The sequence below is a fragment of the Dermochelys coriacea genome, chromosome 16 (genome assembly GCF_009764565.3).
Source record: "Dermochelys coriacea isolate rDerCor1 chromosome 16, rDerCor1.pri.v4, whole genome shotgun sequence".
NCBI lineage: Eukaryota > Metazoa > Chordata > Testudines > Dermochelyidae > Dermochelys > Dermochelys coriacea.
In genome coordinates, this window is record NC_050083.1 from 8,504,533 (window position 1) to 8,648,711 (window position 144,179).

Sequence of the window (144,179 nt, forward strand, 5' to 3'; positions counted from 1 at the left end):
CTGAAACTTTTAGCCAAAAAGGGTTGGTTTTGACAACTTTTTCAACTTGAAAATTATTTGAGGGAAAAAGTTTTGAAATTGTTGAAAAGTTTCATTTTGAAACAAACGACAAATCTGGTTTTCCGGTTTGAACCAATGTTTCATTTTGAAATTTGAGCTAAGTATAGTAACCAACCAACCATCCAACAAAACATTAAAAGGGTCAAACTGGTAAGAAAATGTTTTTAAAATTTTTGAAATGACCCAAAATGATTGTTTAAAAAAATTTCCCAGACCTGAACGCAGTGGATGAATATTTTGGGGATTTTGAATTTTTATCCCAATTCTTGACAGGAAAATTGTTGGTTATCTCAAAAAAAAAAAATCTAGGAGGGGAAAACTGTTTCCCACTGAGCTCCAATAATGAGTAAACCCTACCTGCTCCTTTATTTTGATTCATGGTCATGTACTGGCTAGGACAGCTGACAAACTGGGAAAGCTGAAATTTATGACAATTTTAACCCAGGACTTAGAGAAAACATTGGTTCTCCCCTTATTTTTCTGCCTCTGTAATGCTTTATAAGAAATATGAACTGGAGTGAGTGAGTTGTACTGATAATAATTTGGAGCAGTCATAATAATAATAGCAACAACAACTGGGGAATTTATATTCCGAGAACGCCTCTTATCTGCAAAACGCTTTACACATTATAGCATAGGGCCAACCATTGGGTAAAAAGAGGGGATGAGTCACCTTCCCCAGTATTTGGCTATTCTGTTTGAACTCATGCAATCTTAATCCTGTGCTTGCCCCCCCCCACCCCCCATTTAACATTTTTAATGTCACTGCATTATTGCATCTGGGAAACATTCTGGCCTGTCTTACACAGATGTTTAAAGAAGGTGCAGATGTCAGTTGTCTCCGCAGAATAGCCACGGTAGTATAGAACTAGTGCTTCCTTGATTGCAGTGGGTGTCATCAGCTGGCTGGGGACATTCCTCAAGTGTGCATGGAACAGAAGGTAGCAGGTAACAGAGCGGAGCGCATTCTGGTCCCACTAGGAGCATCAGTAAGAAGCCCTGAAGATGATAGTAACCATAGTACCATGAGTATTGCCTTGCACAAACACTGAGGCCTTCATTTTTGCTGTTTATTACCATGCTCTTCATACTCCACTGAGTACATCCCAAACTTATAAGCCTGACATCGCTATATCTATATCACTTTACCAGCCACTGAAGTGCAGCTGCCTCTGGAGTGGAACTGCTTGACAACTCACAGCAACACAACACATGAGTTTGGAGCATTGTGCATAATTTAAACTGCAAGGGGATTTGACTTAGGCAGAAATCTGGAGGTACTTACCTGAGTTGGAAATTGACCAGGGTAACATCATAATTCTTGCAGAAGTTGCCAGGGAGTCTTTAAAAACTACAGACCCTCAGTGCTGTAGTTTCCCTTCTCAATTGACAGCACCTCCGGAATCACAGAGCCCTTGAGCACCATGCTGGGGAATTGTTTCAGAAATGACTTAGAAAGAATTTTACCTGGTGAATCTCCAACACCGCTGCCGTCAACACCTGAATTTTACCAAGAGGTTTCACATCCAAGTACTGATCCTGCCCTATGCCTTCTGCCAAAGCAATCACAAACCCAAGGTGATGCAGCTATAGGATACATACTGAGACTCTACCAGCTAGTTCATCATGTGAACATTAAGATCGTTGTATGCAAAAAGTTCTACTCTCAGTCCACTAAAGAAGCAGCTTTCTTACTGGGCTATGGCTAGGACAAGAAAATGGTGTTCACGCTTAGATTAGGGTTTGCGTTGCGGGCAGAATCAGGCTTGGATTCAAAGGCACTGAAATGTGAGCTGTCATGGTGAGCATTCAGCCCAATTACTGTGTGATCCACGGACATTACGCATTTCTGGAAGGCCCCCTCTGGAAGAGCTAGGCTCCAACTGTTTGGATTCAGACACAGACAGTGGATACAGGGCATTCCCCAGGGTTTGAGGGTATTTCTGGTCTGGGCTTTGGTTCAGACAGTTCTCTCTTGGTTTAGTTTGACAACTGCTACCATCAATAGTGCAAGTAGGGTGGTACTCTCCAGTATGCAGTACGGGCAAGAGACTTTTAGGGGATACAGGGTACTGAAAAGACTTGGAGCTAGCCGGGGGGGGGGGCTGCGCTCCGCTCCTTAAAGGAGTGGAACACAGTTAGGGAGGGCATTCATTCTTTAGATGCCTTTAACAGCACAATGCATACACTAACAAACTTAAACAAAGGCTTTGTTTAAGTTTGTTAGCATATGTATTGTGCTGTTAAATTGGTCAGGAGTCCTAAAGTCGGGGGAACAGGACGGAAGGTGTTTAAACAGTGTTTTTTATTCTGTTTCTCCCCACTGGTCTGAATTATATATGACATTCATACTGGATTGCATCAAGTCCAGATCATTAGAGGAATGCCTTTGCTTGCACTTTTCAGGGAATGTTTAGATTCTGATGTCAGCCCAGTTCTGCAGCCCGACAGGAATCAGGTGTTGTCCCCAGTGTACATAGAATTCTTCTTTGCAGCCAAACTTGTCTAACATGCATATTGCTAACTGGAACAGCAAAACAAAGAAAACAAATGCCTCATTTTCCAGCTTTGTGGGTGAGAGAATTATAAGTGAAGATTATAATGCTGGACACGGACAACCTTAAATCAGCTGCCTCAGGAATCTGCCAGGAACTTTGCTGAAAAATACGTTCCTCATCTTAGCCACGGAGCTAAGACTTATCACACTTCTGCCCACCTTTATTCAAATGACACTCCTTCTGATCAGACAGCTCAGGCATCTAGAACAATTTACAAACTTGGAACCTAACCCTATAACCCCTTAATCATTTGATCAATCCCATTGAAGACAATGGGACTATTTGTCCTCAGCAGACTTTCCTGTTACATGGGTTTAAGACTAGGTCTGTGAAATAAAGAAATTTATTAATTAAGCAATTAAGCAGTGAACATTCCTGAGAAATGTCAACTCAGGAAATGTTGATCATCACTCGAGCTGGGCCTGGGACCCAGAGTTCATATCTGAACCTTCTGTTGGGCCAAAAGAAGTAGGGTTTATACCTAAAGGTTTAATTTGTATTTCTCAACTGTATTGATAACCTTCCGGGAGAAACGCATATTGTTTGGTTTACATATGTCATCAAAATACGAACGCTTAGCTACAGTTTATCCCAGCTAGCTAAATCTCTTGGATCTGCAAAACTGGGCTGGGAATATGTTAAAAAAAAAAATCGTGTAGCCTAGGTTAAAAATTTTTCATCAAAATTGTTTTTCAGTGGAAAACTAGATTTTGAGTCAAATATTTTCCGCTGAACACATTTTGGTTTTAATTTTTGTGATAAAATAAAGCACTTTCCAACCAGCTCCACTTTTTTGTGACATTGTCAGTAACTCTTTCTTCTACCTGGGAAAAAAATCTACTAAAACCAGCCTTTCTCACCGTATTTCAGCTCTTCGCTACTCAGCTCCAGGAAGCGAAGAGACAAGAAAATGAAAAGTAAAGGCGTGGGGAGAAAGTTAGACAAAGACTTTTGTTTTTGAAACTAGTTTCAGTTCAAGAGTTGATCAAAGTTCCCAAAGAGTTGTTGTTGGTTTTAACTCCTGCCTGAATAACAACAAGCTGATAAGAAGGGAGGCCTCTTTGGTAATGGGAGCTACAAATGAGATGGTGAAAGGCACAACTTGTACTGAAACTATCTACATGTTTCCACTCTCTGTCTGCCTGTCCGTGACACTCTCTCTTTCCTCTTTGGTGAATATGATTTACAGTAAAAGCACAGGAAGTTGAATGATTTCCTCTGAGGAAAGCACCTGACAAAGAGGTAATATTGCAAGTAGTGAAGTAGTATCTGTTAGTAAAGTCGTCAAATGATTTGGCTTCATCACCACCTGCTATATCCTCCGAGGTTTCAGGAAAAGACCTGATCCCAGAGTGAGAGGGCTTTGATGTGGTCATGAAAGTGCATGACATTCAGAAGGTATGAGAGTCCTGAACTGCTCCTAGTGACAGCCCAAATACAAGCAGCTTTGAGTTTTCCATTGTTTTTGTGACAAAGCATTTAATCAATACATCACATGCTATACCACACCAGAATCTACCACAATCACACACCTTGAGTAGTACCTTACTCTGCAAATAGTGCATTAATATCAGTGGGACTACTCAAGACACTACTCAGTGTGAGCAAGGGTGGCAGCGTCTTTCTCTTGGAAACTGTGGTGGGCCTGTCAGACAGATGGCTGGGTGATCTGCAGTGTCCTGTGGGTGTAACACTGCACAGCTGCCATTTTACATCCTCCCTCCCACCCCCACCCCTGCCTCCTGTGAAGAGTGAGTCCTCACACCAGCTTTGGGACCATCACTGCATGGGTGCCATTTGGGATCTCCCATCCTGTGAGGAAACAGTTCCTTTCAGAAGTTTAAAAACCTTTTTTTCAGATACCTAAAAACTGACAGCTGAAGTTTTCAGAGAGATTTGGCCACCTGGCTCACATAAAAATGTATGAGAGGTAGGCATCCAAATCCCTTAGTCAGCTTTGAAAAATCTCAACCAAAAACTTTCTGAAATTTCGAAAGCTGTCCTGACTCAAGAGCCAAGCTCCCCATCCAAGCAACTCCTCAACAGCAACTGCAGAAGGTACGAGGTGTGGATCTCAGTGGGAGCAGGAGTCCTCTACACATCAAAAGTGACAGCATGGTAAGTGGGTTTGTGTGCAGGTATAGGTGTGTGTATTGTGGCATGAGGGATGGCAGATTAGGAAAAATGGGGATTTTATATTTTGTTAGGGATGAGCAGTTTGCCCATAAATGGAAAAGAATGTTATAACTTTTCTTTCTTTCATACCCAACCCCCTCTTCTTCAAAAAACACTCTATAAAATACATAGGCATCATGATGGCAAAAGAGGATTAACTTTGGCTGTTCCTTTCTCCCCCGTGAATGCCATAAAGTTTCTAAATCCAAATGAAATCATTGTGGAGTAAATGAGTGAAGTGTTACTTTGCAGGAGGAAAGTGATGGGGTGTAAACTGGATGGTGAACCATTTCAAACCCAATGGGAAATTCCTTAGCTGTGGAAGTGCCGGATGCCTTTCAGTTGAAATCAATGGGGTTGAAGTTCCCACGCTGCTTTTGAGCTCCCAAAAAGCCAGGAGTGGTTTGTGAGAGAGGAGGATGGCCTAGAAAAGCAAAGCTATTCTCTCTTTTTCCATTTTTTTCCAGAGAGGCTCCCCGCACCTCTCATCTAACCCTTCCTTTTCTTCACCACAAGAGACATTGCCCTGTTATCTTGATGAGATTCTACTTTAGTAGTCATTCGTTCATGATGTGGCTGCCCATTTTCCAGGAGTTAAGATCATTTGTATTGTTTTGTGGACGATGTCTGCTTGCACTTCCTCTGCGACAATCAGACCTTGTTTATTAGGACTCGTATGTGTCTTACCCACACACAGCTTCTCTGGCATTGGAGGCTGAGATTTCTTTACCTGTGGAGGCAGGCGGGGAAGTACCCTAAGGGAGGCTATACGCACAAAGACAGGCGTTATGAGAGTTCCTGATCAGACATTTTCAAAGAAATGTTTTGTGTGAGACGTGTTGCATGGAACTGGTATCCTCACCAGCCACTGGAGCTGCTGAAAAGACTGGGATCAGCACAAATGAATAATTTTTTTGTCTTTCCCCCAGTTTCTCTTTTACACACACAAAATTCTCCAAACCATAAAATGCTTGTGTATACCTCTCTATGTTAGTTTAGCAGTAAAAGTTATAGCCTGGGGGAGATCTGTGAGTTGGTGTGAGAGGAAAGAGCTGAGCTTTATTTGTTTTGCTTCATTTTTAATCATCACCTGCATTCTCCATTTATCTTCCCACCAACCTTCTTTACAAAATCATTAGCAACCCTGCTAACTTTAATCTCAGGGGGTTACACAATCAATTACTATGGCAGGGAGCATGAACAGAGGAAGTATGGATAAATGCTAAGGCAGTTGACTGGGACTCATTATCTGGGTTCACTTCCTGGCTCTGCAACAGATTCTTTGCGTGTCCTCGGGCATATCACTTCCTCTCTCTGGATCTGACTCTCAGTTACACAGACAAGCACAAAGCTTCATTTCATTCAGACCCTCCCATGTCTCCCACTACACCCATCTCCCTGCTCAAACCTTCTTAAGGAAAGACACCCCGAGTTGAAAGTTGACGTTGTTTAACAGACAATAATAATCCCCTTCCCACCTCAGAATGACTGAAGGACATATGGAAAAAAACCTTCCGGCTCAGGATATAGAAAGGTCCTGCAGTTATAGACATCAATAACCGGCTGTACTACCCTTTCTATCCAGGAGAGGGTCCAAGAAGTAGGGCTACCTTGTCTCAAGCCATGCTGGGAAGTAAACAGGTATGCAGGCAATCTCATGAATTTTCTCTGAGAAGCTCTTGCGTGGGGTGACTCTGAGGGGAGAAGCCTCTTGTGAGAAGATGTATACTATATCTAGTTCAGACTCTTATGTTTAAACATTTGGTCTGGCTCTTTGCTTTGTTTGTTTTACTATTTAACTAGACAACAACACAGGCAAAAATAAATTCTGCTAAGATTGATGAAGCAATAACAAAATAATCTTCCATTCTAACATGAAGTGCAATCTTTTAATTTTATAAACCCTGTCCATACCCATCACCAATCTCTGAGCTATAGCTTGCAAGGGCTTTTCAATAATGTTCACATCATGAAATCTACCACCACCACCAGTAAAGCCAGTTCCCAAACCCCTTCTGACTGTGCAGTTTCCACTGGAGGAGTTTCTCTGTATTTCTCGAAAGAGGAAGCAACTCCCATAAGTAAAATTACTCACATGTTTATTTTCTGGATTGGACCAATCATACTGTTCCCCAGGGTCTGAGCAGTTCCTGCAATTGATATACTGCAAGCATTTCTTGGGCACTGTGGTAACGCAAATGTTCAAGCCAGATTCTGTGTCAAATTTCCTTCTAAACATCCTAAGGGTCTTAATCAATTAAATCCAATTAATCAATTAAACATCTTAATCAAGACTTTCTTTTAAAAAGGGTTAAAAATTTAAAAACAAATAAAAAGAGACAGGGATAAAAATTTTAAAAGTGCCTAAATGTCGTAGTACAGGGATCGGCAACCTTTGGCCTGCGGCCCTACAGGGAAAGCCCCTGGAGGGCTGGGCCGGTTTGTTTACCTGCATCATCCACAAGTTCAGCTGGTCACAGCTCCCACTGGCCGCGGTTCGCTGCTCCAGGCCAACGGGGGCTGCCGGAAGCGGCGACCAGCACATCCCTCAGCCCACGCTGCTTCCCGCAGCCCCCCATTGGCCTGGAACGGCGAACCACGGCCAGTGGGAGCTGCGATCAGCCGAACCTGCAGATGCTGCAGGTAAATAAACCGTCCCAGCCCGCCATGGGCTTTCCCTGATTGGCCGTGTGCCAAAGGTTGCCGATCCCTGCCCTAGTACCGTCAGGGTATGTCCACACTTACAGTGTGTGGAGTACACACACTGCATGTCCAGATAGAACAGGTATAAGTAGCAGTGTGGCTGGGGAGGCATGGTTGAGACAGGTAGGACGCCTTACATGCCTGAACCCCCAGTGTATATATATATATGGGCTCTCTACACGTCCATGCAGTGCCGCGCACAGCTCCACTGCTATTTTTAGCACTGTAATGTCTGGCTGCTAGAGCCTTTTCCTACTGCAGAGAAAGGCTCTGGCACCTGCCAGAGCCTGTCCCCATTGCTGGAGCCTTTCACGCAGCCTGAAGCTACTTGCTATGTGTTGTGCTTATCCTCTACACGCTACCATAAGGGCAGAGCCGAAGTTCTATTTTCAAAAGGGACTTAGGCCCAGATGTTCCAGTGTATTTAGGGCCCAGATCTTCCCATTGATTTCACTAGGAATTAGGCACCTACATCGTTTTGATGATCTGGGCCTAGGTGATTAAGCTGAGAAAGGCATCTAGTGGGATTCTCAAAAGCACTTAAGCAGGTTAGGCACTTATCTCCCAATGGGAGATGAACGTCAATAGGCATTAGGATCAGATTTTTAGGCACCTCAAGATACAGATAGATGCTTAGTAGAATTTTCAAGTGCCTAAGCACTTAATGTCCATTGCTACCAATAGAAGTTAAGCACCTAGGAGTTTTTAAAAATCCCATTAGGCATCTACCTGCATAGTTCAGCATCTAAATTCATTTAAATATATGGCCCACCTGCTCCTAAGTCACTTAGGAACTTTTAAAAAGAAAAGGAGTACTTGTGGCACCTTAGAGACTAACATATTTATTTGAGTATAAGCTTTCATGAGCTACAGCTCACATAGCTCACGAAAGCTTATGCTCAAATAAATTTGTTAGTCTCTAAGGTGCTACAAGTACTCCTTTTCTTTTTGTGAATACAGACTAACACAGCTGCTACTCAGGAACTTTTAAGAATTTTATCCACAATGACTTAATTTGAAAGTGGCTTCTAATTTCTTATTTGGAAAAAAAAATAACCTAGATGAGTCTCTAGATCAATCTTGCCAGGTTTTACATTAACTTTAAGCTGAGAGTGTTCTCATAATTTTTGCAAAATGACTTTGTCAAATTAAAAATAGGGATGAAGGCGGGACAGCGAGAAAGAGCATTCTATATCCTACAAAAGATGCTGTAGTATGTTTTTTTTTATCCTGAATCAAAATTGTATTAGGTCAGTGGTTTTCTTTTGACATTCATTACTTTGAGGTTTTGCCAATTTCTTGCTAGCCAGTGGACCTGAAAAAATATCAGGTAAGGTATCTGTCAATGAATAATTACTGGAAATATCATCTCTTTTCCATTCAGTTTATTAGCATGACTTCTGTGACTAGGTGGAAACCTAAGCTGGTCTGTACCAGCTGTATTTGGATCTCCCAGATGAAATCTAAGCCATTAGCATAACACCACAATGATGAGATAGAGGTTGTTTTGGGATGCTTCTAGTAATGAGGAAATCACTTCTATGCATTTCACCTAATTCTTTGCTGGCTGAATGTCTGCAAGCAAATTGTGAGTTTCTTAAATTTGCTTGTTATTCAAAATTATTCAGTGACATTTCACATTAATGTGAAGAAAGGTCTGTGTAGTATTCAGCCATCTCTGTGTGACTTGAGAGGGAGTGTGAGCCAACAATGAATGCTTTGCTGTTCTTTTCTGGTACCTATGATTTGAAGGGGTCACTCTCTGCTTTGACAAATATCAATGAGGAGTGTAATCCAGCACCTTTCACCAATATCCCTTAGTTTCATTTCAATACTCTAGAACTGGCAAGATACCTAGATTGATTAGCCAAGTGGAACTCTGATTCAGAGATGTAAAGAGAGGCTAAACAGCTTTGAATTTTGGGCCAGGAGTACCTCCTTGTAACATGGGCATGGTGGGGATGATGCTAACAGATGAAGGATTTACAAGTGCAGTCAAACACAAGGCCTGGTACATTAATTGCGACTAGAGGGCGCTCAGCTATAATGCAAGATAGAACTAGCGTGCCATCTGCTGGTAAAAAGAGATAGAAATAATGCTAGCTGAAGCCTGAACAAATTAGCGTGGGAGAGAGAGTGTGAGTCCCCACCAGATGTTGGGATGGGGGAAGATGTGAACAAAAAGATCCCTCAAAAAATCATTGGCTAGTATCAGCCAAAACACTTAGCCACTTCCCCACAAAGGTGTTTTCTGTTATCAACCTTTAACTCATTTAACAGCCTCCCTGCATTTCACTCTCTGACTTTCCATGTCTAACATTTGTTTTGTGGTGAGTAACTTGTGCATTGTGTGAAACAGTCATGTGGAAGACTCATAAAAGTGTGTTGTATTGTCTTGGTTCTTGCAACACATCCTGTTGTAGGCTGCTTCAGAAACGTGGGCACTGAAACCTGATGGTGAGGCAGATTATGGTGAGATTTATTGCTCATGTCTGCTTTGCTTAGGTAGTCACATAGCAGTGGCTGGCTACTCTCCACATTTATTCATTCGCAGCATAAAACCTTGGATGGATTCGCTAGTAGGCAGTCTCTTCTTTAGTTGCTCCAAAGTCCTGACCAGGAATCTGCAGGGGAATGCCCCCAGGATGTTACAGCTGTCAAGCAGCCAAAGTGCAAATGTAAGAAACCAATTGAAGGATGCAATTTAATAAAACAGCAAAGATGCAAGTGATGATGAAGGGGGATAAGAGGGAGATGAGAGTTTTTTGAGTATCTTTGTTCACTTTTTTATACTGTTTCAGTTCAGCAATTTCTGACCCAACCAAATGACTGCAGTAACCATGGATTAACTGTACCTCTGTACAGACAGAAGAAAACATGGGTCTAAAACAAGGCGTTGCTGATAGGTCTTTTCCTTCTTTATGAGACATGGTATGAAGATGTGGGCTGGGTTCTGTTGTGTCCCAAGTGAATGGCAACCTTTCATTCACATGCTAAGAGAGTTAGGGTTAAAGGCAAAAGACTAACATCTTTCTCTCTAAGGCACTTATATGACTCCCCCTACCCATTACCATAGTATCTGACCACCTCCCAATCTTTCATGTATTTATCTTCCCCCCTGTGAGATAGGGCAGTGCCATTAGCCCCATTGTACAGATGGCAAACTGAGGCACAGAGACACTAAATCCCAGAACCTCTAAGGTAGTTAGGCACCAAACTCCTATTTCGTATACTTGATCACATACCTTTGAGGATCTAGGCCTCAGTGACTTGCCCAGGGTCACAAGGAAGTTTGTAGGGGAGCAGGAATTGCGCCCAGGTCTCCTATTTACATGGTAGCACAATAACCACTGGGCTATCCTTCCACTTCATCTTTAGTGAATGCATCCAGCTGTTGGATGGATGTCAGCAGGGCTCTGCCAAAGTGGAATATTTTTTAAATTTTCCAGGGGGGTTAGGAGCATAAGTCCCGTCAAAAGCCAATCCTTTAGGTGCTTTTGAAATTCCCCTAGAAAGTGAGCTGTCCAACCATGCATGATGCTTTTATAAAGTCCGGTATGCTTTCTTCAGTGGGCTGTCTCTACCTTGATTCTTCCAAAATCTCGTCCAGAACACATGGGCTTTGAATCACACCCACAGAAGTGATTGTTTCATAGACATTATGAGTTATCTCATGGGAAGTTTTCTGTTGAACAGGACACTCTCCTGTTCCTTTTCAATCTCTAGTCTCTCCTGTAAAAGATTGGGACCGAGGAGGCAGGGGAAAGTGTCTTCAGTGCTAGCACTGCTGTGAGCGGCGAGAGCTTGCTGGCAAGGAGTCTGCCATACGTCTGCCACTGGTCTAGCAGAATCTCCACATCAGCTTAACATGCAGCTCCCCAACTGGATGAGCCGGCTGTACTCATCTGTATTCGTACACTCAGCCACAGGCTCTGGGTCAGAGAAGGATCAACAACATTAGGGAAAAGCTGTAATGGAAACTGGGTTTGATCCGTTTCAAAGGATTACACTATGGAAAGACTCTTGTAGGCTGGGAGAGGGGAGAATCTTGTAATTGGGGGGCTTGAAAAGAACAGGGCTTGGTAAAAATGTTTGCAAGAGGTGTTGTGGCATCATTGAGGCCTTTAGGAAGAAATGTGGTGGAAGACAGATATATATTTATATCATTAGCTAATCACACATGTATTTTTAACCTAACCATGTTTTAGCTCTGATGTGATATCAAAACTTCAGGTATTCAGGGAGAAAAAAAAGGCCCTCTTGGACAGAGTTTTGCAAGATGTTGTTGCAACAAGGCACAACCACCTTGGCCAGCAGCGTGAAGTCCTTGGTAGAACAGATCTGCTCACATCTGTGCTCACAGAGCAAGCATTTTCTTTCCAAGCCACAATCCAGAGATGGCAGAGGAAGAGTCAGATGCCCACAACTGAGGAGCATGGAGAGAGCAAGGTAAGGAAGAGAGACCAGGGGTTAAAACAAAAGGTCTTTTATTGTCTTTAATCAAAGAGTATGGTACAGAGGAACTACACAGAGGCTTCATTTTTTTTTTTTTTTTAAAAGGAGCCCTTTATTTACACAGGTGTTCCGCATCGCCATTTGGTAGCTAATCCCACCTTTGCATGTTGCTGGTTTTGTTTTGTTAGTGATTCCCACCTAGTTGAAAGCAAGAGTCAGTCAGTTAAATGGCACGGCGAATGTGCTTCTGGATAGGAAAAAAGGAACACCCTCTAAAAACCTTCCCAAGCATTCCATTGCAAGGAGTCCACCAAAATACTTACACCCAAACACTGACAAAAGGGAGCGTGCTTTCTGAATAAATTTAACATCCTGATCATTCTCAGCCTTCTTTACTCCCCTACTTAAGGAAATATACCCTGGACGTGCACAAAGTTGATGCATGAAGAAAATGTAGAGGTTTATTTAAAATTGTGCTTTATTTAAAAAAAAAAATACAATCAGACACTGTCCTGCTGTGTTTCGGAAAGCATGACAAAAATGTAGCTTATTATTATCATTATTATTATTATTTTGTCATTATATTAATAAAATTAAGATTTTGCTTATGGTTTAAATTGATTCCCCTCCCCCATCTTTCTCTGCGATACATGATATATATATATATATATATATTTAAAAAAAGCTTTCCAATGACCAACAGAAGTTCGACCAATAATAATAATAATAATAATGATAATCATACAAACTTGTATGTGTAAAATATGGCTGGTTCTCAAACTACAAATGTACAGCCTTTCCCCCCACCCTTCCCTTGAGCTGCCCAAGAGACCATGGAAGAATCTTGTCACGGAACCTCTCTGAGAAAAACCCCCTTCCCAAAATCTAAAATCAATACAGAACCCTTGAGATTGTTGTCTTTGGTGTGAAGGGCATTAACCATGGGCAGCGAAAGCTGGTCTGCAGAAGATGCTGTGGTTTCATAAGGCTGGTCACTCAGACTGTAGAAGGAGCCCCATTTAGGCCAAGCGTCATTGATGCTTTGGTAAGATTACCAGCTGCCTTATCTCCCCCTCCCCCCTGTTATTCCAGAAAACCCTACCACTACCCCCACCCAGCTTCCCAAACTTTCCTCCATCTCTGAGTTTTATGCTCTCTTTCGTCTCCCTTCTAGATTCCGGAAGCTGATGGGTCTCAACTTCATTTCTGCAAACTGGATGGAGTATTCATGGCCCTTCCAATGGAACCAGTTAACACCCTGCAAAAACACACAGGCAACATGACCTCATATTAGTACAATCTGCATCCCTGGCTCTTATATAGCACTTTTCTGCCATAGATCACAAGAGCGGTGAAATGATTTGTTCAAGGTCACCTCAGTAGGCTAGCAACAGAGCCAAGAACGGAAGCCAGGTCTCCTGACTGCCAGTCTGGATCTCTATCAACTAGGCAATGCTGCCTGTACATGTATTATTCTATTCTTTAACCTCATAACAGAGAGGTTGCAGTATATATTATTCTCCAGTATTTCTGCATTATAAATTCAGACTGTAAAGCTGGAACGGACCATTATAGTCATCTCATCTGACCCATGCAACCTAGACTATAGAATTTCACACAGTGATTCCTGCATCGATTGAACTGTGATTCTCGTTTGGTGAACGTGATTTAATATAACTCCCCACCCCACGATTCATTTAATTTTAATGATGGGGTTTCTCCTGTCTCTCTGAAGCACTATATATTGGCCACAACAAGGGACTGACTAACAGAATGAATGAACCAGTGACTTGATTTGGTATGGCCACTCCTACATTTCCATGCCTGGTGGATCATTATGTAACATTGCTTTCAAATGGCAAACTCACCTGACTGTGGCTGTTGTCCCCATATCTGCCCATCAGATTGACTCGGTGACAATTCTTGTACCAGAAAGCACCTTTGTAGGACAAAGCACAGTTTGTGATGGCAGCGTCATTGTCCTTATCAAAGGTGGAGAAAGACCGTCCACTGTGATAGGTCATGGAGTCACCTATACAGGAGAAACAAAGAGAATGGTGTCAGAGTTTTCACCTGGCTTCTATTCTGCATGTGCAAATGATTCAATGGGTAGGGACAACTCTGAGTTTTTGGGCATAAAATACCTTGGTTGCTCCTGTAGAAAAACTGGCGGGGCATATCACAAGTTTTGCAGAGACCACTTTGAAACCGTGGTCCTGACTTTCACTTGAAATGCTATTTGCCAATAAATAAAGGAGAGATGCACCCACACTGTGAATTTTGCCTCTGTATCCAGATTCTGAACCCACCACAAGCTTCTTGGGCTTCAGATCTGAGGGTTTGGTTCAGGCCTACCTCAGCTAAAAATAAATATCAAAAGTAAACAAAGGCCAGTCAACTTTGCTATGCTGATCTACATCAGCTGAACATCTGACCTAAACATAATTGGTATGTAGACTTAAAAAAATGACAAATATATACATTTTAAAACTCAGTAGTTTAAATGGATTCCCCGTTCACTCACTGCACTTGCTGAATCCAAGATTCAAGCCCTCAAGGTGCAGCGTTTCTCTTGTTTGAATCAATGTTATATTGCTTAACAGCTGCAACAGAGCAGGGCACTACATTCCTTACGCTACTTTAGATGTCAATAACGTTATCAGGAGAAACAAAGAACCCCTAAGACCTTTAACTTCAGCCTTGGCAGATGCTCAATTGCCTTTTCCGTTTACCTCTCACAAATGCACTCAACCAATTTAATTCTATGCAATGTGTCCTTTGGATCTGACAACTCCACAGCTGGCTGAAGTGAATTTGATCTCCAGGGTCACTTCTACGGCTCTGTGTAAAATTGCTTTGAGGCCAATGTCTGCAGTTCCTGGACTCGGGGCTCAACCCTGGTCCCCTGTCCAAAGCCAGAGTGAACAGACAGTGCAGGGGGCTCTTTGTGTAGGTCACTAATGGAACAAAGTCTCCCCTTCAGCTGGTGGCACAGCAGTGATGCTGCTACTGTAACCCATGAGCTGAAGCAGCAGCCTCTACCTCAGTCTATTTGCCCTATAATGGGGGAGATTGACTAATGGAGCTGCATAATTGCTAAGTCACTGGCCACATTCCTGTCCCTGCTACTCAGCTATCCAGAGAGCCACCGTGGACAGCTTCAAGGTGCATAGTCCCCAGCGAGTTCTTTCTGTGGCCATGCACAACAGAATCACAGTATTTCTCTTTTGTTTAAGCCCTTACGCTCCCATGCCACAGGATTTAAGCCTTGGTCCTTACTCTGTCAACACTGAAGCCAACGAGGGGGCTGGACATGAGCTGCAGGCCTGCGTTTAATGGGATTGAAGGAGGCAGGGGCATTCTTCAGGAACATCATCAAGCCTGGTATAACAAGGCACCAGCGGCACATTCTTAACAAATGGCGCTGCAGCAAGCTATTAGAAGCCCTATTAACGACAGGGAGGCATTGCTAGCATGAGACATGTGTCTGTTTAATATGTTTGTTTACATTCGGTCGTAAGCACGCTATAAAAAGTGGCACCTGAAGGAGCAGAGCGTTGAGAATGGAATCATAGAGGAAAGTGATCCTTTTGTATTTTCAAATCTCCCCACAGCCCAAAAGACTTACTTGCTGTGATAGCAATCCCCATCGCTTGCACACAGAAGTTGTTGCTCTGAACCAAGTGGAAGGAAATTGTAGCTCCAGCCAGATATGGAGAAATGCATAGCCCCTCCCTCCCCCACTCCTTTCTTGGCCTATTTCCAGCCTGAAAAAATATGAGTTTTAACCGACCTGCCGTTCCATTGTATCCATCCACTTTTAGCCGATAACGGGTCTTGGAGTCTCCCACGCTAAACCGGTCATAGAGAGCATAAGCTGTCTCGCCCTTGTCTCGCAGATCCACACGCAGCTCATACTGGCCCTGGGAAGTGATTTTGTGGAGGGTCTCCAGACCTGTAGTAATGAATGGATAAATGAGTAAAGAACCACTGTGTTGTCTCCCTCTCTCTCGATCTTCTGTCCTAATGCCTTATTACCACATATTACATCTTCCTGCCATGAGCCTCTTTAGAGAAGCCAACATTGTGGTCAGCAACATGGCTGTCATGCCTACAAGTGACTCATTCTCTTTTGTTTCAGAAAGCTCTTGGTAATTGCTTACCTATCCAGAATTCATCCTTGGGATCCCCAAATCCAGCAGCATAAGTCCTCCAGTTCCTGTAGAAATCCTCCTTTCCATTGTGGCGCCTCAGAAACACCTAAAACCCCAACATGCCAGTAGCTTTATATTTGCAACAGTTAGGAATTTTACACATTAAGGACTTCCATACACCAACCATGTCAAAGCAACATGGGCACTGACATATTTCAGTCCAAGCTAGTACAGATTTTAGCAGGCCCACTGAACATTTTTTTAAAGCAAGGCCCATGTTTCTTCTTGGGCACCAAGCCACCTCTATAGTTTGCAGCCTGGTAGTCCCTGCCCTCTGCTTTCTTAGCACTCCCTCAAAGCTCGATATCACTCAGCCTTATTGCCAGGTCCTTCTGTATCCTACAACCTGTTGTCCACGAAGCCTCAATATTTCTCAAGCTCCTTGCCTTCACTCTGACACTTTTCAGACTCTCAGCCCCACCTGGCTTCTTTGAATTCCACAGATTCTCAGCACCATACTTTGCTGTTCCTCTTGCCTCTGTTTTTACTGCCCTGCTTACCCACCCTTCAGTGTGCCGGTAGAACTAATGCATCCTTCTCAGGCCTCATATCTCCTGCAAAGCTTTGGAACTGGCTGCACGTCTGCTTCAGTCTCCCACCCTGACTGCAGTCAGATTTAGAACGAAAAGTTAAATGTCCCATGTGTTTTGGCACATTAATGCAACATCATTAATAATGCAGTAATTGATTGAGGCTGGGCCCTGTCTCATGTTCTTGACTCAGGCATAAGGCAAGAGTGACATAGAGGTTCTGGATACTCACAATCCATCCACCTCCATCAGAGATCATGTCACAATACACCTCTACAGACTGTGACTTGTTTCCATTCATATATATGGTGTAAAGTCCAGAGGTACTTTCTCCATTCAGCAGAGCTTGGGAGCAGTCTCTAGGGTAAGGATAGAGAAGTCCAGCTGCACATAAAAGAAAAAAAGCAGAGAACAGCGCTTGTGAAATCATTTATGAAAAGGGGATGCATCTTCCTGTCATTTAGGTAATTAATTTGTGAGCTCTTTCTGGTGACAAGGCAAATGAATCTATTTCATTTAGAAGAGATACTACTAAGAATGGAGTAAATACACTAGTGGTGCACAGACTTGAAAATTTGCAATAGAAAAATCAACTTTACTGTCCACAAATCTGGATGAAAAAATACTGATATTTTGCAGTTATATAGCACGTTCCTTCTTCAACTTGCTCATTAACTAATGAATCCTTACAGCACACTGGGTGCATTAAACAGCAGTGTCCTTAGTATACATTGTAGAAATTAAATCAGAGAACTTAGGTTATGTGGCCAAGAAGGTTTCTCAGCTGGTCAATGGCCCAGCCAGGAATAGAGCCCAGGAGACCTGACTGTAAATTCTAGAAAATCCTTGATCCTGTATTCACACCCTAGACATTATTGTAATAATCTTTGTGCAAAATATGCCTTGTGAGAAGTCATTTAAAAACTAAAACCACACTGCTCATTAATATCTTATGTAACATATGTACATAATGCCTATTAAACATTATGAACACAAGCTGAAATTATGACTTCCATTTGTTTACCAGATAAGTTTGGGGAGTAGGTAAACTGGTTTCTCAAAGATAAAGGAAAAACTTATACCTCTAGCCAGTTGTCATCAAAGTTGATTGGTAGCCACCTGTCAAGTGGCCAATCTTTGGCAATGAAGGGGGGTGGGGCAGGAACAGATCAATCTGCATTTTAGCAAACAACCTTTTTCACCCCAAGCCTCCATGTCTCCTTCCTCACAGCTGGAATAAACTTTATCTAAGGGTAACTCTCAAGAAAATGCATTTCAAAGGGTGACTGGACTATAAAAGTGAGGGGCAAAATACCCCAATTCATCTCTCGTTCACCTAAGATGACAAAGGAACCAGCCATTTGACTCTGAGGGGAGATCCTGACCTGAGAATTTGGTCAACCATGTTGCTGGAAACGTGGTAAGGATTTTACCTTGAACCAAGTCTAGCTTGTTAAGTTTTAGCTACTAGAAAATGTGTTCATCTTTATGTGTCTTGTAATCATTTCTGACTTTCATACCTGAAACTTGAATTCACTTAAAATCATATCTTCTTTTGTTAATAAATCTGTTTTGTTTTTTAAGCTAAACCAATCCAGTGTTGAGTTTAAACAGCACTGTTTGGCAACTCCAGTTAAAGTAGAAAACTGTTGAATATTGACCCTTTACATAGGCAATGGACCTGTAAAATCTGAACAGTCCAGGAAAGGGCTGGACAGTGCAGAACACACATTTCTGGGAAAATTCAGGACTGGGAATTTGTTAGGGTCACTCTGCAAGTAGTAACCAAGACTGCTGGAAGACAGAGTGTGACTGGAGTGCTGCTGACAGGCTGCTGGGTCCAGAGCTGCTGGACCAGAGCTGGAGCTATACACAGACACTGAGTGTGTGATTTGCATGCTGGACGACTGTTTGTGAGCATCCCAGGTTGGGAGCTACAACAGCAAAGCACTGTGAAGCACCCAAAGTTGTGGACCAGGACTATATATAGAGAGAAGTTCTGTGTTGCAATCCAGACCAGTGTGGGGTTGTGTATATATATATTAATTTTAAAAAATCATATAGTATGTGATAAAAGGAAATATTTAGGGACAAATTTCTAAAGCTAAGCCTCCTGTGTATGTCTGCAATTTTGAAGGCTCAATTAGCTGCATTTATATGCCTACCTACCTACAATGTCGGCACAACCATGTAGTTAAATGTTTAAGTGACATCAGTTCTGTCTGCAAATACTTGCAGGACAAAACTGCACCTTTAATGATTTGCATATATGGCACGTGAGAATATAATAGTGGAAGCATGGGTAAAGCCAAGACGAAAATTGGGACTTCTTCAACAACAAGTGTTATGCAAAGTATGCTATAAAACAGGGCATGTGAAAAAGAAAAAAAACAATGGTGCATTTTTTTCTCATTAGAACTTAATAGAGGTATGGGTGCAGTCAATACAATTTCGAACACAAAAAATCCCCAAAACTATTAAAATGTGAATGTTTTGGGTATTTTCTTGACATCTTTGAAATGACTGAAAATACTATTGATTTTAGCATACTCAGTGGAAAAAAACTGCAACAGGTGTAATTAAGGGATGTTCTGGAAAGGTGTATTAGGTGAATTTCTATTATTAACACTTTTATAGTCTCAAAGCCAGCTGTGTAAATGTAACTCAGGGTCCATTGTTTATTAAGTGACGCACTCTGTACCAGAGGATTTGAGTCTGTTACAGCTCTCTACTATAGGACTTAGGCCCCCAATTCAGGAAAACATCCCTACTCAGGGCAATTACTCAGTGGGGAAATAAGCACACTTACTCATGTGCTCACCTCCCCACTGACATCAACAGGACTCAAGCATGTACTTAAAATTAAACAGGTTTCAGAGTAGCAGCTGTGTTAGTCTGTATTTGCAAAAAGAAAAGGAGTAGCTTATGCTCGAATAAATGTGTTAGTCTCTAAGGTGCCACAAGTACTCCTTTTTTTAAAAATTAAACATGGACTTAATTGTTTGCCTGAATAAGGTACTAGCTCTTTAGCTGAAGCTGTAGAGATTCATGCTTTAGCTTTGGAGATCTCGTTACTGGTCATGACCAAAAAGGTAGATGTCACTTAAACACATCAGGATCTGATTCTGCTCCCACCTGCTGGTGTAGCTCCATTAACTTCAATGAGGTTACTCCTGATTTACACCAGAGTTGACTGGAAACAGGACCCTGTGACTTTACCTAGCATTGTATAAGCACTTGACCTGATGTCAGCATAGATGGCAGAAGTCAGAAGCAAACATTTGAAGACGCTGTTGAGTTTGGAAGGTTGAGAATTGTGAGAAGTGAGGAGAACGGCAGGCAGAATTTTGTAGCCATTTAATCCTTAAAAACGACATTGTATTTTCCCTGCCATCAAAAATGTGTCAACAGGAGAACTGACTGTCAGCTGTGATGAGGCTTTCAGAATACCTGATTGCATTCAGCTCACTGGAGAGCCTTCCCAGGTAGGATCAGAACAAACACTCTGGATGAAAACTGAGTGAGCTCAGTGGGAAAGAGAGAAGGGAGAGGAGAAGTCCAGGGATTAAAGCTGTAAGGGCCAACCTGAGTGCAAGCCACTCCACCCACAGGCTGAATCAGACTCTGTGTGGGTGGAGTGTGGAGGGGTTGAATAGCTGAAGTCCATCCTTCCAGTCTGAGGGCAGTGAATGGGGCTGCTGCCTTGTACAGAGTTTAAGTGGTGCAGGGAGCCTCATGCTGGCTTTCTATACAGAGGCTAGCCGCTCGTATAGATGTTCAGGATCCTGGGTGGGGTTGTACGGTCCGTGCTGCCGGGGCTTCACTGTTAGTGTTTTTCAAGCTAGCTAGATCAAAGCTAGCTCAAGCTGCATGAGCTATAGTCACACCTCTGACTGCAGTGTAGACATACTCACTGCCCTAAGCACACTGCAAGTATCCACTGCCCTTTGACTTCAATGGGAGCTGCATCTGCCTATTCCAGAGCTCAACTTGGTCCTAAGAATGAAAACGTGTAGATAATTCCAACCCCTCATGCAAAGCAAAGGCCTTACTTGTGGTGAAAATAGTCTGGATTATCTTGCTCTTCAGGGCTCTGTTCAGTGCCTGCAGCTTCACTGTGTACTGGGTGGATGGGCTTAGCTCAGACAGGCTGTAGGAAGTTGCCTCAGGTCCCAGGATGACTTCCTGTTGGGAGAATAAATCCTAGAGAAACTCTGAAATGAACAAACCCATGGACTGGAACTATTGCATATTTTAGATTTTCAGATGCCTTTTTATGTAAATTATTGATGGTATTTTTAACCGTTTCAAAGATTTATTATGAAACTTTATTCCTACGAGATTTTTACCAGGCTAACGTCCATTAGTAGGATAAGAAAGGTTGCCTGGAAATGAATGTTAATATTATAATGTTTAAGTAGTGTAGTTTAAAAGCAAGCACGGTAGAAGTTAACATGGCTTATGTATACACATCATATTCTGCTGCAGGGGTGAAATTCATCAAAAATTAAGCAGGACTGTCCTTTGTGGTATGTCTGTAGATGCCATTGAACTGAATTTCCAAACGTGACAATTTTGGATAACCATCTTAAAATATCTAGACAAGGCCTGATGTTCAGAAAGTGCTAAACACCCGCCCTCTGAAAATCGAGTCTTTAAAAGTGGCTCAGGTTGGGCACCCAAAATCACTAGTCACTTTTAGACACATATGCCTATTGCCTTTATGCCATCAACTTTGGATGGGAGAAGGCAGCTGCTTGCTGTCTTATTTTTTTCCCTATTGTGGAGGGAAGATAGACTATATGTTGTCTTGGCTGCAGCTAAGTTTTCATTATTGGCTCCGATTCAGGAAAGCACTTAGACATGTGCTTAATGTTAGACATGTGCTTCTGTCCCATTGACTGGCATTTTCTGAGCAGCTCTACCAGCATGTCTCCCAACTCAGAATTTCTGGATTAGATCCAAGTGTGGTACCTTGACTTTGCCATCGATAGACTCGTAGATAAGGAGATAGCCGGTGACAGAAGCCCGTGGAGGCCTCCATGACAGTACTGCTGTTTCTGACTGGACCTCAATGGCACTCAAATCTCTTGGTGCATCCATGCCTAAAGGAGACAAGATACAGTGAGTGCAGGGCTGGCTTGATGGCAGCAGACAATGGATCCTTTATCGCACTGCACGGGGCTGCAAAGCTGGGGAAAGGCTTGACACAGTACCTGTAGTGAATTTGGTGAAGACCGTCTCACTCTTCTGAGGTCCCTTTACTGCATAGATCCTCAGCATATATTCAGTTGCAGGGTGAAGGCCATTAAGGTCATATTCCACAGTGTTCCCAGATACCGTCTGAGTAACTTCTGGATCTACATAGCGAACACACAAAAGATGGGAACAGAGAACTTTAGTTTGCGGGCCACTAGAAGTCAGGGCGTCGGTTGTAAGTGGCGAGCACTTCTCAGAGGGAGGCTTAACACCAGTGCTCGGTTCAAATGTTCACATCCTGAGCTAAGGGCTGATCGTTCATTGGAAGGAAACCCATTTTTCGGAGGTGTTTCGGGACGAGGATGAAGTAAGCAGAAGCAGTGGCTCAGTGGAGTCATTGCCTCAACCCACACCAAAGCTGAATGCAAACTGTTAACTCTACAGCCAATTCCATACAAAAGTACTAGCACCCCCTGCTGTATGTTTTAAAAATAACTGTGTTTTCTCTTCGCCTCAAGGATAACACAGATGCAGCTCTGCGGCTGCTCACCACCTGGATTAGGGACTGACAACTGACTTAAATGAGGATGCTGTAACATGCTCCTAACCAGCATGTAACATGCTCCTAACATGCTCCTAACCTTCACCCCTCAAATTCAACCTTCCTCACCCCCTTCCTAGTTGCTGAATCCAGTCCTGAGCACCACTCTCACCGACTGCCCTGTGGTCAAGCTCAAAGACGCCCCCCACTGACCCTTCTTACCATCCTCAGCAATGTAGGAGATGACATAATTGTCCACTGTGGCAATCACTGGCTGCCAGATTGCCAAGGCCTCAGAGTCTGTGATATTCACCGCTACCAGTCCTGATGGGCTGTCCAGAGCTGAAGGGACAGATAATACCATAATGAGGGAATTATACATATTAAGGGCTTCCCTGCTGCATATAATATGCTGTACCAGGCACATAGTGAAAACTGTGCACACACTGCTGCCCTTGCATGGTCCTCTTTGGAATGCAGGGGGGTGGGGGAGGCGGGTTACTGGAAAGATGTCGTGCTTCACAGAACAGCACTGCTGCAGAGGGAGGTCATCATGGGAGAGGATTAAACTCATACCAAGAGGCTGGCAGTGAGAACTAATTATTTTCAAAGACTCAATTTCACAGGCTCTCAGATAATACTCTTGACATCATCCATCTTGGGGCCTCTTTCAGACCTGATACCTTTCTCTCCTCAATGCTCTCAGTTCCAGACAGGTTCTTGGGGAAAACTCAGACTACTGAGGCTGGGGAAAGGACTGAACTGATGGCAACTCATGGCCATTACAACCTTCTACAGACCTCTAGCCACAATTGTTTTGAATCACATAATCTGCTTTTCTACATTCTTTCTTGTGGGGATTGCATCTTCCCTCCTTTTCATGCCTTCCATTAGAGACCTTGCACTGGGACCATTAGCTGCTCCCAAGGGTGAGGGATATGAAGTATGACCTGGCCTCTAGTGCTGAGTGCATTACCCCTTCCTCCTAGTGTTCTGTACTCCTATGAGCCCAGGAGAATTATGAATCAATTAGACTGCAGGTGGTTTCCAAAGGGATGTGGGGGAAACCCTATCCCTGGTTTATTTAAAACTATGCTAGACAAAAGAGAGATGATGGTTTTCTGGGACTCAGGAGATTTGAGTACAATTCCTTGTGCTACTCCAGACTTCCCGTCTGATTCGGGCTGAGTGACTTAATCAATCTGTACCTCAGCTCCCCATTTATGAACGTGGGCTAATAATGCTTTCTTTCTGTTTTGTCTGTTTAGACTAGAAGATATCTGAGGCAGGGTCTGTCTCTCACTACAAGTTGGTACGTGCTTAGCAGAATGGGGTAGTTAAAACATCTAGACTCATCTGCAATACAAATACAAAAAATAATAAACCAGTAGGCAAAATACAAAAGAAAGAAATCCTCTAGTCAGTAGCAGGGGATAGCTAAAATGTGACTTGGTCAGTGTTTTTCAACTCTGATTTTTATGAGTCTTCTGTATGACACATGAACTTGAACAAACTTACTAGGACCTTATTTCTTTTGGGCATTACCTGTAGTCAGAATTCCAGAGATAGGCTCACTTTCTTCAAATCCTTTGATGGAGATTATACTGACAGTGTAGTCTACACCTGGGATCAGTTTCACCAGCTTGGTCCTAGTCTTGGTTCCATCCACTGTCACAACATTGGGAGTACCTAGGAGCAAACCATATGTCAAGGCAATGATGAAATGATGTTCCAACTTCTGTTTAGGCTGTGATGCTGTGCTCCAAACAAAGGACTTCATTTCCAGTACAGAAATAAGTTTCATGGAATCATAGAAATGTAGCGCTGGAAGGGATCTCAAGTCCAGCCCCCTGCACTGAGGCAGGACCAAGTAAACCTAGACCATCCCTGACAGGTGTTTGTCCAGCCTGTTCTTAAAGATCTCTAGAGATGAGGATTCCACAACTTCCCTAGGAAACCTGTTATAGGGCATAACTATCCATATAGTTGGAAAGATTATCCTAATAACTAACCAAAATCTCCTTTGTTGCAGAGTAAGCTCCTCATTTCTTGTCTTACCTTCTGTGGCACAGAGAACAATTGATCCCCATTCTCTTTATAACAGCCCTTAACATAACTGGAGACTATTATCAGGTGCCCCTTCAGTCTTAATTTTTTATGACTATACATGCCCAGGGTTTTTTATGACTCTTTCCTCATAGGTCAGGTTTGTCATTTTTGTTGCTCTCCCCTAGAGACTCTCCAATTTGTTCAGAACTTTCTTAAAGTGTGGTGCCCAGAACTGGACACAATACTCCAGAGAGGCCTCACCAGTGGTGAAAACAAAATAGTTACCTCTCCTGTCTTACATATAACACCCCTTGTTAATATGCCCCACAATGATATTAGCCTTTTTTTACAACTGTATCATATTGTTGACTTATATTCAATTTGTAATCCACTCTAACCCACTTTTCAGCAATACCACTCTCTAGCCAGTTATTCCCCATTTTGTAATTGTGCATTTGATTTTTTTCCTTCCTAAATGAAATACTTTGCACTTGTCTTTATTGGATTCCATTCTGTTGATTTCAGATCAATTCTCCAACTTGTCAAGGATGTTTTGAATTCTAATTCTCTCCTTCAAAGTGCTTGAAACCCCTCCCCGCATGGTGTCATCAGCAAGTTGTATGAGCATATTCTCCATTTTCCAAGTCATTAATGAAAATATTGAATAGTACCGGCCCCAGGACCCATCCCCGTGGAACTCCAGTGAATTGTTGATAACTACTCTTTGACTACTGTCTTTCAACCAGTTTTGCACCCACTTTATAATAATTTAATCTAGGTCACATTTCCTTAGTTTGCTTATGCAAATGTCATGTGAGACTGTGTCAAAAGCCTTACAAAAATAAAGATACATCATGTTTACTGCTTCCCCCCATCCACTAGGCTGGTAACCCTGTCAAAAAAAAAGGAAATTAGGTTGATTTTGCATTCTTGACAAATCTTTGTGGGCTGTTCCTTATCACTCTATAATCCTCTAGGTGCTTACAGATTGACTGGTTAATAATTTGTTCCAACGTCTTCACAGGTATTGAAGTTAGGGGATCTATCATTCCCCAGGTCCTCTTTGTTCTCTTTTTAAGGATAGGTACTATGTTCATCCTTCTGGGATCTCTGCTATCCTCCATGAGTTCTCAAAGATAATTGATAATGGTTCCGAGATTGCTTCAGCTAGTTCTTTGAGTAACGTAGGATGAATTTTGTTAGGCTCTGCTGACTTGAATACATCTAACTAAGCTATATATTCATTAACCTGTTCTTTCCCTATTTTGACTTGTGTTCTTTCCCCCTTGTTGTTAATATTAATTGTGTAGAGTATCTAGTCACCACTAATCTTTTTAGTGAAGACTGGAGGAAAATAGGAATTACTCACTTCAAACTTCTTGATGTCATAAATTATTAGCTTTCCTTCTCCACTAAGTAAAGAACCTACAACTTCTTTCATCTTTCTCTTGCTCCACTGTATTTAAATAACCTTTTGTTATTACCTTCAATATCCCTTGCTAGGTGTAATTAATTTTGTGCCCTATCCTGAGTTTGTCCCTCCATGCTTGTACTATGTACAAACAGGGCCAAATTTCCCCCTTGGTTAAACCCACTGATGTCAATAAGATTGAATGGATGAAAACAAGGGAACATTTTGACAGTTGAGGATCAGTAAAAATAGTCTCCCTGAAACATAAATCAAAGGGGCAGGTTTATTTGTGTTTTTTTCCCCTAGTGGTCCAAGAGCCAACATTTGAATATGTGTAAGGAAAAACTAAAATCTTGTGCATACGCACTGTCACATTTTCATGTGCAAAATGGATAACTGTCATGTGCAAATGTAGGTATTTGCACATGCAATTAAATACAAAGAAATCAGAGAATCTTCTTGTATATTTGGACCACTTTGGTTTTGTTTCTGATGGGAGGTGAAGAAAGGCCAGATATCTATTCAGAGTCCCTCTTTGGCCCACTTAATCTCAGACCAAGACACAGTGCATATTAGCCTGAGAGGTCCTACCTGCATAGACAGGGACTCGGGATATTTATTTATTCCAAATTCTGGTCCTACTCCAAAAAAGCATTTAAGCACATGCTTAATTGTATGCTTTTGAGAAAGCCCAATGATTTCAATGTGACCACTCATGTGCTTAAAAGTTACATATGTGCTTTGCTGGATCAAGGCCTAAATCTTAGTTGAAAAACCAACCCCGGTTATCTGATGGTGGTGGTTTCCCATTTTGTAGTTTCATCCCTATCTCCTTCCTGTTCTGTTCTGTAGTACTTCCAGTGTGTTTCTTTTAATCCCTGGTGGGTGCTCTTCACATGCTGTTAGGTAATCTTTCCACCCAGGGGTCCCATGAGCTGTGCTAAAGTCTATTACTCATCATGGAAGTCTCATGAAAAAGATAAGTTTCCCATTTGTCAGTGAAGCACTAAAACAGAGAGAGATATGGTGGATGGAATGAAACATCCTTAAGGGATGTTCAAAAAAGTGTTGACTTAGAAAACACAGTTAAAGCCACAGATGACATTTTAAAAAACAAACTATTTTAATCTTCTAGGGCCAGCTAATCTAATCTTCAAAGATGCTCAGCATGATGTATGCAGGCTGAAGTGCCTAGGAGCCAAAATGGGAGCTGAACTCTTTGGAAAATCTGGCTCCAATTATGGGTGCTCCTGAGCACTCGGAAATCTGTCTTTTTTGAAAATCTGGTCCCTGGCATACTAGATATGCCATTCATACAGTACGTCCACCCACTGGAACTGGTTAAGTATACAGTAATTGTACCTGCCAGCTGCTGGCTAGCCAGAGAATTGAACCTCTGTGTCCTTCTGATATGGAGGCTAGACTGCTATGTACCGAGTGACTGACACCAGCATCACCGTAGTCCCTTCCACTTGCTCTCTACTCTCTTTTACCAGTGCACCCTTATTCCTTTCACTACCCCACCACTTCCTCACCTCCTGTTATGGGGATGTATGAAATCCGGAAGCTCTCTACTTGGGTCCTTGGAGGTGTCCAGCTGACTGTGGCTGAGTTTTCAGTAATGTCAGAGAACTTGAGTCCCTTGGGTGATCCCACAGCTGCCGGTGGAGTCAGAGGGAGAAGGAAAAACACACCACACAGACATGGAGAAAGAGTTAAAGCATGTTCTTATCAATAATTTTTTGTTGGAATAACAATTGACCTCAGCCTTCTGTCCCAGGAGCTGAAGCTATAACTATCTAGTTCAACGTAACGCGAGAGAAAGTTCCACACAGCTAAGGGTTTTATTACCCGCTCAGAACAATCAGTCCTGATTTTGTTTTCCAATAAAGTTACAGCCATGTCCAGCCTCATAAAAAAAGGTATTAAATGTATTAATATATTACTTTATTAATAGTATATTGCAGGGAATAATGGCAATTGCAGGGGTTATGGAACAGATCCATTTTTTGGTTTGCACTCTATATTGTACAGAATTTGTTCTAGCCATTATTTTCTCTGCCCATTTTTAGTTCTAGTTTTTCATTGAACATGAGAGACAGCCCATCCTTACACCCTGAAAGCGTTTGTGCACAGCAGTCTTCAGAAATGGAGAAAGCCCTCTCTCATAGTGCCAAGTCACAGGCAGGCAGGAAGCCCACAAAAGGTCTTGAATCTGCAGTCTAGGTGCATCAAGGGCTCCATCCTGCGAGAGGGTGAGTGCCCTCAACTCCCGCTGATACCAAAGGGAGTGGAGGATGCTGAGAAACTTGCAGGATCAAGCCCCAGGTAAGATCACAAACTCCAAGTAACTCCTAGCCCAAGTCAAAATCACTGAAGGTTCAGAATGCAGAGAGAATACAGTACCCCCCGGGCACCAGAGGGAGTCCCAGCTGTGCAGTGTGTAGAAGAAACCATTCACTCCCTGTGGTGGAGCACTATTTTGGACTTTATTTCTCTCTCTGTAATGGCATGCAAAAGGGAATCAGGGGCAGCCAGTGGGGACCACAACTACATGGATCCACTAGGACAGGCTGCAATATCACCTGTGGTGTGGCTGTGCAGCTCCCCTGCACCCTGCTTATGAAAATGGGGAGGATTCCATCCCCTCAACCCCAGAGAAGAGCCCCCGGCTGAAAACCGCTTTAACTTGAGCTTTGCATATGAAAGCAGCATTTTACCCAGGGAGCAGGAGGGGAAAAACACATTCCCTGGCTGGGAAGTGACTGGATATTTAGAGCCAGAGAACAAATCATTTTGAGGGAGGAGGACAGGGAAGGAATTCTTTTGGCTTTCATTCCTATGGATAAAACCACTGCTTCTTCTCTCTCTCTCTCTTTCCAAAGCAGGGGGCATCACTAAGCAGAATTTAAAGGGGCCTAGGCGAGATATGTACTTGTTGAGAGCAATGCAGCTGATGTTTCGACTGCAAACTCATTTGGGTCAGAAGCCGTCTTGTTCTGTACAGCGGTGAACATTGTAGGCACTTAACAATAAGAAAGAATAAGAATATTCACTGGTTGGTGTGTACACAGCCATAAATACAACCAGTTGACCTGGGTTTATGGCTGATTTCCATTGCCAGAGCAACACAAAGCAGCCAGAGCATAACAGTGAATATGGCCCCATATATATTTTTGCATAAGTGAAACCATTGGGGGTAGATAGGTCTTATGAGAGATGGGGAAACTGTGAACCTTTGAGGCTTTGGTTTCTCTCTCTCTCTCTCACACACACACACACACACACACAGACAGAGGCCCTTTTGTTAAAAGCCTGCTGCCCTTCCAGCCCCGTCTCCTAATAACTTTGTATACGCATTGGCTGGAATCAGACATGTAAATCGGACTGCATGAACCACTTAGATAAGTAGAAAAACATGTGTCAAAGAGATTCAGTCTAAAGAAAATGCATCCGATGAAGTGAGCTGTAGCTCACGAAAGCTTATGCTCTAATAAATTTGTTAGTCTCTAAGGTGCCACAAGTACTCCTTTTCTTTTTGCGAATACAGACTAACACGGCTGTTACTCTGAAACCAGTCTAAAGATGTGTTCTAAATTTTTACCACAGTTTTAACCAATTAGATCTTAAGTGTGATCTGATTGTGATGAGGGCTCTCAGCACTGTGGGGTGACAACACCTGGCTCTTGAAAGTTCACATTCAGCATTTCAGTCCTAATCTGCCCTAACAAAAACAACCCTGATCATTGTTAATAAAAATAAATAGCCCACAAAAGAGAAGTCCATTAGCAGAAGAGTGACAAATACCAAACACAAGCTATAGTAAGAGGATTAGTGGAGACAAGCCAGGGTATACGGTGAGAGGAAAAAAGAAAGAGCCTGTGGATGAAAAGGAAAAGGAGTTATAGCGGGTTGTGACTTCCAGGTGCTCCTGGAAGCTCCAGCAGCAGGGCACTAAACCAACAGAAGGGAAAGGAAAAGAAAACAACCTGTGCTCCACTGAGAACTGTAAATTATCTCCGCAGCTTGCTGTCCACCTTGGGCTGCTGGGTTTGTTCAAAAACAAGAGCGGGGCGGGGGGTTTAAAGACAAAGCAAATTGGGTTTGGTAAAACAGCACTGCACCAAAAGCTGCTGCTGATTTAGCCATCAATCCACAATCTGGGGGAAACAGTGAAGAAGAAAAAACATAGATGAGACAGAGCTGGAAATGATATCGATTTAGTTTTGCAATTCAAGTGAATTTAGTAGCTGCTGAAAGCTGATGGATTGATAGCCCTGGAGACTGAGAGCCTCTGGTGGGACCAGATCCTGACATTCTTATGCATGGGTGAAATTCATCCCTGCAAGGAGTGCCTGAGTACCACTTCAGCCCCACCTATGCCCTACTCTGAGCATTTATGTGATGTATGGCCTAGATGGTGCCTCTCTGCATGGGGCGAATTGCACCCTCTTTGAATAATCCCACTGATGTCAATACTGGACTAGACCCTTGAACCACAGCATAGGTACAACATGGGCAGTGATAGTGCAAAGCATTTCAGATTCACTTCTACTGCCAGTGAGACTCTATGCCATGCTCTCGGTGTGAAGGAGGAGTTCAGTTTCCAAATGGACACTTTATTTTTGGTCTTTCTGATGGGTATATGAGAGAGGCTCTAGATCCCAGTCCCCTGAGTCAGCTAGTTCTTCTCACACTGACTGTCCATAAAGCTGTCTGAACAAGGTTTGCACAGATATTTTCCTGCACAAAAATGCAGTTTCAATAAACCGGAAATGTTCTACAGGAACCTGTTGAGTTTGACTACGTTTCTATTTTCCAATCGGGGAATCAAAATAATTTTGAATGAATATTTCAAAACCACAATGGCATTTTTGTTTCCAGCTTTTGTTTCAAAACAAAATGTAAAGATCTTTTTGATACCTCAAATTATTTCTTTTTGATCATTTTTCATCAAATCTTTTTGAAACTTTTCATTTCATGATATTTTTCGATATTTTGACTTTTGCTTCCATTTGGAAGGGGAAATAATGGTGAAATGTCAAAATTCCTCCAAATATTTCTTTACCATCATCGCAGAAATGCTATGAAAGTCTAACAGACAGAAGCTACTAACTCAAAAAGCGAATTAGGTTTCTTGATGGCATTGGCTACTGTTGCTGGGAGTGGCATAAGCAGCACCCTAATCATTTAACTGGGATTCTGTGGGCCAGGCTCTATTATCAATTATCCATGGGCTATTTATGGGGGTCTGTCTTCTGGACTATTAGCTTCAATAGCTGACATGCTCCTAAATCTTTCTGCCAGGATCGAATCAGAATGTAGGCATGAGAAAATTTATAACTGCCTGTGGTTTACCATAAATATTCTGTGAGTCAGTGAAAATGGGGACATGCTGCTAAAAACTATAGTTGACTTTAAACAGCACCCTCTCTCGAGAGTCAAACCTGTGAGTTGACAAAAGGCTGTCTGTGATAGATTGATGTTCTGCTTATTGCAAATGTCTCAGAGGGTAAGTACTTTTGCTTGCTGTTTGTTTAAGGAACATGGTTGTGATCGGTTGGAAGCTGGTCACAAGTGTGCATTCCCCCTCAACCATGGGCGACCAGTTAGATGAATCATGGTGCATGCGGTCTCAGTGGATGCTTTCCAACACTGATCTACCATTGGCTCTTTTCTTCTCCAAACACCGGCTAAAGGTTATCAAGCCAGATTTAGGGCCTGATTCGCATTTTCATCAAGACCCCTTTATACCACTTGGCCTGGATGTGAGAGTTTATTCCAGGGGAGATTTGAAAGGTACACATGGGAGTTAGGTACCCAGGAATCAAGCTTCAGGATCATGGATGGAGCAGATTGCAAAGAAAGAAATCTTGGTGAGAGTTGTTGGGGCAAAGGGCTTTTAAAAACTTTGCGAGAAGTCAAACTGGATGTGAGAGGGACAGAAATGAAAGAGACAGACATGCACATCATGCTTTTCTTCCTCCATTGTAGAGGCAATACCTGTGGTAGCTACTGCATTTATGGGCTGAGAACGTCGTCCACTGATAAGTCCATAGAGTTCAATGTCATACTTAGTACCCTCTTTCAGCCCTGTTATATCTTGAGTGCGTTCATGGCCTGGCACTATTAGTTCCCGTGGGTCAGACTGCCTGTCGGTATCCCTGATTTTAAGAACAAAGCTGTCAAAGACCCCATCATCTGCGGTCCAAGACAGACGGAAGCCATCTGGGGTAGCATCTGAAACTAGAAGGTTGTCGACCTCGGGTTCTGCTTCTAAAAAAAGGAGAAAATAGCAGTAGGAAGAAGAAATTAGATTCACCCCCCCCACACACACACCAGTTCATAGTGACCTGCTCTAGGTCGGGTCAGAGCACGCTGCAAAAATCCAGCCACAGTTTAAAGAAATTGGAACAATCTGCTAGCTATAAAAAAGAAAAAAAAACCTTTGGATATTCAAGAGTTATACAGGTACTGTACATGATATATGTGTGTGTGCGTATAGGAGTGCCCAACTTTTACAATACCCCAAAGCAGAACAAATATCTGGATACAGGCCATTTGCCCCGGTCATGCAATACTGAAGATGCTAATAGTAAAAGTGATGTTTATTTGTTCTCTGGCTTCCACTAGAATTACCCATCCTTTGTGAGACCTTTATGACAAATAAAAACAAGCCATTGTTAATAATCTGCAGCTGTGCCTATACCATTGCTTGCTTCTCCCGCTCTGATAGGAGCACTGTAGAGGAGTCACTAAAAAGTTCCTTCATTCCTAACAATTATTGCATGTGGTTCTGGACTTCTTGATGCTTCTGATCTAGACTACAGTGTCCACTTTTCCTTTGGAATCAATGCTGAAGCAGCAAGGGGAAATCAAGAAAATCTATATCCACAATACTGCACACTTAAGTCCAAAGAGGTTTATCTAACACCCCTAGTAGAGGAATCCACCTAAGAGGATTCCAGCAGTTAACTAAGATGGTTTCTCACTATTATTGTGGTTATCTGCCTCATAGGGTACTCTAGGCATCACTAGCTGTAGCAATGCTACCAGAATAGTAACTGTTTAACAGTATCTCCAATGCGGTTGTATTTTTCACAATAAAAGGTCCATATTTATTTTCTCCCCAACGTTCAGCCATATAACTCCGGCTTTGCTGGTGCATGGAATGAGCAAATCCTGTGGCTGAGACTTGGTGAAAAGAAGCAATAATTGTTCAATAAGGCCAAAATGCAGCTGGAAAAACTCAGCTACGATGAGAATTAGAACACGGGCAATGCTTTGTTAAGAGATGCCCAACCCTATTGGTTGTAATGATCCTCTTGTTTATTTTCTGTGTGAGATTGGCATGGAGAATGAAGGGGAGGAGTCCATGGGCAGGAAGCCCAGCATGACTTTCCGGAATGGTCCTGTTGCATAGACAATTGAAGAATATTGAGGTACCTGATGGCTTATAACATAGTGAATTCGTCTGGTCTCCTTTCTCCAGCTAAGGATTCTTTCAGGGAGCAATTTGAACAATTTACCCCTCCACCCTGTTCCACTCTTCTCCACTGGACCCCACAGAGACAGAACATAAAGAGAATACCAAGAAACGTAGAAATGGGATCACATTAGTGAACCTCTCGATCATGATGATGTATGTGTAGCCATGATGAAAAAGGATATGCAAAAGCCATGGTTTGTTTTGCAAATGGATTGCACACAACATCTTCCAGGTGAAAAGAGAAGCATGAAAGAGAGGACGGAAAAGAACAATTTGCCCACGATAATATACCTGTAACAGCCATAGTGCTTAGGGGCTTTGTTTGGCGCCCCTTGGCAAAACCATAAAGCATAACCTCATAGCCAATGCCAGTAATAAGGCCTTTAAGTTCCAGTTGCCGCTGGGCTCCTGTAAGGAGGAACTCCTGTGGGTCCAGCAGCTTGCCAGAATCCACCACGATTACTAGAAAGTTGTCAAAGGCATTCTCTGATGCCATCCAGGACACCGTGAACCCATAAGGATTAATGTCAGAGACAGTTAGGTTTTCCAGTGGGGGCATGGACTCTAAAAGAAGGGAAGGTGCAAAAAAACAAAAAAGAAAAGAAGCAAAAAAACATTGCAAGTTAGACAGTGTCACAGCTTCCAGCAAACATCAATCACAAGTTTCCCCCGAAAAACACAAGATTTAATGGAAATGCATGGCCACTACAGCAAGGCTGAGATATTCAAAGGAACCTAAAGAAATTAGATGTTCAATTCTCACTGCATGCCAATGGGATTTGGGTGCCTACTTCCTGTAGGTCCCTTTGAAAATCCCCAACCCTGATACTTAAACAAATTTCTTCAATTTCACATGCACACAGAATCAGTTGTGAATAATAGAGGTTTACGATGATTTGAACAACACATCTATTTCTGTCCTCCCCTCTCCATCACCATTGCTTTAGGGACAAGTCTCAATTTTGACATATCTCATGACTTCACACCAGTATCGCCTGTTTTTCTTTCCAATGGTTGACCCAGTGGAACCAGGGCTTAAACCAACATGGGTCACTGCAAACGTAAGATCTAAACAACTGAAGGATTTTTTTCTTTGAGAGATTGTGCTAGCAACAGCTAATGACAGCAGATAATGGCTGAAGATCAGACTGGCCAAAAATCTTAATAGCCAACCATTCCTCCCCTCTCTCCCCTTTAACTGATATGTTGACAACTTAAAGAGATTCCAATACAGAATGCTTATTCTGGTAGTTTTCAGACCAAAAAAGACACTAGTTTAAGTTCAGAGGCATAGGGACATTGGTTCAAAAAAGGTCAATTTCCATTTCGGCTCTAAAATAAGTGGCCAGGCTTTCAAAAGAGCCCAGCCTGTTGAGCTCATCTGAATATCTGGTCCTAGATGTCACAGGTCTAGCCCTGATTGTGGGTGCTCAGCCCTTGGCAATCCGATCCTAAGCTTTTTTAAAAATCTGGCTTTGCTCTCTCATATGGCCCACTCATGGAATCTTGCAATCCTTCCTCAACATGATCACTTACTACAGTGGAAGTTTATCCCTAGTAAGAGTTGAGTGGATTTGGTCCTTGACTTCCTTCCTTCCCACCCACCCACCCACCCCAAAATAACCCCGCCTGCATTTCAGTATGTGTGACTACAGAAAGAGCATTGAACAGTAGAGATGGGCCCAAACCAGAAGCATGGATCTGAAACACACAACTCAGGCATCTGAGAAAGCTTTTGAGCTGAATTCTACAGCGTAGGCCATGTCTACACTTGGAGGTCGGAGTGTGATTCCCAGCTCGCACAGACATACTTGTGCGATTTCGCATCGAGCAAGCACACTAAAAATAGTAGCGTGGTTATGGTAATGTGGGTGTGGTAATGCAAGTAGCAGCAAGTGGCAGCACAGGCTTTGCTTCGAGTACAAACCTACCTGTAGCCCACAGGTAAGAACTAGAGGTGGCCAGCCCATACTGCTGCTCGCTGCTATCCATGCTATCATGGCTACACTACTATTTCTAGTGTGCTGACTTGATGAGAGAGAGAGCAAGTATGTCTGTATTAACTGGGAACCACACCCCTAGCTCCAGCTGTAGACATAGCCTTAGTCTGATCCAGGAGCTCAGATATGGACCCCCAACTTCCAAATTCGGGAAAGTTCAGGGTTTTGATCAGAATCAGAACTTCTAGGCTTGAGCCCATCTCTACGAAAAAGTCACATGGCTCTTCGAAAACTAGGCATGAACAGTGAAGTATTTTTTACTATTATCAAGGGAAGGACCTGAGAACCAACTTTGGGATGCCCCGTGGCCTTCTTGTAGGAACTCAGACATTATTTCCCTCGTTCTCCCATCCATAGTATTAAGCCATTTAAAATATATAAGTCCTTGAGCTTTGATGGCTGCATAGCGATGTACCAAAGGCTTTGTTAGAATTTGATGCATGATGTGGGCAGATCAGGTGCCATCTCTTACCAAGGCTTTAGGCCTCAGCCAAGCATTGACAAATTCAATGCTGGAAACCAGTCTGTTTTACCTGTGCGTTAATATGGTTTAGATGGGTATTGGCATTATAACGTGTTTAGACTTTATGAAATGCTTGTAAATTGCTGCATGCACTAATCTCACTTACAATTTCTTTATCACATGATATAAGTTAATAATTAAGTGTTTGCTGTGTAACTATAAAAAAATGTTTGCTCTGAAACTGTGAACCCAACCAGGAGGGTTCATTTCCTGTCCATCAGGAAGGCCTAAATGGGATGATTTAGTTGGGGATTGGTCCTGCTTTGAGCAGGGTGTTGGACTAGATGACATTCCTGAGGTCTCTTCCAACCCTGATATTCTGAGATTCGATCAAAACTAAATGGGCCATCGTAGGACACCACAATACAAAGCCTTTGCTAATTACTCCCCTACACCCCTGAAGAGGCTACCTGCAAAAGGGCTAGTTCCATTCTGGAAGAAGGAACTAAAAATAGCTGACAAGAAAAAAATTCATCTCTTTTGTTGTTTGGACTGGACTCTTTTGTTGTTTGGAGGATGGTGTGGATTGCACTCTCAGCAAATTTGCGGATGATACTAAACTGGGAGGAGTGGTAGATACGCTGGAGGGGAGGGATAGGATACAGAAGGACCTAGACAAATTGGAGGATTGGGCCAAAAGAAATCTAATGAGGTTCAATAAGGATAAGTGCAGGGTCCTGCACTTAGGATGGAAGAATCCAATGCACCGCTACAGACTAGGGACCAAATGGCTCGGCAGCAGTTCTGCGGAAAAGGACCTAGGGGTGACAGTGGACGAGAAGCTGGATATGAGTCAGCAGTGTGCCCTTGTTGCCAAGAAGGCCAATGGCATTTTGGGATGTATAAGTAGGGGCATAGCGAGCAGATCGAGGGACGTGATCGTTCCCCTCTATTCGACACTGGTGAGGCCTCATCTGGAGTACTGTGTCCAGTTTTGGGCCCCACACTACAAGAAGGATGTGGATAAATTGGAAAGAGTACAGCGAAGGGCAACAAAAATGATTAGGGGTCTAGAGCACATGACTTATGAGGAGAGGCTGAGGGAGCTGGGATTGTTTAGTCTGCAGAAGAGAAGAATGAGGGGGGATTTGATAGCTGCTTTCAACTACCTGAAAGGGGGTTTCAAAAAGGATGGCTCTAGACTGTTCTCAATGGTAGCAGATGACAGAACGAGGAGTAATGGTCTCAAGTTGCAATGGGGGAGGTTTAGATTGGATATTAGGAAAAACTTTTTCACTAAGAGGGTGGTGAAACACTGGAATGCGTTACCTAGGGAGGTGGTAGAATCTCCTTCCTTAGAGGTTTTTAAGGTCAGGCTTGACAAAGCCCTGGCTAGGATGATTTAACTGGGACTTGGTCCTGCTTTGAGCAGGGGGTTGGACTAGATGACCTTCTGGGGTCCCTTCCAACCCTGATATTCTATGATTCTATGATTCTATGACTCTCACAGGACACAAAAGAGAAGCAGAGGTCCCCAGGGTCAAACTGGGTTAGTCCTAAAAGACATTCAGAGCTGAGAGATTACTACAACTGTGTCACCTTCTGAAACCATAGACTGTAACTCATTTGTGTGCATATGTTTGCCTGCTTTAACCTTGCATAATGACAGGTTTCAGAGTAGCAGCTGTGTTAGTCTGTATCTGCAAAAAGAAAAGGAGTACTTGTGGCATCTTAGAGACTAACACATTTATTTGAGCATAGGCTTTCATGAGTTATTGCTCACTTCATGCATCCGATGAAGTGAGCTGTAGCTCACAAAAGCTTATGCACAAATAAATTTGTTAGTCTCTAAGGTGCCACAAGTACTCCTTTTCTTTTTGCTTTAACCTTGTAATAACTCCTTCATTTCTTTTCTTTGTTAATAAATCCTTAGATAGTTGACTATAGGATTGGCTACAAGTGTTGTCTTTGGTGTTAGATCTAAGGTACAAATTGACCTAGGATAAGTGACTGGTCCTTTGGGAATGGGAGTAACCTGAATATTTTGTGATCTAAGGTGTATAGTAACCAAATATCACCCAGTCCAGCTTGCCTGGGTGGCAAAATAGACTGGAATGCCCAAGGGGACTGCCTGTGACTCCATGGTAAGACTGTTACTGTAGTTAGGAGTTCATACTTTTACTGAGTCGGTGAAATCTAAGCATAGAACATACAAGCAGTTTGGGGTCTCTGCCCTGCTTCTTGACACTCTGGCACTCATGGTCATGGTGCAGACAGCATGACAGAGTGGTTTAAGGGAATTACACTAATCTCCTACTGAGCATCCCCAAGATATACTGGATTCAACCCCTCATGGGTTTGCTTTGTTGGAACCTTGATAAATAAATAAAGGATCTGAAACATTTAAATTATTTTCTAGAAACAGGTTTACATGAACTACAGGCAGGCAAGAATTTGTTGGCTTGCAGGAAGCATAGCATGCTTACCTAGATCTGAGAAACTTGCCTTCAAATATAGCAATGCTACATTTGCTATTGGGAAGCATCTGTACTTTGGAGAAGCAAAGAACAGGACTGGAGAAGGCAAACACTGGTTCATTTGTAAGGCGCTACCATCAGGGAGGGAGGTCACAGTCAGCATCCTTGGGACTTCAGTGAAGTGCTTGTACAGACTGCCTTATGTAAGGGAGGCTACCCTAGCATAGTGCCTCTGCAGATGGCGTTACCTCTGTGTATTACTGGAGTGAGGAGGAAAAGAAAAGCTAATGAGACATGAGCTTCTGGATGCATGCACATGCAGGACGGCTGTTTGGTCGAGGCAAAGTATACAAAGAATGGAGAGACTCTGTAGTGACACCCTCTGTTATTGTGATATGATGTGCAATGAATGCTTTGTCTTCAAGGAGTATAAATGGACTGCAGGCAGCACTATCATTCATGCATGGCTGCCAGGTTATTATATTAGATCTGATCTGAGTAAAGAGTGAAACAGCAACAGAAATGGGCTGAATCTTGACATCCTCTCTTACTGCCACATGTAGAGGTTCAAATAGGCACAAGGGTGCCCGAAGTCTTGGCCCTTTCAATTGCCACGTGTCATGCAGAAAGGAGATGCCCATCTCACAGATGATTAATGTTAATCAGTGGAACTGACCCAGGAGGACAGGTGGAATTTTAAAGGCCAGGGCTGCTCTAAATATCTAAGAGTTGAAATGAGGCCTAGAAGGCATTCAGGTTAGATAAATGAGCCCATGAAGTTAACCTTATTTTTTCAAAGCTCAGTAAGGGAGGTTAATTGCAGCTGAAGTTAGGAGTAAAGATTGGATGGGTTCTTAATTCATCTGAAACTGTTCTCCCCTCCCTCACCCTAAAACTGGATGATCTCTTTAAGTGTCAACATTACTCAGTTTCACAGAGAAACAACTGCCACAGTTCTCTCCTTTCCTGCACATTAATCAATGTTGTACTTTTTTTTTTCTTTTTTACAAAAAACAAACACACAAAGCAGCAGCTTTTAAATGGGTACCTGTCATCACAAAAGCAGTGAGGGGCTCTGTGTGGACCCCTGCATTGGTGGTGCCCTGAATGTTAATATCATAGCCAGTGTAATCTGCCAGGCCTGAGATGTGAGCGCTGCGGGCCCCTCCTGACACCGTAAGCTCCTGCGGTGCGTGAGTTGCATAGGAATCTCTAACATTTATAACAAACTTTGCAAAAGGCCCATCTCTCGCAGTCCATGAGAGGTTGAAGCTGTCGGGGGTAACGTTTGTGAGTGTGAGCGTGCCCAGCTGTGGCTTGGCCTCTGAAGGAAAAGGAACACAGGTGAAGAGAAAGCATTACTTAGAGCAGGGCAGTGCTTAGAAGCAGGAGAGAGTTATGGCTATTTAAGGGTATAGAGCAACATAGCCAGCCTTTATCATCTGCTGAGCAATGGCTGAAGAAATAAGGAGCGGGACATTACAAATAGCCATTGATAAGGGCTTTCAGTTTAACCTCTTGCAGGTGTTTATTAGTTTTAATTTTTTCTTGCTCTTTTTTGTTTACTGGTAAATAGATTCATTTGTCTGGCCTAACTGTTGGCCTGATATGCAGGGGTGCTAAGCACACACAATTCCTCATGAAGTTCAAGGGAACTGCAGATGCTAAGCACCTCTGAAAATTAGACTCTCAACGACTGCACAGATCTGAACCAAGACTTTACTTTTGCACAAGGCCAGCTCTCTAAGGTATGGCACACTTCAGGTTAAAGTGCTTTACTAAGAAGGTCAGGATCATTATCTTCACTGTCCAGATGGGAGAACTGAGGCACAAATGAGTGAAGTGATTTGCCCAAGCTCATACAGCAGGCCAGTGGCAGCACCCTATCCACTAGGTCACACTGTGGATCAGTGAATGGAGGACACAAGATCACTGCAACCCCCTTTTTCAGGCCTTTATAATTCTTCTTAGGGAAAAATATTCCCCTTTGGGATAAATTTCATTCTCATCCTCAAAGGAATAACTTTGGAAATTGGAGCCAAATCCATCCAGCTTTCACATAATTCAACAATGAGGAGTCTATTTAAGTCCCATTTGTTAAAATGTTTAGGGGACATGAAAGTATTGGTTAAATGGAGTCAGCGATATTCAGGGGGAATTATTGGTTAAATGACTCACGTTGGGGGACATAATCATAACAACAGAACAATTAAAGAACAGAGAGAGACCTATAATTAATTGACATATGAACTGACGCAAGTTACCGCAATTTACCCACCCAAGACTTAGATTAAATGGGCCGGGAGTGTTTGTTCCCTATCCACGCTGCTGCCTTGGTCTAGTCCAGGAGCAGGGACATCTCGGTGACCACAATTAAGGATGCATGCTGGGACTGTCATCATGCTGCCATCTAGTGACCAGCAGAGCCAGCATGGTCAGTAATAAGGTTGTCATGGCGCGAGCTCTATGCCTGGGGAGATGGCGGAGGAGATCAAAAAGAATTCAAGATGCAAACATACATAAGGGAGAATGTGGTGAAACCAGGCACGGCACTGTCAGTCCTGCATGCAGGTTGTAGAGAACAATCCTTTCCACCCTGAACCCGAAACGGGCACATTCCTTCACATGCCATTCGCACCAAGTTCAGGCAGGCCCACGACATGGCATCCAGATTTCAAAGGTTACTACATGCAACACAAGTTGAAAATCTCTCTCCAGGCAAGGCTTAGTGAGTTCCCAACATCCTGTAGTCTCCACCAGCGTTGGAAAGGTTCTGGCATCCACCGGAAGGCACTGTGGTGCCCATTCCCTTACAAGACTCACCGGCAACTGTGCAAGTGAGAGAGTACGGGGCCGAACATCAAGAAGGGATGGACTTCCTTTTCAATCCCAGCTCACTGCTGGGGGGGGATGTGGAAAGATGCCAGGCAGAAAAAACTCTTGGTACCAGCAGTGAATAACTGGACCACACCATGCAGTTCCTGTTGGTCATTTAACATGCTACCCAAAGCATCAGTAAAAGATACAAATGCCATGAGAGACATTTGACCTTTACAAACAAAGAACCAAAATGGCATGCAGTTGCCTTTCTGGTATGACACAGACACAGTGCCCAATTCCGTGATAAGAAAGATCACAGGCAAATGAGAAGAGAGGGTGTGGAATGAACACAAAGAGTGTTCAAAGTCAAATGCAAAGATGTTCCAGAGAATCATCTGGAGCAATTTAGTTATATATACAGAGAGTTTGCAGATAAGTGTATATATAAATAAACCAAAGGTTTACCATTGTGCTTCCTTAATTCTGGGGACACTTTTCAGGCATTTCCAGGATCCCAGAGCAGCTTCTTTCAAAGCAGTCTCGGATTCAGCTTATTCCAACCTGTCCGCATTGTGACCCTTCCTGTAATTTACTAACAAGGGCCATCTAGATGAGGAAAAGTGAGGTCTCTTTGTAGCCACATTCTAGAGCAGTTTGGTGGATAGGAAAAGAAAGAATAGAAAAAGTAAATCTGGAAGGTGAAATACCTGTGGTAACCAGTGCTGTCAAAGTCTGAGCACCTTGGCCATCAACTAGACCATGCAGTTGGACAGTGTAATTAGTGGCAGCTCTTAGGTTGGTGATTACAAAACTCCGTGAGGCCCCTGGCACTGTGTGCACCAGGGAATCCAAAGGCAAGTCAGAGTTTATAACTTCTAAAACAAAGCGATCAAAGGCAGCATCCTGAGCTTCCCATGTGAGGGACACACTGTCTGAGGTAGCGTTTGAGACAGTTAGTTTGCTAAGGAGAGGTTCGTCTACTAGAGGAAGAAAAACAAATGGAAATGTATTGGAATCATTAGAACCAAAAATAAAATCAAATAAAATCAATGTCAGAGGAGTCAGAAATGGAAAAGACCTATTTAATCACATTTTCTGCACCATGACCCCTGTCATCTTAGCCAAAATCTCACCAGGATCCCCCTCCCATTTAGCAGAATGAGATGGGCAGCATGATTTTGGCTCACTGACAATCCTCCTGGGGGTCATGATCCCCAGGCTGAGAAACCCTAATTCATCCCTCTGCCAGGGATACCACTCCCCACCTACAAATGTATCTGCTATTGACTTGATCATAGATACTTCATATTATGCTGAACTGCGACTGGCATCCTAAAGTTCCATAGAACTGTCTGTCAATCATGTCAGCAGCATCACTTTGTTACAATTCCTCCGACTTATACGGATTTTAAGATAAAGCAAGGTCTATTCCTTGCAATCTGTGAGGAGATATAACCTGCACTATTTGTATAATCTCTCACCAAGTTAATGTAGGCACCTTGTTTTGAGATAACTTTGTGACCAGATGTCCCGATTTTATAGGGACAGTCATAATTTTGGGGGCTTTTTCTTATATAGGCACCTATTGCCCCACCACCCCCTGTCCTGATTTTTCACACTTGCCCTCTGGTCACCCTAGCAGAGAACCATTTGCATATGAGGTTATATGAATGGAGTCAATATGGGTTGTAAAAGATTACTGCATGTGCTACAGTACCCTCCCTTGAGTAATCCATCTACTTTTGTAATTTGCTGGTTTTCTATTTCTAATTTAATTTTGCGCACATACAACAATAGGATTCCTTCTTTCCTTTGAATGGCTGTGCTACAGAGATCCAAATGTGAAACTTCAGGCTGTTCTAGGTGCTAAGAGTAAAATCCATACTGATGCAGCCATCCAGGCCTGGGCCATGAACCACTTCAGTCCCATGTAAAACCTAATCTGAGGTTTTAAATGGGATTAAATCTTAAATGGGACTAAAATAGGGCATCAGCCTTATATCCTTCCTCTGCCATGGAGTCAATTTCACCCAAACCCCATTCAAAAAGAAGAAAAAGCTTTGCCTATACATCCACCTATTCAAGAGAAATAACCCCCCTAAATGCAATGTAACAGGTATGAACGCATGTTGCAACACTGAGGTGTGCCTAGAGAAGTATTGACTCCATGCTCAGCCCCTGAGCAAACTTGTTGGGGTTCTCTACCAGAAGCTGCCCCTGCTTGGATGGAGCTAAGAGGAAAGAAAGCTGATTATTTCTGTTGTGAATAAGAACATCCCTCATTGCTGTGATGACCTTTCCCTGCACTGGACGGGCGGGTTAAACATAATTTTACAGGTTAAAATAACGCCTTCAGCTCTTCATCAGAAGGCATTGTAGGGTGCGGTAGAGGATTTGGTGCCACATGATTGGCTGGGGAAGGTACGGATGGGGGAAAGGTAAGGTCCTGTAAAGAAGAGTTAGGAGAAAGCTGAGTTAGTATGTGAGGTAGGTTTATATACCTGTAGTAGCTGCAGCACTTATTGCCTTTGTGCGGAAACCACGCATGCTCCCCGAGAGGTAGACAATAAAATCAGTTTTGGGGGAAAGCCCTGAGATATGAGCAGTCCTTAAGTTGCCTGAAATGTTGTACTCCATCGGCTCCTGTAACCTGCTAGAATCAATAATTTCAATGGTAAAGGTCTTGAAGGCCTCATCCGTGGCTGTCCAGGAAAGGTTGAAGCTTTCGGGGGTAATGTTGGAAACTGTTAGTTCACCAACTTCGGGTTCTGCTGCTAAAGAGGAAAACAAAATGAGTGAGAATTAGATGCCCCCTCTGAAGCCGTATGTTCAGAAATGCTGTGCTTGCATCTACAGCTACCAGTGTTCTACGTTGAACAGAGAAATGGAGGGTTCAAATAACAGGTTGCTACAAGTGGACATGAGCTAAGGGGAAGAATGTCAAAAAGAGAAAGCGTCTAACACTGCTGCATAAATGAAAGCTGTAAGACTGCAATGGTTGTCCATGCTTCTGAGCGCAGCCAAGCATCCTTGAGTATGTCTTCACTGCAGCTGGGACCATGCTCCCCAGCACAGGTAGACAGATACACACTATCTCTACTCAATCTAGTGTGCTAAAAATAGCAGTGTAGCCTGGGTAGCACTGGCAGCTGCCCAGGCTAGCCACCTGAATACCAACCCACCTGGACCCTCTGGGTACCTACTTGGATGGCTAGCCCAAGCCTTCACCTATGCTACCCCCTGCTACTCTGCTATTTTTAGTGTGCTAGCTCACGCCGAGCTAGGACATGTCTGTTTACCATTATTGAGAATCACATTCCCAACTGCAGTATAGATGTACCTGTTGAGGTCTGAGCATGAAAGCAGGTGTGTAAGAACACATCAAGGGCCTTAAAGACCTGGAGAATACACTTCACTGTTTTAAGATAAGCTGAAACTAGATCCATGGCTTGGTCAAGGAAAAAGTGTCGAGTTTCATTTGACCTTTTCCTCTCTCCCTTCCCGATTAAAACACATGAAAGTTGGCATCTAGTCCTGGAGCTTGACCCTAAGTACAAAGCTGTTATAGCTCCCTGGGGCTTCCTTCCCTTCTGCAGACATCCCTGACAGGCCCCCAAAAGGTGCAAAACATTCTGACAATGGAAAATCCCCTGAAAAGAAAAGTCTTGAAAAACCAAGTGGTGAGTGTGACTGAAATAGAAGGGAAAACCCCAGTAGGGTGTCGTCTGCTGTTTCCATTAAACTAACAGAGACAGAGCAATGGCTAAGCCACACTTTGGCAGGACACTGTTGTTATGTCTACATGGCAAGCAGAAATCCGTGGCAGCGAGTCTCAGAGCCCGAGTCTACAGATTTGGGTTTGCTCTACAGTGCTAAAAATAACAGTGTAGCTGTCCAGGCTTGAGTTGGGGTCTATTTTCTTTTTAACCCCCTAAAGATTACTTTCTCCACCTCAAGGAGATTTATGTCCACTGTGACTAGATGATAATCCGATATCAATCCATACTCAGAACTCCGGATGGAAGCTTTTAGTAAAAAGTCAATGGCAGTATACAGCGCAAAGCAAGCAATTCATGTCATAAAAACCACTCTAGCCAAGCCATGTAACGCACCACCGCAACAAGCAAACAGTACATCCTCATTTCTGTAATTCAGTTATAAATTTTCCTAGTTCCTTCTAGTTGCTGGATAAAATGTGCTCAGAGAGAGAGAGCAAACAAGAGTAACTCTGAGCCATCCTCCAAACTAGAGAGAAGTTGCAGCAGGTTACAAAGGACTTTAAGGAAGGGTTCTGTGAATACTGTCTGAAACAGATCATTAGTGAATCTGAAGGAAGAGCCACTGCGTCCCATTAATTATAGTCTTTCTGAGTATCTAAAAGTGGCAGTGGCATGGAACAATCCAAGGAAGGATATATTTGACTTGTTACAGTAGAAGTGCACTGGGTTGCAAGAGATATACTCCTAAGGCATAGCTAAATGAGAGTGGCTGCAATCCATTGCAAGTGCAGAGCAGGTAGTGCAAATAAAAAAAAAATCTGCAAGGTGAAGATGAGGGACAAAATCCAAATTGGAAGGGAAAGAAAATCAAATATCTGACTGGGTAGGTGGAACACGTGGTCTAGGTTCTCTATATGTGAGGGTTAATTATTTAGAGTTTTGTAGATCATTAAAACAATGTTATTTTTTATTTATGAGAGATAGGCCTGAACCAAAACCATGGAACATCTTTGTGGGATGCAAGATCTGGTTATGAATGTGGAGACTAGTGCCCCTCTCTGCTTCTCATCAACCCAGATACCATATTTACATCAGTGAAAGGTGAATGCATATTAATGAAAGGTGCAGAGATGAGTCATACAAATTACTTTCATTATTATTGAAAATTTTATGCAATTTTTGGTTGTGTAAGGCCTAAGTCTCCTCTCACCTACACCAGCTTTACACCGGTGTAATTCTGTTGACTTTAGTGGAGTTACTCCTGATTTACACATTGTGAGAGCAGTAACAGATTCATACTGGTTAACAGCCCAATACATGAGATCACCTATTAGCAGTAATTCCATATATTGTTTTTTGTGCATTGTTTTGGACATAACTTTTGGAATCCAAGAAACACAAGTGCTCATGGCCTTGAGTATCTGGGCTATAAAGTCAGGTTTTCACAGCTTTCACAGGGCAACGTCTGCTCTTTCTGATCATGTACAATGGACATTTGGGTCTTGCAATTTGTTCCAACCAGAGGAGTGAGTAAAATAAGCAAAAATAAGTTGTTCTAAGGACAAATGGGAACTCCTGAAAGCAAATGATAGCATGGTGGCCCTGAGACTCTCACTAGAAAATCTGATCATCACGAGACATTTCCAGGCATGATATGTTTAGCCAAGCTTTGATAAGCCTCAAGGATTAAGGGTGCTCATGCAAAAGAGTGCAGACATCCAAGCCCTCACTGGACACTGCAATAGCACTGGCCTATATGCCTCTCTGCAAAGAAAGAAGTAGCATGGAAACTGATGAATGAATTAGAAAGGGTACCTGTTGTGGTGTTAACAGAAAGGGGTTTGGTCCTGTAGCCCTGAATCACACCATAAAGGGTGACAGTGTAGGGCATGTTAGCCTTGAGGCCAGTAACATTCACAAAGCGTAGGCTGCCCGAGACTGTGAGATTCCGAGCTTCTTCTGGATTGTTAGGCTCCTGCACCTGAATGACAAAAGTCTCATAGGCTCCTTCTGCGGCTGTCCAGTTGAGTTGGAAACCATCCCAGCTAACCTTCGGTACTGCTAACTTTCCGAGCTCAGGTTCCTCCTCTGAATAAGGACAGAGAGTCAATTAGTTACTCAAATTACAGATTAAAGTAACCAATAATTGGGGTGCTACCTGATGACTTTCCACGCTAATGAATTTCAGTTATAATCAGTGTTCCTATAGATGCACTATAACACACACGTCTAGATTTATGACAGGTTTCAGCGTAGCAGCCGTGTTAGTCTGTATCTGATGAAGTGAGCTGTAGCTCAGGAAAGCTTATGCTCAAATAAATTTGTTAGTCTCTAAGGTGCCACAAGTACTCCTTTTCTTTTTTCTAGATTTATGTCTGTCATTGGTAACTCAGTGGAAAGCTTCCTTCAGAGACTTGGCAATGCAGAGCCGTACAATAAGCAGAGAGTAACAATAATATATAAGAATCATTTTAATACTATAATATTTCATGTAGGAAGCAGCTTTGGAGCTTAGAGCATTTTACAAACATTAATTAAACCTCCTTGTGAGGCAAGTCAGCATTTCTAGAACCATCTTACAGCTGCCATTAACAATTCAATGTTTGCTACTCTAAAGTGATTGTGATACTGCTGTATTTCCCATTCCAAGGTTCGACAGAAGTTCATGTAAGTACCGGGGCTGTGAAGTTTATGTTTTTAATGGGGTCCACTTGAAGCAAGGTTGGTTTTGTTTGTTTATTTTCAAATAATCAATTCCTAATTCAAAATGACAAAGAATGAATAGTGCTTTCTTTGCCCGTACATGCCCATCTTTAGAGATTTGCCCTAATTGTGGTTAACACAAGTTTAATGAAGGCAGATAACAATAACTTCTTTAAAAAGACAAGCTTATTATTTCAAAAGAAGAATCTCAGGGACAAGCTATAGAAAGCCCTCCTGTGATGAGGGAAGACAAGTGACAGATATTAAGTTTTTCAAAGTCACACTGGAAAATAGCACCTTCTTATCTGTTGGTTATGCATGGGGAATCTCCTCTTTTAATCTGTGGCTAACTTTCAGACTGGGCTCATTCCATAGCTCTCTTCTCTCTTATTTGCAATGGCTGAAATCAAGGTAAAACAGCTGTAATACTGATGACAGGGCCTGATTGTGCAACCATTACACAAGTTGCTGAGCACTTACTCGTGAGAGATGTTCCACTAGGACCTGATTTTCAGTTATACTCAAGGTTCCTTTAAGCCACATTGGTGGAAGGTGCTTTAAAGGTGTGCACACATTTTAAGGCAGTTTGGTATAAAGGGGCCTTAGTGTAAATGAGAACCAGGCCCAATGAGATTACTTGTGTAGTTGCTTATCATGTAAAGTAAGGGTTGCACATAGTGTATGTGTGCTTGCATGTATTGCATGCCCTAATGCATACAGTATGGGCCTAATTTTCAGAAATGCTGAGCTGTCAGTGGGAGCTCCCATTGACTTAACTGGATTTATGAATACTAAGATCCTATATCTCTGTATAGGAAAGTGCTATCACTCATGTCCACTGAAGCACCAACCAGCTGCCTCCCATCTCCCTTTGACCCTCAAGAGATGACACTGTACGGAGGAACTTTTCAAATCAATGCTGCTCAAGAACTTTGCACAAGCTGTTTTAACAAAAATAGGGATCAGACACTCGTTATAATATAATGCAAACGGGAGAATGCAGGTTGGAAAAGAAATCAGTGATCATTTGATGGCAGTAGAGATAAATAAGACATTCATTCAAAATCAAAATACACCCCCCGCACCTCCCTCCCCCGAAAAAATAAGTAAAGTCACAGCAAAGTCTTTCAAGGAAAAACATAATCTGTTTTGCAAATGCCATAACAACTTAAAAGCCATTCAGATTTCCCTGGACATAACATTCAATTTCCATTCTCTTCCAAGATGCAGGCTCACAAAAACACTTTTCCTTTCAGTTTCCTGTTCAGGGACATGCATGTCTGATCTGGAAATGCATCCAACTCCCATCATGCTCTCCTGTTCTCATATAAAAATCATGCAATGCACCAATTCCAATTGCTGGGGAGCTCAGCCAGCCTCACCAGTAAAGCCTTGACCATACATGACAACAGAGATGACAACGACATGGGGAGTGAGATGAAGAGATGATGTTTCTTAGGTTAAAAAAAAAAAGATATAACACGTCGTAGAAAAAGATGAGACTGTTCTAACCATTCCCATACCAGTGATTTTGTTACTGGTACGTGGACAGGGAGTATTGCTAGTCTATTGTCTGTTTCTCTAGCTGTACATTTGCATCTTGGTACCTGATCATTAGTGAATTGCACTCAGAGTTTACACAGTTGTTTCCTTTTACTGTTGTATTGTTCAAGGAGAAATGAATGTGCTAAAGGAAAATAAGAGGCTGTTTAAAAACTCTGAAAATCCCCACTCACAATGTGTTACAATCTTTTTTTTCCCCCTTTCAGACATCACCACTTCCATGGAAACACTGCCAGATACTACCTCCTTGCAATCTTCCTTTTGTTTGGCTCACAATCCAAACAAAACCCAGCCACATATCCTGCTATTTCCATGTGTCTTGTAAATAGCCGATGCATCGAATCCTCTCTTTGCATGCAGTTTGTAAAGGGAGAATCAATGCTATGTCCCTTCAAAAGCTGGATGGGGAACTGTCCATGCTACATAACTCATTCCAAAGCAACAGGAGTTTTGTCCCATGCAGAAAATAGTTTCAGAACGAAGCCATCTCTCATGAAGCCTGGCATTTCTGCAATGGAACCACAGTACAATATGAACCCCAGAATGTCAAAGCAGAAATGAGAACATATGGATAACAAAATCCATAGAAAATACCTGTGGCAGCTAGAGCATCCAGTGACTGAGAGAGCTGACCTTGAGTGCTTCCACGGAGATTAATCAGGTATTGTGTGCCAGCTGTGAGATTGATAAATTCTGTTTCTCGTAGGTTTCCAGGCACAAAGATTTCCTGAGTCCTGTTTAAACTGGGCAGGCTTTTCAGGGTGATAAAGAACTGATCAAATAACACATCTTGTGCTGCCCAGGATACTGTAAAACTATTGAAAGTCCTGCCTGTTATTTTAAGGTCATGAAGTTGGGCAGTGGCTTCCAGGGTGGAAAAATCAGTGGGTACTGAAAGCAGAGTGTGAGAATCAGTGCTTGGGTTTGTTAAGTAACTTAGCTCAGTAGGTGCTGGGCTGGTAGGATTAAGTGTTGTTTCGCTGTCTGATTCTCCAGATGCTGTGACTAGATGTGCTAAACAGAGGTAAATCACAAGTTAAGTTTTCCTTATTCAAAAAAAAAAAAGGCAAAGAAACCAAATGATGCCTAACGTCTGAGCAAGGTTAGTTTCTGCGGTTTGCATTAAAGATCACTAGATACAGAGAAAGCAGATGGAGTAGCTGATTGTTTGGAGACTGAATCCAGGTCATAAGCAGAGGAAGCATTACAAAGCATAATGTCAGTCTCATACCAGCCACACTCAATGGTAGCTCTAGAGCATCAATCACAATAGCTGGCAATTTAAGGACACTAGTTTTCAGTAGAGATACAGGGCCCTCAGTGTAAATCAACATAGCTTCATTGACTTCCATGGAACTATGCTGATTTACACTGGCTAAGAATTTGGCCCTCAATCTCTTAAACATGCCTTCTATCCACACAATATGACAGGTAAAACTGCTGATGGAAACCAGAAATGGAATGCATGCAAGGACTGCAAACATATCTAAGACAGACTGAGAGTTCAGATATAGCAGTAGCATTGCTAACTTTCTTCCTACCCTAAGAAAAACAAACTTGGAGCTGTTGTCTATCTGTACACATGCCTCATTCTTTAAAAAAAAAAAGTGAGCATTCTTTCTTTAAAAAAACAAAGCATTCTTTCTTCACAAGACAAAGAGATGAGCCAGCACTTGCTCTGTGCATGGGTTTCCATGCTACCCAAGAGTAACATGCCTGAGACCACAATCAGCCTTTGGGATTCTGAGCATTGCACAGATAAGAGAGAGAATGCCCATCACAGTTGGAGAGCAACAGGCAGATAACTTTTCTGAGACTTCAATTAGCCATGCAGCATTATCTCTTCATTAGTGGACTAGCCACATCATTCCACACCGAAAGGGCTGCCCTTCTTTCTTGTTTCAGTGGCATTCATTTAAAAGTCAGCGAGCAGCCTTCCATCACCAGGTAGATCAGCATGGGTACATATCCTCGATTCAATATCTGTCTCCAAACTGACAAAATACTAGCATAGCACAAAAATGTTTGCAGAAGAGAAAGAACAATTAAAAATATCTTGAAACAAAAGCCAAAAAATAAAAAAAGCGATATCTAGAAAATACATTTCCAGCACTCATGTAAAGAAATTACTTTTCTGCTGATCTTCAAGAAATCTGAATGCCTATGGAAACAATTCACTTATACTGATCATGGATCCGTGTAACTCTATTACTGACTTAGATATAATTCCACCTGATTTACTCCAGTCTGAGACCAGAACCTATATACTGTATAAATGAAAGGCAGTAGCTTTATTACCATGATAGTACATTACCTACCATGAGCACTTCTACACTAATTCCCATTTTGCCAGTGAGGATACTGAGTTAGTCTATAGCTCTTAACTGGCTTTATCAGAGTCATTATGTTAATGTGACACCCATAGGGGAGAAAAATTGAGGAAAGCATGCAACATCTAAGCGTTAGCCTACTACGGGTCTGTGAACTGCAATTACACAGGCTGCATTCTGCCAAGACTTGTCACCCATTCTTTTCTAAGTATTTGTGGCAACAGCAGACTCTGAGGAGCGTTTTAATTGAAGGCAAATGCTGCCTAACTGTTGACCACTCTACATGCATGCTGCTAGCTAACATATATTGTAGAGTACATCCAACTATATAGACATGCACTGGATACATACACAGAGCATCAGAATTAGGAGAACAGCAAAATTATCCCATAGATACGGGGTCCGTTATGCAAATTGAAATGGAGATCGTGGCGACATGCAGAAAAGAATGCACAGCATGGAAAGATGTGTGCGGGAAAGGCAGACTGATTTTATACATCCTTTTGCACTTGTTGCAGAGATAAATGCATAACTGAGGGGGACCGGGTGAACATTAGAGCTAGTTGACCATTTCTGAATTTCTGAAATGTGACAAAATTTCACAATTCAGAAAAAAAGGAGAAAGATTTCAGTGATATTTCCACAAAATTCTAGCCCTCCCCCTATTGGTTTGAGAAGCTTCAAAGTTGATCAAAGGTTTTCAATTGCCCAAATATAAAATTTTTGTAATTCCAAAATAAAAAGGGGAATTTTTGGAAAAAAAGTGACAGTTTTCTTCCTTTTTTTCTGTCCAGCCCTACAGAAAATGACTCCATTTTAATTATTTATTCTATTATTTGCAGGCAAGGACTTAATTTGTCATGCAGTCTGCTACTAATAGAAAGAAGGATGGTGGAGTATGTGATAACTCCAGTGAGTAACTCACATGAATGGGACACCTTTGCAACTAGTGTTGAATTCTGGATCTAACTATTACCAGTAGGTTAAACATACTGGGCCAAATGCTGCCCTTAGTTTTCCCCATGGGATTCCACTGACTTCAGTTGGAGTTGCAGGGCATAAATTGGCCCATGCCATGCAGGTAAAGCTACACTGTCATATTATTTACAATCATTTTATTGCAAAACTAGCTAGGGATACTGTTTGAGGGTTTAACAACAAAGACCCACAAAGGGGAAATGAATGGATGATAAGTAGAGAGAAAACCTGATTAGCTCCAAACTAACCCATAATAGAAAAATGTATGGCTTAGTGTTCAGACAAAGAATGGAGACAGAAATGCAAAATAGCTGGATACATGGAAAACATCCAGGTAATGTAGCTAGTGATAGCTATCAATATATAAGAGATTGTTAACAACTAGATGAACGGACAACAGAAAACGTAAGTAACAGATTGACTGTTGAATAACAAAGTGAGTGTGTGGCAGAGACATGTGAAGATAACAACATTTAGATAAATGGACAAAAGAGAGACAAACTAGCAGCTCTGGGTGGATGGGTGAGAGCCAGAATGGGTGAGAGCCAGAATGTCACCTAGTAGAGAACGATGAATGAATAGCAGACGCACAGGAATTAAACACATGAAAGGACATTTGGATGGACAGCAGATAAATTGCCATGAGAATTCCTTGTCAAAGAGGAATACTTATATTTATTATCCTGAGGGTAAAAAATTCAAATGGAGGTGTCCCTTTTATACATATAGCTTATTCTTTCCTATATGGATGTTCTTGGGCCTTCTAAAGGAATTCCATTTTAATTCCTCGCTAGTACTTTCACTGCGAAGAACGTTAATGTCCTGCCTGGAAGTCGGATTTCTCTGGATGCTTGGTACAGAGCTGGGAATGTTCCTTTTTACTATTTCTTGTTTCTGTCTTTTGCTTTATTTATTGGAAAGAAGTGGCCACAATCAATTCAGTGCCAGGACTCCCATCAACCCAAGTTCTATGCCTCAGGGATCTCACCCTCCCAAGATAGGATTTCGGCATCAGGGTCAACCATGAAACCTCCATCCTATTTTGGGCCCTCCATTTAAATATCCTTCTCTTCTGTCTCAGCTAGATGGTTATGCTAGCTTTGTACCATTGGAGAACAACAAAGGGGAAGTAATTGGTGGCCAGGATCTGATTTAAGGTCTTACTTGTGGTAGATTAATATACCACAATGGCTACCATTAAAAATTCTGTATTGCCAGTAGTCACTAGATACTGATATCTGCAGTACCCATTTATGCCTCTGTTTTAAACAGGAATCAGATGTGGTAACTGTGTAGCATCTCTTGGCAAATTACTTTTCAGTGATAACCACTGCAGGTTCCTGTCAGGCTGACTCACCTATTCATTGTTGATAATGTCACTTTGAGCTTGGGAAAAAGTGGACACAACTTCAGACAAGCAGAAGCCATAAGAGAAAGAAGGATTGACACAGAATATTGTCAAGGGTCCTCAGCAGATAGAAAGAATCTTCTTTAGTCATTCAACAGAGTAGGAAGCTGCCTTCTCCAAGTCATGCTCCCATTCAGCTCTTGACCTGTAACTCACTTCCAGAGACAAGAAAGCATCTCATCCAAGACATGCCAGTAGTCACTGAACAATCTGTGCATCGTTGCAGAGGAATGTTAAGCGGGCACTCAGCTATTATAAAGTCCATTCATTTATTTCCACATGCCACTCATGCGTAACATATTACTGTCCCTCCTTCTCCAGCATCCACATTACGCTGCTCAGACACCGCTCCAGAATTGGAGCAGGGAGAAACAAAGATGCAATCTGACTGCTCAGTTTCCTCAAAGCTGGGCTATGTGGTTACACTACAAATTGACTCTCTGCCTCCATAAATATATTTGGAAAGATATACTGGAGAAATGGCCTTTCCAGCTAATACATGGCTTATTCCTCTTTGCTTCTCAGGTCATTCTAAATTGCAAATATACCATGATCCTAGGTGGAACAACTAACAAAGTGGACCATGATTAGGGACCCCTTAGTTAATAACTGAAAGGATGTACCTGTTGTAGCCACAGCTTCAAGAGGATGGGAGCGCTGTCCTCCAATCATTCCATACACCTTGATTTTATAGGATGTGTTAGCCTGGAGGCCATCAATCACAGTGCCTAAGTAGTCTCCAGGCATGAAGACTTCTGCAAGGGGCCCAGCTGCCACTTCCTTGTACTCCACCACAAAACTAGTGTAGGCTCCTGAGTCCGCCTTCCACGAGAGACTAAAGCCATGCGCTGTCACATTGGAGACCACAACATCCCTCAGCGTATCCTCCCCCATCCCAGAAGCCTCTGAGCTCCAAGATCCAGAGTACTCATCTGGGCCAGGAGTTGTCTCCCACTTTAGATCTAGACTATGTGTGGCTATAAAGAAACAAACAAGCAAAGGGTAGAATATGAAATACTTAATTCCTTCCTTTTTTTCAAAAGAACAAAAAAGTCAATGAACTGTGCACTTCATACTTATTACCATCTAAGCAGATTTTGAAACCAGGACCTTCAGCACCAAAGGACAAACCTCTACCACATGAGCTAAAGGATCCATTCCGTAACTTGGTAGCAGTAGTTGACTGTTATCTACTAATGGGCTGGCCACTGAAGGAGATTGTGACACACACTCTTTGCCAGCGTGCTACACAATTTGCAAAGATTCTTAATTTGTGTGTGTGCGTACGTGCAAAGGGGATGGGTGTTGTTTATATTCTCAGAGGGAGATTGAAGAAAGTATGAGGGAGAACCAGCCAGACATACAACACATAAGAAAATAATGTCTTCAGCTCAACAGGAGCAATGCCTATCTTACAGTATTTCAGTAGCAGATAATTGAAAGATGCAAATAAAAAAACCCTGCAAACCAAACCAAAGGCTCCCTGACCTCTGCAGGCCTGACTGAACAAACAGAAGTCAGGGAGGATTAAGGAGAAAGACTAAAATACACAACATGGGTAAAGGAAGGGAACTTTGAAAGCAAATACTCCCTGCCCTAAAGCAGGTTGCACTCTATAAGCTGCATGTGAATCGGTTTCCCTTTTTTTTTTTTTCTCCCAGTGCGGAGGACAAATCTCTCTTTTAATGAATGAGTGTTTCCAAGCTGTGCACCTGGGTTCTTCCGCTGCATCCTTCCTAGAACACAAAGAGCTAGTTCGGTCCTACTCATGCTCCTGGTGCCTTTCATTTGAATCAGATACTCTCTGCTCCCTGCTGCTCAGAGCAAGCACTCCCCCGCCGACCCATGGTGAAACTACGCAAAAGCCATCTCTTGCTGTAGGCAGAGTGTAAGAGCTAACAAGATTTGTTTTGCTTGGCCTGAGGCCTGGAGGATCTCACACACGCTGGGACATGGACGGAATAATGAAAGCAGCAAGCCCCCAGTTCACACATACACAAGATCTTATTTTACAGCTCCTGATTCTTATGCATTTGGGATGCATCCATCCCCAGTCAAGGGACAGATCCCAGAGACAGGTTACATCAACTAGTGCTGCTGCATCTCTGGTGCTTCAGGAGCTTCTCGGTTTATTCATGGCCCAGAGCAAATGCTTAAAGAATTACACTGGTTTCATGCTTTTTTTTTAAAATATCCCAAGAAGGTAAAGAATAAGGTTTGGGGGGATTTGATTCTGATGCTAGACATGACTAGCTTGTGAAACTCCACATCAAGTTCCTTCTGATGTATGTTGTTTAAGCCTTTTCACCCTCTATATGTATTTCTTGTGAGGGTCGGAAGATTCTTCAAAGAGAAGGGGGAGAAACAACCCTGGAAAGATCAAAGCTTTGCTCATCCCTGTAGTGTAGACCTTTAGCTTTGTTCTGTGTGTCAGTGCCTGCTGTGTTTTCTCCCAGTTGGCTCCTGGCCTTATTTATTCATCATACAATTTACTTACTGTTGATGTTTACAGCATATGAAATCTCAGCTGTCTTGAATTATCCAACTCTATATACCATTTATAGGTACAGCTGGCATGAAAAATACTATGGAAAATAAAGTTGGGTTGGATTGGATTGACTGTGTGGCAGCAGACTAAGGTGTCTACTTCAATTTTCAGACTTCACAATACCAGGCAATGTTCTCTTGTCTACAACTGCTAATTTGTAAGATCTGGGATTTTTTGCATGGTTTGTACTGCACATGGAATTGAAGGAAAGAAGATGAAACTCCGAGGCCCAGATCTTCAGCTGGTGCCAACTGATGTAACCTCACTGTTTTCAGTGTAGCTCTGCTGATTATACCAGGTGAGTGCTAGCCCACAATATTTAAACATAAAACACCCTGAAAACATGTAGGAGATGATTATCTTTTACCCTAAGACCATAGCCTGACATAGCCCTGTCTCTGGGCCCCATTTACACACAGAACAGTTCCTTACTCAACAAGAAGTCCCACTGACTTCAGTAGAAACTCCTTGAGGGATAGGGTACTGCTCAAGGTGAATACTGGTGGACGAATGGGCTCTCTTTTATCGAGTAGTGTAGCAGTTGTGGTATCCAATGGATTCAACGGACTGAGACTAACATTAGGACATCAGCTTTCCTCTGCGATTGAAAGAGAAAAATGGTGATAGGCAAAAATGGAATTGTGAGGGCTCCAACCATGTTTTGATGCTTCCAGTGTCAAGAAAGGCTGCAATGAAAATTCATTAAGGTGGTGGTGGGGAATGTTAAAGGGGTGTGCTGTTAACATCTTTGTCCCCCTTCTTTGATTGCTAGAGTGCAGGGAAACAAAATAAACCATTAGACCGACACACACAAAATCGTCCAATTTAAAGCAAAGAACAAGGTTGTACATTCCCTGCTGGAGAAGAAGTGTAGTGTATTGTGTGGATCTCCTTAAGGGATAAGCAAGCACACAACAGAGGACATGGAGAGAAACAAAGGGATAAGGAAAAGGCATGGCTACACCTCAGTTAGGCTTTCACACTAGACAGAGAGAAACCAGGTTTTTACAGCCAGCTGACGTGTTCAACGCTGCTCCCCAGCAGCGTCTTGGAAAGCCGGTGACATGTTGTTTGGACCATCTCACATGCTCTTTAAGAGGATCTGACACAGTGCACCCATTCAGATGCTGTTACTTACCAGTAGACTCCTTCACCATTGTGGGTTTGCTCTTGTGCCTGCCTTTCTCTGCCACTAGGGTGATGGTATATTCTGTACCAGCCTCCAGCCCTCGCAAGAGGTAAGAGGTGCTATCTGCTGGTATCTCAATTTCATTCTTCCTCCCAGAGGGGATAATGTAAGTGAGGCTGTAGCGGTCAAACTTGGCCAGTGGTCTTCTCCAGCGGAGGGAGAGGGTCGTTTCAGTGTTATCAGTGACCTCCAAGTCCTTGGGGTTATCCAGATCTGCACATTAAACCACAGAGGTTATTTATACATCAGAATTTTTTCTGTTCCTCAGTGCAGGAGCTGTGTAGTGCCATGTGGGTATTCTCTTAGCTAACTGCAGAAAGAGCCATAATTACTCTTATGCCTTAATAGATTCACTGTATAATGATAGCCTGATTTCCCTTTCTATGTCTTTCAGACCCAATTCCTTGGTCTAAATAGTAGCAGGTAAAGTTCCGCTTATGTGCAAACCAAACTGAATCCAGATCTCCCTCACTAACATTCATTTCAACAGGGTTGCATGGAGGAGAGGCAGAATCTGACCCCCTCATTTATTCATTTTTTAAAGACATTCAGTTTCAGCCGTAATTCCAGCATTGAGCCCGTGTGATGAAACTAGAGCACAGGTTCTCAGCCTGGCAGTCATGGGGAAAGTGGGTACCACAGTCAGGTATCAGGGGGTTGCAATCACACTACCCTTCCCACAGTGGTAACGGAAAGGGGGATACCAGTATGGAAACAGGTCTGGGTACAAAAAAAGGTTGAGATCCATTGAACTAGAGCAAGTTTTTAAGAAGACATCCAATCCCGGTTAAAAGACTCCCAGGGATGGAGCATTTGCCACATCCCTCACTAAGCTGTCCCAATGGTTAATTGGACTCACTATTAACATTGTATATGTTTAGAACTGGACTATACCATATTTTGTGGGCTTCTTTCTTTTCCCCAGCAACAACATTCACTTTTAGTGGAAGAGACCACAAGAACTTCACAATTTACGAGACATCTACACTTGGACCCTAACTGGGACTCTTGAACAGTTCCAGCTTTCTTTGCTCTTTCCCCCTGGGTGGCCAAGAGAAAGGATCATCTCACCGGTTGCAGCATTCATAGTAGCGGGAGTACTTTCTCTGTCCTGCTTCACTGCTGTCACTCCAATGCCATATTCAATTCCAGGCCTCAGACCTACGGTGAATGTGTAGAGGTGTGTCACTGTTTAGGGATCGTGCTAGATAAACGGTTTCTTGGTTTTGTTTTTAATAAGAAAACTGTAGTGGCGTGGGATCTTTCCTTTTCTATGAATATTAAGAGCCAAATTTTCAGGCAGTCTCTGGTGGGCCTCCAATGTGGAAGAAAAAATGGTTGCATGCACAGTCAACTTGATGATTTATTACTATTATCATTGCATTACCTGGAGACTTCAACCAAGATCAGGATCCCTGTGTGCTAGGCACTGTACAAACATATAAATAGTGAAAATTCCCACCTCAAAGAGATTATGATTTAAATAAATGTAACCTGCACGAGTGTGCAGACTTCCATGTTGAATGTGAAAATCCCAACTGCCTAACTTGCAGGCAAGAGGTCAACTTGCAAGCATAAAAAGGTGTATGCTCACTTCTGCAAGCACATGCAAAAGTAGCATGGAGAGCCCGAGACCTGGTGTCAGGTTTTTAAAGGTATTTAGGTGCCTGGAAATTCAGAGAGATTTCAAAGTTACCCAAAATCAACTGCCATTGATTTCAAAATTGATTTGAAAATGCCACTAGGCGCCTATCTGCCTCTTTAAATACCTTTAAAAATCTGGCCCTCAGACTGAAAAGGTGGCTCCTGACAGGAACAAAGACACAATGTTCCCAAGTTAGTAAAAAATGAGAGTCTCCTGGTATGTAAATCATCTTCAAAGTCTTTTACATCCTGAATATCTTCTCTACAACAAAAGATTCAAATACTCTTATCCCAATCTGCATGGATTTTGGGGTGGTTTTAAAGTCTCTTTCATATATTCACATTTCTCTTCACATCTCTCCAACGTGACTCTTTCTAGTGCTGCATTTTTGTAAATTCTTTGTAATCCATTCAGAAGCTACAGTCTTTACACTAAGTGGGTCTCCTGTTCCTCTGTTGTGCAGATATAATTCTTTATGTCGGGGAAAGATCCATTCATAGTGAAGGAAGATCAGATCTCTCTAGATAGCTTACGAGACCCTAATGAAAACAATGCTCTTATTGAATATTGATGCAATTATGTTGTGATTATATAAATATTATGGTGGACTAAGGCACCAGCTGGGGACATAAAATAAAGCCCAAACTCTGGTTCAATTCAAGATCCCTTTATTCATGGCTAGTTTTATTAACCTAAGATTTCAAAACAGTCAACAGCTGTGAGGGGAGAGGACAAGGCATTATCCACGCAGTAGATTCTTCTTTGTTTTTAGAGACCTGCCCCAGACCAACCATGTGACAAGCAGGTACCCGGGGTCTATTTGTAACCCCGTACATGCCTTTACACCTTGCCACAGTGCATCATGATGATAGGAGGTCAGATCTCCAGATGGTTACTGGTGTCAGTTACATTAACAACAATCTCAATTTGATCCTACCTGTGAGTGTAGCCTTGGTTGTGGCCTGGTTACTCCTTGGTACAGTTATCTCAGCATGGTCTCCACCTGAGATGGGAGCGAACTTGATTCTGTAGTTATCGATGCTGGCTTGGCTGTTCTTCCACTCCAAGGTGATACTGCTGTCTGTCTGAGACAGGCGCTTCAGGTTCTTCGGTGCGTCCAAGTCTGAGGAGGAAAAAAAGGTTTTCTCTCTCAGGACAGAAGGAATGGCATATGGTACTATCTACAAGATAATATCAATTTTCCCACAGAAGTTACCATTTCAAGGAAAGCAGACACTTCCTGTGAAATATTTTCATTTCGTTTAATCGAAAACCCAATTTTCCGTCACATTAAAGGTGTGATGGGAAATTGTTGACCAGCCCTGAAATTCAGTATTCCAAAGATACACTTCAACCCCGGCCTAAAGGAGTCTCATCTCTTGGAATGAAATAGGAATTTTATCTAAAAATTCCATGAGCTGTCATAATTCACTCCCATAACGGACTCAAATCCTGCTTTGGTGAAACAACTCCATCCTCGGGGAAAAAGAAGATTTCATTCTCCCTGTTCCATTTATTCCCCAGCATTGTCATATGGCTCCATTAACAGATCCAAACCATGACTGCATGCTAAAATGCACACCTTTTACCAAAGCATTCCCAGCATAACCAAAGGTGAAACTGAATTAAAAACCAAAGCAGGCAGAGATTCCCAGGACCCAGGAAGGAAAAAAAGAGAGTTCTTTTCTAATCCACAATGGATGTAGGCAGAATAATGCATCTGTTCAGAACTAGACACTGTGGTAATGGCAGTTATAGGAAAACTTTAGATCAATAAACACACAGGCAGGCAGATAAGGTAGGAGGAACACTGTTTGGTGGTGGTGATGGTTGGGGAAACGGGAGATTCAAGGTAAAGGTATCTAAAGTCCTAAAGGATTTGGGAACCTAATTTCAATTTTCAAAAGAGATGCAGGCACTTAGGAGCCTAAGTCTCTTGGAAAAGCAATGGGAGCTAGGTTCCTAAGTCACTTTAAAAATTTTTACTCATCTTCCATAAACCTCTATGACTGTACAGTGCTGTGGTGGCATAACAACTGTGAAGTGAAGCAACATGCTACAGCTAATTAACCTGGATGACTTGATGGTGATTGGAGTAGAGCAGAAGACAAGAAGCTATGACCATCTCTGAACAAGCTCTTTACCTGTGACAAAGATTTCCTTCACAGGGTCGCTGACCATGTCCCCGCGCCGAGAGATCAGCATCAGCTCATACTCTGTGTGTGGCTTCAGATTCTCAATGGAGTACTGGCTTTCATCCTCAGAGAGGTCGATGGTCGTCCTGTCCCCTGGAACATCCTTTGGTCCATAGGTGAGCTCCATGTCATCAATTTCAGCCAAAGGTTTGAACCATGTGATTAAAGCTGTGGTGTCTGTCACATCTCTTGCCTCAATCTGGCTCGGGCTATCAAGCTCTGTTAAGGAAAGAGGAAAAACCATGAATTTTCTGATCCCATCATAGAGAGATCAAATACAGTCTGGACATTGACCCTTAATAGTTGAATCAAAGCAAAGTTCAAATGCGTGGCTCCTATTAGCTGAAACTCATCTTCATGTCGACTTCCTTATGGCCCTTAATGGTCTACCGATGCAGATGGAAAGTGCTGTGTTACACAGGAAGGAAAAGGGATGTATACTGAGCCAGTCCTGCACCGGCACAGCAAGGCTAAGCAGCAGTCCAAGCAAGTTCTTCAGCTGCACAAGGACTCCTGCTGGTGCCAAGTAGTTTCCATGTGGTGGGTTAAGGATGCAGAGCCTGTTTCACTTTGTTGCACTCTATGAATGGGAATAAAGCATATGCTGGCCCACAGCCAACTAGAAGAAACATCTCCTTTCCTCCCCAGACAGGTAACCCACTCATTCCTTGTGTCAGCTACTTCAGTTCTTCCCGGCTATGTGTTTTCTTCCCGGCTATGTGTTTTCAAAAGCGGAAACTTTTGAAAGTGTGGCTTGGTTTGCCTCTAGTTTAGCATCTCCACAGAGTACACCAAATAACAGAATAATACTTACTTGTGGTAAACACTCTAAACAACCCAGGTCCTCTGGTTTTGTTTTTCACTACATGCAGGGACACGTTATACTGTTGTCCTGGTGCCAGACCTGGCTGCATATATGATGTGTCTGCTCTCTTCAAACTGTTGGTTATGTCCCCATTATCTTCCTTTTTCTGTAACAAACAAGGCACTTGGTTAAAATTAAAGTTGGACTAACTGATTTTTTATTCGTCCAAACTCTAATATTTCCTGAAGACAAATTGATTTTAATGAAGTTTTTGATGGGAAGGTTTCTGAGGTCCATGGAGGGACTCTCCGGTCATTTCCAGGGAGACAGCACTGAATCCAAAAACAGACCTTTTGAAACAATTCCATTTTGTGGAAACATTGGAAAAGTTTGGTTTTCATTCCAATGAGGAACAAAAATGAATTTTAAACCCTCAAAAGTTATTGTGAAATAAAATGGGCATTCTCTGGCCAGCTCTAGCTCGAATGCAGCATAAAAGGAGCCCAACACTCTGCACGTATACACCGAGGCATCAAGGGATGAGCTTTTTCCTTACCATATTTCGGAAGATGAGCTCCCAGCCGTCAAATGAAATGTTCAGAGGATCCCACTCCACCTGCACAGATGTCTCCCTGATGGATTTGAATGTCAGACCTTCAGGAGCAGGCAGATCTATGAGGAGAAACAGCAAGAGGGTAGCTGCATGGGCCATAGCGTTCCCACAGATCAGAGAACTAAGTATTTACAAACGAGTACCATGGTAAAAATCACTGGGGATGTTTTGAGATACTCAAAGATGCTTACATAGTACTGTGATGGGTGCTATAGATAGATAGATAGGCAATTAGTACAATGAACAAACACATGGTGGACAAATATCAAAGGTGGGTTCTGTAGACGGATGGATGACTTTTTTTCTGTCCCCAAAGATGCCAGAGTTAATTTGGGACCCAAATGATAGGAAAATCTATCCACCATCCTGACTCCTCCCTCCCACCTCTCCAGCCACAAAGGCGTTTTAATCATCCTTGATTTCCAGACCCCCAAAAAATGTCCACCACACCCACAGATATGTTGGTGCCTTTTAAGAGACATGCATAGCTATGTACTTGCCAATTTACCAGTTCTGTGGTACACTGCAGCAGTACATGTTAAAGCAGAGATCAGACTTTAGCCCCTTCTATTTACAGATGATAGTTCCCTTCCATAGAACCTTTCCAAGCACAGTAATTAGCACATTCATGCAATAAATCAAATAAATTATATATACCCACAATGCCTTTGCTTTCTTAACTGGGCCAATTGGAAATATATGAGCATATTTGGGTGGCAAGACTGAAACATGAGGATAATGAAGAGTGAATGCACTTATTTAATCTGGCTTTGATGGTGCACATTACTCTTAAAAATAAAGCATAATATTCTACAGCAACAGCTTATAATAGTGTTATTATAGGGCTAGAGGGCCACTGGTATAGCATAGTATGGTATGGCATGCCTTACAAGAGGCTGAACCTTGCAGGCATTGAGATATAGTAAAGAAAGGTGAGACAGATGTGCAATGAAAGTGATTTGTACTTGGAAGCATTGAAAATCCAATTAAAATAGTATTGAGCCAAATGCTTTTACTTGGATGCATGAAAACGATTTTACAGGTGGAGTCCCAAAGCCTTAAACTGTAGCCTGTCATGACAGTAGACAGCGTTTTGGTTTACAGGAACCCAATGATATTCAATGGAAGGCCTCATGCAGAGCAGGAAAGTTCCAGTACTGTAATTCTATTGTTTTGAAGGCATACTATTGCAAGAAGAGATTGGAAAAGAAAACTGAGGAGACTCTGGCTTGGTCCAGACTTTAAGTGGAATACAAAAGAGAAAGAACAATAAAAAAGAAAAGTCCCAAAGAAAAGAAAAGAGACAAGTAAATGTATATTAGGGAGCAGAGAGATGGTCAAATATAGAGATTTGTATTTATTTTAAACTCACAGGTTGCCACCCTGGCACTGATTGGAATACTCTTCTTGTTCTCTAGGATGGCAAATACACGGATAAAGTATTCCACACCAGGTTCCAGTTCACGGATGGTAGCAGATGTCTTGTTTCCAGGCACCCTGAACTGCAGTTCTAGGCCACCAACACTGGTAGGAATATAGGTGATGAGATACTCATTGACTAGATTCTCATTCTTCCATTCCAGATTGACGGTCTTATCTGTCACATCTGTCACTGTCAAGTCGCTTGGAGAGGACACTGCCAGGGGGAGAAAAAAAATCAATGGAGACATGAAGACAGTGGTCCAATTTCTGCTGTCACACCCATATGCAACCACTGTTCATAGTACTACACCCCCCACCCCCAATGGCTGATGCACAGAAGTTTATAAAGCCACCAGAGCTGCCTGTTAGGGGACTTAGTGATTTATCTCAAGTGCTAATGGCCCATGAGTTTACTGCTGAAGATCCTGGGTTCAAATGCTACTGTCAGCTTGGTTGAGGCCAGCTATCTGGAATTACTTCCACAATTTCAGAGGAATTATTCCAGATTTTCGTGGGTGGGAGATCAAACTATGACTCAGGATTCTTCTGCTGGGAGGAAACTGGAGGAGATAAAGAATTGGAAATGTCACCACAGGGACAGCAAACGGAACACAGCAGGGTTTCATAGCCCAAGAGTTACAACTCCTATCGGAAAAACAACAAGGAGGCCTTGTGGCACCTGAGAGACTAACAAATTGATTTGGGCATAAGCTTTCATCGGCTAAAACCCACTCCATCAGATGCATGGAGTGGAATATAGGTGGGTTTTAGCCCAGGAAAGTTTATGCCCAAATAAATGTGTTAGTCTCTAAGGTGCCACAAGGACTCCTCTTTGTTTTTGCTGATATAGACTAACATGACTACTCCTCTGAAACTCCTATAGGAGTGACTGAAAGTTGTCTTAAGGGCCATAGGTTGTGCTAACAGCAAATGACAAAACTCCCAGTGCTGACTCAGCTTTGCTGACCAGCAAGTCAGAGGGGACGGGAGCCAAGACTGCCCATTCCACAGGTTGATTTACTCCCAAGGAGCAGTCAACCAACTGAGCTCCTTGGTCTCTCCTTGCATGGTGCCAAAGTGTGGCATGCACTCTGTTCTGTACACCAGCTGTGCTGCAGATGCAAACCCTCACTATCCCAGTTCAGCACAACAAGAGGTGTCAGACTTAGGAAACTTGTCTTTAATCTGCAACCTGGCTATCAGAAATATACAGAACTCAGGCTGTCAACCTTTGAAGCCTTTAGCCTATACTCCAGTATTCCTGGAGGGCCACAAGTCTTAGCTCCCTCTACACTTTGTAAAGCTACTTCCCTTAGCAAATCCAGCTGACTCCCTAGTTCTAGGACTCTTTACTTTCCCCATGGCTGAGCAGATGTATCTGAGCTACAACCAGTACAGAAGAATACAACAGAAGAAGTTTCATGGGAAAGTAAAAGTGCAGGAGGCATATTGCCAGCTACTTGTAAATCACTGCATAGCCACTGAAGTCCATGGGAATTGTACAGATTTATACCAATTGAGAAACATAGCTACAGTGTTAGCCTCGCCAGCCTCTTGGTCATCAAACTATTAGACCCAAGAAGAGTAGAGATGACAAGAATTCTGGTCACCTTGGCCAAATGCTGCCTTAACCCCAATGACTTCACTGGGGTCATTTCTGGTTTATACCATCGTAAACAAGCTCCGAATCAGACCCCGGCTTTATAAAAAACCCCTTAAATCTCCATTCGCTAACGGACAAATAGAAGGTAATTTAAGGGTGGTTGGCTGGCTGAGACCAACACTAAACCCTACCATTGGAGCAGTCATCCCCTTCGTATCCATCATCACAAATGCATTGTCCATCAACGCAGCGGCCCATGTCATTGCAGTTGTTGGGGCAGGATCGCTCACCGCAGTCCACTCCTCGAAAGCCCTCGTCGCACAGGCACTGTCCGTTGATGCAGCGCCCCCGGTTGTTGCAGTCACTGGGACACCGCTGTTGGCTACAGTCGATCTCCGTGAACCCACTGTCACACTGGCACAGCCCGTTGACGCAGAGCCCCTGGTTGTTGCAGTCATTGGGACACCTCAGCTCAGCACAGTCCTCCCCCATGTACCCATCGTCGCACACACACTGCCCATTGATGCAGCGCCCGTGCTCATTACAGTTGTTGGGACACCTCAGCTCTCCGCAGTCCTCGCCCACAAAGCCCTCTTCACACACACACTGCCCGTTGACGCAGCGCCCCCGGTTGTTACAGTCGTTGAGGCACCTCAGCTCTCCACAATCCTCGCCAATGAAGCCCTCATTACACACACACTGCCTGTTGACGCAACGCCCGCGGTTGTGACAATCATTGGGGCACTTCAGCTGGCTGCAATCCTCACCCGTGAAGCCCTCGTCACACTCGCACTGCCCATTGACACAGCGGCCCCGGTTGCTACAGTCACTAGGACACCGCAACTCACTGCAGTCTTCGCCCATGAAGCCCTCCTGGCACACACACTGCCCATTGATGCAGCGGCCCTGGTTGTTACAATCTTTGGGGCACTTCACTTGGCCACAGGCGGCCCCAGCAAAGCCCTCGTTGCACACGCACTTCCCATTGACACAGCGCCCCCGCTTGTTGCAGTCCTTGGGGCACCGCTGCTCGCTACAGTCGTCGCCCACAAAGCCCTCATTGCAGATACACAGCCCATTATTGCAGCGGCCATTGTTGTTGCAGTTGTTGGGGCAGGTAAGCTCCCCGCAGTCTTCCCCGGTAAAGCCCTCCTCACAGTTGCAGGTCCCGTTGACACAGCGGCCACGGTCGTAGCAGTCATTGGGGCAGATAAGCTCGCCGCAGTCTTCACCTGTGTAGCCTTCGTTGCACACACACTCTTTCTCCACGCAGCGCCCACGGTTATTGCAGTTGTTCGTGCAGAGCGGCTCACTGCAGTTCTCACCGGTGAAGCCTTCATCACACACACACCGACCGTTCACACACTTTCCATGCTCACTACATGTCACCGGGCAAAGCTCTTCACTGCAGTCCTCACCGGTGTACTCCTCAAAGCACAGACAGACACCATTGATGCATTTGCCTTGGTCACTGCAGTCATTGGGGCAGGTGAGCTGGCTGCAGTCCTCCCCAGTGAAGCCCTCATCACAGATACATTTCCCATTGACACAGCGGCCTTTGTTGTTGCAATTGTTCAGGCATTCTGGTTCTGAGCAGTTGGGTCCTTTCCAGCCAGGTTCACAAATGCAGCCACAGTGCTCAGTGCTGTAGTTCCCTCGTCCACTGCAATACGGTGTGGTGTCCACTTGTCCTGTATCAATGAATCAGAAAACTCATTATACCATTATACCTAACAAGTTGTGGTGTGTATCACAGAAGTTAGACACACAAGATTGTTACTAAGACCACTCTGGTACTGCTCATAGGGGATGGGTCAGGGTTACAAAATTTTATAATCTTGTATAAAATGGCAGGGATAAGCATCCACTGAACTCAAGGACAACTGTTACCTCTTCTCTTAAAAAAAATGGTAACGGTGGCAGTAGTGGGATGGTGCCAATGTGGATAGTGAGCTTGGATTCGTGGCCTGCTCACACAAATATCACATAGTGATTAAGCGTTGGGTGAATCTCAAAACATTTGGCTTGAATAAATATCCAAAAGTTTTGTGTAAGATTAAACCCTTCAGGTTTGGGTTGTGCCACATATACTCTGAAAATGGCTTCTCACTCTTCATTCTGCTGCTCTGACAGCCCCGACAAAACCCAACAAGAGCAGAGGTATGTTGAAATTTAAGAAAAGAGATAAGGTAAGAATTTTTTTAAAAAGACTAAAATTTCTATAATACTCAGTGATTACAGGAGCTTCAGTTTTGGGCCCCCAACTGAAGACACCTGAATGGGGCTTGATTTTCAGTGTGGTTGCTCAGCATTTTCTGAAGATCAGGTCTCATTAAGGCATCTTAAAGAGCCAAAATACATCCCTGTTTCCCTTGTAAATTTTAATTCACTGACAACTCTTTAATCACACTAACAACAGGGAAGAGCTGCTGCCAATTACTGCATTTTGTAGATTAGCAGATATGTCCCTTTCATTGGTTTTGTCTGCCCTTACTGCAGACCCTGACACAATGTCTGATGGAATTTTCCTGACAGTCCCATTAGAGATCTTATTATTATAAACCATACGCTGACCCCAAAGTAGAACACTGTATAAGATGCTGGAGTGTGCATAAATAGGTGGTCTGTAGGTCAAGGTTCTGCTGTAACTTTCTGTCTTTGCTCTTCTGTGTGACCCATCCTCTTAACATTAATAAAATAAAAACTCAAAGGAAATCACTATTATTTTTTCTTGTATCCACTTGTTCCCCTTGACCCTGGCCTATAGTTTATTGTGTGCTGTATTTTCATTGGCCTTTACTAGAGAACAGCTGGAAACAAGAACGAAGAGAACTTCCATTTTCTTTGCTATAATCGACAGCCTGTTCTAGCGCACTAAGTATGGGACTAGGAGCCAGGAATTCCTGAGTTTCAATCTCTGCTCCGGCAATGTATTATTTATTATTAATCATGTTTATTACAGTAATACCTAACGGCCAGCCAAGAATGGGGACCCATTGTGCTAGGTGCTGTACAAACACACTGGCTGTGCTGCCTTGGGCATATATAGTCTCAGTGCCTCATTTACCCCATCTGTAACATGGGGATAAGATGGAGTGGAGAGGCAGTGAAGAGGAATTAGAGTCTGTGCAGCACTTTGAAGTCGACAGGCACGGCCCACTGATGGATTTCTGGCCAGGCCAATGGATAATACTTTCTGTCATTGCAAAATGATAATCATAAGAATATAGGGCCTGATTCTCAGCTTTGTTGAAAGCCCAGATGCACAAAGGTATTTGGGCACCTAAGCCCCAGTTTTGGCTGTGCTGCGATCCACAAAACTCCCACCAAACCCTAATCCAGACACCTATGTGTTCAGGATAAGAGCTCCCAAAGCGCCCATGTTTCAGCCTCTGGCCTCACCTGCTGCTGTCTCCCTCTAGGCCTGTGGCTGCCTATCTGCAGCCTCAGCCCCAAAGGGATCCATGAACCGGGGGATTCATGAACCAAAGGGATTCATGAACAACAGTTGTCTGGCTATGGCCTGTGGATAATCCAAAGTCTTGCAAATGTATCTTAACATTTCACAAGCTGGTCAAAAATATTTTCAATTTTGATGGCACTTCAGAATGAATGGGGTTCATTTTCTCCGGTTTTTCAACAAGCTCTAATATTTATTTGCAGCCAGGAGCCAGACTCTGCTATGCAGCAGCTTCACCCGCCTGTCTTACCCTCTGCTGTTAGGCCGCCGGGGCAGCAGCCAGCGCTGCTGGAGCACTGCTCTCGTAGAGAGGATACCAGCCCCTCCAGCTCTTCCAGTCTGCTCAGCAGATCCTTGATGTCAGGGGCAGCTGCACAGCCACAAGCCCGGCGGGGGATGTTGATGCGGTGTGTGAAGACAATCTGGTTCCCCTCATTCACTGTGTGCTCCTGGTAGGTCTTGCTTGGCTCAACCTGGGGCTTCAGGTCTGTGTCCTCATTAGCTGAGTCCAAGTCCACAGAGCAGAGGGAGCCCATGGGTACGTTAATGTTGTAGACATGGTTAAAGACCACAGACTGGTTATCCTCTGGCAAGGTCACGTTTAACCCGGTCTCCCGCTTCTGCCGGATAATTCTCTTGATGAGCCCACCGTTGACATGGTGGTGTAGCAAAGCTATGATGGCACAGGTCAAAACCTGCATAGGAAGCCCCATGGTGATATTCGGCTCCTTTGGGACACTGTTGGTTCCTCAATGCCGTTTTGCTTTCACCGTCCGGAGAAGAATTTGGAGAGCCAGCTCCAAACAAAATTCGATTTCTCCTCTCTTCCTGCTGTACTTTCCCCCTATAACGACAATGAAAGTTGCACAGAATGGGTTACTTCTGCACCTCCCAATTAAAGATCCACAATACTGAAAGCACAGAGGCCTGATAAAGAGTTCAGGTGCACCACTGCTGACATCAAGAGCCAATCAGCTTCAAGTCACTGAGCTTGCATTTAAACACCACTACAATCCATCCCCTTCCGTCCAAGACCCTGGTGCACTTGCAAATGAGTCTCCATTTTACAAGTGAACATACCGAGCCACAGAGAGTTTAAGTGATTCACAGGACCAAGAACGGAAACCAAGTCTGCTGACAAAAATTCTACCCACAGTGCACACATGTAAATTCCATTGCTGACAATGGGCACTGTCCATGTGCACTCAAGGTAAGAATCCGGCCCCCTGAAAGGAGTATTGTGAGCAGTAAGTTTGGGGGCTATTACTGAAGGATACTCTGTTTTTATAAGGGTGAGAAGCAGAACTAGTCAAAACACAAAAATCAAGATGACTTCCTTTAAAAACAAATGGAAATTCTACATTTTGATGTCATTCTAGTACGAAACTAAGAATCCCTCCCTCCTCTCACTCAACAACAAAGTGGTCTCAGCCTAACAAGCATCAGGCCACTTGAGACCTAAATCATGCGTCATCCAGCACATCACAGCCACTAAGCCCATTTCAACTATTTCCCTTTATTTACAATTGACTTGGGGGGGTGAGGGGTGGAAAGGGGATCAATGTCAAGACTTAATGTGTTTCTTACATAGACCCCCTCCCCCAAAGGAATATGCTTATGGCGGTGAAGTAAATGTGTTCTCAGATGAAGAGTCAAGCTTATGGACTTTGATATCTTCTTCACAGCCACACTGATTTACATTTGCTAAGGATCCAGGCCATTGTACTGGGAGAAATAGATATTAGTTCAAGTGTAGCAGGTATCTTGCACTGTGCTGAGCTACATCAATCTCTCTGAAGGGTAGGAGACCAGACAGGTGTGCGGGGGAATAACTGGGAGAAGAAAAGAAAAGAAAGAAAGAAAACAAAACCCCGTTGATATACCTGAGCCCTTCAAGAGAAAGAGAAAGCTTCACATTGACACAGGTGTGAACAGGTCTTTTCAGCAACAGGTGACTCCTTTCACCAGGCACCATTTTCCGATGTCTGATCTTTCAGCAGCTATCCATAAAGTACCTACTTTTAGCCACGGCGACCTGGCTGGGCCAGAACAGTCTTTCCTACATGTCATTCTCTTTTTAATTCAGAAAAAAAAAAGATGTTGAGGTGAATTTCAGGTGGGCTGAACTGGAGAGCAGATAAAAAAAATAACCGCCCCCTTCCCCCCAATCTTCGTCAATTCAGAATTAGCCCTTTTTCTCTCAGACTGACATACTCAAAGAGCCTGCTAGGCAGGCTATGCAATCACTCCCTAATAAATACCTTAATTTTTGTGCTGCTTTCCACTCCCAGAAAAGTCTGGTTTAATGGATAGATCAGTGGTTGGCCCATGACTAGATGTGGCCTCTCTTTCTTTGTGTTGGTAATTGCCCAAACAGCAATAAAGACTCTGATACCCAAGGTTCTGATGGCAATAGATATCAGCTGGGTAACCAGCTTCCATGTCCCTTTGCCTCCCATGAAGTGTAGAGATCAATTTTGTTTCCCCATGCAATTCCACTGGCTTTTATAACAGGAGGACAAGAATACCCCAGCCTCCTTTATCCAGCTCCATTTTCTGCATAGACAAAGCAGAGCTCCCAAAGAGTGAACTTTATATCTTTTTATTAGGAAATAAATCAGAACCATACAAGGTGCAACCGCATCTCGTTCTCTGTCTAGTAAACCATTCAGCTTTGAATCATTCTCCGGCACTTTTCCTGTTTGTTCAAAAGTGTTTGAACCCAGCTTCTGTGCTGGAAAAAGTCACCTGGTAAATAATAATAGAGGTGGTCCTGAGCCAGACACTCCCACTGGTTGGTGAAGTTCAGATCTAGATCTACATCTCAATTTGTGACCTAGGCCCATCTGTAAATGGGGCTTCGAGTCACGCAAGTATCCCTACTCAGGATAGTGCTTAAAAACAGGCTTACTTCATACTAGTGCTTGAATTCCAGTGAAGTCAGGATTTACGTAGATGTTTAAGCCCTTTCCTGACTTACACGGCAGTTTCCTCTTGAGGATCTCAAAGCGTCCTACAAATGATGAAGCTGAGATCCCAGGTACGCTATGTATTTTACCCCGAGACCTTGATTGTCTCAGAAGGTATCTGTAGGTGTTTGGAGTTTCTTGGGAGATGTCTGTGTCAGATGTTAGCCATGTCTTGCTCAGTGTATAAGCAAAATTATTGTCCAAATTGACAACAAGATACTGACAGACAAAAACCTAGCTACATTTAGGAACTGGCTGGTGAAAGGATCAACAACAGAGTGAAGGCTGGGATATAGAAAGGGGTCTTAGGCATGTTGATCTACCATCTTTCCTGATGTCTTCTGACTAACCTTCAGCTCGCTAGAATGAAGATGACATTATAGGGATATAATATTGACCTGTGTGTATTAGTTTGGAACACGCAGGGAGGCAAGTAGGTGGACATAAGTAACTGGGTTATTAAGCTTGCTGTGATTACAGCTAAAATCCAGCCTTTAGTATAATTCCTCCCACTAGGCCTCAAACTAATATAACAGGCACCTAATCATAGCAAATAGCCCAGTTCCTATGGTCCTCTACTTGCTCCCATGCATGTTCCAAACTAGTAAACAATACTCACCGGTCAATATTATACCCCTATAATGTCATCCTAATTCTCATGAGTTTAAGGTTAGTCAGAAGACATCTGGAACGTTAGGCATCCAGCTCCCAACAGATTTCTAAAGGTTTGAGCACCTAACTCTCTTAGGCCTCTTGCAAAATCCCAGCCTAAAGGGATATGGATGCAGTCCAATGCCCATTGACCTCAATGGGAGTTGAATATGGCTCTGTGACAGTATTAATTGTGTCTTTGGAATGTGGCTGGAAACTGAAAAACCTGTTTTCTTAGTGGGCCACTGTCGCTCTACTGTTGAAGAGTCACAAGATCATATGCAAATTTATTGGAGGTGCATCAGACCGAATCAATTAAGCCTCCCAGCTGGAGGATGACACTGGAAGACTTCATCCCTACTGACATCTTTTTGACATTCTTCAGGGGTGGTCTGGAAGAAGCACTCCACGCTGCCTGGGTCATGGTCATTGTGCTTTGAAGCATAGTGCAGGATACCAGTGTATCTTGGCTGATTCAGATCAGGTGTTTCTTGTCTGATCTGACAAGGATCCGGCTTGGGGAGCCGAGTTCCCCACTTGGATCTGAGATCTTTCCTAATCTAACAGGCAATTTCCACACAGTACTTTATCTATTTTTTGGCTGGAACAACAAAGGCAACACTCCTTCCTGCAACTCCCACCCTTTAAGCATGTTTACCCAACAGTTCTGGCCACTAGTGACCACCCAGGAGCAGACATTTAAAAAAGGAGAGATGTAAGCCAAGCAACCTGCAGCATTTGCTCTTTGTTTTCCTCCCTCAACCCCCCCTATGATGTTTCTTGTTGCTATGCAAGTCAGCATCCAAAAGTTACAGACATAATTCAATGTAGATATCTCCTAAATATTTCTCTCTATAGACCTCAAGGGTTGAGATATTTTAATGTATGGCAGGTTATAAAGCTTGAAAGAATTTGCAGAAGAGGGCCCAGATGCAAGAGCCCTTATTCATCAAGTGCTCAATCCCGCCCTAATGGGGACAAAAAAACTCAACAATGATTAGGTAGCTGGTGGGTTGACCCACAGCCCATCATGCTGACTAATACTGTTTCATTGTTTCTTTATGCTCCCTCATCTGTCTTTCTGTCTCCACTTGCTGTCTCTGCTTGGGTATGTCTACTCGAGCTGCAGTCACACCTTGTGATTGCAGTGTAGCCATACCCTGAATCTTATGAGTACAGGTTGGCAGGCAAGCCCTTGATTGGTAACCTCTAGCAGAACCACCTGTCATAAATATTCTAAGTGTATTATTTTTGTTACTCGTTACCTTAGTTCTAGACACAGTACATCTGAAAAAAACAACCACCAGGAATGCAGTTTGCATTTTTACATGTTTCTATTAAAGATAATAATTAGGCTTCTTAGCTAAAATGTAATGAAATCGGACAAACATTTTGTTTTTGATTGGAAAAATAATCCCATCTGGATTGCAGGGTTATTTTTTCTTTTCCCTTTCTTCCCATTCTTCACTAGTCTGTGTACTTTGCTGCAGACTTCATCCAGCTAACATAGAGTAGAATCATTAAAAATAGCCACCACAATACAAAATGCATTATAGGCATAATTCTCTTTTGTGCTCTACACTGTGGGATAGACTAATGCCTAGTCTACACTTGTTTTGCATACAGAAATCCCATTGATCTAATTTAGGATTTCTGCATGGAACAAATGTGATGTGTAAGGACCAGGAGTTGGGGCTAAAGCAATTGGTGGGGGAGGGGAAAAGGGAAGAAAAATATATGGCATAGGAAATACAAGGCAGAATATTTTCTAACAATTTTTCTAACCATCTTCTTAGAGACGAGCTCTTTAGGGTAAGGTATGAATAAACTTGAGCCAGTATTTTAGCCTCTGGTTAGGTTGGATATATCAGTTTACAGATCTTGTAATAGCTTGACAAACAGACATCGGCTTATAGCACCCAGCCTGAATCAAAGACTAATGTCAGATAAACACACATTCGGCCTGATTCTCCTCCCACACTATTTTCACAGTAGTATTACTCCATTGACTTCAGTGCTCAGTCCAGCCCATTGCTCGTAAAGCTGACAACACTGCTTAACTGATCAAAGCCATTCTCTTTACTTCATATTGAGTCAGATTTTCCTGGCCTCGGGTCAAATTTCCAAAAGCACCTAAGTGACTTCGAGACTAATTCTCATTGACTTAAATGCCTAAGCCGAAGGAGCTTTTGAAAATGTCACTCCTAATGTCCATGACCAGCAACTAAGTCACCAGGATTGAGGGTGCAGGAGGAGTTAAAACACAATCCTCTATTTCAGACCCTCTCTACTGGCAGGCTGAAGATATTGCATAAAGTTTTAACAATAGAGTTGCCGTGGCGGTAGCGTTGTGCAGAAGATGGTAGAGAGTCACTGCGGACCGTTTTGTTTTTCAAGAAAGCCATAAGATTAAGTGTGACAGTAACCTGACCCAGAAGTTACAACAGCCTAAGCTATTGCCTCAACATCACACTGTTAGAACCTTGGACATATGCTTTAGAAATTAAGTGAATTGCAGCCAGGCATTCAAAATACAGAGCAGAAGCCATGACCAGAGTCCTGGTTTTTAACTTAGGCAGAGGGAATGCTAAAGCAACTATTAACATGCAACTGGACCAGCTGAAGCAATGAAGCACGGTAGAGGCAGCAGAGTTAGCCTCTGGTGGAGGATGAAGAAGCTTGCATCAGTTTCAAACTAACCCCTCTGGCTGACTCGGAATTACTATTGATAGGGTTCAGAAGAAAATACGTACACTTCCCATGAAAAAATGACTTGTTGACATTTGATGATTATGAGAAAAGAAATGGGGGAAATGCCTGAAGAAACACTCCATAAAATATTGATCGCCATCAATGAATAATAAATAAATAATAATAATATATGATGGAAGGGAGACGGACTCTCCATAATACCGAGAAAAACAGCACTTTTCTTTTACATAGCAGCACCTTACCTCTGAGGATCTCAAAGCATCGTAGTTTTTTGGTTGTTGAAAGCTGAATTTTTTTCACTTTTTTAATCATAGGAAACCTATGTTTTTAAGTGAAAATGGAAAACAATATTTACGATGATTGCAGAACCCAGAAGTCCTGACTCCCAGTGGCTGCTAAGGAAACACAATCTATTAATACTTTCCAAAAAAGAAATTAGTTGGAAGCTACCAGGTTTGAAGAGAAATTTATGGTCTCATAGCTTATAATTCTAGAGTATCTTTTGGTCCATTTTGTAAATTCAGAAGGAGTGGCGGGACCATCAGATGATGTCTGGACACATGGCGATATAAGTATGCGAAAAAGAACATTGTGCGGTTTTAATCAAGGCAGATTGCAGTGGGTGAGGAACTGTAGGAGGTAACAAATCCCTCTGCGGCGCCTGCACTGAAGAAGGCAAAACCTGAGACAATTTCTTCAGACACCTGCCACATGTCATAACAGGGAAATTAAATTCACAGATGTGCACACATACATTTAGACCCATGCTGACACTTTCACTATCCCAAGAGGATTGGAACAAATAGTGTCAACATATTTTATATTTCTGCATGTTTTGTTAAAATCTAGAGTGAAAACATTGGGCTAGGTCGTCAGCTGGCATAGAGCTGGTTACACATATTCTGTGGCACCCATTGGCATAGGAAGCATAAAATGGTGCACTTTGTACTCTGTTAACCACTGACTCCATAGCAGCCCTCTGAGGGTTATCAGGACTCAGGACTTCTCAAACGTGCATCGGGGTTAATTTGGCTCCCAGTTACCCCAAGGATTGGGGTGCATAGAAATGGCCAGCTGTGAGCATTGGTGTCCCTGTCTCTCTGTCTCTTTCCACCAGACAGGCACAGAAGACTCATACTAGGAATTGCCCTGCTCTGGGATATTTTCCCTTTGGGGACTTGGGAAAATGGTAAAGCTCAGGCACTTTCTAATGTGGTGCGAGTGACCTCATTCCCAAGGATTAGCAACTGAAAAGTGGCTGCCAGGGTGGATTTTCACAAGGAAGAGCTTTAAAAGCCTCAACCCAACTAAAGGAAATCTGCTAATATCACTGCTGTGCCAGGGCCCTTGACCTTGCATCATCTTCTCGAGCATAGGTAGGCCAGGGAGTAGAGTGTATTGAAATGTTTTAAAGAATGTAAGATGCAGCCAGGCAACAAGTGAACAGTTCTGAACTAATCACGTCTCCTCACGGCTGCTGTACATTTAAGCCTGGAAAAATACTCTCTCTTTCCACCTGAGATGCCAAAGGACCCAAGAACCTAATGGGAAATCCTCAGTGAAAAGCAGACTAAATTAAATCACTCCAGGGAGCTGACATGATCATTTGTAACAACAGTCCTTGACTACCTCTGTACTGCAGCCTCCCAAGAGCGTGGGGGGACTACCAATGCAAAACCATTGCATCTTTTCCTTTGGCTGCCATCTGATTTGTTCTGAAGGGGAAGGTTTTTAAGAAGGATAATTCAAGCCACTTCAGAAAGCCTTAGTGAGTAATGGACCATAAGGATGTAGTGAAACTGTGTGCAGTCACATAGCTCAGCATCCAGCAGCTCCCAATGTTTTCATTGGGAATCTCTGGCTGCTGAGTTATTTAGACTATCCAGTAATTAGTCCTTCTACCCTATGGAAAACTCTTACACTGTGTTGAATGTCCAGAGAGGAAAAAGGGAAAGCAACAGTGTGTGTGTGAGAGAGAGAAAGAGAAATAGTGATTCCCACACAGAGAAGTTCTATCTAAATATTGATCAGTCTGTGATGTTACACCCCATATTCTTCATAGAAAAATGGTTATAATATGAATATGGCCTAATAAAATATATTTTACAACTGTGTGTGTATTTGGGGGAGACACACCAGACAACGGGCCATCACAGCCTTGACGAACCATTAGGAGGGAACAATAAGACTGCAAAGATACTAATCTCCCGCCTTGGTCAGAGGCATCCTGGGACATAGCTGTGTCACAACCAGGTGAGCTGGTCCTGTCACCTGATACAAAATACCACTTTGGACATTGCTGGTATTTTTCCTCTGTAGGGGAATGGGGATCAAACAAAGGATTCCCGCTTTAGGTAAATTCTTTTTTAAGGGCTGGGGAGGAAGTTGATAGGAACTCTCCTCCATTGCCTACCCAAGCAGCACTGCTGAAAGAACCTGAATGGACAAAGGAACTAACCTGAAGGGAAAGGCAGGGGTGAGTCTAGACTGAGATAGGGATCCAGTCTGCAAGAAAAAATAACTAGAACTCTAAGCTACTGAAACTCTGCAACTTACCTAAAACAACATTTAGGGTAAAAAATTACTTCTTGAAATCAGTCTCTTTAAGATCTTAAGCTTACTGTGTGTGTTTTGTTTTATTTGCTCAGTAATCTGCTTTGTTCTGTTTGCTATCCCTTTTAAGTACTTAAAATCTGCCTTTTATAGTTAATAAATCTGGTTTGTTTATTATTAAACTAGGTTTGTGCAATTTCTAATGGGGGCAATAAGTTGTGCATATCTCTCTTCACTTTGAGGAAAAGGGTACCTTTTTATGAGCTTTTGCTGTGAAAATCTTTCTATACAGCACAAGACAGTATTATTTTGGGTTTATTCCCCAAAAGGGGTGTGGCCGTGAGTGCTGGGTGAATCCTCTCACACAGAGCTGACTTCAGTCTGTGTCTGCAGCTGGGTGTGGCCCTACTTGTGTGTGTGTGCTGCAAGAGGCCGGACAGCCTAATTCAGCAAAACCAGGAGAGTGAATCCAGACTGGTGGAACAGGAGGGGCTCAGTGAAACACCAGCACATCAGGTGGCACCTTAAAGGGGGGCAACTCGTCACAAGGTCCATCAATTCCTATTGGCCAGGATGGGCAGGGATGGTGGCACTAGCCTCTGTTTGACAGACGCTGGAAATGGGTGATAGGGGATGGATCACTTGAGGATTATCTGTTCTGTTTATTCCCTCTGAAGCACCTGACATCGGTCACTGTTGGAAGACAGGAGACTGGCTAGACGGACCTTTGGTCTGACCCACTATGGCCGTTCTTATGTTCTTAACCTACATTTAACCAAGGGTAGTTCTTTGTTCGCCATACAGCAACTGGACCACACAAAAAGGTTTGGTTTTCCACTTCCTACAACCTGATGAGCCTAGTTCTTTAGATCAAGCAATATAGACGGATGCTTTGGATCTAAACAGTTTGAGTTCTATCTCTGTGGACATCATCATCAAGTAACTCTCTTAGGATTCAGAGTAGCAGCCGTGTTAGTCTGTATTCGCAAAAAGAAAAGGAGAACTTGTGGCACCTTAGAGACTAACAAATTTATTTGAGCATAAGCTTTCGTGAGCTACAGCTCACTTCATCGGATGCAGGCGGCAGCCAGTTGGAAGGAAATTATATTTTCTCAGTTTAGGCAAGGACGTCACGTGCCATTATGTTATCAAGTGTCATCTTGGATTAAGCCCCAAATCAGCCAACACTCTCTTAGATGTGGTGACCCATTTGTGGGGTAATGAGTCAAAAAGCATTGCCGTATGAGGTGATTTTCATGAAGTGGCACACAGTGGATCCAGCTGCATCAGACAGGAAGCAAGAAAAGCTTGGTCTCACATCTTCATGGTTACACAAACTGAAAAGCAGGACATGCTAAGTCCAAGAAACATAGCTCTGAGCTTGCCCTGGGCACTAATATGGGGCAAAAACACAGGGACATGAGGAAAGCAGTTGGGAAAAAAGGAAGAATGGATGAAAAATTCATTCACTTAACTAAAGGGATGGGGGGGCTGAAACTGCAAGGCCCCCTGTGGGCCCTTAATTCCTGTTATTACTAGAATATTTCAGTGATGCCCAGAGACCCCATAGAAGAGACACTTCCCTGTTCCAAAGAGCTTGCAGTCACAATGGACAAGGAAAGTATTATTATTCCCATTTGAAAGATGGAAAACTGAGGCACACAGAGACCTAGGGCATGTCTACACTGCCCTGCAGTTTGGACTCTGGGGGTGTGAACTGCAGTGTGCACCAAATTGCTGTGCTGTAACTCCTCAGTGTTGCATGCAAGTAAAAACTTAAAGGTCCTGAGTTTGCACTGACATAGTCCTCTACAAACAGAAGTACGAGTGTGAACTAGGGACCTTTAAGTTTGTGCCCACAGCATCCACATGGGGGAGTTAGAGCGCAGCACTTTGATGCACGCTGCCATTCACACCCCTGTAGTAAATACAAACTGTGGGGCAGTGTAGAAATGCCCTAAGTGGATTAACCAAGGCAATGCAAGTCTCTGACAAAGCTGGAAATAGACCCAGGTGTCTTCAGTCTTACTCCAGTACATTAAAACACAAGACCACCCTTTCTGTCTTGCAGCTGAGGTCTTAGCCTCCTACAGGAGGCACTCAGAACCTCTCAGTATCAAGCCCAAGTTCTATGACCTCATTTTCATGTTCCTGCCTTTACAGCTTAAATAGCTCTTATTTGAAGGACAAATTGAGGCTTTTGTTTGATGTGGATAAATGTCTACAATGAAGGGCTTTGGCTACATTCTGCAGTCATCTGTTTCACATCTCGCTTTGTCACGGCTCTTACTGACTCACATGGTCACATTTACAAAGGTCCTCCTTAACGACTCCCAGATCTTGTCCATTTTCCATGGACAGAATGGAAAATGATTTGCACCCTCAATTTGTGATTAATTTTTGTGCAGCAAAGGAGATGTTTTATGTGCAAAATGCATCCACCATAAACGTTGGTGGTGCAATTATGGAAACCCCATTCCTTCCAAAATGACTTTGAGGACCTCCTTTCTCAACGACCAGTCCCTGGGCCAGCACTGGTCCCTGAGATCTCCCTGACGCAGTTTAGGAAGGCAGCAATCGTGTCGCTAGTATCGAAAATGTTGAGAAACACTGTGCTAGTGCGCTTCAGATAAACAAAGGAAGCTGTGGGAAGCTCTAAATAGGCCCTGATGTTTATGTTTATTGCTCCCAGGGTCTAGGGTGACCAGATGTCCCAATTTCATAGGGACAGCCCTAAATTTTTGGGTCTTTTTCTTAAATAAGTTCCTATTACCCCCCACCCCCATCCTGATTTTTCACACTTGCTGTCTGGTCACCCTACCAGGGTCCAAACCCAGTCTCCATATCAGAGAGTAGCAATATAATAGTAGTAAACAAACTCGTTTTGACCGATCAACTGCCTGGGATCTTGTTCTAAGTGCAGCTCAGTTGGACCTAAGGATTAAGCTCCCAAACTCCGGGCACTGGATAATATTTGTCCTTCCTCACACTGGCAGTACTTCTAAGTACTGGGCTGTACTTATGCTCCCAGGCCTCCAACACTGGATTCTATTCATCCCCCTCTACTAAAGCAAAAAAGTCACAGAAGGCTTTAGGCACACAACTCTGACTTTGGGACTTTGGGCAATTAGCTGCTCTTTCTGCAGCTGAAAGTCTCCCCACTATTTATCAGCTTGGGTTTTTACCCTTTATCTCATTTGGTAGCTACTGGCTTTGGAAACTCATTCCTATCACTTATGGCTGTTCTTGTTCTACCACTCACTTTTTTTCAAATAGTTCTTGGCCGTTTTCTTTCCCCTTGAGCAATTTCTTGTGATTTCAACAAGGGAATAGCTGTACGGTTTCTGCTTTACAGCTCCTACTGTGTATCATCCTGGAATTAAACCATTAAGATTAATATTCACCTCCATCCCTCCCATCTTGGATGAAAAGCAGCATGCAGAGGAAATTTTGCCAAGGGTGTTTTGGAACGAGTTTAAATTAATTGCTTTGTGTACAATTTTGAATTTAGATTACAAAGGCATCAGCGGGACATTACCATGAAGGGGGAAAAAAAACAACAACTAAAGCTAACGTCCGTAAACCATGCGAAAGGAACTATAGTAAATTCTGAGTGATAAAGCACACACGGATCCCTTTGAGAGACCAAATTACTGTAGTACAACAGCATTTTCTAATGAAACTAGAATCTATTATTGCATTCTAAACCACTGGTTTCAGGAGGTTTGTACTCTCAACTATAGAAACTCATCCTTGGCTTACCCTTGTCATTCAAGATCCCAGACAGAGAACATATATTTCCAAATTAAACGGTCGGTTTGGCATTTTTTCAATAGAGGCAGTTTGTGGATCAGACATGGGTTTTTTCCCCAACATCACCAGCACAGAAATCATATTCAAATCTATAAAATATTAGATTTGATGAGCAATTACTTGCAACTTAAATAGAAAATAAAGCTAACTGGCCAAGATACAGTTGGGAAAAAATGACAGTAGAAAATGTGCATTAAATAGATTTCATAAAGGCTTTTAGTGCACGCTTCTTTGGGGTTCATGATGCTGATGAGCATCTCAGGTAAATTCAGTCTGACACCTTAGCAGTCCATCAATTTCACTGAATTCAGAGGAAGGTTGGTTTTGGGGATAAGGCACTAACCTGGGACTCAGGAATTTTGGGTTACTTCCCAATTTCTGGCATAACCCTGGGCAAATCAGTTAAGTTCCTTTGAAAATCCAAGCCTAAGGGAGTTAGGCACCCAAATCCCATTGAAAATGAATGAGAGTCGGTTGCCAAACTCCCTAGCACCCTTTGAAATGTTCAATCTTTGATATCTCCATGGCTCAGTTCCCGATCTGCACAAGACGAATGAAACTGTTTGGTTCAGGGACTGGCTCTTACTGTATGTATGTACAGTGCCTAGCACAACTGGACCTTGATCTTAATTGAGGGGCCACTAGGTGCTACTGTAATACGAAGAAAACTAACAATGTGCCTTGGCGTAACTACAGATAGTGACAAAAGGGTTAATAATATTCAGGGTACACCACCTAAAGAGGTAGCTAATACAGAAGATAAGAACAGTGGTGCAGAAGGCAGATGAGATGTCTTTGGAAAACATACACTCTGATAGTTCTTTCAACACTGAAATTGACTCCCATGTGGTTACGACTGCTGGTTATAAGATACTCTTGTTAAAGCCTCACCTATGTAATTATTTATAGAATAGGTTGAAATGCTTCCTTTGGAGCCATTCCAGAATCTGGACACTCTTGGAGGAAATTAAACAGATCTGTGTTTAACATTATTAAATTGAGATTCGCATAGCAGTAGGGCTTCATGCTGCCATGTGGGAGATCTTGGTTTGAATACTATTCTGAATCCACCGCAATGCCCCCAGTGCCAGAGTACTGGAGGAGCACAGATCCACTCCCCAAAGACAGGGGGATGCTGAGAGGGGTTTCCTTCCCCTTTCCAACAACTCTGGCTGACTGAGGAGTAGCATTCTGCCAGCATGAGCACCAAAAAGAGCCCATATGGAGTCTGTAGCGTACAGGATATTAATCCTTGCCTGTCCTTCGCAGCCTTAAGGATAGCAGGTGTGATGTGGTGTCCAGAGCATGAGGGAATCCAGATTGGATGTTGATAATCCATTGTCTGTGTGCACACCTATGTATGAAAACTCCAAGAGCAGCAGCACTCTCTCCCCTTCATAGTTCAAACCATCTGAACTGTGATGGCTTTTGCTCTTTGACATGGACTGCAGGATTCCTGCCTGTCTGGATTCATCCATCAGGAATTTTCTCTGATCCCGAGAGGACCGAATTTGGGGAGATAAGTTTCCTACTTAAATTTCAGGTCTTTCTTGCCCACTCTTGCCCAGGTGAGCACAGAGCAGAAAGGATATGTGCCAGGAGACACTTGCTGGGCACACTCCCAATCCTTGTGATCAGGGAGCACAAGAAACATTCCTGTCTTGTGCCTATAGCAGTCCTAGCTTTCTCGGAGCTGGTGAGAGGAGAGAGAGGGTGGAAACTATGGCCCCTACCCCTTCTTTGCACCAGCCAGCAAATGCAGTGGAATAGTTGTTTCACCCTTCCAAAGGATGTAGCAGCAATTGCACACGTACTGCTCTGCTGGAGTCAATCAGACACATATCCTCCTGGACCAGCAGCTGGGTAGTGTGCTCTGCAGTGCCCCCTATGGAGGACCGTCATTTAAAGCTACACTTTGCCCCCTAAGGTTTTTGGAACTCCCCATCCCCCTAAACGAAATTCACAGGCCTGCCTTGATTTGTTGTAACTTATCAACTCTCACTCTTAGGGCTAATTCTGTGAGCCCTCACTTAGGCAACACTATCACTGAAATCAATAGGAAAGTTGACAGAGCAGAGACCTGCAGAGCAACAGCATGCATTAGGGGCCCAATGCAACATCCATCAAAGAACTCCTGGGCCTGATCAACTCAATGGGAAAGAGCTTTAGATGTATCCTTGAATCTCCAGCCTGCTCTTGGCTTGCATCAGACCCGTAAGGTTATTTAAACACAGTTGTTTTGCATCTAAGGTTTATGTTAAGAAGCATCGGACGTGGCATTATGTAGTAGTTATGTTTAGCCATCCACATTGTGGTCCATTTCTAAACACAGAAATGAACAAGCTTCTAATAACTCCTCTCTGATGCCACTAGAATTAAAGACAATTAATTAAAGCTCTGGATAAATAGAGATAATCCTTAATGGACGTGGCTCCATAATTCAGAATTAGCTCATAACTTGGGCTTTGATCTCTTATGTAATGCATTGCTAATGGTGTATAATTAGAGTGAAATAAATGATGCGTCTCAGTCTGCGTTACTTCATTAACAGAAGATGGCAGATCCATTGCTTTATAGTGGTTCCCTGGGCTCCTTGCTATGCAGAGACTGGCTTACACCAAATATGCTTCCAGCTCTCAACACAGTGGGAAATTGCCATGCCACTTCATTGCGTAGTCTCTGTCCAAGCACTAAGATATGTTCAATTACAGTAAAAGACTTTTTTCCCTATTCTTAATGGCACACTTGTACAGTCAAGGCTCTATGGAGCCTTGCCGAGCCTAGGAGCTTGGTGTTCCATACCGCTCTCACTCATGCCCAAGTTTCAAGCAAAATCTGGATCCCCATACCCAAAGGCTGGGATTTGCAAAGCCCCTGGGTGATTCAAATACCTGGTTGGCATCCAAATCCCCTAAGCCGCTCCTTCAAAAAAAATCTCAGCCACATTGTATGAGTGTCAGGGGACACTAATGCTGACAGCAGCCCACACAGGCAGTCAGGCAGGACCCTGGCTTTGCATCTCTCCCCATGTGTGCAGGAGGAGCACATGCTGCACCGTGGTAAAAGGGTAGCTGGTGCTGCTGCGTGCACTCCCCCAAGAATCCACAGAGGCACTGTACCTGAGGTTTCAATATTCCAACCAACGAAGTCAATAGGGCCTGACGTGCTCTAGGAACTGCCACTGGTCCTCAGCACCTCCAGCAAGGGTAGTGGCTGTAAGCGAAGGTCCCTGGAGAAGCCTGTGAATGCATGGCAGGGAATCTAACTAGGGAGATCTTCCTTGCTTTGCATTTCCATACATATTTGATCTCAGCACCCAAGGAATACATTCATAAAGCCTTTTCCCTACTGGGGAGAATTGGGGGGAGGGGAGCAGGAGGGGATGAATGAGCATCCTTGCAAAGCAAGCCTACCATTAATTTTAGGTGAGCAACCAAGTCTGAATTCATGTAATCAAGTAATCCTGTAGATGAGATCATGTGTTCCTCTGAAGGGGCTTCTTTGTGCCTCCGCGATAGTTAGCAATGCTTTGTCTGTTATCAAGCATTCGATTCAACTCACAAAAGCAGGGTCTTTTAAAAAAGTCGCAGGAAGAAGCGAATAAATACATTGGATTTTCTTTTGGTTTGTTTTATTCAATGTAGGCAAAGAGCAATCAGATGGGAAAGGGGACACAAGAAAGGGTTGCATTGTTCACAGACGATCAGCCGTGCTCAAAATCCTAATCTATTTTAGGGGTTTCTATAGCGCCCATCACCGTAGCAGATAACAATACACATTTATATAGCACATTCCAGCCTGAAGGATCTTTCCTTTACAAATTGTACACCACCGCTGAAAAGAGGTCACCTCGCAGTTGGAACACAGCATTTTGTCTGCACTCGCAGAATCTGAATTCAAACTAAGGATTTGGGTTTTTTTTTTGAGGTAGATCAATTGCAATTTGCCCAACTTGTACTTTGACCTTCACACTAAGGTTAACACCTCTCCTCTCAGATTGGAACGAGAACTGGGTGAATAAAGGATTTTTTCAGGTCTGAAGTAAAAAAAAAAAAAATAGTTTTTGAAAATGAAAATTTCCAAACATTTCAATAAATTGGGGAAAAAAGATTTGGATCAAATGAAATATTAAATTTCAATCATTTAAAATATTTTTGGAATTTTTAAAAAAACAATCAAAGGAACTTTTTATTTCAAAAGTCATTTAAAACAAAAAATAAATCAGAATGTTTTGAAATTTTCAGAATTGTTTGGTTTTCCCTAAACAATTTGGCAAAAGCAGCACAAAATTTGCAAAATGTTTTGGTGTTGCCAAATCTGAATTTTTCATCAAAAAAAAGTTTCACAAGAAAATCTGCACCCAGCTGTAATTGAAACGCTGGGATGTACATCTCGGATGGCTTTTTCAGCAGCATAGTGCCCTTTAACACCAGGCTGGGAACGTGGCTCATTCTTAAGAGGGAAGAGAGAACCATACTGAATTGCTATCAGCACTTCCTACAACATCTCGCTTTTCCTCCAAGGAGTAATGTCTAAGTCTTTACTCAGGTCCAGCCATGCTTAGCTAATGAGGTCTAACAGGATCAGAGTCCCAAGCAGTGCAGAAAGTAGTTTTACTATATTTTACCTAAAATGATTCAGGACAAAGATGCAGGGAGGTTGTAAAACACCTGCTGTTAAACATTTGTACCTAATCGAATTGTTCCACTTCACATCAGTAATTTGCTGTTACTCTTGGTCTTTACTGGAAAAACAGAATTTACTTGCCTAGCTGCTGTATTAATTTATGGGTTTTTCCTGTCCTCATCACAGTGGTATCAGAGCACCTCATTAGGAAGTGAGTGGCTTACCAGGAGCTCCATGTACAACTAGTGCCTGGCGGTAATCAGTCTACTACAGAGTTATGGACACCACATGATCTCACCGTGTCACTTTGCTGTCATCACACTGTGCTACTGTACTTTGCCATTACCACTTGTCTTATTCAAGGGAAAGGTCCAGCTCAATCATGATGGAGCACTGACAGATTCAAAACAGTGTTGTCAATCCACAATTTTATTGTGTGTCTCATAACATCCGGAGTTCTCTAAAAGCCCCAGCTCCTGAAGCCATGTGGTTATTTGGACATCTCAGCTTTAATTTAAACAGAAAAGGAAGTTCCAACCCTCATGGCTATAGAGGAAAAGCTTAAAAATGTGAATACCAGCAGCTCAAAGCCAGAAGACAAAAAAGAACCACATTTTAAAAAAATTCTCCTGATTTAAGTCAATCTGCTGTGTGTACCAAGCTTTCTAATTTCATTGCATTGTTTTGGAGTGTTAAAAATGTCCTTCTCTTTTCTTACCAAATGCTTTGGGCCAGCTGGTGAAAATCAGCACAGCTGAGTGCCAGTGATTTACCCAAGCTTGGAATCCATCCCTTTAACAAAAAAAAAAATAAAATAAAAAACTCCCCACAATTTCTATATGAGACAAAATATGGAGTAGATCCTCAATTGGTGTAAATGGGCATAGCTCCACTGAAGTCAATGGGATGATGCTGATTTATTCCCAAGGAAGGGATGGCCATGATTGTTTAAACTGCTTGCTGCTCCTTGCTGGCTTAAGTTTTATAAATCAGGACATAAAAATGCAGTTGCAATAAAAAAATACAGATTTTGCAAATCGGGGATTACTTCCAAACTGACAACACAGAGACATGGATCTTTGTTTGAACTCTGAGTGGAGAATTAAGAATTAATGTTCTTTTTGGAGTGGTATTTTTTTTCCTTATATCTTAAATGAAATTTACAACATCAGCCCAGAGTGGTTTGTGTTCTGTTAAACAGGCTACGTGTGCAGGGGAGAAAACATGCTCCACACTTGACCTATGGTGTCCATATATCTGCTGTGACACATGGAACAGAGTGCAGGGTAGGGAGTGGCATTTAGCTCACTTCTGTTGTACAGTGGATTTGGGGTTTTGCAATGTACTAGAGACAGTTCTTTCTCCCAGCTCCTCTTCTGAGGTTAGAGGATGAAACACTTCAACTCATCAGGCTAGGCAGTCTGTTGCAAACTGTTTAGAAAATTAAAATGCAAAGGAAATTGGAGTTGAACTGACATGTACTGCAGCTGAAGCAAAATGGTAAGACTAGAGTTAAAGTTAGGTTGCAGGGTGATGCAGAGACCCCTTCTGTCATTGTAAAGCTAAAACATGAACTGAACTCACTGGTGGATTGAGTTCTCCAGTTTCAGACAAGCTACCACTGGTCAATAGTCTAGATGAGAGCTTCCCAACTAGAGGCCTGCTCAACTGTAACCAGAGAAATAAAGCTGGTTCAACATGCTGGAGTCCCCAGACAACCATTTAGTGTCAGCAGGAAACATAAGCCCTGGTTTAGTAGCAGCATGATCTAATGGTTAGAAAAGGGGATTAGGATTCAGGATTCCTTGCTTCTATATTACTGTCTCTCATAGCACTGTGTAACTTAACCATTGTGCCTCTGTTTGCTCATTTACAAATTCTCAAAGGGGAAGTGTGACTGAATGAATGAATGTTCGTAAAGTGCACTAACAACCTCAGATGAAAGGCACCGAAGAATCTCCTAACTCACAGTTAGATGCAATATTCAGGAGCACTGCAGTCATGCCAGTAATTATATACATTAGAATAACTGGAGTCTGATTTCCCCTATAAGGAAACTTCTTTTATTCCCACATGCTATCTATAGGATGGGTTATCTTTTGCATCTGGGAGGAAGTGGAGAAAATATGGAGAAAATAAATGGGCAGCATACCATGAAACTGCCTGGATTTAGAATTTTTGGTGGAACAATACTAGATCGAAGACTTTGTTTGGAGCCAACATGTGGTCAGGAGACCAGGAAAGATGAATTAATGGAAATAAGTGATAATACTAACAAAACCCTACAGCCTTTGGGAACAATGTGTAGCAGGAATAAAATCCAAACTTTGCATTTGGAGCTAATATTTTACATTTACCCAATGCCTTTGATCTCAAAGAATCCCCAAGGTCTTTACGAGCTGAGCATAAGAATAACTTCATATGCATGTGCACACGCAAAACACACCCTCACTCTATGGTGAAACACATCAGCTGTTTAACAGCATCACTGTTGTGTAGTGATGACACACACTGTTAAACTGACATGTTTCATGCTTTAGACAGAAGTGAAGAACAACACAACACTCGACAAACTGCAGTGGGATTTTCATCCAAGCCATGACAGACAATCTGGATGTTTTAGGGGACAGAATATGACCAGAGTGAATAATATTTCTGATGGATGGAAAATTGGGAGGGAGCAATGGAAGAGCAAATCCCATCCTTCTCTTGCAACCCAATTCTCACTGCCTCAAAAGAGGCACAGGCTAGCAGGAAATCCAGTCCGTGCACAGAGCTGGTTTTTGCAGAGAGTTTGGTTATTTGAGCATAATTTTCTGGAAACAAGGAATTCGCAAAAGAGAAACAAAACAAGCAGGTCAGTGGGGTGCTTTCAAGCTACATTCAGAATCCCGGCAGGGTGCAAAGCACTCAGCCAAGTAGAGCAATTTGCTACAAACTTGAGAGAAAATAAAATAAAAAAAAGGGAACTATGAATTTCCTAAAAGACAACCTCCCCACATGCCCCTTCCGAAACTGCAAAGCAATCTCCATTCTTACTGTAGTTTCCAGGGCTAGAATTAAAATGCCTCTGGCAGATACAACATAGACAAAGAACATAGATTAGAAACAGCAGTATACATCAGCAACGTGAACAGCAACAAGGGGATGAAATCGGGGAAAAAAGAAGGCTCTGTTCTAAAAACGGAAGCGAAACTACAGAAATATGCCTTCTCAAAATGACTCCATGGAAACAGAAGGTCTGGGTTGGCACTTTCCTTTTGTTTTGTCTCCTGTTATAAACTCCCCTACCCTGCTCCCCGCATTTGTGGCAAAGAAATCAGTCTTATCCATTAATTTCTGCCGACCCATATGAGGCTGATGGACTCTTAATATGGAAACAGGTCCATAAGCAGCACTCAAGGAAGCTAAAAAACAGATTAGTGCCTTTTCCAGTAAAAAGCCTTCCACAGCCAAAGCAATATTTGTGCTTAATCATACAGCAAAATCAATCCTATAATCTGTACCTTTTAATAAAACTGTTCCTAATGGTAAAAGTATTTGCTTAGTCTTACTCTTCCTTCCTTTAGCAAAGATGTACGCATGGCTGGAAAAGATCAACAGATTTCTAAACTTGTCTTTGGAAAGTTTCTTTGCCAATTTACACTTTCTCAGGAGCTCATTACTTTTTGGGTAGACATAAGGGACTTCACTTTGAATTATTCCAAGCATTTCACAGACACAGTTTCAAACTATGAAGTTTGTATTCTTCTCTGAATTAATCATAGCAACATATGTTAATTTCAAATACAAAGCTCTGTTTCATTTCCAGAACCCCCACTGTTTCTTCCACAACTATCCATAGACTTTCAACAGTCCATTTCACATAGCCCAGAAGGGTTAGTTTCCATTAGGTCACAATGGTTGGAAGCTGGGAACCAGAACTTCTGGGTTTTGTTCCTGGTTCTTTTGCTGATTAGCTGCCTGATGCTGGGCAAGTCACTTGGCATCAATTCTGAATTGGGCTCAGAGAAATTAAGACTAACTGTACAATTTCGTTCTCATTTACAGTTCCGTGGAGTTACTCTGAATTTATACTGAGGTACATGAGAGCAATATTTGGCCCACTAATTCCAAGTAGGAGGAGTCCAAATTGCTGTGCATCTGACCCTGCACCCTCCAATATGTAATTTACACCAGCTTACAGTGACTGACTTACTCTGTTAGACATGAGTGAGGCTCTCTTCTATTAAATTGCAACTTACACGTTTCTAAGCATCAGTTCACCTCTAGATTGCTGGTTTCAGAGTAGCAGCCGTGTTAGTCTGTATTCGCAAAAAGAAAAGGAGTACTTGTGGCACCTTAGAGACTAACAAATTTATTAGAGCATAAGCTTTCGTGAGCTACAGCTCAAGTGAGCTGTAGCTCACGAAAGCTTATGCTCTAATAAATTTGTTAGTCTCTAAGGTGCCACAAGTACTCCTTTTCTCTCTAGATTGCTGTATCTCATATAGAGATATGCCAGAATATGGAAGTGTGACAAGAAATACAACCAAGAGGAGTCTAAGTTAAAATGCCCTTTGCTTTACTCTAAATTTAGAGCTTCTTAAATATTAAAGGGTTGGAAAAAAGTGTGAGTTACATAAATTTAGACTTCTTTTCCTTCAGATTTACACACTAACAAGTGGAATAAAGTATTTCTGAGGCTGTTTTCTTTAACATAACCTTACAGATCCACTCTCAATTGTCCACTGGACTCTGCCTCAGCTGTACCATCTGTAAAATACACATAATGCCTCATAGGGGTGTCTCAAAACTCAGCTTACTCACATTTCTGCCACACTTTGAGATCATTGGATGAAGGTGCTTTACAGTATGTTATTGTTACTAAGCCAAAACCAAAATACATATAAAAGAAGTCAAGAAGGGTGAAAGTACATTAGTGCCCACTCACATGCCTCTAATCACAGTATGGTGTCCACTCAATCCAAAGAAAGTTTCTCCTTTAGTGATGCTGTTCAACAGGTTCATAGAATCCAAGTAGCTTACTTCCACATAGCCCATAGAGATGCGGTGGTCACAAAATGCAATTGTGGTCCTGCCTGCCATCCTTTGAATCAGTTCTGAAGCATCGGATGAAGTGAGCTGCAGCTCACGAAAGTTTATGCTCAAATAAATTTGTTAGTCTCTACGGTGCCACAAGTACTCCTTTTCTTTTTGCGGATACAGACTAACATGGCTGCTACTCCGAGTTCTGAAGCAGCGTCCCTGTTATATACCTGTTTGGGTTGTGAGGCCGACATCAAAGACTGCAATTAAGTCTCCTTCATGGGTGTTTCTTTGGTGTAAATTCAATCATGGTCAAGTTTGCAGATAAAAAAACAGTTTGAGAGAGTTCGCCAACAGAACTAACTGGCAAAGAGGGTGACAGATCAGAAGAGATGTTGGACAACACAGAGAGAAGGAAAGAAGCACAGCTACAGAATAAGGGACATAAAGAGCCCAACTCATTATATTAAAGTGATTTGATTTTCCTCATGTCTCCAGTTCTGCCATAATATTGCTTTTCCATGTTCCTTTGCACTATAGCGGCCACAGAGAATGTGTGTGTCTCCTTAATCTGTTGTAAGTAGTCCACAATAAAGAACAAATTGACTATTGGCTATTGACTGCTCTAGAGGAAAGCAATAAAACCTCCAGCACGCCCCCCCCCAGCAATGTACTCTGGGGGTGGATTTCTTCCCCACCCAACTTTGATGATTAATTTATCCCCCCAATGTGAGCGAGAATTACTATAACCGAACATCTAAACTGTGTTTAGGCCGAGAAACCACTGCACCTAGAAACACAGAGCAGCAGTATTCATGGAAAGACCTTCAGACTTAGTGCTTCGCCCCCTTTCCCATCACCCCCTCTCTGAGGAGGATGCTTCCCTATATGGCCAGTTTGTCTGCTTCTTTCAAAACATCTTTGCAGTTTCTTCCATTCTACTCTCTATGCATGAGCAGTCCTTTCAGAACTGTCTACAAGATCACCACCCTGACTGCATTCAAATCTCTCCTCAAATCCACCATTGACACCCCTACAATAAATTCGCCAACTAATATCAACAAAGTAGTGGGGCAACTAAGAGTAGTTCACTGTTGCCAGCTCTCATATTACGAGTCTTGTGATATTTGGTATTTCTCTTAAAAACCCAGCTCCTGGAATCATGTTATCCAAAAAAGAAAAAGAAAAACCTCAGGTTTTCTTTGTTTTAAGTAAGTTTCTAGCCTTCTGGTTGCAGGAAAAAGCTTAAAAGCAGGAAGACAGTGTGACCTATAGGCTCAGAAAACATAAGAAATAAAATAAGCCCCCTCTTCCCCCCGCCCCATGTCATAATTTTCAGGCCAGGTTCATGATTTTTGAATGCTCAGGGTCAGCAATATTGAGAAGGTTGTGTAAAAACAAAATGGAGCTTTCAAGATCTGACCAATAATGATGAACCTGTTCCACACATGTTGAACCCCTTACATGTACTTTTGGTGTCTGATTCCTTTTTCTATATTTTAAGATTTTCATTGCATCTTTTTTTCCTCAGAGACACTAGTTTAAATCCAGAGAGTGACTCCATGCTAGTCAAATGTGATACACTAGAATTACAATGGTGGAAAGGTTTCAGAGTAGCAGCAGTGTTAGTCTGTATTCGCAAAAAAGAAAAGGAGTACTTGTGGCACCTTAGACTAACTAATTTATTTGAGCATAAGCTTTCGTGAGCTACAGCTCACTTCATCGGATGCATTCGGTAGAAAATACAGTGGGGAGATTTATATACACACACAGAGAACATGAAACAATGGGTTTATCATACACACTGTAAGGAGAGTGATCACTTAAGATGAGCTATTACCAGCAGGAAGGAGGGGGGGGGGGAAAGGAGGAAAACCTTTTGTGGCGATAATCAAGGTGGGCCATTTCCAGCAGTTAACAAGAATGTCTGAGGAACAGTAGGGGGTGGGGTGGGGGGGAGAAATAACACGGGGAAATAATTTTACTTTGTGTAATGACCCATCCACTCCCAGTCTCTATTCAAGCCTAAAATTAAATTAATTGTATCCAGTTTGCAAATTAATCCCAATTCAGCAGTCTCTCGTTGGAGTCTGTTTTTGAAGTTTTTTTTTTTTGTTGAAAGATAGCCACTCAGGTCTGTAATCGTGTGACCGGAGAGACTGAAGTGTTCTCCGACCGGTTTTTGAATGTTACAATTCTTGACGCCTGATTTGAGTCCATTTATTCTTTTACATAGAGACATGGCAGAGGAGCATTGCTGGCACATATATCACATTGGTAGATGCGCAGGTGAACGAGCCTCTGATAGTGTGGCTGATGTGATTAGGCTCTATGATGGTGTCCCCTGAATAGATATGTGGACAGCGTTGGCAACGGGCTTTGTTGCAAGGATAGGTTCCTGGGTTAGTGGTTCTGTTGTGTGGTTGCTGGTGAGTGTTTGCTTCAAGTTGGGGGGCTGTCTGTAAGCAAGGATTGGCCTGTCTTCCAAGATCTGTGAGAGTGATGGGTCGTCCTTCAGGATAGGTTGTAGATCCTTGAGGATGCGTTGGAGAGGTTTTAGTTGGGGGCTGAAGGTGATGGCTAGTGGCGTTGTTATTTTCTTTGTTGGGACTGTCCCGTAGCAGGTGACTTCTGGGTACTCTTCTGGCTCTGTCAATCTGTTTCTTCACTTCAGCAGGTGGGTATTGTAGTTGTAGGAATGCATGATAGAGATCTTGTAGGTGTTTGTCTCTGTCTGAGGGGTTGGAGCAAATGTGGTTATATCGTAGAGCTTGGCTGTAGACAATGGATCGTGTGGTGTGATCTGGATGAAAGCTAGAGGCATGTAGGTAGGAATAGCAGTCAGTAGGTTTCCGATATAGAGTGGTGTTTATGTGACCATCGCTTATTAGCACCGTAGTGTCCAGGAAGTGGATCTCTTGTGTGGACTGGTCCAGGCTGAGGTTGATGGTGGGATGGAAATTGTTGAAATCATGGTGGAATTCCTCAAGGGCTTCTTTTCCATGGGTCCAGATGATGAAGATGTCATCAATGTAGCGCAAGTAGAGTAGGGGCATTAGGGGACAAGAGCTGAGGAAGCGTTGTTCTAAGTCAGCCATAAAAATGTTGGCATCCTGTGGGGCCATGCGGGTACCCATCGCAGTGCCGCTGATTTGAAGGTATACTTTGTCCCCAAATGTGAAATAGTTACGGGTGAGGACAAAGCCACAAAGTTCAGCCACCAGGTTAGCCGTGACATTATTGGGGATACTGTTCCTGACGGCTTGTAGCCCATCTTTGTGTGGAATGTTGGTGTAGAGGCTTCTACATCCATAGTGGCTAGGATGGTGTTTTTAGGAAGATCACCGATGGATTGTAGTTTCCTCAGGAAGTCAGTGGTGTCTCGAAGATTGCTGGGAGTGCTGGTAGCGTAGGGCCTGAGGAGGGAGTCTTCATAGCCAGACAATCCTGCTGTCAGGGTGCCAATACCTGAGATGATGGGGCGTCCAGGATTTCCAGGTATATGGATCTTGGGTAGCAGATAGAATACCCCAGGTCGGGGTTCCAGGGGTGTCTCTCTGCGGATTTGTTCTTATGCTTTTTCAGGGAGTGTCTTGAGCAAATGCTGTAGTTTCTTTTGGTAACCCTCAGTGGGATCAGAGGGTAATGGCTTGTAGAAAGTGGTGTTGGAGAGCTGCCTAGTAGCCTCTTGTTCATATTCACATAAACACCACCCTATATCGGAAACCAACTGACCGCTATTCCTACCTACATGCCTCTAGCTTTCATCCAGATCACACCACACGATCCATTGTCTATAGCCAAGCTCTATGATATAACCGCATTTGCTCCAATCTCTCAGAGAGTAATTTGACTAATAGCATCTCTTCACTTTCGATTTTGCTTTTCATCACAGTGAAAACATAAGTTATGTTTTTAAAAATAATTTTGTAATTATGCTAAAGTTTGCAGTTAGGGAGTAAAGCACTTATGTTATCAACACATAATATTCATATTTAAATGAATGTTCATTTTGCACAAAGGTGAGGTTATGATCACATATAGCCTATAGAAATAAGCCAAATTCATCCCTTTCTGGAGTTACCCAATCATAGAATATCAGGGTTGGAAGGGACCTCAGGAGGTCATCTAGTCCAACCCCCTGCTCAAAGCAGGACCAATCCACAACTAAATCATCCCAGCCAGGACTTTGTCAAGCCTGACCTTAAAAAACTTCTAAGGAAGGAGATTCCACGACCTCCCTAGGTAATACATTCCAGTGCTTCACCACCCTCCTAGTGAAAAAGTTTTTCCTAATATCCAACCTAAACTTCCCCCACTGCAACTTGAGATCATTACTCCTCGTTCTGTCATCTGCTACCACTGAGAACAGTCTAGATCCATCCTCTTTGGAACCCCCTTTCAGGGAGTTGAAAGCAGCTATCAAATCCCCCCCCATTCTTCTCTTCTGCAGACTGAACAATCCCAGTTCCCTCAGCCTCTCCTCATAAGTCATGTGTTCCAGTCCCCTAATAATTTTTGTTGCCCTCCACTGGATGTTTTCCAATTTTTCCACATCCTTCTTGTAGTGTGGGGCCCAAAACTGGACACAGTACTCCAGATGAGGCCTCACCAATGTTGAATAGAGGGAAACGATCACGTCCCTCGATCTGCTGGCAACACCCCCACTTATACATCCCAAAATGTCATTGGCCTTCTTGGCCAATCAAAGGGTTTGTCTTGTAATTTTGTTTGTTATTTCATAGAACGTGGGCTCTTATGAAAATAAAGCACCACATTATCGAGTGAAAAGATTTATACTGGGGTTACAAAGCCAGCATGCAATTATCTCTTGTCCCATTCCGTAAGCCAAATATAACACAGTCCCATCTTTTAAGTTAGCTTTGTAGAGGGATCTTTGCATATAGAGGCAAATGGAGTGGTCGTCTTCTTTCTTTATGACTTAGCTGTAACTAGAGAACAAAATTGGCACACTTGTGCATTGGCCTGGAAAAAGACAAAGTGTTTAAAAGATATGAATGGTTAAGATGGCAATTGGTTGGGAGGTGGAAGGATATTTTAAGTAAAGGTTGTGGTTCTTTGCACTGCAGTTTGTAATTTTGCTTTGCTTTAACCACATAATTATTCCAGCTCTGCGGATTACACATTGGGATGATGTGTCCCTCAGACCTCACCATAAACAGACAGACTCTCAGCTATGTGAAATACTACTGCTTCCCTCCCAATCCCAGAGGACTTATGACTTCCTCTTACTAGGTGCTGAGGGAGTGAGCTGGTAAACTCAGTGAGCTGGTTTGAGATAACCCTCATTTTTTAAAGAATTCATGGTTTACTTGGCCTGCATTCCATCCCAGCTGAGAGCTCCTCTGTCCTTGGTACTAATATTTTAAATTTGCAGGAACATGCACATTTTACCAACACATGAGACCACAGAAATAATTCCTAGAAGTCTGTCTCCCTCAAGGCTAGATAGTTGCTTGGCCTAATTCTGTCAGATACAATGAAATCAAGAACTTGCTTCTTTGGAGACCAGCGGTGGAGTTGTAGATCCTTCCTTAGACCCTCTATTTTATGAACAAAAAATATTGTTGAGAGGCAGAGATGGGATGGAGTCCACTCCAGAGAGCACAAAAAACCCCGCCAACAAATCAAATCTACAAACTATGAGGGAAATGGGAAACAGATCAAATCTACAAACCATGAGGGAAACTTGAAACAAGAAGTAGATCTTTCCTCCTTAACTCAGCCTGAAATACTCCTTGGTACTTTGATGTAAAGCATAAGCTTTTATCGTGTAGGGGAACACGGGCAGCTCTGAGCAAGTGGTGCATTGAATCAATGACTGCACTTGTGCAAGAAGTCTGCACAAACAGAGACACCTTGCACATTGTTTGGAATGTCAGCAAACTGAGGCTCTGCTGAGCTGACAGGAGATTTGAGAATCCTCCAACAATATCCTGACCCATTTTCTTGAGCGTATTCCCTTGGGATCTATCCACTCAAGAGCCATGTCTGACTGCAACTTGAGCTGTGGAACCTAAGGAGGCAGGCAGGGCCCAATTTTATGCTAGCTGATCTCCACTGAAGATAACACACTGACATCAGAGAATTTGGCCTGCAGTCTCTAAGCTCATCTGAATGCATAGGGAAAACCGATCCCTTTAATTGCATGCAGAAATTAAATGAATTTCAAACAATGACATTGCTGAAGTACAGGTGTAAAACGTACTATCCACTGGAAAGCATTCGACAGACCCAGCTCTCCTCACCCTCATACTGGTTTTACATTGCTGTAATTCCACGAGAGGTTACTCCTGACTTACATGGATGCAAGTCAGATCAGAATCAGGTCAACACACATAGCTGCATCCTGGGCAAGTTGAAGTTTCTTTACAATACAACTAGCTCAGTGTTATGCATGGAGCGTTATGCATTAGGTCCAACTCAACTTTCCAACTCTGAGTGCAATGCTAACAGCTCCCTGGTTAATAGAATAAGCTCTGTCCATATATAAAGCAATTGAAGATAAATTAGACACTTCAGGCCTAATTCTCATTTACACTAAGCCCTGTGCACCCTTCTGGTAGTGTATAAGGACTTTAGAGTTTACACCAATTGCAAGTTATATTTACACCCAATGTAAGGCTCCTTCATATTTTCAGAGTACTGTAAGGTGGCCTTAGAGTAATTGAGAATCAGGCCCTGCCCCTTTAAAACAACACTATTAATTTGGAGACAGATTGTAAACGCCCTACTCATAATGATGAGCCATTACTCAGGGTAGTGCCAATGAGGGTATTTGTGTAAGTAATTGACCACCAATTGAGTAAAGGGTTCATAATCTGCCCTTAAGAGATCCCAAACAAATAAATCACAAGAATAAACTGACTTTCCCAAAATGTCTGTGGCAGTACCATATCAAAGCTGATATAATCAGTAAAATAAAAAGACTAGTAGAACAGCGAAATAGCTTCAGAAGTGTGACCAGATCAGAGTCAGACAGAGAGACTAGGCAAGTGGAAATCCATTTCCATCCCATTTTGGCATGTCTCACTCTTTGAATCTTGTACTCTTTATAACAGACTTGGCAATGCAGTAATTGGGTGATCATTGGGTCACTGTAATTGTGAGCCTATGGGGCGGGGGGGCGGAAATGGAAAATTTGATCGCTTTCCTGGAAAGCAATCTGATGTAGTGATGCTTAAGTACCACAGTTTTGGGTGCCTTAGAGATACCAATAACCATAATGACACACGAGTGTGTGTGTGTGTGTGTGTGTTTAAGTAAAAACAACCCCACAGGCCTAAGGATTGAGACATCTGAACATCAGAGTGTAAAAACATTACACCCATTCCAAGACTATTTTACACAGTGGCATCAAGAGGCATAAGGGTAAATAAGAATCAAGCCCACAGAGTTAAACTTTAAGATTAACTCCCCAGTTCAACACGGATCTTAATCACAAGCTTCACTTTAAGCGTGTGCTTAAATTGTTCTGATGAATCAGGATAGATTATAACGTGTTTTGCTGAATCAGGGCCAACACACCAGTGATTTTCAAAGGAAAATAAGTGAGTTCAGCACCCCTCCGTGGGCCATCTTGAAAACCTCAGTCTAAAACTATACCCAGTTCATCTCTTGCTAGATCTACAGCTCATCAGGTGGATGGACAAGATATCTAAGAGATACCCTAACTGTCCTTTTTCATTTCTAAGATTTGATTTTTTGTTTGTGTCTGTAGTAAAACTAATTCTTTTCCATCACCATGTTCTTCTTAGTCAATTGCTAAAAAGAATAGGTTTCCTAGGCATGAAACAATATCATTTTTGTTAGGGGTTTGGAAACCAAACAGCTATATGAATTGAAAAAAGCTTCCTTTCTGCTCCTCATGCAGTTCTGGTTAAAAGGAAAGCATTTTCTGTGTGAGTAATCTTTACAAGTAGGCACCAGAGCTCCCCTCTTGCCGAGGAAGAATGGCTAATACGTGATGGGTGACTGAATGAAAACTTGGCAAGGCTACCCTCCATTTTCTGAAGAATACAAAATGCCACAGGCTATTTGCAGACAGGGATTTTCTGGTTAGAAATTCTTAAAACTTTGCAATGGCTAAGATTAGTTTAATTGAAACTACAGTGGCAACACCATTAAGGATGTGAATTTGAGGATATTTCTAACGTCTGAGTCAACTCGGAATGAATTTGTCTTTTGAATCCAACTTACAAATAAGCCTTTTATATATATGGGGGAGGGAGGTAGATGGGACATCATTTCCATTGGCTCCATAGCCCAAGGAGCAATATCTTACTTGCATTTTATTATGGACAGTTTGTGAGCTATGTCCTCAGCTGGTGTACATTAGCCTAGTTCTTCTGAAGTCAATACAGCTACATTAATTTTAGCCAGCTGAGGATATGGCCCTATATTGCTGCGTGTATTAGCAATAGGATTTGGGGTATGTGAATGACAGAGAAATCCTAATAAGATTTCTTTTCTCATCTAAGTATGATGAAAGATATACAATTCAAATCACATTTACGTTGTAACAGCTTTTCTCCTATTTACGAATGCTAGAAAAAGACTATAGGTAAAGTTTTTTTCTGCACCGCACTATGGACTTCATAATATTCCTTCATCATGCATTCAAACATCTGGCTAGGCCCACAGGTACCCCTTGTCCCAAAGAATCCTCTCCCATTCCTGTCTCAACCATTTTGTGCAGCTTAGTTACATCACACTTTGTGGGACTTTATTTACTGGAAGAATTCCCAGTTTTTAAACTTTCCCCACATGCAGAAGGCATTTAACTTCAACTTGGATTGGCTGGAGTGGGGAATGCACAAGTAGATAGCGGGGCCATCTACAGGCATGGTACATACCCCACAGCTCAGTGGAAACTGAAATAGTTCAACAATGTATCTGAGAATTGTTCATTTTGCTTCTTTCTAGCATTTTTCTTCTTTAAAGAACTGTCATTTCATTTCTTCCCTTTGAATCACACAAAAAGCTTTTTCAGCCATCAGTAATAATGTTTCTGTCTTGTCTATTTGTAAGGTTCTGGGGACAGGGACTGTCTCTAAGTGTATATACAGCACCTAGCACAAAGAGACCCCCAACTAATGTAGTTCTAACAACAGCAGCTTAAGAGGTCTGATCCAAAATCCACTGAAGACAATGGTCATAGGTGCTGGAACTAGGGGTACTGCAGCACTCCCAGGCTTGAAGTAGTAATAACCCAAATACAGGGTTTCTGCCTTCAGCACCCCCACTATAAAAATTGTTCAAGCATAACTGGTCATGATACTTTATTTCAATGGACTGGTTAGCCCCTTGGAAGTCCTTTCCATCCATAGATCTCAAAGCACTTTACCAATGAGAGCAAGTCTCATACTCTGTATTGTCTTGCAATTGTCCCCCGTTCTTCCATTCCTTGGCCCAGAGACTCAAATGTATTTTCAGGCACAAATCTAGGACCAAACTTTACTGATCCTAAAATGATTTGTATTGTCTGCCATAATATTTCTACCCCTGGAAGATCATGCGAGACTGGTCCATAAAATCATGTCATTCTGATTCCCATCTTTGTTAGCTTCCCCCTTTCAGTTGCAACATGCTTTCTGTGATCATATTGCAACTATTATCTGGAAAACTGAGGTATTAATGCTTTACGATATTTTCAGACATACATTTTATAAATTGTTTTTTTTTTAAATGAAAGTCTCAGTTCCTGAGACAGTGCTGCTTGGAAAAAAAAAAGCCATTTAAGAATTTAAGTTAGGTAGGTGGGGGGAAAACAAGATGGTAAATTAAAACATTTCTACAGACCAATGTCTTACAGCCTGCTGGAGTTCAAAACAAATGCTTTCTACCATTGGAAAGATGAAAGTCTTAACTTTCCAGCAGTATAAATCATGCATTTCTAACTCTGGAGGTTTATGAGATATTGGACCTTAAAACTGTCATTGGCCCTTTACCTAGTAGTGACTTTATGGCATGTGTCCAGGACTGAATATATCAAGTCCCAGACTTCAGACTGGAGTAATTTTCAACCTCCCTGTGTCTCTTATGTTTAGTTATGTGTGGAGTTTGTAAGGTAGACAAATGGCTAGTTGGTAACTATGCAGAGACCACCCAACTCTTTTTCACTTGTGTCCAAGTTCAAATCTGAACCCAGATCTTATGCAGTAAGAGGTTTATTATACTCTAAAGTTAACTCACTATGTCAACTTACAGAGTAGAAGCCGTGTTAGTCTGTATTCGCAAAAAGAAAAGGAGTACTTGTGGCACCTTAGAGACTAAATTTTATTTGCTCAAATAAATTTGTTAGTCTCTAAGGTGCCACAAGTACTCCTTTTCTTTATGTCAACTTAGCAGCTCTGCAAGGGTGAGGTTATATAATGTGAGGTTCACCAGAGGACTGGTATAAATTCCCATTCTCCATTGTCAATTCATGCAATCCAAAATATCAAATTAATATTTAGCATTTTCCATGATGGCTTTGCATCCAAAATGCCTTACATGTCAAAGTCATACAAGCCTAGGCAAATATTAGATGAGACGTGTATTAACAGAAGAGTAGCAAACAGCTGCAAGTGGGTGGCCATTATTTCACATGATGATATCCCTTGAGGTTTTGAAGCTGCTAAGCTTCAGTCTCACAACCAAACCCATTTTCAGTTCTGTATTTTGACAGCAGAGAAGGAAGGAAAGTATGGAACCTACCTGGAGAAGTATAGACTCTGCAGCTATCTAATCTGGTCTTTCTTATCCCTAAGTGAAAGAATATCTTTAATCAAGAGAGCTTTGACAGTCTTGGTAAAGCATCCCAGGACATCTGCACCTATGAAAGAGTCCTTTAGTGTATTTTAGGGATTTTATAAACGGCAGGTTTATGATGAATAAGCCACCACTATCCAACTCCAAACACCTTTTGAAATTCCAGGCTGGTAACATGATAGTTAAGAGTAATTTCAATTATTTTGTGGGAGGGAGGGGGCAAACAGTCTATCCCGAGCGTGGCGGGGCTAGCAAAAGAAGGGATTTCCCTATAAAAAGTATGCACTCTGGCCAGAGTTACAGTAACTTTGGGGAAAAAAGAAAAGGAGTACTTGTGGCACCTTAGAGACTAACAAATTTATTAGAGCATAAGCTTTTGTGAGCTACAGCTCACTTCATCGGATGCATTTGGTGGAAAAAACCACCACCTTTGGGAAGTGCTTTTGGAGTGAAATTTTATAGGACACTCAGCAGCACTAATTCAATGGAAGGGCAGGGTTTTTTTAGGTCTCCCTTTATTGGGGCTGGTTCAGCAATATGTACTGTCTGACACCTCTTGCTATGTGACACCAGCTTTGCTGCCAGACAAGCCTCAGTGCTCTAATCTGCAAGATACATGCTTCTCTGTGGATCATAGGGCTCCTCTAAGGGCATGGATAGCATCAATACTGCAACTAGAAAAGCCTCTTCTCTGGGATGAAAGGAGACATAGGAGGACATTAATGAAGAGAAAATCTGGCACATGAATGGTAATTTGCTGCAGACAATGAGTGCAATGGGGCCAGTGAGGGTGTGAGCAGGATGGAGTCTTTTGACTAGTCCCTTTTTACTCAGCTGTTTTACAGCTGCTAATCCCCATGTTCATTAAGATGCAAACTCTTTGCTGGGCTGATAGTGGAGAGGGGGGAACACCTGCAGCATGAGGCTGACCATGAACTCCCCGATAACTGGTGTGAAAACCCAGTGACATAACTGGTTCAGCTTGATTTTAATTGAGCATGTTGATTTCACAAAAAAAATCTGATTTTTCAGATTTATTGCTTAGAAATGTGAAATGAAAAGACACAAAAGAGAAAACTCTCATACCATACTCTCTCTAGTCCTCTGTTATAAAAGAGTTAATGCTTGCTAAGTCATCAAACAGTACATACCATTTACAGGCTCTTGTTTTAAAGCATTTTGAGGCACATACAGGCAGTCTGGTACATGTTAGATAGAGCATGTTTTCTAACTAATTGAATGTGTGTAGTTGTAAGTTTTCCTCTCTGCTACTTTATTACAGCATATGGAGGGGAAGTTTGAAAGTGAACATTCACTAAAGGAAGACATTTGCTAAATGAACGGGTGGGGAAAAAAAAAAAGATACTACATCAGACTTTCTGCCCTATTACTGAATAACTGCAGTGTAGTGCCTTTTGTTCCAGCTTCTGTATAAATGAAGAGTTGGTAAAGAATACCTTTCTTGTGCCTCTGGACTATGTGTATTTCTACTGTACCACTAGAGACGTATCATGGTTTTCCATTTATGCCAGACAGCGTAAACGTAACATTTTATCTGCCCAGTGCAATGAAAGTTTTGTTAAGGTGAAAATGCTAGCCCAAACCCAGTTCTTCTCATTAACCAGATATTAAGTTGTAAAACACAAAGGGAGAACACTTAAAAATGATGTAACTACAGAAAGTTCTGAAGAAGTAGGACTTAACCATTAAACAAAGCCAAGGATTACAATCTTCTCTATCAGCTGAAGCAATTTAAGCCAATAGGATCACTAGTAATGCCAAAAATCGTAATGCACAGGGAAATAATTGGTTAATCATGAGAAAGTAACTCTGGTTAGTACAGAAAGTGGCTCGTTTTTACCTATCATGATAGCAGAATTTCAACCCTCTACTCTGGAGTCCCCTTGTCCTGCCATTTAAATACTTAGTAATAAAATACTAGCTGTGTGTGCCTTTGTCTTTTGTTCCCCAATACAGAGTCAGATGTCACTGTACCTGTGGAAGAAGCTGGAGCCCAGTGTGGGAAAAAAGGTGAGGGGAAACAAACAAACCTTTAGCGCAAGGGAAGTGGCCAATTAAAAATGAAAACCTTCCAACTCTTTTCAATTCATACCCAACAGTCTAGTGATGATAATTATTTGAAGTGCCTAAGAATTAGAAGTAGGTTTGATCTGATGGGGGGCCACCTTCTTTTGTTACTTGAGTAGCAAAGTGAACCTCAAGAATTCCTCTCCACCCAGACATTCATTTTGTACCCATCTTCTCATCCAAATTTCATCTGGATTTCCCCACATCTAGAGCTCAGCAATCCCCACACTCATTCATTCATTGATTGGTTCATTCATTTGTTCAGGCCAATGCCACTGAGACACTCATCTGATTATATCAGACCTCAGAAAATAAAAACAGATTGAATGCATGCACACTTCATGAAAAAGTGTTCTCAGATGAGATCCTCTGGCAGCTCAGACTGAATAAAAGCAGTGACTGTAAAGTTCACTAAGGCACAATCTATTATTGCAAGCTTAAAAAAAGAAAAAGCTCCTAAGAGTTTTTGCTGCTGTTCTTGTTTAGGGGGTTTTTAGATTTAGCAATCTGTGATGAAGCAGACTTACCTTACAAGCTTTGATATGAATTAGATCCCACCACGAGCAGCCTCCATGAAATAAATAGGATGTAAAAATCAGCAACCGGCTTTCCACTTTGTTGCTGTCCTGTCAAAACTGAGAAAAAAGTTGTCTTGTCTTATAGTCTGTGTGTGTTTGAGAGAGAGAAAGAGAGAGAGAGAGAGAGAGAGAGAGAGATGTTTGACAGTAAGGCAAAGTATGGTCAGAGCAGCCAGCTTCTGCCTGGTTTTTATAGCTGAGCTAGAAGCCCTGATCCTTGTCTCATTCCACTGTAATGGGATGCCTCAAGGCAAGCCTTCCACTTTTTTTTTCTCCAGTTGGCTTATTAAAGGAACAGCCTCCCGAGTCCCTTTGGAGCGTGGGTTAGCGTGTGAAACTGAAACACACCACACACAAAGGTATTGCATGCAGTTTATGGCTAAAGAAGGAAACCCCCTGCTCCATGAGGGGGAAAAAAAAAGTGAGCTCAAGGCAAGTGACTCAGAGGAGAATATTTTCCTTACAGCATCAGCAAAGTATATCAGAGTTTTTAGTCTTCCCCCTCTTCTTAATGCTGTGAAATAAAATCCAGTAAGAGCAGGAGGGTGGCAAGCAGGATTCCAGTTCCAAAGATGCTTCTTACACATCATAGCCCCCTCAGCTGGTGTAAATCAGCTAAATTTCACTTTGTTTATGCCAGTTTACACCAGCTGAGGTGGAGGCCCATGTAACTGCAACCTTGCATTCTCATTAACTAATGTCTCTGAGCTGCTGCAAACGCAAAAACTCAGGGGAGGGGGGGAAAGCAGCAAAGTCTGAGCTGAGCTCCAGCCTGATGCCTTGAAAAGGAGAGAGAAAAGAGAAGCTTCGTCTTTCTTCTCGGGATCTGATAAAAGGGGATTGTGTGTCTGGGGTGCCTGTGTGTTTGGAGAGATAATCTGTTCTCTTGTGTGATGCTTGTGTTTCATCCAGTTGGGGACAAAGCCCCCTCACCTTCATCCCTTTTCCTCACCCAAGGCTATCAATAATCTACAGACCACCTCCTTTAGTATATTTTGAGGGCATCTTTTTTGTTTTCTCTATTCTTCCCTTGAACCTCAGATTTGTGACTGAGGGTTAAAGGTGTCCTGGCTTCAGTATGTACGTAACCTGTACTTTCTTCCTATCAGGCAGTATAAACTAGCCCATTCAGCCCACCCCAATTACTTACCTTTTAAAAACCTTCAGAGTTTCAGCTCTGCCTTCACCTAGCTACTGTCCTGACCACACATCTCTGATGTTCTTCCAGTAAGCAAGCACTGCTGTCTGATGCATTCCCTTTGGCCTGATCCAAAGCCCATTGGAGTCAGTGTAAACACACCGGTTGGCTTGAACAAGCGATGAATCAGACTTCTAAAAAGCAGTGGGATCCTTTTGAACTGCAATCCGAGGGCACCACCTGGATGCTGGTTGGAATTAAAATTGGTTGACTGGCTCCTTCCAGCTACTTCACCCCTCTGACTGCATCTCCTGTCAGCTGGCTGTTCCTAGGAACTCAGGATTTGCAACACAGGATCAGACCACATGTCCATCAAATCCAGTATGCTGCCTCCAGCAGCAACCAATCCTTGCCGTGCTAAGGGAATTACACTACAGGGAATATCCTGCCCACCCTTACATATCTAAGGCAGACATAATAGATATGGTCAACTGTGCTCTACTGCACATGGAGGAGGGAAAGAATTTCTGACCTGGGGCAATCATCTTAAACCTTGAATCCTGCAACTCTCATAATAATTACTTCAGATAAAAAGACTGGATAATCTTCTGACCATTTTCAAGAAAATAAAATTTCATTCTATTGTTTGACCCTCTAATGGACAAACTGGAGGAATTGACTCAAGAGCTGGAAAATTTAATATTTTATTGGATAGGTCCTCGCATTTTAAAAATAAAGGAAAGTGTCAACATTCAGATAATTCCACCCACCTCCACAATCAGTCCAAAAAAAAAAAAAAATGGGAAGAAGTCACAAAACTGTCGAAAATATTCCTCGATTAGCCTCCCACCCAATTTCAAAATTTTCAACAAAATTTCAAATTTTGAATTTTTTTGACCAGATCTACTGTTTGCAACTCTGCATCCGCTAATTCAGGAAAGAATCCTGATCCAGGAAACACTGATGCACAGGCTTAAAAGTTAAACATGATTTATGGGCTTCACAGATAAAGGATAGGTTTCCGAGTAGCAGCCGTGTTAGTCCGGATCTGCAAAAAGAAAAAGAGGTCTTGTGGCACCTGAGAGACTAACAAATTTATTTGAGCATAAGCTTTCGTGAGCTACAGCTCACTTCATCAGACGAAGTGAGCTGTAGCGCACAAAAGCTTATGCTCAAATAAATTTGTTAGTCTCTAAGGCCTGGTCTACACTGGAGGGGGGAAATCGATCAAGATACACAACTTCAGCTACGAGAATAGTGTAGCTGAAGTAGACGTATCTTAGATCGATTTAGAATCACTTACTTCGCATCCTTGCGGCACGGGATTGATGGCCGCCGCTCCCCCATCGACTCCACTTCTCACCGTGGAGGAGTTCCAGAGTCGACAGCAGAGCGATCGATTTATCGCGTCTACACTAGACGCGATAAATCGATCCCTGATAGATCGATCACTACCCACTGATCTGGCGGGTAGTGTAGACATGGCCAAAGATGCCACAAGTTCTCCTTTTCTTTTTATAGATAAAGGATGTATTTAAACAGTGTTTCCTGAACGGGAGCCTATCACTGCTCTTTAAGAATCTCCATGTTAGGAGTTGTCTCTCATTTGTTCTTTATATTCTGGTCATTTCAAACATAATGAATTTTTTCACAATTTTTTTTGGGGGGGGGGGAAGGAGGCACAAAAAGTTCATCCTGTTTTTCAATTAGCTATAGAGTTTGTCAAGAAGAGGAAGAGAAGGATTTCTCCCTCCCCTCCCCCCATTCCAATTAGTGACAAGTCCTATGTTCCAATTGTTTGCAGCCAGTTCCGTTTCCAAGAAGTTGTCCCTCACTACTGGCAGTTGAAGCTAGACAAATTCAGATTGGAAATCAGACAGACACTCATTTTTAACAGTCAGAGTAATTAACCATTGGATAAAAAATTCCCAGGATCACAGTGGATTTTCCATCGACAGTTTTTTAAAAAAATTAAGATTGGATGCTCTTCTAAAAAAGGTCTGCTAGGATGATCTAAAAGATTTTGGAGAAGTTCTGGGACTTGTGTGATACAGGAGGTCTGGCTAGATGATCACAATGGTTCCTTCTGGCCTTGGACTCTATGAATGAATCACCAATAGAACCTGGGAGAGAAGCTGAGAGCAGTCCACTGTCTTCTAAAAATACCCCATCCCAATTGTTCTGGGCAGGTTGCATGGAACTGATGTTCTCTCAAGCTGCATTGACAATGTTATGCAAATAGATAGGGCACCTGCATGTTTCCTACTTTGCTGTCTAACCCTTGTCAGAGCACAGCTACTCTAGTACAGATCTCCCAAGACTGCTTGTGAAGAGCAAACGTTAAATACTGGGTGCAGTGTGATCTATTTGGCAGTTAAGTGTGATGGGGGCTCAGGCAAGGTTCCCCCCAGATATAACCATTGCCCAGTTGGCTAAGAGTATTATGGAAATTCACAGTGTCATGGGGTCATAAATTAAGACCAGTAGGGACCATTATGATAATCTAGTCTGACCTCCTGTCTAACCCAGGCCACAGAATTTCCCATTCCTCAGGTAAATTTCAGCTATTAACTACTGGTGGAAGCATGATCCTGGACTTATGTACCAAGGCTCTGATATGACAGAAGAAATACTCTGTTCCTCTGGTTCTTAAATTTGCAATGCATTCAGGGTTATCCCTTCCAGTCCCTAACTCTAGCATATGCTAGGAAAACATTATTTCATTGTCCAAATCCATGAGACTGTCATAGAAAGCTAAAAATGTTGGATTGTTCCAAGTCCTTTGTTGTATTTGTCTCAGTAACTGTTAATACCAGCCTTTTGCCTTCACTTGTTAAAACCTGTTCGCCGTAATTTTCCTCTTCGTTTTCTCCACCCACTACTCTATGCAAATTTCAAGCCAGGTTCCCTATGAGATTAATGTTTTAGGCAAAAGTTCAGACCTGTTCTTGTTTCTTCTTATATACTCACCCCTCCCTAATCACATACTGGTGTTTTAATTTATGCATCAGCATGAAATTATTCCCCAACTCAGAAGCAAAACAAAAACTGAATCAATGGGGGTGAGGGGGATTTTCTTTTAAAGAATTCTGGATCAGAGATACACATTTAGGCACTGGTCCATACCAATCAGGACAGGAGTCCAGGTCTCACTGCCTGCAGCATCCTCTCTTGAGAAATAAACTTTGATGGCAAGATTTGTTTGAGAGAGAGAGAGGAGGGAGGGAGTGAATTTCATCCTATGTGACAGTGAAAGAACATTAGACTAGAGAAGGCTGATTTTTAGCATTCATAAGACTTCTAGAACATCAAGACATATGTAGAGAAGGACATAATGGATAGATGGGCCCAGGGATGACTGGATTCTAATGGCAGGACACCACAGTTCAAGCTTCTGATGTTCAGGGATTGGGATTCTGGAAAACACTGGTCAGACGTACATTGAATCACATCATATTCTGTGAAATTTGATGACGGATCTCAAGAAGTCAGTGGTTGTTAGGATTTCTGACTTATTCTAGAATAGGATAGTCGAGTTTAATTTAGCCTAGAACAGACCGATATTGACAATAGGATTTGAATGCAGCTTGCCTATAGTACTGAGAATTCATGTGTTTTTGGTGGATCCTGACATGTCACTAATAGTGTACACAACCCTAGGTAGTATCATACAGATGGGAAAGCAGCAACTCAAATGAATCTGCCTCATTAAACATAAATGATCAGGTGATCATGCTTTTATTCAGTGGAACAGATACCTGGATTGAATGGCTTTAGGCCCCAGGAAATATTCAAGCACAGGCATTTGGGAGGAGATGTGTTTCCAGTTAGAGACAAATGATCAAATGAGACAGTGATAACATTTGCAAGTAATTCAAAGTTGGGAGGTAGAACAAAAACAGAGATATAGATCATATGTACAGATGGATTAGTGGTATTGAACAACTTCCATATGAGAAGAGGTTAAGACAACTGGGAGATTTCAGTTTGGAAAAGAAATGACTAAGGGAGGGATATGATAGAGGTCTATAAAATCATGACCGGTGTGGAGAAAGTGAATAAAAAAGTATTATTTACTCTTTACATAACACAAGAACCTGGGGTCGCCGAATGGAATTAATAGGCAGGTGGTTTAAAACAAACAAAAGGCAGTACTTCTTCACATAACACACAGTCGATCTGTGGAACTCATTGCCAAGGGATGTTGTGAAGGCCAAAACTTTAACTGCACTTAAAAAAGAATTAGACAAGTTCATGGAAGATAGGTCCATCAGTGGCTATGGTCAGGGATGCATCCCCTGCTCTGTGTATCCCTAGCCTCTCACTGCCAGAAGCTGAGAGTGGACAATGGATCACTAGATAGTTGTCCTGTTCTGTTCATTCTCTCTGAAGCACCTGACATTGGCCACTGTTGGAAGACAGGATATTGGGATAGATGGACCATTTGTCTTAAGCTTAAGACTGGAACTTATTTGTGCTTTACCTGCTTTAACCTGGCAAATAACTCAGATTCCTTTTTCCTAGTTATAAAATTTTTAGGTAGTTTATTACAGGATTGGCTACAAGTATTGTCAAGTATGAGATCTAAGGTGCAACTGACCTAAGGCAAATGACTGGCCCTTTGTGATTAGGAGTAAACTGACTATTGCCATGATCTTTGATGTAAGGAATCTATAAGTTTACCTGGACGGCAAGATAGAAAGTACCCAAGGGGACTGCCTGAGAGTCCATGTTTAGGCTGTTTTAGTGCTTGAGGAGTTCACACTTGGTAACTGGTTGATGAAATCTAAGTATAGAACTCAACCAATTTGTGCCCTGCTTCTTAACAGTCTGCCTTGAGCTTGAGATTCATGCCCTTGAGACACTGCAGGACAGCTTGGCAGGCTGTAACAGTGTTTTCTACTGGTTAGAGCAGGACATTAGGAATCCTGATTGCCCTGCTTTCTGTATTACTACTTCAAATAATTTTCCACACCCATAAAACAGGGATGCAAATACTTTGAAATTCTCAGATGGAAGGCACAGTATTTTTTTTTTTAAACTGCAAACAAATTAGAGCTGTATCTCAGCTGTAATGTTCTGATGTGAATCCAGATGAAAGATTGAGATTTTACAAAAGTGATACAGTAAAGAGGAAAATGAACTATTCACCTTGGACACCAAGGAGGAATAATGGGCTAAAAATAATATTTAGATAATGGACCTTGGTGGAAGAAAGCTTTTTAAAGATGGATCAATCAGGGGAATAGGTCTTTGTGTTATATGAAAGGTTTATGGAAAGATTAGTATACAATAGTGTTGGTTCTTTCTACTTGACTAAATGGACACTAGATCTGAAAGGTCCCTGCCAGATCCCAGTCTCCTCACTGATGTTTTTAGGACAAGTAATTGCCCAGGGACATTTGTGATCCTAGCCCATTTAATCTCCTTTTGTTATATTGTCTCATCTTTGAGCCAATGCTCAGAAAAGCTTAGAATAAAAAAAAATATATCAGGCTAGCGTTTAGACCTTTGTGTCTGCCCTTGCCCCATATCTTGAAAGTATTGAGCTTCTAAAACATTAAAGTCTTGACTTCTACATGCCTCTAACCTGTAGGTGGCTCATGTTAAATCTGACTATTATTCTTGTAACTTTGCTATCATCTTCTCTTTCAATATTCTCATTTGATTTCTTACTAGAGAAAGTTCCACTTTTTGTAAAAAGCCATTTGTTCAATGCATTCAGTATTTTCTTCTGTCGGCAAATGATTGACACAGACTTGATTGTTATGAATTTGTTCATTTGAAGTTATTCAGCAAGTGGTTTATGTGAACATAGGTTTCAGAGTAGCAGCCGCGTTAGTCTGTATTCGCAAAAAGAAAAGCAGTACTTGTGGCACCTTAGAGACTAACAAATTTATTAGAGCATAAGCTTTCATGAGCTACAGCTCACTTCATCCACTTACAGTTTACCAGGGACCCATAAAGTATCCTGGCTCTGTTGCTTGGATATTTGGTATTTGTAACTTGCCGTTCATGTAGCCTGTTTAACAGTTAATTTTTCTCCCTGCTTTGATTACTTCCAAACCAATCAAGAGCTCTCAGGATGGCTGCATGGATGGTTCCTGTATGAATGCTTAAACCAATACCTATTTTAGTAGTTAATGGAGTGCAAATAGGGATTTGTTAGAAACTTTTCCAAAGGATTCTTAACTTTTATGAACGGCTACAATTGTGTTCTGGCTCCCACCTTATTGATGAAGTTCCTGCTTTAGATTTGGCTACATTCTAACAGCAGCAGCACAAAGGGGCTGTTATGATCCATTAATCAGAAGCCAGAGAACTGAAAGGCCCATTCTTAATGTCAATGGGAGTCCAACGTGAGCAAGGACTTCAGGACAGAATGCTATAAACATAACACTTATGGCATATCTATACAATCCGCAGTAGCAAGCCTTTCAACCCAGGAGAGCAGGAATTGCAGGATCAGATGAGCAGTCCTGGGGATTTCAAAGGAATTGATCACACTTGTAAGGAGAAGAACTGTACTTTTCACTATCACTTTTCTGTGAAGTGCTTCTCAAGAAGAATAAAGTCCTTTCTTTTTTAGAATGTGTCTATCAGAAGGATGTTTCTCAAGAAGAAGTGGGGTGCAGCTGTTTGAAAGTAAAACCATCGGGCTTGTGCAATGTGTCTGCACAGAAAGCAGGTTGCAAGGGTGTCTTCCTGTATCCCCTTCTTTAACTCTTCTTTTGGAGGCTGAGGCTGTCTGAACAGCCTCCACTTAACCTGGGAAGGCTTCAGCCCCAAAGCAGGAGAAGATAATTGAGGAAGTTGCTGTCTCTATCAAAGTAATTGCAAGTCCCCTTATCAGGAGAGGGAAAAAAAAAAAAAAGAAAATCAGGAAAGGTGGTGTCACATAGCGGCTAGAGCAGTGGACTGGGACTCAGGATAAATGGGTTCTATCCCTGGCTCTGCTGCTGACCTACTGGGTGGCCTTGGGCAAGTCACTGCACCTCACTTTCCCCATCTGAGAAATAGGAACACATATAGTGACCTTTGTAGAGTGCTTTGACATGTACTGATCGTAATATCAGCCTCTTATAACACTTTCTATTTTTAGAAAGAGGAGTTCTTGTGCACCTTAGAGACTAAAATTTATTTGGGCATAAGCTTTCGTGGGCTAAAACCCACTTCATCGGATACAAGGAGTGGACAATACAGTAGGAAGAGATTCATTATATGAGAGAGAGAGCGCGAGAGAGAACATGAAATAGGTGTTGCCATATCAACTATAATGAGACTAATCAATTAAGGTGGGCTATTATCAGCAGGAGAAAAAAAAAAAAAACCCTTTTGTAGTGATAATCAGGATGGCCCATTTCAAACAGTTGACAAGAAGGTGTGAGTAATGGGAAAAATAGTTTTTACTTTGTGTAATGACCCATCCACTCCCAGTCTCTCCTGCTGATAATAGCCCACCTTAATTGATTAGTCTTGTTATAGTTGGTATTGCAACCCCCATTTTTTCATGTTTTCTCTCTCTCTCTGTCTTCCTACTGTATTTTCCACTCCATGCATCCAATGAAGTGGGTTTTAGCCCACAAAAGCTTATGCCCAAATAAATTTTAGTCTCTAAGGTGCCACAAGGACTCCTTTTCTTTTTGCTGATAGAGACTAACACGGCTACCCCTCTGAAACCTATTATTAGGGATACTTCCAAGGACAGAACATACAACACCCTTTAAATTCACCACATCAAACCAGTGCTCTGGCACAAGGAATAATGCGAGAGTCAAGAACTGGTGACAATTAAAGTGCATCAACTTCCTTCAGTGACAGCGTCACAGTTAAGAGCAAGATTCAGACCCACTTTTATCATGTTTTATATTTATGGCAGATTCCCCTGGAAGCTGATGAGACTAAATACAGCTTGAGGCCTCTAGTTAGCTAGAGAGAAGACAGAGCATATCCCAAGTGGTTGTATGAGAGGGAGCATAAATAAGGATGTGAGCAGCAGAAAGCTTTTGTCAGCATGATTGCATTGTTTTTGGCTAGTGAAGCCATGCATAGCGCATGCAGAGTATTCAAATGAATGCCAGCAATGCCTTTATACCACAGCCCACCACCTTGCACTCACTATGGCCCAAACTCAGGGAAGCACATAAGCAAGTGCTTAACTTAAACTATGGGTTTAAGTCTCTATAACCTAGCATACTGTACTCCACCTCCATACTAACCCACCCCCCCTTTGTGCTGCTTCTCTATAGCCTGGGCTTAGCACAGCCTCCTGTGGGCTTCTCCCTTCTCTGCTGAACTAATAAACCTCACACACACACAAAGACACACACACACTCACTCACTCCACTGAAGTGTGGTTCCTGGCCCTGCTTCAGGGCTTCCCACACAAACCCTAATCTGCTCCTACAGAGTTCTTCCTTTGCTACTGCTTGTCTTAGAAGGTTTTCCCCCTTGTTGCCTCCCTTCCCCAAGCACTCTGGCAGCTTCCCTGAGGAATCTCCCTGCTTCTTTGCCAGGCCTACAGCAGGGCTTCCCCCAGAGGAAGCCAAGCTACTCCCTGTGGATCCCCCATCTGTTTAAGTCCTATCTCAGCGTTCCTACTCACAGGAGCCTGAGGTTCAGGTTCTCCTACCTGCAGGAGATTCCTGCCGTCACCAAGCTCTTCCCAAGAGCTCAACTCCTTCCTGAGTCTTCCCTGCAGCTTTTCCCACTAATCTACCTTCCCAGATCTGTTTAAGTAGTTCCTCCCAATTCCCTGCAGCTGGAATCACTAAGTATCATTAAGCTGCCATATCACCATCATCACCTGGGAGCTAGCTGCTAGGTCACAGGCAAGGCTGAGTCTGGCTTGTCTTAAAAGCCCTGCCAGCCGGTCACAGTCCCATTGACCTTACTGTTAAAGTTTTGCATGTTAACCATGTGCTTACAATGTTTGCTGAAGATGTGTAGTTTCCAAAATTGGGATATTAATAACAAATGCATAAAATAATAATAATTATTAATAAATAAAATAATATCTGCTAGGGACTTCACCGTTGATACCTATTTTATGTGGAAGTTCGCTCAGATACTATGGGGATGGGTCTTAGTATAAACCCCAAGGTTATTAATTATTAATTATTATTAATTATTATTATTATTAATAATAATAAGTTAGGATGAGCATTGCTTTGTGTAAACACACACACACACCCTTCTGAGACAGGTTGCCTTCTGTAACTGAATGAGACATAATTCAATCCCATGTGTCACCCATTACAGAAAGGTCGTGTAAGTTCCACATGTGGCTGGCACTGTTGACCCTGAACATCCCATGCTAGCAGAGGAGAAGATGTAAAATAGAGTCGATGGCACCAAGCAAAGGATCCACTTTCAACATGGGAAGGGATGAGTTTCATGCTTTACTGATTACTGCACATCTCTCCATGTAGTGTGGTGAAAATGTGCTACTTTTATGAGTCCTCTACATGTCTAACTCAGATTGCTAGCTAGGAAGCCCTCTTCTCCTAGTTCTGAGTTTGATGAGGCATGTCTGAATTGCTTCTATTGACACTGCTTTAGGCAGTGTCAGGGCTAGTCATTCAGCATAGGATTAGCCCATCTTCATCTTTTTTTTTTCTCCCCCAAATAAAAATGGCATAGACACTGCATAGCTTCCCCTGGTACCTTGGAATAAGCAACAGCCCTGCAGGGCTGGGTGTTAAAATATGCCTGAAGTAAGTACCTGCTGAGCTAACAGAAGCTGCACATAGAAAATACATTCATTCATAAAGAAAGCTGCTGAGTGGTTACAAATGGACCACCCATGAAGTGTCAGTTTGAGAATATGAGTCTGCAAAGGCATAATACCTGTTGCCCATGGATTTACCACCGCGTTTGCCATTACTGACACTAAACACTTCTCTCCCAGGACAGAGGAAAATGACGTCTTCTGAGCCTTACAGCTAAATATTACAATTCATCATCATTATTATTATTATTCCTACTAATGCTTTTTATTTGGGTTAGCAACATTCTTTACAAAGCAATACTGTGACTGCAATGTATTAGGTGTAGTGAGTTTGTCAGGCCTGATAGGAGTTGCGGACACAGAGAAATGAACCACCAATGGGCCTCCATGTCACACAAGGCTTCTTCCTGAAGAAAACAGTGAGTGTGGAATTCCAGGCTAACGAGCAGAAATTACTACTCAGTTGGATGACTCGTACCCCAGGGAACTATATCTACCCACCTTCAAGCTGCAAGTGACTTGGCTAGAAAGGTCACTAGTTTAATAGGTAGCATTCACCAACCCGACAGGTATAGAAAGATCCAAATAAAACAGGAGAGGAGGAGTATGGGAGCATTCTGGCCCCATGGGTCCATTGTAATTAGGGTGGTGGGAAGTGGATAGGACACCAGTACTCTCCAGTAATTACTTTTTGCTGATGTAAGGCTCAAGATTGACTGGCTGTAGAGAGAACCACATCCAATCTGGAAGGATGGTCAGGGTGGCTGTCCGAATGCCAAAGGGGAGTATGGATAGGAGAAATGGGATAGGGGAATCTTGTAGCGTCCATTGTGATGGAAGAGACCAAGTGCCGAGATTATTATTAATTATATGTATTACCGTAGCTCCAAGATGCACTGACTCAGATCAAGCTCTGATTGTGCTTGGCAGTGTGAAGACACTACAGTCTCTGCTCCAAAGAACATACAATCTAAATAGACAAGACAGACAAAGGTTAGAAGAAAGGAAGTACTTTTATCTCCATTTTACAGGTGGGAAAATTGAGGCATTGAGCAATTAAGTCACTTACCCAAGGCAACAGAGAGTGTCAGGGGCAGGGCTGGGTATTGAAGGCAGATCTCCTGAATCCTAATCCAGCTCCTTAACCCACAAGAGCATCCTTCCTATCAGAGGAATCTTGCTCCAGAATGCAAGAAAGACTACAGCAGTCATTTGTGAAAGGCTGTTGACTTAGGCTATGTGTACACTAGAAATGCTACAGCAGTACAATTGCAGCACTGTAGCTGCTTCAGTGTAGATATTTACTACAGCGACAGAAGAATTCCTCCATTGACTTACAGCTGTCTATACAGGGACTTAAGTCTCCTTAATGAGGTCACTCAGGAGTGTGAATTTTTCACACCTTTGAGCAATGGAGCCAAGTTGACCTAACCTTCTAGTGTAGACGAGCCCTTATGCTCCATAGTCTTGATTCTTCTCGCATACCGGCATAACTGCATTGACTTGCATGGAGTTAGTCTTGATTTACACTGATACGAGAGAAAAGTTAGACCCTATGCCATTCCGCTTCATAGGAAATGCCCAACAAGAGCATCTGTCTCTGAATGATTTTGTCATGAATAATTTTCAAGGGGTAGAACAATGTCTGTCAAAAATCTCAGGCGATGATGGAGAAACTCACTGCTGAGTTTATGAGAGCTCAGGAGGGCTGGAATCTCCCTGGGTTCATACCTATGGAATATGGGAATATTTCACTGCCTGGATTTTACGGAGTTCAGACTTCTGTACATACCTCAGTGGAAATGAAACTGTAAAATGTAAATGTCTGCAGGAAGCAGACACATACAAGACTACCTGTCCCCTTTGTGCCTCTGTTAACAATTAACAAGCTCTTGGTTTCCATTTTATTATGTGATCTCATTCATGGATTCGTTAACGGGGACATAATAAGACCAGTAGTGAAATATAAAGCAAGCCTTTAAAAAAAAAAAAAGTCAGCTCCCTTCACATGTTGCAGGTAGAAGTGGTTCATGGCAGTTAAGACATTTTCCACAGACAGCTACTTACTCTGACATGCAATATTACCCGGGGACTAATATTACCATGACAATATAGGAAGGGTAGCACATGGGGCTAGAACAAACCATTGGCACTGAAGCAGATTGGTGATGCAGTAAGGAGCTATGGCCTTAGCAAAGTTGGTTGACATCTCTGATGTAAATTTAAAGCCAAACCCTCAACTGGTATAGAGTCATATAGTTGCAGTGGAGTGAATGGATTTGCACCATCTGATAATTTGACTCTCACATTTTAAAATAACCCTCTACTTTACAAACCACAGAATGACACACACTCTCAGGTGAACCTGAGAATAACTACTTCCCCTTTCAAAAAAGTTTTGCAGTAATAATTCAAAACTCTATTGCTTACAGTAGTAAAACAGAGGTGTTCGGGGCCAATACTGCTGTGTATAGTAGGAGAGTTTAGGGTCAGATCTTCAGCAGGCATAAACTGGTGTAACTCCCTTGATGTTGATAGAGTTATTCTGATTTACACCAGAACGTAACTATTCCTGATTTACCTGGGTGTGAGAGAAGAATCAAGTCTGTCCTATCTATCTATCTACCTAGCTCACAGTGATCATCATCTGAGCACTGGAGAAAGTACAGAGTACATGAAAATGAATAAATAATGAGAAACATAAAGTCAATGGAGCATTTTAAACTACTCCAAAATTTTGGTTTGGGCCAAGTTCTAGGAAGGGACCAAGGTTTGGAAGGGCTATGAAGACCTCCGTTTTTTGGCAGAATCTTGACTTCTCTAGTTCAGAGCTTCCAGTTGCTATACTGCCAGGATACACAATTCACTGCCTTAACTCGTTCATGACATCCACGTGGCTGCTGAATTTTAAAGCTCAGCTGTTGCCACACTTTGATCATAAATCACAGTTGAATCATAAATCACTGAGCTGCAGATTTTTAGCAACTCTGCAGAGTGTTTTGGGGGATATGTGGCAGGAAAGGCCATAATGGAAGGGCAGTATTATTGGCTGATAGAGGACAGATCATTTTAGTTCATAATTCTCCCTCCTAGCTATCAGCCCAACCTGCAAAATGTACACTGTAGCTATAAACATACAGATATGTTGGGTTACAGAAGTGGCTCACCTGCATGGCCTTTGCAGCTTGTTCTGGCCTCGTCCAGGGCACACTGGTGGCATGGTATGAGTAGAACTGGGGGGAAAAAAAGTCTCTGTTTTCAAAAAGGGACATAGTTAGGTGTAGGACCTGAAATTCACAAACATAAACCTGTGGACAGGGAGACAAACAGATCCTCAGCCTGTAACACTGACCTCTCAGCATTATTGATAAAGTTGTTTCTCATGGCTCCTCCTACTTGCCTCCAGCTGCATTCCTTATTGCTAATGAAACAAGGATCAGGGTCAAGCAGACACTACTGTGGTGGAGAATCCACCAGACACCCAGGCTCCAATGGTGTGGATCTCCAGCCAGAAGCACTAAGGCCTTTGCGGGTGTTCTCCTTGCAGAGCTGCCTCTCCTGCCAGCTGGATCAGTAGAATCATGTTTCCAAGGGCTGGCAAGAAACCCCTGATGCTGTGTGACTGCTCTCATGCGGTTCATGACAGCTCTAGGGAATATTTATTGCTGCAATCAATTAATCACCAATTTGTATCCTGCCATGTAGCAGAGGGAATGTATTGTGTACACTGCTTCTTCCTAGGAACCTCCCCCTGCTCCTTGGCCCTACTGCTTTTCCCTCCTAGGCCTACGGACTGTGTTATGGGGAGGATGGAAGTGCGGGTACAGAGGGCGGGGATTCTCTTCCTGCTGCCTTTTTCCAGTCTGGCCCTTCCAGAAGTTTTAATCCAATTTGCTGGGGATGGAAGAGAGGGTAAAATCGCTAGTCTGCTCTCTCTTCGTTCATTTCTTTGCTATGTAATGTGTTGTACTGTAGCCTGCATCACTAGATGAGGTTGTTAGTGATGAGGTCACATCATAAAAGCAGACGAAAGGTGCATAGGGAGGCATTTTGCCTTGCCTTTCTCTCAGTGTTTCCGGAAAAAGCTATACACCTCTCCTCATATCCTGCCTTTGGCTTCTTCTGGGACCAAAGGGAAATCTCAAAGCAGATGAGATTTAACTTATTTATGTTCTCTGTGGCTAACTTGGATTTCATTAAAGACAGCTGTAATCCCAGACTCCTTTGACTGAGTTAGCTCTATTCTTGTTTTGCCTTTGTGTTCTTAGAGACCTAATATCAGCAATAATCTTAAACCACAGAGGGAAGGAGTTTGGCATCTGTCACTAGTGTCTAACATAGTCATAAATTCAATATATAGTAATGCAACTGCCTGTAATTAAGTCCTGATTGCCAGCTCCCACCAACCTCTTCTCTCCCCTTTGCTCAGAAAAGTATGGTCCACTCTAGGCTTAAGCTAGAGACCATCATATTGCACAGTAATGAGCAGGTATAAATACCAAGGCAAGTGGGTAGATGATAGAATCATAGAATATCAGGGTTAGAAGGGACCTCAGGCGGTCATCTAGTCCATCCCCCTGTTCAAAGCAGGCCCAATCCCCAACTAAATCATCCCAGCCAGGGCTTTGTCAAGCCTGACCTTAAAAACTTCTAAGGAAGGAGATTCCACCACCTCCCTTGGTAACGCATTCCAGTGTTTCACACCCTCCTAGTGAAAAAGTTTTTCCTAATATCCAACCTAAACCTCCCCCACTGCAACTTGAGACCATTACTCCTTGTTCTGTCATCTGCTACCACTGAGAACAGTCTAGATCCATCCTCTTTGGAACCCCCTTTTGGGTAGTTGAAAGCAGCTATCAAATCCCCCCTCATTCTTCTCTTCTGCAGACTAAACAATCCCAGTTCCCTCAGCCTCTCCTCATAAGTCATGTGTTCCAGTCCCCTAATAATTTTTGGTTTCAGAGTAGCAGCCGTGTTAGTCTGTATTCGCAAAAAGAAAAGGAGTACTTGTGATACTTATATATATATAGTCTCTATGGTGCCACAAGTACTCCTTTTCTTTTTGCTAATAATTTTTGTTGCCCTCCACTGGACTCTTTCCAATTTTTCCACATCCTTCTTGTAGTGTGAGGCCCAAAACTGGACACAGTGCTCCAGATGAGGCCTCACCAATGTCGAATAGAGGGGAATGATCACGTCCCTCAATCTGCTGGCATTGCCCCTACTTATACATCCCAAAATGCCATTGGCCTTCTTGGCAACAAGGGCACAATGTTGACTCATATCCAGCTTCTCATCCACTGTAACCCCTAGGTCCTTTTCTGCAGAACTGCTGCCGAGTCATTCGGTCCTTAGTCTGTAGCGGTGCATGGGATTCTTCCATCCTAAGTGCAGGACTCTGCACTTGTCCTTGTTGAACCTCATCAGATTTCTTTTGGCCCAATCCTCTAATTTGTCTAGAGCCCTCTGTATCCTATCCCTACCCTCCAGCGTATCTACCTCTCCTCCCAGTTTAGTGTCATCTGCAGACTTGCTGAGGGTGCAATCCACACCATGTTCCAGATCATTAATGAAGATATTGAACAAAACCGGCCCGAGGACCAACCCTTGGGGCACTCTACTTGATACCGGCTGCCAACTAGACATGGAGACATTGACCATTACCCGTTGAGCCCGACAATCTAGCCAACTTTCTATCCACCTTATAGTCCATTCATACAGCCTATACTTCTTTAAACTTGCTGGCAAGAATACTGAGGGAGACCGTGTCAAAAGTTTTGCTAAAGTCAAGGAACAACACGTCCACTGCTTTCCCCTCATCCACAGAGCCAGTTATCTCATCGTAGAAGGCAATTAGATTAGTCAGGCATGACTTGCCCTTGGTGAATCCATGCTGTCTGTTCCTGATCACTTTCCTCTCCTCTAAGTGCTTCAGAATTGATTCCTTGAGGACCTGCTCCATGATTTTTCCAGGGACTGAGGTGAGGCTGACTGGCCTGTAGTTCCCAGAATCCTCCTTCTTCCCTTTTTTAAAGATGGGCACTACATTAGCCTTTTTCCAGTCGTCCGGGACTTCCCCCGATCGCCATGAGTTTTCAAAGATAATGGCCAATGGCTCTGCAATCACATCCGCCAACTCCTTTAGCACTCTCGGATGCAGCGCATCCGGCCCCATGGACTTGTGCTCATCCAGCTTTTCTAAATAGTCCCGAACCACTTCTTTCTTCACAGAGGGCTGGTCACCTCCTCCCCGTGCTGTGCTGCCCAGTGCAGTAGTCTGGGAGCTGACCTTGTTCTTGAAGACAGAGGCAAAAAAAGAATTGAGTACATTAGCTTTTTCCACATCCTCTGTCACTAGGTTGCCTCCCTCATTCAGTAAGGGGCCCACACTTTCCTTGACTTTCTTCTTGTTGCTAACATACCTGAAAAAACCCTTCTTGTTAATCTTAACATCTCTTGCTAGCTGCAACTCCAGGTGTGATTTGGCCTTCCTGATTTCACTCCTGCATGCTCGAGCAATATTTTTATACTCTTCCCTGGTCATTTGTCCAGTCTTCCACTTCTTGTAAGCTTCTTTTTTGTGTTTAAGATCAGCAAGGATTTCACTGTTACGCCAAGCTGGTCGCCTGCCATATTTGCATTTCTTTCTACACATTGGGATGGTTTGTCCCTGTAACCTCAATAAGGATTCTTTAAAATACAGCCAGCTCTCCTTGACTCCTTTCCCCCTCATGTTATTCTCCCAGGGGATCCTGCCCATCAGTTCCCTGAGGGAGTCAAAGTCTGCTTTTCTGAAGTCCAGGGTCCGTTTTCTGCTGCTCTCCTTTCTTCCCTGTGTCAGGATCCTGAACTCGACCATCTCGACCATAGAAGAGTACAGAAGCCCAGAACTAAGTAAACATGGTGCAAACAAGTGCCTTTCCCATGTTATATAAACTCCAAACTCACCCCTGGACTCATTACTGAGTTTTGGTTTTGTTAACATAGAGATTAATAACAATAGAACACATTCAGTTTAAGTAATCTTCCTTGGCTTATCTTCTCATCTGGTTCCTCCCTCAGGATTGCTCAGCCCACATCCTAGGTCTTCTCCCTCTCAAGAGCCACTTGCACCTCCCTTATGTCCTGCATAACCCTCTTGACCCTTTCCGAGAAGGATCACCACCTACTCATAGGGATGGCAATCACAGATAGCTTGTTACACATAGGAATCGAATCCCCCTTACCCCAGGGGCTATGTCTACACTACAGATGCTATAGTGGCACAACTACAGTGCTGCAACTGTGCTGCAGTAGCACCATAGTGTAGACAGTTGCTACAGCAGCAGAAGGGATTTTTCCATCGTTGTAGTTAATCCACTCCTTCAAGAAATGGTGACTAGGTTGATGAAAGAATTTTTCTTTCAGCCTAGCAGTGTCTACACCAGAGCTTAGGTCAGCTTTACTACATCTCTCAGGGGTGTGAATGCAAACCTTTAAGTCACCTAGCTAGGTCGACCTAAATTTTAGGTGTAGACCAGGCCATGATAATGTGTGTCCCTCTAGCTTGAGGTTAGGTTGCTTGACATCTGTTTGTGTGGCGGAGCAGGGGAAGCCTGGATTTCAGGGAACATTGAAACTGAGTTTTCCCCATTGCCGAGTGGACGGTGGTCCTCTCAAGGCAAGAAGGTGTGTGGGGTGGGCTGGGGTGGCATGTCAACAAATGGGACACCACTGCAGAAACAGACACTCATCAAATGAACATAGAAACTCACTTTTTGTGCAGGAGAAGGTGGCTCCTTTAAATATTTATCTATTAAGGTTTACTGACACAAGGTTAATAAAATGGGATAGTGTGGAGAACTTTCTGCTCTACCATGCACATTCCTCAGCCTGGTGAGATGGAAGATCTCCACAAAGGCCAAGATGCTTTCACAGATATCAGTTTACAAGTATTGCTACTATTGTATTTGTTATTTGCATTACAGAAGTACTGAAGGGCCCCATGCAGGGATCATGGCCCCATTATTTTAGGCACTGTTAAAAAACAGTCCCTGCCTGCAAAAGCTATCAACAGAACTAGACTAGCTGAAGAAAGAGACACATAAATGAGGTTCTGGTGGAGGATGAAGTAAGGGTAAAATAAGTATATCGTCGCACAATGGGAATCAGTCACGCTCATCTATTTCTACTTTTTTATACATAAAATCATCTCTCCTCCCCCCCAAGTTTGTGTACAAACATTTGCCCCAAACTTCCTTTACAGAACTTCAGCTGGGGACCTCTTTCATTGCACAGGAAAACATTTGACATCAAAAAATAGTAACTGAAATGAGCCTGTTTTCCTTGGCCTTCAGCATCAATATGAAATACCAGATTCAACGTTCCCAAAATGGATAGAATACATTAGTGTAGGCTGATCACCAGTGCCAAGGCCAGTTCCTACTCTTGGCTTCACCTGGTTGGATTTCATTGTCTCAAGTGAGTCATGCATGGGAGTATCTAAGGCTCTGCAAGACACTTAAGCAGGGGCCTAACTTAAAGCACATGAGTAGTCCCATAACAGGACAGTGGAGACCCAAGTTCACATCTCTGCTCCACATCAGGCAGGGTGGGATCTGCACAAAGATCTCCTACATTGTGTGGCAGTTCCCTAACTACTGGGCTGTTGGATACAAAGGAGAGAGGGTCACCAGCTCTTTCACAAGAACTAGGGGTCACCAAATTAAATTAATAGGCAGCAGGTTTAAGACAAACAAAAGGAAGTATTTCTTCACACAAGACACAGTCAACCTGTGGAACTCTTTGCCAGAGGATGTTGTAAAGGCCAAGACTATAACGGGCTTCAAAAAAGAACTAGATAAATTCATGGAGGATAGGTCCATCAATGGCTATTAGGCAGGATGGGCAGGGATGGTGTCCCTAGCGTCTGTTTGCCAGAAGCTGGGAATGAGTTACACTGGAGGGATCACTTGATGATTCCCTGTTCTGTTCATTCCCTTTGGGGCACCTGGCATTGGCCACTGTCCGAAGGCAGAATATAGGGCTAGATGGACCTTTGATCTGACCCAGTATGACTGTTCTTATGTTCCTATGTTCCCAGTCTAAGTATTATAACACTCAAGTCTCCCTTGTATGTCTAGCCCTGGGAGCATTCTTGCTGGCTCTCAGTAATGTAACAGGTGTACCCTCAATGCTCCATAACTGATCAGGTCTGAGATGGCTCAGTACAGTGCTATAGCAATTCCATTTCGTAATGCCATCAAGATACCCCTGCTTTGCCTTGAGAACAGCGATTATATTGCTTGAAGAGTTGAACGCATGTAGCTGTTGGCCTCATGCCACAGTTATTACACCACCTGCATGCAGCAGTAACCACTCAGGAATGCTCCACCTCTCATTGTCCTATTGTTAAAGTACAATGGAAATTGCTGCTTAGGGGAAAACATATGGTCTGATGCGTCAAGCAATCTTTGGTGATTGGCCATATGGCACGGGACATTTATGGCCTTTACACACATTCCTTTGATGTTATCATTGAAATCACGTCTTTTTTTCCCCCCCCCTTTTAGGGTCCGTTTTACAAGGGTCTGCTCCCGGTTTGCTGCGTAACGAAGTGAGCCGGGATTTAGGAGCGCCCACTGGAACACAGCTACCAGCTCCTCTGCCTCCTTAGACGTGGCTCCGACTTGACACCCGGGATGTACAAGCACACCATGTTCCACAGCTACTGCTGCAGCCCTGGCAGGATGAAAAAGTCAGGCAGACTCCATACGTCTGCTCCAGGGCTGCAGGGGGAAGTGAGTGAGGACAGATTTTCCACTCTATAACCAGAGGCCTGTCTTACGGGAAATTTCAGTCAGTAAAAGCAAAATGTTACTGGAATGCCGCCTTCCCTGGGCTTGAATGGAATTATTTTATTATTATTAGATTTGGAGAAACAGGTGTGACAAATTCATCACTTCCCCCGGGGGGCTTGTTGAGACACTGCAGACTGTGCAGATTGTGTCAGATGCGAATGGGCTTCTGTCTGGCAATGTTACCTGCAGACGGTACCTGTTTCTAATTAGCTGTGGGTGATTTCCCCACCCCAGGCTGGGAATTAGCAGCCCAGAGGGAAACCGTTTGGCAATAGCAGTGATACTCTCTGCTAGATAATCCCTCCTTTGCTCAAAGGACTTGGCTCAGTAGTTGGAGAAGTGAGACTCCTCTCAGTCATAAACGGGATAGTGATGAAGGGTGGGGGGACCCCAATGCTTTGTGAGTGGCACTGTGCAGCCTACACTTCCCCTACAGTGTGGGAGGCTAACAATAGGTCTTCTGCTGCCCGGCGGGGTGAATTCCATTGAATGGCATTGAGCACCTGCAAAAACAAAACGACCTGTGTTCCTTTAGGTGATGTGGTCACACATGTTCGTTCAGCACTACACCTCAGCTAGCAGGCTTCCTCCCTCTCTGCTCCAGCTCCCGCCACATTCCCCCAGATCCCAGCTACTCAGGCTGAGTACCGTGGGATGGATTTTAACCCTTACTGTATTGATATTGTGTTCTCATTGGGACAAGGAGCTTATACTGATAACGTACTGCAGCACAATTAATTTCACTACTAGCTTGTATGTGACTCAATGGGCATTTCTGGGAGTAGGAGCTGGTTTAAATGAACCCCTGTCTTGCTTAGTCCTGTAGCAGCAAGTCGTTTTCTGAATAATAAGCTCCTGACTACTAGGGAAGCATGTTAAGGTTCATGGTCCTTGACTTAAGAAGCAAGGCGGACTAAGGCAAGGTGTCTCTCCTGTTAAGAATTGCTTGTTTAAAGGGAGAGAGTCAGGTTACACAGTTACAGGGTAAGAGTAGGGTAAGGTGGTTTGGGTTTGACTCCCTTACACTTGGTGGGTCAAATTCAGAGGTAAGCCAGAGGGCAAAGGGATAAGTTCCACAGTGGTAAGCAGGTGCGAGTCTAAGGGTGACTAGAGGGAGTCTAGCTGGTATAACATCCTAACATGCTAAGAGCAGCAGCAGAAGGTGTAGACATACCTATGTCTGAATGTAGCCCGATGTACTAAACCCTCTTTTCCTGTGTTGTTGTTGCAGCTCACAAAGGTCATAAAACTGACAGCATGCATTCCTGAGCTTTGAACATCACGGCGCTCCCTCCGACTATAACCCTCAGGCCTGCCTGCCTGCGAACCAGCAAGAGTCCCATCATGTTGGGGTGGAGGGAAGGATTCAGGGAGCCAAGCAAAGGGTTTACAAACTCTGCAGCCCACGGCCTCCCTCATCCCTGCACACAGGCAGGTTTGGGGAGGGTTTCAGACCGGATGGACCTACTGACCGATCCCACTGCCCCCGACAATGGGGGCAATGCAGCATGTTGTGATAGCAGCTGCAGAATGGCTATGCTGCCATTTCACTGTCTGCAGGAATGCTCTCGGCTTCTCTCTGCAAGAGCCCTGCAGAACTCCCTTGTGCATGGCTTACTGGCTTGTGCTGTATGCAGGGTCCTGGATAGGGCCCTTCCTATCTTACACAGACATATATTTTGTCTCTGCTTGTTTTTTTCCCAAGTTGCTCGATGAAAAGAGAAACTCTACTTTCATTTTTATTTATAATCTGTTTCAAGTCGCTTTCTGCTTCCCATGCACAAAGCACTAGCAGAAGGCCAAGCTGTCTGAGTTGCAGTTGGTACAGGGTAAATTTTCTGTCCCAGCAAGAGACTGTTTTATTGAAAATAAAGGTTTAAACAAAAATCATACAATGTCGCAGTTAACATTATGTCTTGTCAAATGTAAACTTGGCACCTAAACTACCCTGATGACATTATACCCATAACTTTCCCAATGTGTTCGTTAGGCTAGAATTACCATTTTAGGGTTCTTTGTACTTCCCTCTGGAGCAGCTGATACCAGACATTTTTACAGACAGGATATTGAACTAGATGGATCATTGGCTTGATCCAGACGGCAATTTGCATTTTCCTATTGATATGGGTGGGAGTTATCACAGTGGGGGAATATATCGGGTCTCTTATTTTAACCTTTTCATACTTTACCTTACAGCTGTGCTCCTTTTCTCACTCAAGAAGAATCTGATTAATTCAGTATATTGACCACAATGTCATGGGAGCCTCAAACCTACAGTACAGACTGTGGATTTAAGCAGACATAAAAGGTCAGGGGTATTTTTTAGATTTGGAGGGGCTGAGATGAACATTGAGGGCCAGAGTCTGATCTTGGTTATGACGATGTAAATCCAGAACAGCTTTATTGACATCAATGGAGTTATGCAGATTTAGACTGCCACAAATGAGATCAGGACCTGGCCCACTGTCAGGTCAAAAAGTTGGTACTCCAGACCCTACGAAAGGAAGTGGTTAACATTACAGCCAACTGTGTCAACAGACTATATTCCACCTGGAGGAAGAGGGGTTCTACATGTGGCCGAGTTTGACATCAGAAATGTATAGGTGCAGTCTCCTCACGTATTACCAGGAAACATGAGGTGAGATGTAACACGTCAATGGAATATTATTTTTTCCTTAAGACCACAAATAACCTGATCATTGAAACACTAGCTTGGAGACTGGGGGGGGCGGGGATTAGGGAGTATCTCTAATTACAAATGGGAAAAAGACAGCAAGAGACTAGGTCTACTAAGAAAAAACCTGTTCAATCTGGATGCTTTTCCCAAGCTTTACCAAATTTACCCTAGTCCTCATCATCGTGGAAATCAAGCTGAAAATTGCATGAGATCTGGCTTGCCTCAGAGCTTTCCAGGGCTTCCTGCATCAAGTTTGAGTTGCTTCCTTTCCTGGCTAAATCCAAGAGGCACAGTAGAGTTGATGACTGCAAACTGAAAATCTGTACCAAGAACATATTAAATACTCAGATAAAGGGGCCTAAATTAAGATTCCTGCAGGTACGGGCAGACTGATATCAGCGTCATACAGGCAGAATGCTATTCTTCAAACACAGGACTCAGTGGATATGCAATGGTATAATCTGAATAATGAGTCAGATCTTTTTTACTTCATGCACCATTAAGTTAGAAAGATACGGTGCTTAGCACATGTTTCTAGTTCTGGCCATTCACAAGATGCCATATTTTGAAATGATTAATGGTCCCTTTGAGCAGGTCAAAAATAAACACAGCCCATGACAAGTCATTTACTTGAGAGGCAAAGATGCTTCTCCATCACAAACATCCGCAATAGTTTGCCCAGGCTGGGTGTGGTGGCACACACTCTTGAATGGTGGTGTAAAGAGGTGTTGCCCTTTTTGACCTGAGTGGCTAGTGAAAGTCTGGGCCCCTTAGGATGTTCCAACTGGAAGAAGAAATTGGTGATAGTCAGGTATTTCTCTGATGCAGTTTTGTTTATTTATAAAGAAAGTACAAAGTCCTGCTTCTCCAAATGCAGCAGGATCCAAGAACAAAAGGAGCAGTTTCTTAGCTTACAACCCTAAGCCTCTTTAGACCCAAATGCTCTCTCTAGCTTTTTCCAGGATCACACTGTATTCATCAGCTACTGCTTGGGTTTCTTGCTTTTTGCCTCCGCTTCTCTGGCTGTTGTGTGTTCTGCCCCCCACCCTACTCCCAGTCTCTCTCTCTCACTATTTAGCAAAAGCCTTCCTCCCACTCAGTCCAAATCCCATGGCAGCTTCACAATCCCCTTTTGTCTCAGGTGGGGGGCTTCTGATTAAAATCTCATTACAGTTATGCTAATTGAAGGATGCTTCCCCACCCAATCTTAAAGAGGTTTCTGATTGATGCAATCATCGGTACCTCTCAACATTACAAGGTAGTATGCCTCTGGAGGCCAACAGGAATGATGCTTCGATTTGTCCTGGGGGAGCACATTCATCAACAGTCCATTTTGAAAGTCACACGCCCATCCCAATCTGGGCACCAGATGCTCCCCGTTGTGTGGGAAAGTTGCAGGGCTGTAGAATCCTGGCCAAGTCCCGTCCATGCCAGACACATATGGGTCATGAAGTATTGCTGGCAACACTAGCATCCTTCCACCCTCATGCACTTGGAGTGCAGCTACCCATGTAATGATGGCCTTCTGCATAGAAATCCAAGGCAGGAAAGATGCTCCCTGTACCTTCTGGGCTTCCACCTATGCATGGACAGCTGTCCATTTGGCCTCACATTCAGAATGGATTCAAGCTCTGATTCAAGGCTCAAAAACATAGCTTGAGAACAGGCTTCCTCTTGCTCCATAAACTATTCTTTAACCACAGCTGACACCTGCACCCAGGTGCCGCCACTTCAGATTGTCTGCTCTGAAACAAGATACAATATCTCACCTGATGTAACCTTTCATCCTGAAGAGACAGATAAACTGTGGTTTGCTGTGTGTTCTGGCTTTTCAGCTGAGACTTTCAAAAGTGAGGTCCTGGCAGCTCTGCAAGGAATTTAAAGACTGTAGGGCACTGTGGCAGGCCTGGCACTGCCCCGCCCCTTTGTGGCAGGGGTGGGATGGGGTGTCGGAACCTCACAACTCTGATGTTCACATGCCTGTCTCTCTGCGAGCAGCCGGTTGTGGCCTAATGGCCTTCTTCCACACAATCCACTTCACAAGCAGGGTAGTCCGGCCTAGCCACTGGAGTCCAGGTAACTAGCCTCAAGTGTCAGGGCAGTGTTGCCCAATGGCCAGGGTCCATATAAATTGCTCCCCGCATTGGAGCAATGCGGCCCAATGGCCAGAGTTCACACAATCCCCCTCGCAAGTGGGGTGGTACAGCCTAGCGGCCAGAGTCCATAGGATTCCCACGGTGGGGGAGGGGGTAGTAGGGGGACCCGGGCCCGTCCTCTCCACCGGGTCCTGTCCCAGGGCCCTGGTAGTGGCAAGCTCCCGTTGCCACCAGCTTGGTGGGGATCCGCCTGCGACACGCCAAGTGTCTATGCGGCTCTAACACCGTTTGCCTCTAAAGTTCCACTGGGTCACTTCCTACCATAAACGCTGGGTTCTCCACTTCGTGGGGTCCTCCGGTCTGTTCCCCTCCTGTGATGTCCTCCGTCTGGGCATGAGGGTGCATCCCGGCTCGGCTGGCCCCCGGATCCTGGCACGCAGGCAGTCCTTCCTTGGGAGCTGGAGGCGTGCCTCCTTCCCCTCCAGCGGTCAGTCCAGACTGAGCAGCTCTGCAGGCTTTTATACCTGTTCTCCAGTTAGAGCATGCCCAGCAGAGCTTCTGGGGTTGGGCTTCCTCTGCTAGGAAGGAAGGGTTAACACCTGCGGTACCAATGTGAGGCTGATGTGCCCCATCACAGGCACTTTTAATGGAAATGTTGATCTTCTAGTGTGTGCAAGCAGCTTGCACGTTCCCGGACAGGAATTCCTTCCACACAGCTGCCTGCGTCTCCTGTCCAGGAGCATGCGAATCACTTGCACACTGTAGCATAACCAAGGAGAGCTGCCGTTGAGCCTGGTGCCTTCCTCAAGGGGCTGGGCTCAGGGCGGTACAGCCACACTGGAGGAGCTATCTGGGCTCGGCGCTGACTCCTGCGAGCAGTGGCCCAACATATTGCTGATTTTGCCACTGTGGTTCCTGGTAGAGCCCTGCAGCTCTGTGAATATCTGCTTTATATCCGTGGATATAAATTTTGTATCTGCTCAGGGCTCTACACCCTCGACTTGGTCATCAGTACAAAGGAAGGCAGGGGCTGACGTAGGAATTGAGCTCCAAAGTCCCAATCCACTGCTGTAGCTACTAAGCTTTTCTTCCTACTGTCTGAGCAAATTTTTGTGTTAATTAAAAAAAAAGTTTTGACTAATGAAATGAAAAAGCAGGATATTTGAGAACAATGATAATGCTGATGCGAGGGCAGAAAACAATACTTTGAAAGTTTCTAAAAAGTCTTACAAAATATTTTGTTGCTTTCCATAGCTGTTGGTTGGGGTAGGGTGGCTGGGATTTGTTTGGACAGGATGTCCAGGAAGGCTCTCTCAAAGTGGAGAGCTGGCCTGCCTGGGAAAGAGAAAACAAAAGGAAAAGAAAATTGGAAAGTACCAGAAACTAATTAAAAAAAAAAAAGTCTTATGGAGGGGCTTTTGGCCTGCGATTTCCCAGGTTGCTGGGTTTTGGCCTGCACCTGAACCAGATATTACAGTATTGCATTTCTCCCTGCATATAAAGAACAGAATGGCATTTCCCTTATTACACAGCCTTGTCTGTTTTCTCTGTAGGGCAGAGTGGGATTTTTCCATTCCACATTATCATTCCTAACTGGCTCCAGTGATTTCCCCTGAGCTGCTGAATATACATTCAAGGACATTCCAAAAGCAAAGGAAAGGAGCATTACATGGATTTGGGGTCTGCCTGCCAATATTTTAAAAGCTGGGTATATGGGTACAGTTCTTGGCCCCTTGCAAGTGGGCGAGGAGGAGTCCCGGCGCAGCTCCGCTGCATGCTTTCATAAAGTTGGAATTTGGGAATTTTGTGCTTGGATAGCTACAAAGTTCTTTCAAGGTCTCTAGCACTTCAAACACTGATCTACATTTCAAACTTATCTACAGCTTAATGAAGTTCTTTGACCTGTGCTTAGAAATGCCACTGTTTATTGAGCGGAGTGCTAGGGGATAGAAAAGAGCACTCTGGTCTGTGACACTATCTGATGAGGAAAATAGGGCTAAGGATACATCTCCACAGCAGCTAGGAACAAGATTCCCAGCCCAGGTAGCAGAGGCACTGACTTCCCCAGTTCCCGGGGGGTGCTCAACCTGCGCTCTGCCCCATGCCTCACCCCCTCCCCACTCCTTCCCCCAAGCCCTCACTCCTGCCCTGCCTCTTCCCTCCCCCACCCCATCCCATCCCACCCCACCCCCCCGCCCACCCCATTCCACCTCATCCCCCCACTTCTTCCTGCCCCGCTCCTTCCCCTCCTCGCCAGCACCTCCTGCACACCACTGATCACGGTGGGCAGGAGGCACTGGGAGGGAATGGGAGGAGCTGATCTGCGGGGCTACCAGTGGATGCTGAGCACCCACCCTCTTTTCCCCATGGGTGCTTCAGCCCCAGAGCAACCCCATAGTGGGTGCCTAGGCCAGGTAGATAGACATGTACTCGCTCAGTTTGACATGCTAAAAATAGCAGTGTGGAAGCAACGGCATGGGCCCAGCTTGGGATAGCCACATGAATATGTGCCCAGTGAGGCTGGGCAGGCTTATACTTGGGTAGTTTGCCCAAGTCACCTCCTCGGGTGCCAAAGCCACCCTGCTATTTTCAGTGCACTAGCTCTTCAAACTTAGAACAAGAGACAATGGGGACACTGCAATCACGCTGCAATCAGGCCAGGCCAAGCCTGTCTTTTTAATGAGTGTCTCACAATCACGCTAATCTCAAATGTATTTAATAATCATTGGTTTGGCCCCCATCCACACAGTCTGAACCACATGTGCTGGATGGGGGCTGCAGACACATCTGAATCATCTTTAAACATGGTTCCTTGGGGATGGGAGAAAGGGGGACCTTAGAGCCTTCTGAATCAGTCTACATAAATCTCTGAGAGGTTCTCATATGGGAACAGACCCACAGGCAAATAGCAGCAGTGAGCAAGGTGATATCATCATGTAACCCAATGCACACTCTCACTTCCTCTTGGATCTAACTGCCATGTGGGGGGACTGATCTCACCCTGCAAGAATCCCAGTTACAAATAGTTTTGCACAATGTTGTGACAGACAGTAAGTCATCTCTGAGAATGTTTACCACTGAATTCCACAGGCCAGGATTAGTTCAGCTCCCTTCAGGCATAACTGACCACTTCCAGAAATCCCACATTGCTAAGGAAGATGCTGGCAGCCCATATTGTGGGGCCAGAAGAGGGACTCACTCTTTCTTGAGCATCACTCCAGGGATCACCCTGGAGAGCCAGAGGACAGCTGGAGAGCTTAATACAGCTGGCTGCAAGTACCTGTTAGCAAGATCTGACAGCCAGAGCTGCAGCTTCAAAGCAGCGTTCCATCCCCAAGACTGATCCTCTAAGGGGTCTGACAAACACAGTGGGTAGAGGATGGATGCATTTGAGAAGAGGTGATATTCGGCTTTGCCTATGTTACAAAGTTGTGCCACTTTAACTATAGTGGGATAGTTAAAGTGGCACAATCCCCTAATATGGGAACAGTTTGTTGGGGGCAGCTATTTGAATTGCAAAGAGAGAATTAACAGGTGGAAAGTGCTTTAATACAAGTGCTTTAATAGTATCTTTGGCTTGAGGCTCTCACAGCGCTGATGCGATTACTGCCATGTTACCAATGGAAACTGAGGCAGACAGAGGCTAAGTCACTTGCCCAAGGTCAAACTTCAAGCCTGTGACAAAGGCATGGTGACTGGGTTTCTAAACCTCACACTATAGCTGTCAGGAAGGGTTAACGGACAGACTATTTACTTCCCCAGCTGTCACCATGTGGCTGACTAGCAACAGCTGGGCTAAAAAGCTGAAGCTCAAACAGAGTGAGGTGGCTGCCAGAGAGGCAGGGGACTATCTTAAGGAGGTTCCTCAAGATTAGCCTGGCAAGCAGCCACTTAAGGATCAGGCACAAAGGCCCACCACTGGAGTAATGGCACAAGGGAGGTTTCTTTCCCTTCTACCTGACAAAGCAGGGAGGAGAAGGGATTTTAAAGGGTCACTGTTTCAAGGTAACCCCTTATATAAGGGGTGATGGAACAAGCCCCTTCACAGCCAAGAACAGAATTGAGTTCTATCAGCACCCAAGGTTGTGTCTCTGCTACAAGACCATCCTTCCTTGCCTGGAGACCCTTAGATTTAAATGTGCTGGGTTAAGTGTGAAGTAGAGATGCTGGTGGGAAAATTTCTGTCAAAACAAAATTGTCATTGAAAAAAGGAAACAGTTTCTGACAAAAATATTTGAAGATTTCACCCCCTTCCCGTTTTCCAGTCTGCTCTAATGCAAACGATTATTCTTACTAGTGACCAACAATCAAATGTAGATCCCAAACACTCAGACACGGGGTTAACTTTAAGCATATGAGCAGTTCCATCAGGAAATCCAACTGGCTCCCTGCTGCCACAGGAACCAAGGGGAGCTCAGAAAAAAGGGAGAATTGAGCTTATAGTTTTCAAAGGGACCATTATGATCATCAAGTCTGACCTACTTCATAACACACGCCATGGAATTTCACTCAGTAACTGTTGCATAGGAGACAACAACCTGTGGTTGAAAATATGACTCTGTACCTTTGTAGTCTTTGCATCTTTGTAATCTGGTTTATCACATTCATCATCATGGTATCTGAGAGTCATGGAAGAATAAAACATTATGGATCTGACAGACTCTTAGTCTGGTGTCCCTGGTACTTTTTAAACTAACCCTCTCCCTCTCTCCCCTGCAACTCATTCTAAGGAGACGGTATCAGGCAACCATGACGTTTGGGCTTTTCTCGAGTCTCAGATACATTTATCACTTCTTTTTTTGCTGTCGTTAATGCTGAACTAATTTCTTTGGAAAAAGATGTTGTCATTCCAAGGATAATCATCTCCGTAAATATTTACAGAGAGTGAAAAATATGCCAAAGGTACCAGAAATCTGGCCAGTTGGAAAACGGGGCTTTCCTTGGTCCATCTGGGAGACAAGTATAAACAGATGGAGTGCAGATAGCAAAACCTATAGTTAAGGTTGCCATTAAAAGACACCATTTTCAGTTGCATGTAACTTTGCCAAATTGTAACTGTATGGGCTGAAATTTTCCATGTCGGGTGTCTGTCTCCAGTGGAATTTTTGGGGAAATTCTGAAGTAAAACAGTTCAGCTGTTTCTGAGAATGAGATTTGAGGGGGAAAAATAATACTGTTTTGCCCATGCTAAAAATATTCTTTCAATTGTTCCAGGGTTTAGATGCAGTGCAGTAAAAAACGCATGGGGCCACACATTGACTGATGGGATAAAGAGAAATACTCAATAGATGTCTGAATGAGGCAGGGGTCTTGTGGTGGGGGAGAACAACTGGATGTGATCACATAATTAAAGTATTGTAATTTATACTCACGAAGAGGATGCATTGAGGCTGCGTGGGCAACTTTACTTGATTCTGTAGTGCTAAATTCACTTTTTAAAAATAGTGTTCCCGATTCACGAGGATGGTGTGGTGATATAAAGTACTCATATGCCTTATTTTACTGGCCACCTAAGCTAAGTTTAAATTTTTTTATATCAGAGTGGTACAAAGCAGCAAAAGTATACCACTGAAACTGACTAAGTGAGCTGTAGCTCACAAAAGCTTATGCGCAAATAAACTTGTTAGTCTCTAAGATGCCACAAGTACTCCTTTTCTTTGTACGTATTGCCAGTTATGAGCCAGATGCTCAGCTGATGTAAATGGGCCTAGCTCCATTGACTTCAGTGGAGTTGGGCCAATTTACATCAGCTGAGGATCTGGTCCTATTTATTGTTTCCTTCTAGGGCCTGATACATCACTGTGTTATTCGAATGACATGGCAAATCAGATCCCTAATACCTCTACCCTGGTTGTCACAGCTTCTGCCGTCCCTCAGTCCTTGCCTGTCTGAGTTGAAGAAAACCCATTCTGAACTCAAGAACGAACATACATTTAATTTTACACCACTTCAAACCACTTCTCAGGTGGCTTCAGGCTCCCAGTCCTTTATGAAAGACTGAGGCTGATTTTTATTGCTCTGTCATATGCTGTGGAATGGATCTCTTCTGTCTGAAATGGTTCTGCCTTTCTTGGCTGCTGTGAATGCTACCAATGAGATGTAGCAAGACTGAGCTGTCTGAAGCAAACAGAATAGATTCATGTTTACCCCAAATATTCAGTTCAATTGTACAAGCCACCAACATTGGCTTTAGTTTTGATCCAGTTTTTTCCATCTTGTTTACTGAGTGAAGACAGCTTGGGGGTCAACTAATTCCACTCTGGTTTCATCTTCACAGCAGAGCTTTGCTACTAGCCAAAAGCTGACTAATCTCCTGTAATCAGGAACACAATCAGCCTGAGGGAAGCACACATGTACATCAGGATTTCCCTGGCTCCCCATCTCCTCTTACCGCATTTGTTTAGCAATAACACCATGGGGTCCCCTTCTTGGCTTTGTCCAGCATTTCTAATAACTGGAAGAGGTTGGATAGTCTCTCATAGAGGAGATATTTGATATAAATGGATTTATGTCATTTACACAGCTGTGTAATGAATTCATTATCCCTAGATGTCACTTCCTTGCAGTTTGGCCTACTGGACACTTGAGCTAACTTGCCTTTTAATGAAGATTTTGGCTTGTTACATTTAACCCCATTGACACCGAAAACAAACACAGTTCCAGTGGGTTGGGCTCTCTTTTTGGATGTGACATCATTTTTAATTCTCTATTTCAGACCATGGAGAGAAAAATTAGGAGAGAAATGGGAAGGGGCCTCAGTTCTGAAAAACAAGATCCCAGTTGGGAGGATTTAAGTGGGACATAAGAGATACATGGGCCTTGTTCTGGTCCTCTGCACAAAGGTGAATTTCACCCAGTGTTGACAATGTTTGAACAATTTGGGACTTACAGTTCAGGTTCCTTTCTTAAATATGTGTATTCTTCTCCTCTTTTTCCATTCCTTCTCTCTCTGTATGGTTAGTTGGTGGTTTCTCCCTCTGAAAGTTCTCCCGTTTTAAGCCCTTTAAGTCACCATGAAGATCATCATCCTATTGATTTCACGGTCAGTCCATTTTATTCAGAAATGCTTCCTATACAGATAAACACAGCTGGCTGGGAACCAGGTGAAATATCCTTCAGACACACATATGCCATCTTCTGCCTTCTGGAGATTTTACATTTGTTCTTTCTTTCTTGTTGGTTTTTTGCCTGTTAACCTAAAATAAAAGTCATGAAAACTGAAAATATGGAAACACACAAGACTCAGGAGGGTGGGAGAAACGTGTTCCCTCAGTTAAAGCATTAGACTTTGAGTTCCTCCCGATTCTTGGCTTCAGTTCCTCCTGCACACTTTTTGTACAACCTTAGCTAATTCACTTCATTTTTCTAAGCCTTCGTTCCTTACCTGTAAAGCAGGGATATTAATGCTTTCTTTAACCCTTCTATATTAAATTCTAAGCTGTTGTGGCAGGGACGGTTCCTATATGTATGCAAAGCATCTAACAGTGATTTCAGGCAGGACCCCTAGTAATACAAATAATGCCAACGTAAACGAGGGCAGAATTTGGCTGAGGATGTTCCATACAGTATGCCTGATTCTGTTCTCACTCACCCTGGTGTGAATCAGGAATAATTCCAGCAAGGTCAGTGGAGTTTCAGGCAATGTGAATGGACAATGAAGCGCAGCTGATTCACTGAGATTGAATAAATGTAATCAGGAGGGAGGATCTGGCTCACTAAGCTTGCACAGCCAGTGTAATTACTCAGAGATTTTTATTCTTGAATAGCTCCTCAGACCGGCTACTGTATATATTTGAAACACGCTGGGTGTTTTTTGTTCTTTTTTAAAGGAGGCAAGTACTAGTTTGCTGACCTCTTACATTCACCTTAGTACTTTCCTATCCCTATTTGGACGGGATAGGAACTTTCCAAATATCTTCATGCAGCAGTCGCTGTAGGTCTGAAATCTACGCAAGCGATCAGTGATCTCATCCATTGCTCCGTCAGACACAAGTGCTGGCTGGCTGGGTCAGACTGGCTGTTGGACAGGCTGTGTGATGTTTAAAACTGTCCGCAAGGAAACCCAGGGGATGTTAAGCAGAGCCATTCCTTCACTGTCAGAACATATAAACATGAACAAATATGGGGTCTGTATGGCGAACATCAAAGTCATGTAACACTCAACTCAGCGCAACATCCCGTTGGAGGGAGAGGGCTGAAGTGTAAAAGAGTCCTTGTTTTACATAGCTGCTGTGATACATTACACAGCCTGGGGTTAGTTCAAGTGCTGGCTGCATTTCCACACCCTGCACTCAAATCCTTCTTCCAAGTGCTCGCTGGAATCAGAGCATTTCAACTTTTTGTTTGCTTTAAAATGCCCTTCCGTCCTGGGTTTCTGGAAACAACATGCATGCTTCATGCCAGATGCTACTAGTCCAGAGACACTGAATTACTGTTAGTGTTGGAGGAAATATGGTCATTTCTTTAATGCAATGGGCCTGGGCTTGTATTCGCAGCACCCAGAATTGTGTAGGTGGAGTGGATATATTTAATCATTTCACCACAGTGTGTGTACCTCCATATTAACAGCTGCTGATGTCAGAGCCAGGAATACTTCAGCCTCCAAAACGTTACCTCCTTTTGACCCTGAGAAGTGCTTTGAGATCTATGGATGAAAAGCACTATATAAGAGCTAGCTTTTATTAATATTATTATACAGAAAGCTGTCTGATTATGGTCCAGGTCCTAAAGCTCTTAGTTACATGAGTAATCCCATTGGCAGCTCACATCAATAAGAACTACTTGCACAAGTGAGGGCTGAAAATTGGGCTTTCTGCTTGGGTATGTGTATACATGCACATGCACACACCCACACACTCTACATAATGATGCAAAGTGATCAGAATACTCAAGGTACCTACTTCTATTCTGGGCCATATCTGCAGCCAGGTGTAAATAGATGCAGCTCTAGTGACTTCAGTGTAGTTGTGCTGATTAGCACCCGCTGAGAGTCTGGCCCTCTCTCTCTTGATTAATTGCTGTGGAGTTTTCTACAGGATATGGACTGATTTGCGGCCAGGATCTCTCACAGTCTTCATCGCTTGTGTGTCATGATGCATTCTTGAATGTATTGACTGCACTACTTACCACTAAAGTACGAGTATTTGATGGACTTCGTTGCCTTGAGGCATAGATTGGGATTGTCTAACATGCTCAGCATTGGCCTAACTCTGCTGCCATTGAAGTCAATGCTAAAACTCCCAGTGAATTCAATGGGCATAGCATTAAAACAACCCTGATTGCTGCTGAAAATCTCTCCCCAAGATTCTTTCTTTTCTCATGGATAAGTTTTCATCCCTGCACAATGAACGTGATCTCTAAACCCTTTTTTCCTGTGATACCAGGATAATCTTACTCACGCCTATTTAATTATAAGCCCTCAAGAAGCATCTAGGAGACCAAAATGTGGTATCAGACAGACTTGCTCTTCTGACCATTTGAAATACTCAGTGTTTCAATTACAAGGTCCGTCATTGGAATACATAGTTTTTATAGCCCTGGAAATCTTAGATTTAAACTCTACATCAGTGGTTCTCAACCTCTTTGCCATTGTGGGCTGCATATGCAGCTCTCTGTGTTATGTGGGCTGCCTCCACACAACATATATACTGCCTGCATGGCCCTGTGGATGTCACATAGGCCACAGCTGTGTGCTGATTGGGCCGCAAGCGAGCCACTGCTCTATATCCTCCCTCTAAGTTTGTTTAAAACACTTGTTAATGGCTGGACTATGGTTTAGATAATAAGTAAATGAAGAGATTTCGGAGTCCGTTCAAAAGCATCTGGCGGTCCGGGTTTGGCCCCCGGTCTGCCTATTAACGACCCCTGGTTTAGATGTTTTCTAAGGCAAACAGAAAAACTTCTTTTCATACCTTTCTATACATCCAGTTCTGTACTCTCTCCACAGTGAATCCTTCAGGTTTTGCATCTGGCTTGCATGATTCTGAAATCCTATAACAATCCAAACTCTTTGCATTGGTCCAGGTTCAAAGCAAATCCCAGAGATACTGCATGGATATTATATACAGAGTTAACACTTACTTGGAAACTTTAACAGAACTGTTACAAAATCCAGATCTGTTCCTGCCTTATCCCAGCATCAGCAATAAAACTGAGCTGTATTGCCTTTAGTTCTTACTCTTCCATTGGTGACAAATGCTCACATCAGGACAAGAGGGGGTGAAGGCTTCTCTTACTCCTTCTGCATACCATTTACTGGAGAATTTAAAATGACAGAAAAATCAATAATATGTAACTGATGATGTAGACCGTTTCCTGCATGTAGAAATCCCAAGATTCACCTTCTCCTGGGGTGGAGTTCTCTTTAGCAGAGCTTGTTCACTACAATCTGGTCTGACCTCTGATAGAACCCATACAAACTGTGTTTCCACCAGTGTGTGTATTCTCATTGCCGCTGGCCCCACCCAGTCACTGTCAGCAAAGAATTGGGATTCACATCCTCCTACTCCTTTCTTGACATAGCAAGACACACAAATATTCAGCAGGCCCTCTGTAGGTGGGACCATATCTACAGAAAGATGCAGTAGATTTCTGGGAAGCTCTGCCACACCTCACATTTCACTATCCTTAGCCAAGACTATTGCACTTATCAGTGCAGCTGGCAAAAGGAGCCAAAAGCATATCTTCCCAGGAAGTGTTTTCTCAAGTCTAAATCCCTAGATGTCACCACCAGCACATTAATAGCATGAAACCCGTGATATTTGATTTCGGCTTGTACGCATTCCTTATTGTCATCTCACCTACCTTCATCATCTTTTTTTCCTTCCCTCCCTCACCCTGACCTCAGCTCTTCAGCAGCAAAGGGAAACAAAAGCACTGGACTTCCGACAGGCTGATGAATTGACCCACCTCTTCAAGGTCATTCTCCTTTCCCCACTGCACAGTGACTCATTGTGCAGCTCATCTGTGATGACATAACGAGTTCCGCAGATTCAGGAGGGTGATCATTAAAATAGCACCCACCTGTGCAAAACCATGTCCCATTGGAAATGATGGAGGGGTTGGAATCAGTCTGGAAAATTAATTCCAGTGGGCTTGAAACTCTAGGGAAATATATTTTTGAATGCAACCACAAGGAAAGCCACATTTTATGGAGTGGAAATGGGCAAGGACTTCAAAGGTATTGTTCAGATCAAAGAGGCTGGGGGAAAATGTTTTATAGCAGATAAATATTGCAAACACTGGTTATGCCATGTACAATGTCTGCATGGAAACAATGAAACAACCCTCTCTAAGGAATCCTTGGAGGAGAGGACATTGATCCAGGATGCAAACTTGCCTGTAGCAAGTGTCTAAAGAGAACATATCAGTCAGGGTTTAATGCTGCAGGAAGTTTATGCACATTAACTGAAAAGACAAACCAGCTCTGCTCATGCGACACACTAGATGCAAGTACGCAGGCATTACCCCAGAAGCGGTAATGAAGCATGCAGATTGTAACCGAGGAGAGAGACAGCACCCAGTACTGGGGAAAATGACAGAGGTGGTACTTATTACTGTATATCAAGGAGGTGGTACTTATTACTTTATATCAGATATTTAAGACAAAATATGCTGAACACAATACTAATTAATATGAAACTTAAAGGCCTAGGAATGAAATAGGGCACTAACAATCAAGACAGATTAGTTCTATTCCCACTAGAACTGGGCATAATTTTTCAGCTGAAACTTTTTATTTTTTTGACTGAAAAATGCAAATTTGGCAACATCGAAGTGTTTTGCAAACTTGCATAAGTTTCACCAAATTGTTCGTTTCAGAAAAAAATAAATGAAATCACAAAAAATGTCTGTTTCAACATTTTCTAAATGAAATGTGGTGGGTCTTTGTTTTTTGTTTTTAATTTATTTTTTAACTTTCCAGTTCACAGAAGAGTTCAAACATTTTCATTTTTGTTCTGACTGGAAAAGATTTTTTGTTTTGTTTTGATTTTTCAAAAATTGCTGATGAGCCAAAAAATTTCAATTCTTCACCCAGCTCTAATTCCCACCACTGCCAACACTTCACTCTGTGCCCTTGAACAACCCATTTTATTTCCCTGTCCTTCAGTTTCCCTATCTTTAAGGGCCGGATTCAGCAAAACACTCAAATGCACGCTTAACTTTAGGTATGTGCTTAAATCCATCCCCATTCAGTGTAAGCACATGCTTAAATTCCGTTGAACTCACTGGGAGTTTAAAAACATGCTTAAAACTAAGAATATGCTTAAATTCTTTGCTGAACCAGGGCCTAAGATGGGTATAACACTGTCTGATACACAAACAGGGGTATTGTGAAGCATAGTTATTGTATCTTTGTAAAGCACTTTGAGATTATTAGGCAACAGGTGCTATAGAAGTGCTAAGAATTGTTATAACTGGTATAATATAATGAGTACAATATCTCATGGCTTCTAATATCAGTCTGTGTATGTGTCTCTCTTGATGTCAGTCTGTGAATTCCCTAACACAGTAAAGAAATGAACTTTCAGGTCTTTCTACTATATTTTAGAGTATGTGGGGAGAACTAAGATGGCTTTACAACCAACAAATCCCCTCTCCTGCGCAGTAGAGAGAATAAACCATCATCACTATCAACTATGGGCCTGATTCTAATTTGTACCTCCAGCTTTAAAATGAGTGGAAGTGTAATTTATGTCCATTGCAAGGCCTCTTTATGCTGCCAGAGTGGTAAAGGGGCTTTAGTGTAAATGAGATTCAGGCTCTATGTCTTTACCAGATGCTGTGTGTTACACTTGCAATTGTAAAAACATCATTCACAGTTGCATCATTCACCAAAATAAAATAAACCACAATAAATAAATCTGAAAGCAAATGATTGGACTGCTCTGTGTTTGCTCATTATCTGCAGAGCTGATCTGTTTCAGATGCAAACTGGATGCACGTTTCTAGTCTTTCCCTAATAAAGTGGTTTTGTGTTTTCACAGGAACAAAGAGCTCCTTGGAACTGCTGTGGATGGAGTAGCTAATTAGTTGGCTTGTCTGTTTTGCAGAATCATTGTAATTGATCACCATATATGGTGGCAGAAGGGAATTTACCCCAGGCCAGATTGGCAGTGACATTGGGGTTTTCGTTGCTTTCCTCTGCAGCGTGGGGATACGGGTCACTTGCCAGGATTAACTGGGTCTATCTCACTTGGTCATTTCCTTTTCACTGTGGGGGCCTTGAGCACTGGTACACGTCGGACCCTCCTGTTCTCTGCCTGTGGCATAAAATAGTCTAGTCTCCTGTGGACTGTGATATTTAGGTCTCATTTCCATTGCTGGGTTAGTGAGTGGGTGCCAGGTGGTGTTGGTGGCTTGTGACACACAGGAGGTCAGACTAGATTACCTGTTGGTTCCTCCTGGCCTTCAACTCTAAGACTAAATTAATAAGAGAAAGATCCTACCACCTTGAAATATCTAAGTAGTACTTAATTCTTCACATAGTCCCATTGACTGCAAGGGGGTTACTTACCCAGGGCTAGACCACCACAGCTCTTCTTTGTCAAGACAGGGGAGTAAGCGAGGGATAGGACCCATGC

General features: G+C 42.9%; 1 protein-coding gene and 3 long non-coding RNA genes across 25 annotated transcripts; 2 read left to right on the forward strand and 2 right to left on the reverse strand.

Annotated features, from left to right (window-relative positions):
* Positions 1 to 4,406: 4,406 nt before the first annotated feature.
* Positions 4,407 to 15,408, forward strand: LOC122456937. Its single transcript, XR_006276117.1, has 3 exons — positions 4,407 to 4,736; positions 11,881 to 11,945; positions 15,188 to 15,408. It is a non-coding gene; the product is annotated as an uncharacterized LOC122456937 (long non-coding RNA).
* On the reverse strand, positions 11,967 to 119,290 carry TNC (tenascin C). Of its 20 annotated transcripts, XM_043499082.1 has the most exons (31): positions 114,887 to 114,904; positions 106,267 to 106,501; positions 105,066 to 105,173; positions 69,576 to 70,169; positions 66,057 to 67,556; positions 64,213 to 64,476; positions 62,784 to 62,899; positions 62,237 to 62,393; positions 61,372 to 61,641; positions 60,165 to 60,350; positions 58,654 to 58,743; positions 57,532 to 57,795; positions 54,469 to 54,822; positions 49,724 to 50,143; positions 46,679 to 46,951; positions 43,646 to 43,918; positions 41,852 to 42,124; positions 39,373 to 39,648; positions 33,676 to 33,948; positions 31,899 to 32,171; positions 27,431 to 27,553; positions 23,981 to 24,124; positions 22,658 to 22,777; positions 21,912 to 22,055; positions 21,670 to 21,800; positions 20,748 to 20,880; positions 16,928 to 17,079; positions 16,115 to 16,211; positions 15,745 to 15,906; positions 13,820 to 13,983; positions 11,967 to 13,209 (listed from the first exon to the last, which is right to left on the reverse strand). In XM_043499082.1, the coding sequence occupies exons 4-31, from the start codon at positions 70,036 to 70,038 to the stop codon at positions 13,099 to 13,101; spliced, it is 7,206 nt and encodes a 2,401-aa protein (XP_043355017.1). In that variant the 5' UTR covers positions 70,039 to 70,169; positions 105,066 to 105,173; positions 106,267 to 106,501; positions 114,887 to 114,904; the 3' UTR covers positions 11,967 to 13,098. The 20 variants fall into 20 exon arrangements, with proteins under 20 accessions (XP_043355017.1, XP_038230540.1, XP_043355019.1 ...); XM_038374612.2 differs by lacking the exon at positions 114,887 to 114,904 and having other exon boundaries at positions 106,267 to 106,738; XM_043499084.1 differs by lacking the exons at positions 106,267 to 106,501; positions 114,887 to 114,904 and having other exon boundaries at positions 66,057 to 66,517; positions 66,611 to 67,556; positions 105,066 to 105,346.
* LOC122456936 lies at positions 17,927 to 59,838 on the forward strand. Of its 3 annotated transcripts, XR_006276116.1 has the most exons (4): positions 17,927 to 18,115; positions 20,107 to 20,180; positions 49,336 to 49,790; positions 54,371 to 56,460. It is a non-coding gene; the product is annotated as an uncharacterized LOC122456936 (long non-coding RNA). The 3 variants fall into 3 exon arrangements; XR_006276114.1 differs by lacking the exon at positions 20,107 to 20,180; XR_006276115.1 differs by lacking the exons at positions 17,927 to 18,115; positions 20,107 to 20,180 and adding an exon at positions 58,508 to 59,838 and having other exon boundaries at positions 46,947 to 49,790; positions 54,371 to 56,691.
* A 16,984-nt stretch (positions 119,291 to 136,274) lies between the features above and the next one.
* LOC122456938 lies at positions 136,275 to 140,588 on the reverse strand. Its single transcript, XR_006276118.1, has 3 exons — positions 140,508 to 140,588; positions 138,188 to 139,240; positions 136,275 to 137,792 (listed from the first exon to the last, which is right to left on the reverse strand). It is a non-coding gene; the product is annotated as an uncharacterized LOC122456938 (long non-coding RNA).
* Positions 140,589 to 144,179: the final 3,591 nt, after the last annotated feature.

Excerpts from the sequence above, each read along its gene's own strand:
- TNC (XM_043499082.1), bottom strand. The coding sequence starts at position 70,038 with ATGGGGCTTCCTATGCAGGTTTTGACCTGTGCCATCATAGCTTTGCTA. Across the intron at positions 57,796-58,653 it reads TACTATGAATGCTGCAACCG|ATCTGGATAACCCCAAGGAC; the intron begins GTGAGATGATCC and ends TTTAATGTGCAG. Across the intron at positions 54,823-57,531 it reads AATGGTGAAGGAGTCTACTG|CCACACATAGTCTAGATCTA; the intron begins GTAAGTAACAGC and ends GTTTCTTTATAG.